Here is a 135065-nt window from a genome sequence, read left to right on the forward strand (position 1 = left end):
GCCTCCTCCTTCCACCCCCACCTTTGGAAAGCTTGATGCTCCCAGTCCCAAGCTTTTCAGCGGCTCCAAAGTCAACACTGGCCTGCTGATTGTTGTTCGCACCGTTTCAACTTCCTCGGACCCCAGTCAGTTTTTCTTCTTCCATCAGCTTTTTAGCTCCCAAAATGTTTTTGTCATATCTTCATGTATTGTTTTTGCTTCTGTTCTCCTTATTGTTTTACTGTTATTTCGGTGGGCTTTGGGAAGGAAGCAAACATAAAATCATATGCATTCATTTTACCACATTTTACAGAGTCTGTCTTTCACCTCTCGCCTCTTGCACCCTCAGACTCCTCTAAGCTCTACGTGAAGGTCATCCATAACCTTTGCGCTGCTCTCCCCAGGCCCGCCTCTGGCTGGAGTGCATTTTGCATCTTGTCTGCCTGGAGCACTCTTACTTTGCCTCTCCAGCCTCACTCTCGGCCATTACTGGCTCCCATTTCCGTGTCCCGCACCTTCCCATTAGAGTATGGGTTTCAAACTTGGAGTTATGAAATTAGTGGGCTGTGAAATCAATTCGGTGCAGCTTAAACAACATTGATTTTATATTTATATACATTGGGAGGAGATATATTTCTTACTGTGGGTCAAAGTTGAAATACTTGGAAAGCCACTGTATTTGGTCCTTCTCATTTTGAACTAGTTGCTGCATCTAAGACCTGATAACTCCAGTTGGTATTTAGCTGGAGTTAAAAAAAAAAAATATATATATATATATATATACACACACACACACACACACACACGCACACACATTTATATATTTTAGTGGATTGAATATATATGAAATCACTTTAAAACCTGTAAAGTTATATGAATCTGAACTATTTGTCTAAACTAGGCATCTAAAATGAGCTCACGGGAGAGCTAGTACACCTAAGGACAAATGGCTGAGTATTGTCACAAAGATTGTGTATCACACATCCAAGGGAGCAAGGCAGCTCAGGGAAGGCAGTCATGCCAGCCAACTAATCTCCTAGGATCTGAAACCAGCTTCAATCAAACAGCTTCCCCATCTTGGTTCTCTCACTTAGATATTTAAATACCTTGCACTGATAAGGTGTTTGATTTTTGATAACCCATGGAGAGATTTGGGATTTTCTACAAACACTCTGAGAAAAATCATCACTTAAGATTCCTTTTTTCGGGTCGGGCATGGTGGCTCATGCCTGTAATCCCAACACTTTGGGAGGCAGAGGTGGGTGGATCACAAGGTCAGGAGTTCTAGACCAGCCTGGCCAAAATGGTGAAAACCCATCTCTACTAAAAATTAGCTGAGTGTGGTGGCGGGCACCTATAGTCCCAGCTACTCAGAAAGCTGAGGCAGAAGAGTTACTTGAACCCAGGAGGCAGAGGTTGCAGTGAGCCAAGATCATGACACTGCACTCCAGCCTGGGCAACAGAGCTATACTCCATCTCAAAAAATAAAAATAAAAAAAACAAATTCCTTTTTTAATTTGTTAAAGAGGGGCCAGCAGTAGATTTTTGGGAGGCAAATTTGTATGATGGAAAGAACATAGAACTGAAGACAATACAAAAATTTGGGCCCAGATTCTGACTTCATAGCAAGTAATGTAATCTCTCTCAACTTCACTTTTTTTATCTGCAAAATGGGGATACATGATATCTACTTCAAAAGGTTTCACAGGGGATTAAATAAGCTAACACATGAGGAAGAGCAGGACTCAACAATAAGTGCTAGTTTTTCTTTCCATTTCTTTTTTTTTTTTCCTATTTATTTATTTATTGAGACATAGTCTTGCTCTTTTGCCACCATGTCTGGCTGATTTTTGTATTTTTAGTAAAGACAGGGTTTCACCATGTTGGTCAGGCTGGTCTTGAACTCCTGGCCTCTGGTGATCCTCCTGCCTCAGCCTCCCAAAGTGTTGGGATTACAGGCATGGGCCATCTTGCCTGACCTTTTCTTTCCATTTCTATAGGCACTGTTTCACTAAGGGTCAATTGAGAGGAGGAAAACCATTGAGACAAATACCATTAAACTAATATTCAAGTAGAATTGGAGCCAAGACACCTTTTCTGACTATCCTCACTTTGACCTTGTCTGCTTTAGACCTGCTAAAGCTAAGATAAATGGTATCTGGCTATAACTATGCCTGCGAATTTATAGGGAACCTATGTCTACTATCCCAGTGAGAGGCTGCAGCTCATAGTTACCCACAGCTAAAGTGCAAGGCTGCTTAGCAGGTCTGTGTATGCTTTGTTGGTCTACAATAAAAGAGACTTAAGCAATGCTCAGTTGTTAATTGATACCTCCTGAAACAGCTTATTCAAGTTGCAAAATGTTATTTGATTTCTCTCTCAGTGTTCTCCTGGATTATTTTATTCAGGAAGCAAGGAGGCTACATCCAAACTGTGTATTGGGGAATAGTGACTTTGGTTTGTGCAGGCACTCTTTTTAAATCGTGGGACGACAGCATCACCCAATGAGAAGACCCCTGGGCTGGTAATCAGCACAGAGAGCTTAGTCAGGACTATAACCCATCAGTCAGAAAAATGTTTGCCTGGGAAGAGAGAGAGTACTGTGAGAGCTTCATTCACTTTCATTGTGGTCGCTGGGGTCTCTGAGGTAAGTCTGTTATGGCATGGTATGGTCTTGATATGTGTCCCCTCCAAATCTCATGTTGAAATGTGTTCCCAATGTTAGAGGTAGGACCTGGCAGGAGATGATTGGAACCTGAGGGTGGATCCCTCATAAATGGCTTAGTGCCATCCTCTTGGTGATGAGTGAGTTCTAACTCAGTTAGTTCACATGAGATCTGGTTTCTAAAAGACTCAGGGACCTCCCTCTTCTCTCTCTTGCTCCCATTCTTGCCATGTGACATGCCTGTTCCCCCTAGGCCTTCTGCCATGATTAGAAGCTTCCTGAGGCCTTACCAGAAGCTGAGCAGATGCTGGCACTATGCTTCCTATACAGTCTGCAGAACCATCAGTAAATTAAACCTCTTTTCTTTATAAATCAACCAGCCTCAGATTTTCTTTTTTTTTTAAAGACAGGGTCTCACTTTGTCATCCAGCTGAAGTACAGTGGTACAATCATAGCTCACAGCAACTTCGACCTCCTGGGCTCAAGTAATCCTCCCACCAAAGGCTCTCGAGTATTTGGGACAACAGGTGGATGCCACCATGCCCAGCTTTTAAATTTTTTAAAAAATTTTCATTTATGTATGTATGGATGGATGGATGGATTTATTTATTTATTTTGAGATGGAGTCTCACTCTGTCGCCCAGGCTGGAGTGCAGTGGTAAGATTTCGGCTCACAGCCGGGCGCGGTGGCTCAAGCCTGTAATCCCAGCACTTTGGGAGGCCGAGACGGGCGGATCACAAGGTCAGGAGATCGAGACCATCCTGGCTAACACGGCGAAACCCCGTCTCTACTAAAAACACAAAAAAATTAGCCGGGCGAGGTGGCGGCGCCTGTGGTCCCAGCTACTCGGGAGGCTGAGGCAGGAGAATGGCGTGAACCCGGGAGGCGGAGCTTGCAGTGAGCTGAGATCTGGCCACTGCACTCCAGCCTGGGCGACAGAGCGAGACTCCGTCTCAAAAAAAAAAAAATAAATAAAAATAAAAATAAAAAAGATTTCGGCTCACTGCAAGCTCCGCCTCCCAGGTTCATGCCATTCTCCTGCCTCAGCCTCCGGAGTAGCTGGGACTACAGGCATCTGCCACCACCACTGGCTAATTTTTTGTATTTTTTTTTTTTTCCCAAGATGAAGTCTCGCTTTGTCATCCAGGCTGGAGTGCAGAGGTGCCATCTCGGCTCACTACAAGCTCTGCCTCCCGGGTTCACACCATTCTCCTGCCTCAGCCTCCCGAGTAGCTGGGACTACAGGTGCCTGCCACTATGCCCGACTTATTTCACCATGTTAGCCAGGATGGTCTTGATTTCCTGACCCCGTGATCCGCCCGCCTCAGCCTCCCAGAGTGCTGGGATTACAGGCATGAGTCACTGCACCCGGCCAACTTTTTTATTTTTTGTAGAGAGGGAGGCCTTGCTATGTTGCCCAAGTTGGTTTCAAACTCCTGGGCTCAAGTGACCCTCCCACCTTGGCCTCCAAGGGATGGGATTACAGGCATGAGCCACTGTGCCTAGCGAGGTATTTCTTTATAGCAACATAAGAACAAATGACTACATGGCACTTCAAGCATTCTGGCTCATGCTCAAAAATGAGATCCGAAGATTTTTATTTTTTGAGTTCCACAAGGCTTTGGTTATCTGAGCATTTGTAAAGTGGGAGTGGGGAGAGCAGCAGTGTTTATCTTTGCTTAGTCTGCTCCATACACGTTTCTCCAAACTGAAAGCCTACAATTCTTTTTATTTTTGTAGAGACAGGGTCTCACTATGTTGCCCAGGCTGGAACTCCTAGGCTCAAGTGATCCTCCTGCCTCAGCCTCCCAAAGTGCTGAGATTACAGGCATCAGCCACCATGCTGGGACTGGAAGCCTACAATTCTAAATTGTACTGATTAATATATATAGAGAAAAAAAGGAATAAATGAAATTTAGAATCAAATGATTATAATGAGACTGGAAAACAATTATTTGAAATCTGACAGTTTATATATTGAAACAAAATAAAAGCATTTATAAAGTCCTGGAAGTAATTTAAAATAAAAAGAATATTGGCCGGGTGCGGTGGCTCAAGCCTGTAATGCCAGCGCTTTGGGAGGCCAAGGCGGGTGGATCACTAGGTCAGGAGTTCGAGACCAGCCTGGGTAACATGGTGAAACCCCGTGCACCTGTAGTCCCAACTACTTGGGAGGCTGAGGCAGGAGAATCGCTTGAACCCAGGAAGCAGAGGTTGCAGTGAGCCAAGATCGCACCACTGCACTCCAGCCTGGGCGACGGAGTGAGACTCTGTCTCAAAAAAAAAAATACATATATATATATATAGGTCAGGTTTAGTGCCTCACGTCTGTAATACCAGCACTTTGGGAGGCCAAGGCAGGAGGATCACTTAAGGCCAGGAGTTCAAGACAAATCTGGGCAACAAAGTGAGACCTCCATTTCTACAAAATAAAAATTTAAAAATTAGCTGGGCATAGTGGCTTGTGCCTGTAGTCCTGACTACATTTATTTAATGATCACTGAGAATATTCTAGGCTAGTGTTGAGTGTGGTGCATGGGCAATCTGTGTCAGAATTCCTTTAGGTGCTTCCGACTGAATTAGAAGCTCCAGGGCCCGGAAATCCGCATTTTAAACTTGCTCTGTAGGCGATTTGGATTCACACTAAAGACTGAGGACCACACTGTTCTAGGCACTGTTAGGTGCTGGGACCTAACACGAAACAAGGTAGACGTGGTTCCTGACTTCCCAGTATACTTATATAGGGGCTGGGGGACAGCTCATTAGTGATATGGGTGCTAGAATGGAAGAAGGAAGATCACATAGCAGGTGCACCTAGTTCAGACTGAGGAGGGTACCAAAGTCGAAACTGGAGGAGGGATCTGCAGCTCTAGAGATATCTGTACTTCAGGGAAATATGGGAGCTGTCAGCTGGTGGAGACGAAGGGCAGCCGTGACCGTGAACAAAATGGCCAGGAGGAAGGCATCGTGTGTGAAGCGGGCTAAGGACCGAATTGTGAAAGACCCCAAACCACCCAGCCTTCCATCCCCTAAGATATCTGTCTTTGCCTTCGCTGGCCCTTTCGCCCGTCCCTGATCCCTCAGAGAGACCCTCTGCGGAATACGCCCTCGCCCAGGGTCGCGGAGCAGCGCACTAACATCCTGTCGCTTCGGGACAGTCTTCCGGCTCTCAGCCTCCCCAAGCAAGGCGGGGTTAAGCTCGACCCAGGCGCTCCCCGGCTGCCAGGAGACAGCGCCGGACGCGCCAGCCCTGCGTGATGACGTCAGCGCGCCGCGCGCGCCGAGGGAGGAGCGGGCGCCGTGGGCCGGCTGGCGCGGGGGCTCCGGTAATACGGGCTGGGCGGGGGAGAGGAAGGGGCGGGGCAGGGAGCCCGCCAGAGTGCGGGGTCGCGGTCCGGACCCGGAGCACGAGCCCTAGAGCCTCTCAGCACTCGTCGCTTCTCCTAGCAGACCCCACCCGGCCTGGCGATGGAGTTTCCGGACCTCGGGGCTCACTGTTCGGAGCCGAGCTGTCAGCGCTTGGGTGAGGGGCGGAGCGTGCGGGGGGCGCGGCCCAGCGGAAAGGGACTTTGAACCGCAGGTGGGGAGGGAAGGGTGGGTTCCCAGGCTGGCAATGCCGGGGGGCGGGGCTTGAAGTTGGGGGGGGGTCAGGGGCAGAGGGGGCGGGGCCAAGGAGGTAATGGACTTGGGAAGGGGCGGTGTGTCGCAAATAGGATGGTGTTTTCCTTCCGCTGAGTGGAAGGCTTGAGTGAGAGAGAAGGACATCGAGGTCCCCCTGTACCTGCAATCCGACCAACTCTCTGCAGATTTTCTGCCGCTTAAGTGTGATGCCTGCTTAGGCATCTTCTGCGCAGACCATGTGGCCTACGCCCAGCATCACTGTGGATCTGCTTACCAAAAGGTGAGGGGGCGATCCTCAGGGTGAAAACGGGCAGATGGAGAATGCGTGCAGAATCCCCCAAATCCGTGTCTTACATTTCTTCTCCCTTTTGTCTTTCTGAGGCTGTCAGTGCTGGGAAACACTGTTTTTTTGAGTGTTTGTGTTGGGTCCTATCCAAGTTCTTTCAGGACCAGAGATTTGTTGGACTGGGGTGGGCCACACACTGACCCTTGCTCCTTGACTATAGGATATCCAGGTACCTGTGTGCCCTCTCTGTAATGTGCCTGTGCCTGTGGCCAGAGGGGAGCCCCCTGACCGTGCTGTGGGAGAGCACATTGACAGAGACTGTCGCTCTGATCCAGCACAGCAAAAACGTAAGGTAAACATTGTAGGGGTCGGAACTACGGATGCCTGGAAACCCAAACAGCTAGTCAGAGTCTCAGCAGGGACAACCTTCTCACTTCACCTCAGATCTTTACCAATAAGTGTGAACGCACTGGCTGCCGGCAGCGAGAAATGATGAAACTGACCTGTGAACGGTGTAGCCGAAACTTCTGCATCAAGCACCGGCACCCACTGGACCATGATTGCTCTGGGGAGGGGCACCCAACCAGCCGGGCAGGGTAATTGCAGCCAAGTCTTCTACTTGCCTTTGGGACTATTGCATTCTTTTGGAACTGACTCAAGCTCTGTCGTTACAAATTGGGGAGCTTCAACCATATCCCTGTCGGCTAGGGGAGTCTTTTAGCTTCCTTTTCAAGTGCATGTTTTTCCAGAATTCCCCTCCTGAATTCCTGGGTAAGGCTGGTTCTTGGAGACATGCCAACAATATCTTTCCCTACAGACTTGCTGCCATCTCCAGAGCACAAAATGTGGCTTCTACAAGCACTGTCCCCAGCCCAAGTCGAACCATTCCTTCCTGTCCCTCTCCCAGCAGGTAGGCCTGCCCGTTTCCCTGCTCCCTGTTTTTCCCTTTCACACCTCTGACCTCCACCTCTTCAATGTTTGGTCATAGAGCCACAACCCAGTCTCCATCCTGGACAGCCCCTCCAGTGATTGCTTTGCAGAATGGCCTGGTGAGTTGGGCAGAGGTTGGATGGACAGAAACAAACACACAGAGAGTGAAGTCCAAGGACACTGGTCTTCTTTCTCCCTTTGCAGAGTGAGGATGAAGCTCTGCAGCGGGCCCTGGAAATGTCCCTGGCAGAGACCAAACCCCAGGTTCCAAGGTATGCTACCCTCTTGAGAAAGGGCAAGCTGTGGGCAAGGGTTTGATCTGGAGGGAGGTAGGTGGGACCACTCTGACACAATGCAAGATAATTGCTGGCAACTTGGGCTCAAAATTAAGATGAACTGTATCATCCTTGACAAGTTATTTAACCCATGGAGCCTTCATTTCCTCTATAAAAACGGGGACAATACTAACACCCACCTTGTAGTGTTGCTATGAAGATTGAGATAATCCCCAGCAGTGCTCGGCACCGTGAGGCCCGACACACACAGAGCAGATGTTCAAATTTTAGATCCTACCATCATCCAACTTAAACTGTTCCTCCCTCCCAGTTGTCAGGAGGAAGAAGACCTAGCTTTAGCACAAGCACTGTCAGCCAGTGAGGCAGAATACCAGCAGCAGCAGGTATGAGGCTGGGGTGAAGATGGGTGCTGCAGTGGGAGGGAGGAAGAAGTCAGGGATGGGGGTTCTTCTGAGTGGTGCAGAGTTTTGGAATGGTGGTTGTCCTTTGGTTTTCAGTATGACTCCAGCCTGTGCTGAGCTCTGAAATGAGGGTCGTCCCCTCATTTCCTTGACGTTGCACCCTGTCTTCCCTTCCTTCCCCTCTCCTTGCTCCAGGCCCAGAGCCGCAGCTCGAAGCCATCCAACTGCAGCCTGTGCTAGGGCCCTGGGCTTGGGGAGGGAGGTTCACCTGAGGAGGACTGTGGCCCTCACACCTCTAGGGTACACAGGGAGAGGCGGCCCGGAGTAGCCTGGAGGGCAGAGACAAGCGAGAGTGATGTGGAGGTCGCCCTGGGAGCCTCTGGAAGGCCTTGCTAGTGTTCCAGCTGCATGGGAGAGAGCAGCTAGCAACTGTTGCCTGGTTGGGCCCTCGGTGGATGCTGGCCAGGCCCTGCTCTCAGTCCTATCATCATGTCATCTCCCTTTTGCTGGAGCTGCCCTGACATGGAGTGGGCAGGAAGGGTCCTGGAGAAAATAAAGGATCTTGGCAGTTGATAGGATATACAAGTGGTGTGTTTCTCTCTCCTCTCTAACCTCAAACAGAAAAGCCGCATCAACAATGCTCACCTGACATACGGGTAGAGGCCCACTGCAGTACCCCACCCCACAAAGCCACAGTGATCCTCACACAGGCCACATTTTTATTTCCCCAAAAGGTGTTTTTCTGAAAGGTCCCTTTCCCTTACTATAGCTAGCACCGCACCCCAAGACCAGGATGAAATAAGCTAGGGAAGGGGCGTACATCTTATTCCCTTCTGGGTTAGTCTTTGAGAGGGAAGTGGCCAAACTTTTGTCATCGTTCCATGGTCTGAGGCATAGTGTCTTCAGAGGTTTCTTCCTGTCCCTGCTGCTGCAGCTGCCACATGTCAGCATACACCCCACCTCGGGACAACAGAGCCTCATGCCTGGGGTGAGGAGGAAAGTGAGTCCCAACCATCAGTTTTACCCCAAGGGTCCTTGCCGCCAGCCCGCAGAGAGGATGGGATGGGCAAGGGAGGTCCCCTCCAGAAGCCTCTGGGACTTCACGCCCCCTTTCCTGGAGCTCTCAATTCAGAAGACCTGTCCTTTTGATCTATGTCTCTTACCGTCCCCTCTCCACGATGCAGCCATCCTTGATGACGAGGATCTGGTCAGCATTGACCACAGTTGAGAGCCTGAGAAGTCAAAGATCAGTTGCCTACTACCCCACCCAAAGCGGCCACACTGCCAGCCGCCCCAGGCCTGTAGTCCTGTACCTGTGTGCCACTACGATGGTAGTGCGGTTGGCACAGACTTTGGCCAAAGAAGCCTGGATGGCCCTCTCATTAGATGTATCCAGCGCTGACGTTGCCTGTAGAGAGGGTCCAGGTAAAACTGTTCCTGCCACTCAAAACCCCAATGGAAGGAGGAGGCAGGCTGCTGGCTGAGGCCTCAAGAATATACAAGAGCCTTGTTTGGGCTTGAGAACTGTAAAGTGTGTTTTGTGAGACGTGGATTCATGATATCTGTTCTAGGTGGGGACAGTGCCCAGCAGGAATGGCTTGAGCATACATAAGGGAGGAAGGAGGGGAGGAGACCCAGGGCGCACCTCATCCAGCAGAATGATGTCCGGAGCCTTGAGGATGGTGCGGGCAATGGCGACGCGCTGCTTTTCCCCACCGCTCAGCTTCAGTCCCCGCTCACCCACCTGTGTCCTGTACCCTGTGGATATTACCCACCACACGTTTCTTACGTGGAAGAAACAAGAAACGGAGGGAACAGGGGTCAGAGATTAACAGGACAACACCAGGAGGGGAGGGGACTCTCTGCAAAGGAATCTTACCTTCAGGGAAAGCCATAATGGCATCATGGATGCCTGCAGCCTGAGCAGCAGCCTCCACCTCATCATTCCCAGCTGTGACACGGCCGTAACGGATATTGTCAGCGATGGTGTCATTAAAGAGAACAGTATCTTGGGGCACAACTCCAATGTGAGACCGGAGAGAGGCCTGGGTCACCTAGGGCCAAAAGACCACACAATCTGCCTTGTGAGATACCCCCAGGGCCTGGGAGGGAGGGTGGGCTGGCCAGAAGCACATGGGATAAGAGGCCCTGTTAAGAATCCCACCATCACTGCCCCAGACCTTAGCCGTGTGGGCAAATCACTCCTCTGTGTTTCCCCATCTTCTCTTCCTGCTTCACCAGATTGCTGCCAATGTTTGGTTTCGTTTTGGGATAGAGTCTCACTCTGTCACCCAGGCTGGATTGCTGTGGCAAAATCTCGGCTCACTGCAGCCTTGACCTCCTGGGCTCACGCAATCCTTCCACCTCAGCTTCCTGAGTAGCTAAGACCACAGGTGCTTGCCACTATGTCAAGCTAATTTTTAATTTTTTGTTGAGATGGGGTTGTCGGGATATGCTGCCCAGCCTGGTCTCAAAATCCTGGACTCAAATGATCCTGCTGCCTTGACCTCCCAAAGTGTTGGGATTACGGGTGTAAGCCACCACACTTGGCTACAGAAGATCTTTGTACCTTTGTTTTTGTGTGTGTGTGTGTGTTTTTTGTTTTGAGACAGGGCGTTGCTCTGTCACCTAGGCTGGAGTGCAGTGGCATGATCACAGCTCACTACAGCCTCCTGGTGGGACTACATGTGTGCGCCAGCATGGCCAGCTAATTTTTGTATTTTTTGTAGAGAGGGTGTTGTGCCATGTTGCCCAGGCTGGTCTTGAACTCCTGGGCTCAAGTGATCCACCTGCCTCGGCCTCCCAAAGTGCTGAGATTACAGGCATGAGCCACCTTTGTAGCTTTTATGGCACCACACAAATCCTTCATAGGACTACTTTACTTGTGTGACTGTAGGTTATATCATGCTAGAATGGCCCTATTTTGTTGCAAGGGTGACATCTACTCTCTCTGGACACCCAGCCCTTATCATTCCTCCACACACAGACCCCTAAACTACAGTCTTCTCCTGAGCAACCTTACCTGTGAAATGTCCTGCCCGTCTATTCGGATGCAGCCAGAGCTGATGTCATAGAAGCGAAACAGCAGGCGCAAAATTGTGCTCTTCCCTGCCCCAGATGGGCCCACCTGTTGCAATGGAAACAGTGGAAAAAATCTCAGGGCCACTGGCTTTTTTTTCTTTTTTTTTGAGATCGAATCTCACTGTCACCCAGGCTGGAGTGCAATGGCACAATCTCAGCTCACTGGAACCTCCGACTCCCAGGTTCAAGTGATTCTCCTGCCTCAGCCTCCCGAGTAGTGGGATTATAGGCGCCCACCACCACGCCCAGCTAATTTTTGCATTTTTAGTAGAGATGGGGTTTCACCATGTTGGTCAGGCTGGTCTCAAGCTCCTGACCTTAGGTGATCTGGCCACTTAAGCCTCCCAAAGTCCTGGGATTACAGGCGTGTGCCACCACACCCGGCTGAGGCCCACTGGCTTTTAAGGTTCCCTCTCCAAGAGGTCACTGATGTCCGTGGAGGCTGCACCATTCAATCCTGTTGCCTGTCGTGACTGGGCTCTCTGACTCCACACCCTGGGTCACGAGCTACCATGGGCACTGAATGAGGGAAGCTTGAGGCATCTGGGCCAAGTGGCTGAGTCTCCTCTCACCAGGGCCAGTGTCTGTCCAGGCATCACAGTGAAAGACACGTCCTGCAGAGTCTCCCGCCTACAAGGAAGGGTGGTTGCTCAGCAGGCGCCTTCCATCACCAGAGCTGCTAGTAGGCCCTGCCCCTCCCCTGCCCAGGCTCTTTTCCAAAAGCAGGGATTCAGAGCAGTGAGAGGCAGGAAGGCAGTGTGCAGAAAAGCACAGAAAAGCAAAGGAAGGCCTCACCCATCGGCGTAGCTGAAGTGCACGTTCTCAAACTCAATTCGGCCCTTCTGAAAGCGAAGGGGCCCTGCTCCAGGAAGGTCCTTCACCTGGAAGGGCACCACCCATGTGTGCTGAGGTTCTCAGCTTTGTATTTCCCAAGCACAAGAAACACCACACAGCTCCTCCTTCCCCAAATCCTACTCCTCTCCCTTCACTCACTTCTGTCTCCTCTTTAAGCAAGTCAAACATGTTCTCCATGTCAATGAAGTTGGTCTGGATCATCCTGCAAAAAGGTGCTGGTTAGGACTTCTCTGAGTAGCCAGGAAATAGTAATGTGCCCTGGACAGGTGAGGGCCAGGGCTCAGATTACCTGTAGTAGGTGCCAAACCAATTGAGGGGCATGTACAGCTGGATGATGTAGGTACCAAAGAGCACATAGTCCCCAACCTGTGGCGATCAAGGAAGCGGACCACGTCACGGGAGGCCTGCAGGCTGCTCTTCTTGTGTCACCCTGCCCACTTCCTAGCCAAGAGCCTGGTGGCCCAGACACAGGCCCCAGGCCCCCTTTTCCTTGTGCCCCACTCTCTCATCCAAGATCCTGCCTCACCTGTAGTTTCTGCTCACTGACAAAGTATGCACAAAGCAGGGAGCCGGCGAGGAGCCCAAGCCCAATCACCAGGTTCTGGGTCTGATTTAGTAAAACCAGTGAAGCGTTGGACTTCCACTCCAAACCCTGAGGGCAGTAACACAGGAAGAGGAATGTCCTATACACGATGGCCATCAGTGAGTCCAAACCTGGGCCCAGGCCCCTTCCACCCCAACACTCGACTATTACTCCTGGCCCTGAAAATTCTACCAGGCCAGGGCATTATTCTCTGGAGGCCTCAAACTAGCATCCTCACCTGATATTTGATGATGGCCTCTCGATAGCGTTCCACTTCATAACTCTCGGCGTTGTAATACTTCACCTGATGAATTCAAACCAAAATTATTTGGTATGGGCACAACACATGGCACTCGGGTCATTCCCCCCAACTCTCAGTCATCCTTCCTTATTTCAAACATCACACAAACATCACACCCCCAGCTCTCTGTCAGCCCCAGTGGTCCTAGCCACACTCCTCCACATCTCCACACCTTACACCACTGCCACTGGGGCCTCTGTTACCGTCTCAAAGTTTAGCAGAGAGTCCACTGCTCGTGCCCGGGTAGCATTTTCCTGTGTGTTCATAGCGCGGCGAAACTTGGTTCTCCACTCAGTGACCACAATGGTCAGGGCTGGCGGGTGACAGGATGGGGAACAGAATAGGACATCATCCCCAAAAGCAGAGACCAAATGTCAATGTCCACTACCTGCCATGTACACACTAAACCTATGCTCAAGCCCAGAGACCCAGATTCCACAGGGAGGCATCTCTGCAACCTGCACAAAGCCTCATGTGTAGAAAACGCTTTTGGTAAACAAATGAAAGCAAGCTGCATCTTGTTACACAAATGAGGCTTCCTTGACCTGTGTCCACAGTGCAGACTTAACGTGACAAGAATGTCCTTCCCCAGCCCCCTCAGCTAGATTGAGCTAAGGTTTGATTTGATAGAAGAGACCCGCCCATCACATGAGGAGCACCAGGAGCCCATTCAAGTCCACCAATCCAACACCTCCCATAGGTGGGTCACTTGAGTGGGGACAGAGCTCATGGCCAAGGGAGTCTCTGGATAGTTCACGGAGATGGTGTCACCCAGCAGCACTCACTGAGGTAAAGACTCATGCACAGGAACACAATGAGGCCAAACCAGGCGTTGAAGAACATGCTGAAGTAGATGATGCCAATGACGATGTCGGCCAGCGTGGGGATGACATTGAACACCAGGTAGCTAGGAGGGCAGGTCAAGTGAATAAGAAAGGTTTGGGGGCTTAAACCCAGCAACCCTGCCTCTAGACATTTCAGGGTAGTGTTTTATTTTCAAGCAACAGACTGGAACCAGTCTTAGTTGATTCTATCCTCAAGAGGTGGGTGGCTAAATCAACCATGCCCAAACTACAGAATTCTCTGTATCAATTACAATGAATGAAGGAGACCTTCAGGCATGAAAGAAAAACATATCTCCATAATGTTCTGGTAATAAGCAACTCTGAGAATGATGGCTATGTCACAATACCATTTGTTTTAGCAAAAACCTCCACGATACCATATTAGTTATGTGAGTCTGCATATATAGTATGTATGTAAAAATGCAAAAAAGCAGAACCCAGCCGGGCACGATGGCTCACAGCTGTAGTCCCAGCACTTTGGAAGGCCAGGTGGGCAGATCACGAGGCCAGGAGTTCGAGGCCAGCCTGGCCAACATGGTGAAACCCCGTCTCTACTAAAAATACAACAATTAGCCAGGCACGTTGGTGCACATCCGTAATTCCAGCTATTCAGGAGGCTGAGGCAGGAGAATTGCTTGAACTTGGGAGGCAGACATTGCAGTGAGCAGAGATTACACCACTGTACTCCAGCTTGGGTGACAGAGCGTGACTCTGTCTCAAAAAAAGAGCAGAACCCAACATACTAAACAGTGGGAAGCTCTGAAGAAGTGAGGGCAGCTCGAAAGAGATTTGCCCTCTGCCTGCATTACCTGAGTTATTAGGAGGGCATGTATACAATAATCCTATGATTTAAAAAACACTAAGGTGGGAGGGGCAGCTCCTCAGGCAAGGTCTGTTCTCTTCCTCCTACAGGCCCCTCTCCCTGCTTCTCTGGCTCCACCCTCCCACATGCCCTTTCCACTGGGGTGGCACCTGAGCAGCCCTGTGACACTGGATGTGCCCCGATCCGCGATCCGCAGCACCTCCCCTGTGCGGCGCCCCAGGTGCCAGCGCAGTGAGAGCTCGTGCAGGTGGGAGAAGATGCGCAGCTCCACCCGCCGAGATGTGAACTGCTGCACCCGGATCCACAAGAAGGTGCGCAGGTTGCTCACGAAGCCTGTAGGGAGCCAGGGGAGGCCTCAGTAGGGCCTGGGAGCTGAGGGATGTCAGCCCAGCACCAGGAAGTGAAAGGTCTGAGAGCACATGGGGGCTGGGGAGGAATGCTGACGGAGGTGGATGGTGAGGGAATGCCTGTGGGAAGGGACTGTACCTAGCAGGGTGAGGGCGGAGTCTCTCATACCTGTACTGCCAGTGCCACCCCCCTGGAGGAACTTGAGGAAGACGTAGCTGGTAACAGTCCAGGCCAGAGAGCTCCAAGGTGCCTTCTCAGTCAGCAAGTTCACTGTGGAGAAAATGGGTCAGAGCCCACTTATGGCACCCAGGACTCTCTTCAGGCAAAATGGCCCCAGGTACCAGCCACAGCCTCTTTCTGACCACCCAGCTCTGTCCCACCTCCCTAGGTAAGGACCACCCCAGCCACCAAACTGATGAAGGACCAGCACACTGAGCTGGTGCTCCTCCTGCTCACCAATGTTCCTATAGAATATAGGCACCAACACGTTGAGTGCCCTTTCCAAACCCATGAGCCCCAGGCAGATGAGCACCACCAGCTGCAGAGCTGGACTCCCTCGAGGCCACAGGTAGCCACTCAGGAGGCGGAGCTTCCTGCCAAAATCTCGCCAGGTAGACTGTTGGGCTGTTGACTGAACCTAGGATGGTGAAACACATAGGAGGGGAGCTCAGAAATCAAGCAAGTGCACTAGCCAGAAACCCATTAGGGAAAAACATATTGGGTTATAGCTCCCAGGTATCTCAGACCCACAAGTGATCCTTGATGGGGTCAGAAAAACTAAGTTGCAAACTGATATTTGGAAAAGAAGCATTTCATTTTGCAGGGAAGGAATGATGACAGGGAATAAAATGAAGAGACTCTAGGATTCAGAAACTGAGGTGAGGCCTGGTGCAGTGGCTCATGCCTGTAATCCCAGCACTTTGGGAGGACGAGGCAGGTGGATCACCTGAGGTCAGGAGTTCAAGACCAGCCTGGCCAACACGATGAAACCCCATCTCTACTAAAAATACAAAAATTAGCTGGGTGTGGTGGTACACACCCGAAATCCCAGCTACTTGGGAGGCTGAGGCACGAGAATTGTTTGAACCCAGGAGGCAGAGGGTGCAGTGAGCCGAGATTGCGCCACTACACTCCAGTCTGGGCGACAGAGCAAGATTCTGTCTTAAAAACAAAAAGAGAGCCGGGCGCGGTGGCTCAAGCCTGTAATCCCAGCACTTTGGGAGGCTGAGACGGGCGGATCACAAGGTCAGGAGATCGAGACCATCCTGGCTAACACGGTGAAACCCCGTCTCTACTAAAAAATACAAAAAAAAGCTAGCCGGGCGAGGTGGCGGGCGCCTGTAGTCCCAGCTACTCGGGAGGCTGAGGCAGGAGAATGGCGTGAACCCGGGAGGCGGAGCTTGCAGTGAGCTGAGATCCGGCCACTGCACTCCAGCCTGGGCGACAGAGCGAGACTCCGTCTCAAAAAAAAAAAAAAAAAAAAAAAAACAAAAAGAGGCTGGGTGCGGTGGCTCACGCCTATAATCCCAGCACTTTGGGAAGCTGAGGCAGGCGGAACACGAGGTTAAGAGATCAAGACCATCCTGGCCAACGCTGTGAAACCCTGTCTCTACTAAAAATACAAAAATTAGCTGGGCATGGCAGCATGCGCCTGTAGTCCCAGCTACTCAGGAGGCTGAGGCAGGAGAATCGCTTGAACCTGGGAGGCAGAGGTTGCAGTGAGCCGAGATTACGCCACTGCACTCCAGCCTGGTGACAGAGCAAGACCCTGTCTCCAAAAAAAAAAGAAACTGAGGTGTACCTGGCTCCTTTCCACATCTTGGTCCTCTTCATGAACCTGCAATGTATAGGACTGGGGACGAAGTCCAGGGGCCCAGAGACCCAGGACAAACAGCCCTCCAGAGACCACATACCGCAGCACCCACAGGCTAAACTGAACCTAGAAGGAAATATAAGTGGAGAGAGTATCATTGAGAATAAAATTTCATTGTATTACTACTTATAATAGGGCCAGGGACTGGTGTCAGGAACACATGCAGCACTTACAGGCTTAAAAAAAAAAAAAAAAAAGCAAAACCACAGTGACTCAGCAAAGGCACACCCCACCAGCTGGCTATCAGCTCCCCGCAGGACTCAGCCCCTCCCTTCTCCCTTTGCTTAGAGGCATCCTAAAGCCTGGAAGCAGTGTGACTGGACAGGCAGTGCTTTCTCCCAGGCCCGGCCTGCAGAGGCTTCCCCCTCCCTACAGAGTCCCTCACCTGCTGGCCCAAGTCCGCCCTTGCCCACCACCACTGTGGGCTGTTCCAAGACACCAGTGCCAAGTTCTCGGCTGCAAACGCCACAGTCCAGAGAAGCAGGAGACCCGGGCTGTGCCTGAACTTGATCCAAATGCCCATTGCCAGACGCTGCCGTGCCTGGCTCCGCTCCACGACGAGCAGCCACAGGCCACAGGCGCCGGCCAGACTCTCCAGCACGGAGGCCAGCAGTAGGTAGCTTGGCAGTGGGGTCCCCCGGGCAGTGCCCACCCGGCCAGCCAGGCCGGCCAGGGGCAGCGCCACCTGAAATGTGGCCAGAAGCAGCTGCAGCACGTAGGGAGAGACGCGAGGGCCGGCCCCCCAAGACAGCGAATCAGTACCAGCGGGCCGCTCCCGGGGTCTGCAGGGAAGAGCCAGCACCAAGGCCAGAGCCCCCAGCGCCATCCGCGTCGAGGGCACCAGCGTGAAGAAGAAGCAGGGGCTCAGGCCATCCTGCATCCAGGCCGGACCCACGGGCCCTTCGGCCTCGCAGTAGTTGCCCACAGTCACCATGGCAATGCGTGGACGCCGGCCAGGGCTAAGGGCACTGCGGGACCAAAGGACGGGACTGATCACTCGGAGAGGGGCGAGGACATCCGGGTGCTCGGCTCACGTAGCCGCTGGGCGCTAAGCTGCGGGGGTCCCGGGAAGGGACGCACGTGGACCAGGCCTCACTGCCCACTCCCCTCGCGCACGCGCCGCCGCCACGCACTCACGCAGGGCACGTACGCCGTCTGAGCCCAGCCCCGCTCGCTCTGGGCCTGGGACCCTTCCGCCGACTGCAGGCCCACGGGAATGCTCGGTTTTGGACTCGCACCGAGCTCCACAGCTGTAGCCCCGCCCACATGACCGCCTCCAGCCCCTACCAGGGTTCCCATTGGCCAAATGTCTCCGAAGGGGGGCGGGGGAAATGGTGCACGCGAGGAATGCAAAATAGAGGGGCAGAGCCGGCTTGTTTACGTGCTCAGAGAGGGAAATCTGACCACCACGTTCGGCTGGAAACCTCCACGGAATCGTGGCTTGGGGCTGGAAACAGACCTCCACAGAACCGGGGGTCGGAAGCTGCCCTTCCGCCAGCCGCCTAGCTCAGCGTATCTGAGCAACGGCCTAAACATAACTTTCTTCTAGACCCCGGCCAAGTCCATCCCATTTCTCTTGTTCCCAGGATTCTAACCGCGCGAGACAAGAAGAAGTCTGGTCAAACTCCCTTTTTATTAAGGGTTATCAAGCTGTACACGGTCCGTACCCTGCTCCGCTCCGAGTTCGGGCAGCGCAATTCACCACTCTCCCAAAGCCGGACCACAGCTGGGTGAGGGGTGGGACAGAGTAGGAGCAGTCCCAGCATGCAGTGCAGCAGCCCAAAGCCTCGGGCGAGGCATCGCCCTTCATCCCCCTCCAGGGGACAGCGAGATGCGGGCCAGAGCTCTCTTGCTGGGACGTACACAGCTGAGGTCACCCTCCAGCCCGGTATGTCCCATGTGCAGGTGATGGGGGGTACGATAAGCAGCAATGAGGGCCCAGGAAGACCTTAGTCTCCTGGGGGCCCATCCTAAAAGTTGGAAAGGGCAGCAAAGTATTTCCATCCTGCTCCTACAATTTAGAAACCTTCTTTCTTAGTGTCAAAAGATAGCGTTGAGGGGAGCTGGAAGCTAGGGCCTTCACCCCAACGCAAAGCAAAAGCCGAACGGAATGGGAGCAAGCAAACAGAACAGGAGCAAGCAGCACACACAGGCCAGTGATGTGCAGGAAGCGGAGAGAGGTGAGCCGGTTGCAGCACTGGGCGAGAACTGCGGGTGAGGTAAGGGCCACAGCCTGACCTGCTCATCTATTGAGGGGGCTAGGGAAGGTTGCAAGGGTTGAGGGTCCAGGCCCAACCTCCCCACTCCACAGTTGGCACAGGTTCTCCCTGCTTGGCAGCTTCTGTGGTGGGCAGCCCTCTGGAGACTTGCAGGGGTAGGTGTAAAGGTGGCAGTACTGGGGCTGGGCTGGGGACCGGTTTCTAGCACCACACTCTGAGCCAAGGGGGTCCTGGGGATGAGGCTAGAGTCCTGTGTGCCCTCGGTTCCTAGGCCCCAAATTCCTCTCCTGGGGCTGTGGCAAGCGCCCAGTGTTGGCACCTCCATTGGCCAGGCACAGACACACAAACACCACACACGTGGGGCCAGGCAACACTCAGAGGAGCCCTCCCGTGGCGGAAAGACGGCATGGGATGGCAGGGCAGCGGTGGCCTCCATCCTGGGCCATAGGAACCCTGCTCAGCTTTGTCTATACCTGTGGAGAGAAAGGGTTGGTAACAGAGATAGTCTTCAGCTACTGGCTGATACCTGCTAGCCCCATAGAAACCTAGAGATAAAGGGACAGGAAAGGTTGATTCCTGGGGAGGTAAGGAAAGGAAAAACCAAGCCCTGCAGAGCAGCTGAGAAAAGAAGGGGTAGTGTATTTTGGAGGGGAGGGTACAGAATCTCTGCGTGGGGGTGGGGCATACCTTCCTTCCCCTGAAAGGCTGTTACCTCACCCTGTAAGTTACTACTTCTGGCACTTGTTCCTAGGCCCTGGGGCCCTTACCTTGTGCACCTGAGGGGGTAGCTCATCCTCCGAGCCCTCTTCGGGCACGGGCTCAGGGTGCCTTGATGCCGACTGCCCATCTTCCGCCCACCCTCCAAGAGGCAACCGAGAGAAATGAGAGGGAGCCCGGGGCACTGTGCCAGGATCTGGAGACAAGTAAGAGTAAGTATACTCACAGAAGGAACACAAGAATGAGGAACAGGCTGGGGGCTGCTTGGGGGGGTGAGTCTTTGGGCCTGGTCCCTCAGACCACTTTCCTCCCCATGAGAGGCCCTGGAAGAACTACTCTTCCCTGCAGCCTGTTTCCTTCTATACCCCCCAACTAGATACCTGTGATGCCACCGTAGCGCCTCTGGAAGCCCCCGTGCAGGGCGGTGGTCTCGGGAGCTCCAGGCCGGGGTGCTGCACAGGGATAGCTGGCAGAGCGAGGGATAGACTGGGGGGCCCGGGCGCCCTCGCCCCCTTCATCAGGGGCACTTTCTCCACTCTCATCACTCTCCCGGCGGTGCCATACATGCCGCTCAGGTTCGGCCTGGGCCTGCTGCTTGTGGAGCTGGAGAAATGGGGGGCTCATTAGTGGGGGACAGAAGGATGTCCATCTGAAACAGCTGCCCTCCAACCTGCTATCAGTCAGTTCCTGCTTTATCCCTTCCCTGAGAATCCTTGCCTCAGAGCACCTATTATGTTAATAGTGTGTAATATACCTCTCATCTTTGCAGGTTACATTCACAGCAGATCCCCCGAAGAAGCTTGTGTTGTAATGGCCCTCATTTTACCTATTCATTTGATTCAAGAACAAACCGACTGATGGTCTAAGGGCCAGGCACTCTTTTAGGTGTGCAGAGACAGCAGTGAACAAAACAGACAGAAATGCCAGCCCTTGTGAGGCTTATATACTGGTAGAGGGGATATAGAATAAGTAAATAAATAAGGAAAAAGCACGGTATGTCACATGGTGCTAAATGCTATGGAGAAAACTAAGACAGGAAGACTCAGAAGGGTGGGCAAGGAAGCCTACTGAGAGTGATCAGAGAAAGTCTCAGGGAAACGGCAGCTGCAGAGACCTGCGAAGAAGAAGGAGGAGGCCATCTGGATATCCCAGGGAAGTGGATTCTAGGCAGGGGAAACTGCAAGCGTGTGAAGGCCCTGGATGAGAGCACGCTTAGCTAAAAAGGATATTAAGAAAGTAGATACGGGATTGGGGGTGGCAGAGCAGGTAAATGGCAGAGAAGGGTTTGGAACCCCAGTCTTACTTCTCCGCATCTAAACCCTCCACTCTGTTTTTCAGCTGCGTACTCACCTGGTGCATATAGAGGGCATGCAGGCTCATCTCTGTGGACGCGTATTCCGACAGCATCAGGCTCTGCAGCTGTCCTTCCCACACGCTGCTCCCGGAGCTGGCTGTCCTGGCATCCACCCTGTCTCTCCCAGTACAGACAGACAGCAGCTGTGAACTTTTCCAAGACCCACACAAGCTGCTGAGGGCTGCCATGCCCTCCCATCTTGGCCCCCATTTACTCACCCAGAGCCTGTCATGGTGCTGTGCGCCCGGCCTGTGGGCGCCTGCACGGGTTGCAGCGGGGAGAAGGAGCGCAGGGCAGAGGCCACTTCAGCCCTGTGCCTGGAGCCCTGCAGGTCTCTGGGCAGTGGAGGGCCCCGGCAGGATGAGCCAGCTACTACATTTGCAATAAGGCTCAGGGGCTATGAAAGAAAGGGGTAGGTAGAATTCTTAAGGAACGAAAAAGGCCTCCGGGGTCCCGTAGTATTCTGTATCTCAGGCCCCAGTGGTGCATACTGAAGAGACAGAAGGAAGCCTTCCACCCCATGCCCGGTCCTCAACTCCCAGCTCCTGAAGTCCACTCTGCCCATCATCTCCCAGTCCCCAGGAACACACCTCAGACTCAGATTGTAAGGACTGGATAGACGTAAAGAGGGCATTTTCAGGGAGCAGACCCCCTTGGGCGAGGCTAGCAGCTGCTCCATCCCGCTGAACCTGCTCCTTGAGGAAGCCTAGGAAGGCTGTGCTCTCACGCGGTGGCTGCCAGCCAGGGTTGGTGATGGCAAAGTGCATGAGTGACAACTCTGTCTTTCCATCCTCGGCTTGCTGGTACACTGAGGCCTCTGTCTGCCCAGCAGACAGCCACTGCACAAGGAAGAGCAGAGTAAGCAGGACTGTTCTCTGCCAGGAGCCTTCCTGCACCTTTCCTGTTAGTGGAGAGGCCTTACCCTTGGAGGATGGAAACCACAGTGCATTGTCAATCTTTCCCAGGGGCCCTGGTGCCCCCCACCCCAGGCGGGGCCGCATGCTGAGCAGTTACTTGTGTTGTGCCTTTCTTAAGGGAGCTTGGCCAAGGGTGCAAATTGGCTGAAATCCAGCCCAGGCTCCCAAGCAGTGTGCCCCTGGTATAGGATTGCCTTTGTGTAACTCAGAAGAGGTGTCTTTTTGCGGTTTTCCCAAAGACACTGTATGTTCCAGCATTATCCCTGGCCACCTGGCTCCCCCCTCTCCCAGTACCTGGGGATGACCATGCTGGCGAACATCCATCTGAGCAAAGGAGCAGGTATCTCCCACACCAACGACCTCCACGGTGAAGTTTCGGAAGAAGTCTATAATCTCCAGGGCCCGTGGGCGCAGGCAGAAGATGAGGATGAGGGGTGTGACAATGGGGCTCAGCAACTCTTCCAAAATGAACACCTAAAAGGGCGGGACCAAGGTCACAAGCGAGCAGGAGAGAGCCCAGCCCTCACCACCAAGCTACCAGCCAGTCTCTAGCAGGCCCTAACTCCAACTCCACTCACTGCCTTGTACTGGAAGAGCTGGGCAAACTCGTCCCGGGTCTGTGAGCGGTGGGCATTACCCTGCCAGTGGTCAGGCATGTAGTGGATGTGAGCGAGGATCACGCGGAGCAGCTGCTCAGGGCAGAACACCATGTGCTGGTCCGGGATAAAGGACCTAGTGGGATCAGGGTCATGGTGAGATGTAAGCGTTTCCCAGGAATGCTAGATGGCTTGCTCCCCCCCGCGGCCCTGGCCCACCTGCACACGGTCACGGTGACCCCCAGGAGTGTGACGGTGGTCAGGACGTGTTCCACAGCCAACACATCTTCGTCATAAATGGTGAGGGCAATAAGCACAGCCAGGATGGAGCCAGCGAAGAAGGCTCCATTCTTGGCCAGCAGTGTCAAAAGAGGTGACAAGAAGCAATTCATATACTTGGAGGCGGGCTTGTAGCCACGGTTGAGGCGGGACTGCAGCTCGTGCTCCAGCTCGTTGAAGTGGCGGAGGTAGCAGCGGCCATAGAGTGACCAGCAGCGTGCTCCCAGGGCCCCCGGCTCCCGCTTCAGCACCTCAGCATAGCTGAAGAAGGCATAGAGGATTTGCCATATGAGGATGAGGGGGCACAGCAGGAAGTTAGCGATGCCAATCCACAGGATGCGGTTGCTGAGGCGCTGGGCCAGCTCTAGCCGTTGCCCCCCACGTTTGTACTCGGCCTTGAGGCTCCATTCATTGAGAAACAGAGAGCCAGGTCCCCAGAAGAGGATCAGCTCAAAATTGTACTTGAGGCCACGGGTGAAGAAGACGGCCTCCCCGAGGCCAGGCAGGCGGAAGCGCAGAGGCAGGAGGGATTTGTTAACCAGTGCCACCATGTAGTTCTGGAAACGGAGGATGCGGTGGTAGATGTCCAGTTCTGTCAGCTCACGTTTGTGGATGCAGATCTGGTGCTCCTTCTGAGTCTGCACGATCCGGGCCTGCACTTCCTGCCACGTGCAATACGGAAGGGCAGACTGCAGGGTGAGGTGGGGAAGAGACAAAGTATGGAAGGTGGAGTTGTTGCCTCGACCCCTTTGCCCTGTATTAGAAGTGAGGTTCAGGGGTTGTGAGCTTAAGAGACACTTCCTGACCTGCCAATGACAGATAAGGACAACTGATGCCCAGGTATACACCCATACCTCCCAATACATCTTAGACTATGGGCTAAGTGCCCAACTTCCCAGTCTTACCATAGGGATGCGCAGAGCATGCAGGTAGAAGGAGTGGATCTCCCAGTAGCAGCAAATGTTATAGATGAACTTGATAAGCCGGTGGATCCAGAAGACACCAGCAATGAACAGGATGGTGATAAGGGAGCCATTTTCCTGAATCCTGGTGGGAAAAAAGAAGGGGAGGAGAGGTGGCCCTTGAGGAAGGAGTCTTGGCAGAGACGCTGCTATCCTGAAGTATTTTTGCAAGACTGAGCTTGAGTCAGTTCTGGAGTATGAGTTGCTGCCTCAGACTCCACTCTATTACCCACCTGCTAGCAGAACTCAAGGCTATGGTGTCCTCTTGACTTGCAGCCCTTACCTGGCACTACAGACCTGAGCAGGCAAAAAGGCGTCTGGCAGAGTGACCTTGACAGGTTCAGTAGGGTGAAGACTGTGGTTCACCATCTTGTTGGCAAATAGGATGTCATAGTCCACGCAGCTGACCAGGAAGGTAGTGAAGGCAACCACAAAGAGGAACTGCCTGGAGAGTTGGAAAGAAGGAGTGCAGTCTGAGAGCCAGAGAGGACCCAGTGAAACCCAGTGGAAAGAGAAGAGTATGGAGGTAGCAGAACAAGACTGGGAACTGGAAGGGCCTGGAGAACTCCCAGTGGGCCCTCTCTGCTCCTCAGCCCCACAGAACTGTCTCAGGCCCACTCTTTGCTCTTAGCCTCAGCTGCCACAGCTGCAGCCTGCTTTCCTCACCTCATGGTAACCTCAGCCACCACTTCTGGACTCTTGAAGGTTTCATCCTGTGGGTCTCTGATCTCCAGTCCCTGATTGCCTTTTGAGGTTGTAGTTAAAAGCCCTTGGGGGAGTTTTCTGATTGAAGGAGGGCTTCTTAGCCCCTTCCCCTTTGGCAATGCTATATGGCTTCTCTCTCCCAGGAGGCTCTCTGCCTAGAAGCAGGCCATGGTACAGCCAAGGCAGAACAGAGGCTTTTCTCTGTGGCTGGCATCTCTGAGACCTCCTGACTGAACAATGTAATTTCCACTGGAGCGTTGAGATGATCAAGGTCAAGACCTGAGTTCTTTTTTCTTTTCCTTTTTTTTTTTTTTTTTTTTTGAGAGAGAATCTCACTCCGTCACCTGGGCTGGAGTGCAGTGGCACAATCTCAGCTCACCGCAACCTCCACCTCCCAGGTTCAAGTGATTCTTGTGCCTCAGCCTCCCAAGTAGCTGGGACTACAGGCGTGCGCTACCACACGCCTGGCTAATTTTTGTATTTTTAGGGCCTCCCAAAGTGCTGGGATTATAGGTGTGAGCTGCCGCGCCCAACCAAGGCCTGGGTTCTCTTCATGGAAGAGATAAGCCTTGGAAAGCTTTTCTTGTGAGAAAGCTTGGCCGGGCATGGTGGCTCATGCCTGTAATCCCTGCACTTTGGGAGGCCGAGGTAGGTGAATAACCTAACCTGAGGTCAGGAGTTCGAGACCAGCCTGGCCAACTTGGTGAACTCCCATCTCTACTAAAAATACAAAAACAATTAGCCAGGCATGGTGGCACATACCTGTTGTCCCAGCTACTAAGGAGGCTGAGGCAGGAGAATCACTTGAACCTGGGAGGCAGAGACTGCACCGAGCCAAGATCGCACCACTGCACTCCTGCCTGGGCGACAGAGTGAGACTCACTCCATCTCAAAAAAAAAGAAAGGTGAAGCTGTAAGTTTTGGTGCCACACCCAGTCCCTGAACTACAGAGGTTTACAAAGTTTTAGCCTAGGACTGAGTTGTACTGGCAGGTTGGGCCAGGTGTGAGTGCAAGGAGAGGAAAGACTAAGACGTATTCTTTCACCACATCATCTGTCCCTTCTTATACTTACATGAGCTCAAAGATCTCCCCGATGAGCATACATGTGAAGCCATTCTTCTGGTGCAGATTATAAACGTATAATTGTTAAGAAAAAGTGGTCAGAAAAGATAGCAGGTAAGAGCACAGACTTTGGTATCAACACACTCAAGCTTAAGTCCTGGCTCTGTGACTTTCTAGCTGTGTGACTTTACCAAGTTACTTAACCTCTCAACTTTTGTCTGTCCACAGTGGCACATTAGGAATGAATAACACTTATCTCATAGGAGTATTAGGTCTGAGATAATGCATGTAAAGTATTTAACACAGAGCTGACACAGAATGAGTCAAAAGATGTTACTTTTTACGATTATTAACATCCCATCAAAAATGAGGCTCGGCTGGGTGTGGTGGCTCACGCCTGTAATCCTAACACTTTGGGAGGCCGAGGGGAGTGGATCACTTGAGGTCAGGAGGTTCAAGACCAGCCTTGCCAACAATGGTGAAACCCTGTCTCTATGAAAAATACAAAAAATAGCCAGGCATCGTGGTAGGTGCCTGTAATCCCAGCTACGTGGGAGAGTGAGTGATGCAGGAGAATCGCTTGAACCCGGCAGGTGGAGGTTGCAGTGACCTGAGATTGCCCCTGGACTCTAGCAGCAACAGAGACTCCATCTCAAGAAAAAAAAAAAAAATGGAGGCTTACCCTTAGAAAGGCTCCACAAATTAACACCACAAAGTAGACACGGGCACACGGATCTTGGTAAATGTGGGCTATCATTACTTAACGATGATTTCACCAGCCTCTTTCAGCCTCAGGATAAGCTCCATTCCCCATTCCAGGTATTAGAGTCAAACCTACCCCCACCTTCCACCAGAGACCCAGCTTAGAGAGACACTAACGGTCCCAGAGCTCCAACTCAGAAACACAAAGGATATTCGAGAGAAGAAGAGGTCAAGGTTTTCAATATGGTGCCACGGTGCTGTGGGATAGGAACAGAGATGTCAGAGCTCTGGGAGAACACATGCCCCTTGCTCCCTCCATGGTCTTCCATCAGCTCTCCCTATGGCTGTCATGTCCAAGAACTCACACTTGCTCCCCTCAGCGACGTGCACCAACAGGTCCTCCTCCCCTGGGGGTGAATCACTGTAGGAGGCCTCTAGGCGCTGGTATTCAGTGTCAAACTGCGCCATCACCACCACCCCCTGTCCACCTTGACCACCTGCCAATGAGGAAGAAGAGACCCTGATTCAGTTCTAGCTGCTGCCCACGAGCTGCCCTGCCTAGTGCAAAAAGGAGTAAGAAAGTACCCTTGGGCTTTGTCTCCACTACCAGCCTGCTTGGCTCAGAGGCAGAGAAGTAGTAACACAAGGAAGGCAGTAAGCTCAGGGCTGGGGGGGCCTTAACTGGCCAGTCTGGGCGTCTACTGCTACCTTCCTGGCCCAAAGCCAGAATCTGCCCCTTTGTTGGGGGCTGTTTCATCTTCTATTTAATGGACAGAAAAGTCCCTCCCCCACCCATCCTGGAAACCCTGGTCTCCCAAGAGACTAGCAGGTTGGAAGCACTTTGCAAACAAATGTTTGAGAAAAGCACATGGCCCTACCAGCTCCATGGACAGTATGTGCTCCACTCCAGCCCTCGATGCTCTGCAGCTGCTGGAGGAGAAGATGTCAGGCCCCAGAGAGTGGGGAGTGGGGATATAAAGGAACCCAACCCTCCCACCCATCCACACCCCATGAAGAGGAGGCCAAGCATGGGGCAGGAAGGCTGCAGTGAGGAAGAAGCACCCTTCCAGCCCAGGACTACGAGCACTTCCTCTGGCTGCGCTAAACAGGGCCACTCTTCCAACTCCAGAGTCTCAAGAAATAACTTAGGGACCCCATGGAGAATGAATGGGTACAGACCTGAGGCCAGGGGCCCCTCTGGACTATTTCTTCATTGCCCCACCTTAGCCTCAGAAATGACATACTTCTCAAGGTCCACAAAACCCCAAGAGAGTCTTTCCTGAAGAGGACCTTTCTGGTCACCCTTTTCTTACTTCCCTAGCACCAAAGATCCAGCCGGTGAGCAAACCTGCTGGATGGGAAACCTTGACTGGGTCAGTGTAGACCCCAGATCCTAGGTGAATTTGTGGGTTCCCTAGGTCCTGGGAGCCAGGCATGGTCGTGGTACTCACCTGTCCGTGCAGCCCCTGGGGGCCGTGGATCTTGGCCCAGCCTGGCCCCGGTGGGATTCCCTGGGCTAGTGAGAGTCCTGGCCCTCAGGGAAGTCACCACTCACAGGGTCCGTGTGGACCAGGGCCCGTGGAGCCCCGGCCGGCTGGGCCTGGGCTCAGGGGTTCCTGCGGATGTTGCAGGGATCGAGTCAGCCCTACAGCTGATAGCCCGGGTGGGCTGGCTTGCCTCCCCACATCCAGCCGCGGCGACCGTGGACCGGAGTCCACCTCGCCCCAGGGTCGCCCGGCCCCAGGCCAAGGGCTGGCAGCTCCCAACAGCGGACAACCTCGCGCGCGGCCCCGGCGCCCGCGCGCGCCCTCGTCTGCGCGCGCCCGCAATCAAAACATTCCGGCTGCACGCCCCCGCCCCGCCGGCGGCGCCCCTTCCCCCGTTACCTGCCGCGAGCTCACTTAGGGCTCCGCAGGCACCCCTGAGCAAGGCCAGACACGGGCCCTGGGATTCCAATAACCGTCTCACGTCTCACCTCAGAAACAGCGACCCGTGTGATTCCAGAGGCTCCGCCGGCTCGGCTCGGCCCGGCCCGATCCGGAGCGCTAGGCCCGGTGTCTGCCACTCACTGTCACCCGCAGCCAGGCTGGCCAATAAGCACGGGGGGTGGAGACACAACTGCCAATTCTTGGCTTCAGGGATGAGACTAAAGGCTCGAGGCGGGTCTTGGACAGTCAGCGGCCCAATAGTGTGCTGTACGTGGGGCGGGGCTCAGGTGCGGACGCCGCCGGTTGTCCTCTTCGCTGCTCCGTAGTGACGGGGATTGTTGTGCTGCAGAAATCCGGCTGTCGACTTGAGGACTTGCGTGCCGCTCAGCTCCCGGGACGTTTGGTGCGGCTTGTAAGGGCGTGGGCGAGTTTACGTGGGCCAGTCATTGCTGGTCGCATGGGTAACGAAGACAGTTCGGCTAGGCAACCTCAGTGATTTTTAACTCTGTTGGACTCGATTTGGGAGCTGGATGCCCATTTCATTCTTTTGTGGGCCGAGCCTGGGGGTTTGAGAAACCGGACTGGGGTCAAGATATTCATCTCACCGCTGGTAGCAGGATGAGGGACGAGAATACTTGCGGTGCAGGAGAAACGAAGTCAGGCAGGCAGGAGACGCAGCAGTAGGATCTCATTTGCAGGAGCTCTGTTTCTGACACGCTTTCTACTCCAGGAGCTGCTGCTAAGTAATTTCTGCTCAGCCATGTCGCCGGCTCCAGATGCAGCCCAGGCTCCTGCGTCGATCTCCCTGTTTGACCTCAGCGCGGATGCTCCGATCCTTCAGGGCCTGAGCCTGGTGAGCCACGCGCCTGGGGAGGCTCTGGCCCGGGCTCCGCGTACTTCCTGTTCAGGTATCCGGGAAGGTTTCAGTGAAACGTGACAGGGCTCCTTAGAGCGTTTTGCTCGTTCAGGGAACACATTCTTATTGGTATTCCCGAATTTAGGAGGCCAGTTGATTTTTCTGCTTGATTAAATTAACTTAATCTCTGGGTAATTTCCAGCACAGCCCTTGTTTTCAAACAAGTCTTTTTGCCATCGCATATGTCTCCTCACGTTAACACCATTCCTTTCAAAAACATTTTAAACTTTGTAGAGATAAAGTTCTCAGATATATTCCACATTTAACCGGGCGCCACTCAAATTATTCCTTTTTGCTGAATATAAAACAATGTATTATTGTTTTGTATAGCTTTATTTTTTGAGAGTCTTGTTCTGTCGCCCAGGCTGGAGTGCAGTGGCACGATTTCCGCCCACTGTAATCTCCGCCTCCCGGGTTCAAGTGATTCTCCTGCCTCAGCCTCCCGAGTAGCTGGGACTACAGGCCCGCACCACCACCCCCGGCTAATTATTGTATTTTCAGTAGAGACGGGGTTTCACCATGTTGGCCAGGCTGGTCTCAAACTCCTGGCCTCAAGTGATCTGCCTGTGTCAGCCTCCCGCAGTGCTGAGATTACAGGCCTGAGCCACCGTGTCGGGCCTGTTTTGTGTAACTCTAGTTTGGCTAAATCTTTTCTTGCACCTCTTCTTAGACAAACTGTACACTAATTGGAAATGTAAACTTTAAAAAATAGCATTTGGGAAGTGGTTTTTGTACAGTTAAAAATAATTTTAAACCGAACCGAAATTATTTTCTTTAGGATTCGCCTAAACAATCTGTTTGGCTAATTTAAATTAGAGAAGACGGCCGGGCGCGGTGGCTCAAGCCTGTAGTCCCAGCACTTTGGGAGGCCGAGACGGGTGGATCACAAGGTCAGGAGATCGAGACCATCCTGGCTAACCCGGTGAAACCCCGTCTCTACTAAAAAATACAAAAAACTAGCCGGGCGAGGTGGGGGGCGCCTGTAGTCCCAGCTACGCGGGAGGCTGAGGCAGGAGAATGGCGTGAACCCGGGAGGCGGAGCTTGCAGTGAGCTGAGATCCGGCCACTGCACTCCAGCCTGGGTGACAGAGCAAGACCACGTCTCAAAAAAAAAAAAAAAAAAAAAAAAAAAAAAAAAAAATTAGAGAAGACTCAGACTCAGACTCAGCCAGTGGGGAGGACTTGCATTGGCTGGATCTCGGGAGAGGGCTGCATTTGAGAAGTTTAACCCACCCCAAGGCTTTTACCCTCATCGGGTTCTTTTCCAGAATGCCCAGGGCCAGCTTTTATTTACATTCATTTTACTTTATTTTTTATGTATTTATTTTTTTTGAGACAGAGTCTCACTCCTGCCTCAGCCTCCTGAGTAGCTGGGACTGCAGGCGCCTGCCACTAAGCCCGGCTAATTTTTTGTATTTTTAGTAGAGACGGACGGGGTTTCACTGTGTTAGCCAGGATGGTCTCGATCTCCTGACTTCGTGATCTGTCCGCCTCGGCCTCCCAAAGTGCTGGGATTACAGGCATGAGCCACTGCGTCTGGCCAATTTTATTTCCATTCATTTTACATACATCTTTTCAGAAGCATGTTTATTGCATTAAGTGATTGCTGTACTGTTTATTTCATGACTACTAGAATGTAAATTCCTTGAAGGCAGTATCATGCCATCTCTTGTATCCTCCTCTGCTTTGTATATCACACACTGAATATAATTCTTGCCACTGTGGATTTGGGCTCCCTTTCTATGTCTAATTCCTCTTCCCTTATTTAGGCTCAGGGGAGAGAGAAAGCCCAGAAATAAAGCTACTCCAGGGTCCTGTGGATATTTCAGACAAGTTATTCTGTTCATCCTGTGACCAAACCTTCCAGAACCACCAAGAACAGGTAATAGGTCAGGTGCAGAGCTAGATGTTAGAAGCAAAAGTGTAATGGTGGGTGCGGAGAGGTAGACATTTGATTTGTCTTCATAAAGGTCCATGCTTTGACTGAGGCAGTCGGTGTTACCTGGTCGTACTTCCTAGAATTCTATAACTGGTCTTGGCCAGTACACAAGGCCAGGCTGGGGCATATTTCTACCTTTATCTCACTCTTTGTCTTTGTACTAGAGGGAACATTATAAGCTTGACTGGCATCGGTTTAACCTAAAGCAACGTCTCAAGGACAAGCCTCTCCTGTCTGCCCTGGACTTTGAAAAGCAGAGCTCCGCAGGTGATGATTGGTAGGGGCCTATGTAGGAGTAGGACATGGAGGTATAAGAAAGCACTAGTTTAGAGTTTGAGGAAAGAACAAAGATGGGGTACCAAACTTTGTATCTTGTGTTGTCTGTCCTCAGGATATCTTTCCAGCATCTCGGGATCAGAAGACTCAGACTCAGCCAGTGAGGAGGACTTGCAGACACTGGATCAGGAGAGGGCTACATTTGAGAAGTTTAGCCAACCCCAAGGCTATTACCCTCATCGTGTTCTTTTCCAGAATGCCCAGGGCCAGTTTCTTTATGCCTACCGCTGTGTCCTAGGCCCTCATCAGGCAAGTGACAGTACAGGTTGTATGGCTAACCCCAGCTTTTTGTACACCCAGCCTAGATTTCCCTTAGCCTAGTGCATTTCTCCCTGCTTCTCTTCCTTCCTGTTGGGTGTGGGTATCACGCTTGACAACATAGTTTTGGATTGAAACTGGCCTGAATTGTGGAAGGATTAAGTTTAAGGGAATTAAGTTTGGAAACAAACCAATTTAGTTTGAATTGTGATTCTACCACTTCATCTTAACTACCTCTCCAAGCCTCAAATTTCCTTGCTTGTCAAATGGAAACAAGTCTCAGAGTGGTAATATTAAACGAGATAATGTTTGTGAATATTGGCCCTTCGTTTCTTGCTCTCAGTGAATGCAACAGATATGTTTCTGATGCTTCTCTGTCATCAAGGATCCCCCAGGAGAGGCAGAACTGTTGCTACAGAACCTGCAAAGTAGAGGTCCCAGAGACTGCGTGGTGCTCATGGCTGCAGCTGGGCACTTTGCTGGTGCCATATTTCAAGGGTGAGAGGGTGCTGCATGGGGGTAAGGATGGAGTGGATCCTGTTAGCTAGGGAGCACCAGCTGGTCTCCAGTACTGAGTCTGTGCTGTCTACAGAAGAGAAGTGGTGACACACAAAACCTTTCACCGCTATACGGTGCGGGCCAAGCGGGGCACAGCCCAGGGGCTTCGGGATGCCCGGGGTGGGCCATCACGCTCTGCTGGAGCCAGCCTGAGGCGCTACAATGAAGCCACACTATATAAGGTGAGTTAAGCCTTTTAGATCGGGTGGTACGGATCCATACTCTTTGCATCTCAGTTCAACTCACTTGTTAAGTAGGAAGGTTTTTGACTCATATCCTTCCAATTTTCATTATAGGTAGACAAAGGTAGATGAGGGATTCCCCAGGAGCCTTAGTCCTCTCATTGTTTCTCCGTGTTATTCTCTACTTTCCACTCCTTGCACTTCTGTGGGCCATTTTTTTAGTTGGAGATTTAAAAATACCAAGTGAAGGTATGCAGGACTGAGTTACTCTCTTCTTTAGGATGTTCGTGACATGCTGGCAGGGCCAGGCTGGGCTAAGGCGCTGGAGGAGGCTGGTACAATACTGTTGCGTGCTCCCCGCTCTGGCCGGTCTTTGTTCTTTGGAGGCAAGGGGGCACCCCTGCAAAGGGGGGATCCCCGACTTTGGGATATCCCCCTCGCCACCCGCAGACCCACCTTCCAAGAGCTACAGCGTGTGCTCCATAAGCTGACCACTTTGCATATCTATGGTGAGCCTTTGCTCCAGATCCCAATTCCCTAGACCTTCCTGTTCTCTCCAACCTAAGCCTCCATTCTCATTGGTATATCCAGAGGACTTTCTAAGCCTTGCACTGCAGCCCAGCTACATCTGCATTGAGAGAAATCTGCACTAGCTTCTCCTCAGATAAGGCTGAGAAAAATCTTTTGTTTTATGGCAGAAGACGACCCTCGGGAAGCAGTCAGACTGCACTTACCTCAGACACACTGGAAAACAGTAAGAGAGGAGAGAAAGAAGCCTACTGAGGAAGAAATAAGAAAGATCTGCAGTGATGAAAAGGAAGCACTTGGGCAGAATGAGGAATCTCCCAAACAGGGTTTGATTACTATCTGGCAACTGTCAGATCTGAGCTTCTGTCCTAAAAATGCAGTGGCAAATTCTCTACTCTCATAACTGACCCATTTCCTTATTTAAACACACACCCACACAGTGTCTGTATCTTAGCAATTACTGAGACATGTTTAGTGACCTTTCCAAATCTATTTTCTCTTTTTTTTTTTTTTTTTTTGAGACGGAGTCTCGCTCTGTCGCCCAGGCTGGAGTGCAGTGGCGCAATCTCTGCTCACTGCAAGCTCCGCCTCCCGGGTTCACGTGATTCTCCTGCCTCAGCCTCTGAGTAGCTGGGACTACAGGCGCCCGCCACCATGCCCGGCTAATTTTTTGTATTTTTAGTAGAGACGGGGTTTCACTGTGTTAGCCAGGATGGTCTCGATCTCCTGACCTCGTGATCCGCCCACCTTGGCCTCCCAAAGTGCTGGGATTACAGGCTTGAGCCACCTCGCCTGGCCTATTATCTCTTTTGTTATGGATGTTTCCCCAGAGCTAAGAAAGTCTTCGCGTGGAGCAGATGCGTGCATGTGTTGCATGGATCTCACATAGTTTATCTTTGATTGGATGCTGTGGTTTGAGGCTGAGGGCTGCTTCCATGTTTTCCTCTATTGTGTAGCATCCTAAGGCTGCTCACAGGGAGAGTCCAGCGACTTGTTCTTGTCTGGGCTGAGAGTCTCATTTCTGCATGTGATATAATGGACTCAACTCTTGATGTGCTACTTTATCTGAGTGACAAAAACAATTTCATTTCAGGCTTTCATTCTTATGCATCTGCTTCCACCCTCTGAGAACTCCCTAGATGGATTTCACATGTCAGGTTTTTCCCTAGGTTCAGGGTCAGAGGGAGAAGATGGCTTTCAGGTAGAGTTGGAGTTAGTAGAGTTGACTGTGGGGACTCTGGATCTTCGTGAGTCTGAAGTATTGCCCAAGCGGAGAAGGAGAAAAAGGAATAAGAAGGAGAAAAGCCGAGACCAGGAGGCTGGGGCACATCGGACTCTTCTCCAGCAACCTCAAGAAGATGAGCCTTCTGCACAGTCATCCCAGGCAGTTGCAGCCCCCTTGGGTCCTTTGCTGGATGAGGCCAAAGCCCCTGGTCAGCCAGAGCTCTGGGATGCACTGCTTGCTGCTTGCCGAGCTGGAGATGTTGGAGTGCTGAAGCTCCAGCTAACACCCAGCCCTGCAGACCCTGGAATTCTGTCTCTGCTCAGTGCCCCCTTGGGCTCCGGTGGCTTTACTCTCCTGCATGCAGCAGCTGCAGCTGGCAGAGGCTCAGTGGTTCGTCTGCTGCTGGAAGCAGGTGCCGACCCCACTGTGCAGTGAGTAAAGGTCCCCATCCTGAGTCATTTTGGGTATAGAGAGGATAATTTGGAGGTTAAAGTTGGCACTGACTACTTGACAATATTCTCTTGGTCTGGTTGGGTGATGTTAGGAAAGGCAGGAGGCAAGTTAAACCCATTTTTGGAGTTTTTGCGCCTAGGGACTCTCGGGCCCAGCCACCTTACACTGTTGCGGCTGACAAATCAACACGTAATGAGTTCCGAAGGTTCATGGAGAAGAATCCAGATGCCTATGATTACAACAAGGCTCAGGTCAGCTGGAATAGGAGGGACAAGCAGAGTGGGAACACATCACCATTCCTGGCTAGATCCTTTCTACTTCTTGCAGTTTTACCAAGGATAGCTTATAGGGTCTTATATTTGAAATCCTCCAGGTGCCAGGACCATTGACACCAGAAATGGAGGCACGGCAGGCTGCACGGAAAAGGGAGCAGAAGGTAGCCCGGCGGCAACGGGAGGAACAGCAGCGGAGGCAGCAGGAGCAGGAGGAGCGTGAACGAGAAGAGCAGCGGCGATTTGCCGCCCTCAATGACCAAGAGAAAGTGAGACTGGAGGTTCTCTTGTCCATGGAAAGGCTTCCTTTGGTCTAGCCCCTTCCCCAGCGTGCAGCTCTCACCTCTTGGTGCCCTGCTCACCACTGGGGCCTTGTCCTTAACACAACTTGTCTCCCTCAGAGAGCTCTGGCTGCAGATCGCCGACTCGCTGCCCAGTTGGGAGCCCCTACCCCTCCAATCCCTGACTCTGCAATCGTCAATACTCGGTATGGGGCGGGGGATGAGGGAGTGGGTGTACTGTAATGTTGCAGGGACCATTGGGAGCAGGTGAAATGAGTACCTGCACAGTATTCAGAAGGCTTGTTGAGATTTGAGATGTTCTGGCAGATGCTGCAGTGAAAATAGAAATGGCAGGAGGAGGGATTGGGAGAGCGTGGATTGGAAAGTTTCTGGGGTACCTGTCCAGCCATTTTTCTTCCTCTTGTTCAGACGCTGCTGGAGTTGTGGGGCATCCCTCCAAGGCCTCACTCCCTTTCACTACCTCGACTTCTCTTTCTGCTCCACACGTTGCCTCCAGGATCATCGCCGTCAGGCAGGGAGGCCCTCTTCCTGATCTCTTACAGCTCGAGGGCACATTCACAACAGCCCTAGGTTTTCTCATCCCCATGAAACCAGAGGTTATTTGGAAGATGGGGGTGAAGGACACTCGGGAACCAGGGCAAAGACAGGGCCACAGAGGCATGTGGAGCTGGTACTGTCTCTGGAACTTTAATCACAATAAAGTTTGGCAAGGAATGTGTACTTGTACTTACATTCAGAGGCATTGTGGCCTTTAGTTCCTTATGGTCACCATGGCCAGCACCAAGGGATCCTGCCCACTCCATGTCCCAGGTCCAAGGGTTACCTTTCTTTTTTTTTTTTTTTTTTTTTTTGAGATGGAGTCTCACTGTCACCCAGGCTGGAGTGCAGTGGCACGATCTCCACTCGCTGCAACCTCCACCTCCTGGGTTCAAGCAATTCTCCTGCCTCAGCCTCCCAAGTAGCTGGGATTACAAACAGCCCACCATCACACCCGGCTAATTTTTGTATTTTTAGTGGAGACGGGGTTTCATCATGTTGGCCAGGCTGGTCTTGAACTCCTGACCTCAGGTGATCCACCCGTCTCAGCCTCCCAAAGTGCTGGGATTACAGGCGTGAGCCACCACACCCGGCCTACCTTTCTTTCAGTGCCCACTTAACTCCATTGGTTCAGAGGCACTCAGTGTATCAGCTGAAAGGGAATTGATATGTGTCCTGTGCAAAGTACTAGTGCTATTGAGGATAGGCTTATCCAAAAATTGGACTTGGGGCTGGAGAGGTACATTTTCTAGTTCCAGCAATGTGATTTTGTTGAGGGCTCCCCTAGGAAACAGCAGGAATCTTGGCACGTAGAGGGTCTGTTGTGGCCCCCGCTTTGTCCAGTACCGGCCCAAGTTAAACCCATTGATCCAGACTTGGCCCTGGGGAATAGGGAGCAGGAAAGAGGGGAAAAGAAAGGGTCAGCTCTCCAGGGGTAGAATCATACCCTTTTGGGTTTCTAATCAGAGGACTTTCTGCTCCCCTCCTGTGATTTTTCTCTTTTACCTCCCCGCTACCCAAACCACCACCATTAGCAATACCTTGGTCCATCCAGGTAGATGTAGAAATGTGTCCCCAACTGAGCCTAAAATTGGAAATGTTTTGGAGTAGAATGTGGGGCCAGAAGGAGCTTGAGGATATGGCCATTTTGGCAACTGGAGGAGAAACCACCACTTTACAAGGTTATCAATTTTCAGAGGGAACATCATCCACTGGGTAAGGATTGTTTGCCCCAGAATTGGTGGCTCCAACAGGCCCTGTAGGGAAGGAAAATGAAAAGTCATCATTCACTAAGCTTTGAGGCCAAGCTATCCTTAATCAAGCCCTGGGATGTAACTAGGCAAAGCTAGCTCACCTTGAAGTCACTGCTGTTAGACCCAAAACTGAGCCTCCCCATGTTCTCCACCAAGATATCCAGTTTGGACCCCACTTTCCCCATCAAAAATAGTTTGTCTCTCATATTCCGCTCCAAAACACCCTGGAACACCTGTGGATAGGAGATAGGATAGCAAGGCTCAGCGTTAGCTCTTAGCCACTGCATAGGAAACCACATTAGGATACTTATTTGGAGGGCAGAGAGAATGTAGCCATTTATCACCCATCTATTCTAGAACTCTATCCTTAAACTCTTCCTCATCCCAGCTTATCCCTGGAACCCTCTGCAAATGTGAGCAGGCAGATGGAAAAGTGTAAATATGGGGAACTTAAGGCTAATGCTTCCTGGGGAAGGGAGGAGTTTGGGGCTTACGGCCTGGAATTAGGTTCTCACCCCATCCACCATCACATAGGCACGGTCATGGACTCCATTATTTGGCACCCAGAATGGTGTTGGTTCAAAAATGGTATGGGTCATATAGGTTCGGTACAACATGAAGCCACGGTCCTGGGTGTGGAAGAATGAGTACTTCAGACAAACAAAAGAGGACACTGTGGCTATAGCCAAGGAACTTTTGGCTGTAGCTGTTGAGGGAGGTTGTCATCTCCACCAGATGTGGGTTTATGCCTTACCTGCTTGACAGCCTCAAAGGTCATTGGCAAGATTGAACGAATGGGCCCACTGGGGCATAACAAGTCTAGGAAAGCCAGCAAATGCCCAACCTATTAGAATAAGGGAGAAGAATCAGAATATCAGGGAAGTTTCTGGATAGAGGACAAAAAAGAATAGGCTACCTAGAAAAAAAAAAGGTGTGATACTAGAGAAAAGATGTGGAGGAACTTACCAGGTGCAGAGTCAAAGGTCCAACCATCATCTTGGGGCTGGGGGGAGGTAAAGGTCCCAAAGGAACTTCCTGGAACTGAGCCCAAATTCTCTCAGGAGCCATAGGAAAACCACAGAAAACAATACCTATTCCAAGACTCTAGGGCAGAGTTCCTAACCTGGGGCCTAGGGAAGGGCTTCAGGGGTCATGGAGGCTCAGTAATTTTGCACACCTGTGTGTCTTCACACATAGTTCCATTTGGGTGAATGGGAAATGCTTCAGTGGGATGCTCAGAGGGCTCTGTGGCCCAGACAATAACCACCAATTTATGGGATCCCTTTACAATGTGGGCACTCCCTTCCTCCAAATTAATAAAAGCCTTTGGCGCTTAATGAAGTGGTAGGGTACCTTGCTGATGACATCTCGAAGAGCAAAAAGCTTAGGTGTGGGGTCCCCTGCTTCAGATATAGGTGCATCATAGTCATAGCTGGTAGTAATTGAAAGGAAGCGTCCCTTCTTATCAGCACCTGAAGTTGAGCCAATTTAATTCAACATCTATTTCAGATGACAGGCACTACTAAGCATGCTTCATGCAGAGAATTTTGCCATCAGAGGGGGCAGTGGTGGCCATATTCAGCTTCTAGACATCCTAATCCATCTGGCCCTTAGATTCTAATTCCTTCTTACCTCCCTGCTTCCATCCCAGGGACCATCTGGACTCACCATTCCAATATCCAAAGTTGGTACCTCCATGGAACATGTACCTGAAGTGAGAGAGGGTGGGGGAACAGGTAAAAGCTGACTCACTGAATCTTAACTTTCATCCCCAACTCCCAGCTACAGATTCATATTGCCCCCAGTGTCTTTACTTACATGTTCACACTGGCTCCCAACTTGAGCATGTTCTCTAGTCCTTTGGTTACAGCTGACACAGACCGTGTGGAGTGATTCTGGCCCCAGTAATCCAGCCAGCCTGTGTAGTACTCAGAGTTTACCTAGAGTGTGAAATGAAAGAAGCTGTGAGTGAGATGGAACTAAGCTGGACCCATTCCTATCCCTGATTCACTGATTCCCCTCTGGCCCCTCACCAATGGCCCATGGGGTTCATACTTCCGAAGCAGGGTAAAGATTTTGGTCATGTTGTCAGCTGTGAAAAGGAGGCAAAAGAAAAAGATAAATATCGTGGAAGAGGTGTCCCCTCCCCAGACTCCACTCCCAGCCCTTGCATGAGACCTGGGCCAAAATCTACAGTGGTATAGAGTCCCTGGAGGGAGCCACACTTGAGTCCTTCAGGCCCATCTGTGGTGAAGAGCAAGATCTTTTCTCCTAGTAGTGCACGGAAGAGTCCAGCCAAGTGCCTCATGTAACTGAAGTCACAGGCTCCATAGCTACCGTATTCATTCTCCACCTGCCAAAGGGGAGGGACAGTGGAACCCAGCTATGGGATTGAGGTCCAGGACCCCTTGTACCTCTTTCCCCTGCCCCAGTCACTTCCCCTTTGTACCTGAATGCTAATGATGTTGCCCCCATTGTGGTAAAGCCATGGATATATCTTGGGCAGCAAGACCTTGAACCAGGAGTCTACTGCGGCAAGGAAGTCTAAAAGAAGGAGCAGAGCTTCTGCGTTAGGGGCTACCATCACACTTGCTCACCACTAAATATGGGAAGCAATGACTCTTGTCAAGAAATTCCTAACCCTAAGCACCTTGTATGTTTGCCTGTCAATGAAATTTGAACATAGGAAACCTTAAAGTAGTGTCTCTTAAAAACAAATGTAGGCTGGGCGTGGTTGCTCATGCCTGTAATCCCAACACTTTGGGAGGCCGAAGCGGGCGGATCACGAGATCAGGAGTTCAAGACCAGCCTGGCCAACATAGTGAAACCCCGTCTCTACTAAAAATATAACAAAAAATTAGCCGGGTGTGGTGGTGGGCACCTGTAATCCCGGCTACTCTGGAGGCTGAGGCAGGAGAATCACTTGAACCTGGGAGGTGGAGGTTGCAGCGAGCGGGGATTGCACCACTGCACTCCAGCCTGGGCGACAGAGAAAAAAAGTAAGATGCTTATGTGAATTTAATGGTATCTACACAAAAAATAAACATAAGAAAAATGTTAAATACATAGCCTAGAGCTCTTATTATGTAATCAACTTATACCTGAGATTGGTACAAAGTAGCATGGGAGTTCACAGAAATGTAGAATGTCTGACCTGTACCCTGATGTAACTGACAATGCGGGTGATTTAAATAAGCAATTAAAACATTATTATATAGGTTGAGTACCCTTAATCTGAAATTTTAAATGCTCCAAAATTTGAAATTTTTGAGCATCAACATGATACTACAAGTGGAAAATTCCACATCTGACCCTTTAACTTCTGATGGTTCAATGTACACAAACTTTGCTTCATGCACACAATAATTTAAAATATTCTATTCCTGGCTGAGTGTGGTGGCTCACACCTGCAATCCCAGCACTCTGGGACTCTGAGGCAGGTGGATCACTTGAGCCCAGGAGTTTGAGACCAGTGGGACAACGTGGTGAAACCCTGTCTCTTAAAAAAAAAAAAAAAAAAAGACATGGCCTGGCATGGTGGCTTATGCCTGGAATCCCAGTATTTTGGGAGGCTGAGGTGGACGGATCACCTGAGGTCAGGAGTTTGAGACCAGCCTGGCCAAAATGGCAAAATGCCGTCTCTACTAAAAATATAAAAGTTGGCTGGGCATGGTGGGCATGCACCTGTAGCCCCAGCCACTCAGGAGGCTGAGACAAGCAAATTGCTTAAATCTGGGAGGCGGAGGCTGCTGTGAGGTTACATCATGCCACCGCACTCGAGCCTGGGTGACAAAGCAAGACTCCATCTCAAAAAGATAAAATAATAAAACATAAAATATTGTATTCCCTAGCAAGGAAGGAGGATAAAATACAGTGGTAAGGCTGGGCGCAGCGGCTCATGCCTGTAATCCCAGCACTTTGGGAGGCTGAGGCAGGCAGATCACAAGGTCAACAGATTGAGGCCATCCTGGCCAACATGGTGAAACCCTGTCTCTACTAAAAATACAAAAAAATTAGCTGGGCGTGGTGGCGCGTGCCTGTAATCCCAGCTACTCAGGAGGCTGAGGCAGGAGAATCACTTGAACCCGGAAGGCAGAGGTTGTAGTGAGCTGACACTGCACCACTGCACTCCATCCTGGGCAACAAGAGCGAAACTCCATCTCAAAACAAACAAACAAGAATGGTGGTATATGGGGAGCCTAAAATATAGAGAGAGTGGCCAGGTGTGGTGGCTCATGCCTGTAATTCCAGCACTTTCGGAGGCCAAGGTGGGGGTGGATGACCTGAAGTCAGGAGTTTGAGACCTTCCTGGCCAACATGGCGAAAACCTGTCTCTACTAAAAACACAAAAAATTAGCCAGGCAAGGTAGTAGGTGCCTGCAATCCCAGTTACTTGGGAGGCTGAGGCAGGAGAATCACTTGAAACTGGCAGTCGGAGATTGCAGAGAGCCAGGGTCACGTGACTGCACTCCAGCCTGGGCAACAGAGCAAGACTCCGTCTCAAAAAAAATAAAAATTATATATATATATGTGTGTGTGTGTGTATATATATATACACATACATATATATATGTATGTATATAGAGAGAAAAGAGAAACCAGGAAGGCTTCCCCAAGGTAACTTCTGCAGGAAGCTTGTGGTGAAGGAGCACCACATGCAAAGGCCTCAAAGCCCAAGGCCTGGTGGGTCTGAAGAACAGCAATGAGGCCACTGTGGCTGGAGCAGAGTGAACATGGGGGAGAAACGCAATAATGTCGAGGAGGTGACTGGGGCCAATTGTGTAGGACCTACCACATTAAGGAATTTATGGTTCATATTCAGAATGAGATGAGAATCTACTGGAGAGGTTTAAGCAGAGAAATGACAAGATCTGAGATGTATCTTTAAACTTATATTTGAACAGGATCACACTGGCTGCTCTACTGAGAACAGATTGTATGGGAGAGAGGGCAAACAAGGGAAACCAGTTAGGAAGCTATAAAATAAGCCAGCTGAGAGAGATGGTTTGGACCAGGGTGGAGGCAATGGGGGTGATAAAAAGCACTTAAATTTAATGTTTGTGATGATACAGCTGATAGGATTTTCTATTTTTTGAGACAAAGTCTCTTTGATCTGTCACCCAGGCTGGAATGTAGTTGCTCCATCTCGACTCAGTGCAACCTCCAATCCCTGGGCCCAAGCGATTCTCCTGCCTCAGCCTCCCAAGTAGCTGGAATTACAGGCGCCCACCACCTCGCCCAGCCAATTTTTTGTATTTTTAGTAGAGATGGCATTTTGCCATGTTGGCCAGGTGGGTCTCAAACTCCTGACCTCAGGTCATCCACCCGCCTTGGCCTCCGAAAGTGCTGGGATTACAGGCATAAGCCACCGCCCCCAGCCGTTTTTTGTTTTTTTTTTAAATCAGTTTCTTCCACTATATTATAAGCTCTACAGCACAGGATGGGGGTCTGTCTGGTCCCCCAGTTTCTAGCATCCTGCTGGGTATGACGGAAACACTTGGTAGATGAATGATGACCTCCAATTTGGGAATGGTGTCTTCTGCTTTTGGCACCCAAATGGCCCTTTTTACTTACTTGCTTCTGTGTTAAATCTTTTGTCTCAACTCACCTGGATCTGAGGTTCTCAGGCGAATTTCAGGTTTTCGAAGCAACCAGGATGGGAGACCCCCCTGAGACAAACATAAAGAGAACAAAGAAGCATGTAGGTTTTGTTGTGGGGTGTGGTGGGGAAGGTAGGAAGCGAAGGAATTGAGTATAGTGCTGGAGATGGCCCTAGGGTGTGGGCAGATGGGAGTAGTCTAGGAACTGCACAAGGATAACTGGTTCTATCCCTTCTCCAGCTAACTCACCATCTCCCACTCTGCACAGATGTAAGGTCCTGGTCTCAGTATGACCAAAAGGTTCGCTAGAGCTGCCTCATTCAGAAAGGCAATGAGGTCCCGGCTGCCATTAAAGTTATAGACCCCAGGCTGTGGCTCGTGGTAGTTCCAGGGCACATAACTGAGAAAGGAAAAGGTTAATAGGGCCCAAGGTGGAGAGATGCCAGGGAGGCCTAAGGGCTCAGGCCTTGCAGGGAATCTCCAGGAAGCCGTTGGAAGGAGGTCTTGGCCTGCCCTTTCCCACCCTTGGCCTAGGAGTCCTGGCAGTCTTCCTGTCCCGACCTCCTTTCTAAGGGGGCGGTAGAAAGAGTAGGTCCCATCCCTCCACGGCTCTTGCGAGCACTTCTTACAACTGTATGGCGTTGAGGCCGCTCCATCGCATCTTCAAAAGCCGGTCGGCCCAAAGCACTCGCGGTACCCGAAAGTAGTGCAGGCTGCCAGATACATAGCGGAACGGGGCCCCGTCTAGGAGAAACCTGTCATGATCCCGATCCACTATGAACGACCGAGTGTCTGCCTACAAAGAGAAAGAGACGCTGCTCAGCAGAGGCCTGGGTCGAGGGAGCGTCCAGGGTCAGCGCCTGCCAAGAGCAGAGGAGATGGAACTACCCCTGCCGGTTGTTTGGTTGTTACTTTGGACTTTCTCTCATCCGCCGTATCTGATCCCACGTCACCGCAACCGGCCGGCTGGTTCGCCGCCTCATCTTACCTGGGGCAGCAGTAGCGTCAGGCTGAGCGGCAGCAGCAGGGAGCGAAGGCAGGACGGCTTGTTGGGAGCCATGGCGCTTACAGCTCTCCTCTAGACTGAGACGGCGGACAGACCGTCACGTGTCGGATTCCTGGGAGGGAACCTCAGCGAACAAGGGGGCGGAGATCACCTCAAGTTGCCAGGCGGTTAGCCTAGACTTCCTCTCCAGCCTGCAGCCACCCCCTTACTCTACTAGTTTGTAAAATCCTCTACATCATGTTAAAGTGCAGTTCACGAACCAGCTTCATCAACGTCACCTGGGAGCTTGTTAGAACTGGAGAATCTGGCTGGGCACGATGGCTCACGCCTGTAATCCCAAAACTTTGGGAGGCTGAGGCGGGTGGATCACTTGAGGTCCGGAGTTCAAGACCAGCTTGGCCAACAGGGCGAAACCCTGTCTCTACTAAAAATACAAAAATTAGCCGGGCCTGGTGGCGCGCGCCTGTATTCCCAGCTACTCCGAGGGTGGGGGTGGGGGTGGGGGTGGGGGCTGAGGCAGGAGAATTGCTTGAACCCGGAAGGCGGAGGTTGCAGTGAACCGAGATCCTGCCACTGCACTCCAGCCTGGGCAACAGAGCGAGACTCCATCTCAAAAAAACAAACAAACAAAAAAGAAATGCAAAACCTCAGATCCTACCTCAGACCTATAGAATCAGAACTTGTATTTTAACAAGATTCCCAGGTGATCCTAAGCACCTTTGAAATCGAGAAGCATGGCTTTACTTGACTGGGGGCCCTGAAGACAGGGAGTGCCCTGTTCATCTCAAATCCTCAGCTTCTAGCACAGGGTCTGGCACAGAGTAGGTTAAATCTGGATGAATGAATGTCAGAACCAAAGGGCTAAAACAGGTTCAGAATCAAGGGAAACTGTTGGAAAATCTTCAGGGTGATCCGGGGTGTGGAAGGAAGGAACCAGGTCACGAGAAGGACCTCTTTCCTGGAGAGCACCGTTTCAGCAAAACAGCAATTCCCTCCTGGCCATTCCACCTTCTTTGGAAGTGCACCCCTCTCCAGCTTACCCTGCCTGCCTCAGCAACAGATGTTAAGGACAACTGCTTTGTGCCAAGGCTTGGAAACTTGTGAATTTCCTTTTCTTTTGACTTTACAATCTCAAGAATGGGATGTGAAGATCAGGGTAATAATAATTACTGTTTATTGACATGTACTGAAGGCTATGTGTCAGATATTGTATTAAACACTGTACATCTAATTTAATCTTCAAACAACTCCATGAAGTAGATAATTATCATTTCCATTTTACAGAGGAGGAGAGGAAAGGAGGGAAACATTAAGTAGCCTGTCCAAGGTCACACAACTACGTTAACAGAGCTGGCGTTTGAACTAGTCAGTCTGGCCTCACAGTTAAGCTACTTAACATTAGGTACTATTATACCTATTTTACAGCTACTAAAAGTAAGGATCCGAGAGGTTAAGTAACTTGCCCGAGGTTACACACCTAGTATGCTATTAACACTCAATTTAGAAACTGAAAGTCTGGTTCACAAGCCTGAGCTCTTAACCACTGAGAGTAGAGGTAGTGGGATACAGGCCAGAGCCCGGAAGGTTGTAAGGGATCAGGAGACCAGGCCACCAGACCCGCCCCTACCTGGAATCCCCTCCGGGCTGCAGTGTAGTAGCCGCTTTCTGCCCCAGAGCGCCGGAGGTATGAAGCCTCCTACCTCCAACATTGGGAGATGGAGGTCCTGGGGGCCTCGGGCCGAGCCCGGCTTTGCTCCCCTTTGGCGCAGATGCCTGCGTCTTGACCCCCACTGAAGGCCAAGTAGAGAACCCTCACCAGGGTCCTGGGACCCGTCCACCCCTAGACCTAGCTCGCCCTGGGCCTCTCAGCTCCGCGCCCCCACATCCTCCAGATGCCCAGCGGTTGCTAAGATACCGCGGGCCGTTACGCCGCCGCGGACTGATGATGTCAGCACTGCTTCCGGTCGGTGGCGCTTCGCTCTGTCCCGAGCCAGGTCAGTCGGGGAGTGCAGGCTGGCCCATTCCAGACTCTGGGCTCCTAGGCCGGGGGTGGGCCCTGCCAGGAGTGGGCGTGAGCTTCGCACGTCCTCTGAAACTACGCTGTGCTCTGTCTTTGCGGCGCGACGGGTGTGGGAGCGGGGCCTGCCCAAAGGTGGGCTGGGGTTGGAGGAAGTGGCCCGGTAGCCGCTGTGTATCCTGAGGCCATAAGGCCCCTGACCCCCGCCGCTTGAAGCTGGCGAAGGAGCAAGGCCCATTTTCTCTAGACAATAGTGTAGGTTCCAGAGACCTGGGCCTGAGCTCTCCGCCTTGGTACTTCATGAGTCGTCTAGATTGTGCCGGACCTGTGTGAGACCCTGCCGTTGTTTTCTTTCCAGCATGATCCGCTTGGCCCCCAGCGCATCTCCTGGAAGAGCCCACTCACCCTGGACGAGCTCTTCGGTAGCCTCAGACTGTCCTTGAAGAGGATGACTGAAACATTATGGGCCACGCGCTGTGTGTCTGCTCTCGGGGAACTGTCATCATTGACAATAAGCGCTACCTCTTCATCCAGAAACTGGGGGAGGGGTGAGTGTTTGGAAGTCAGTTAACTAGGCCTCAAGGTTGTGGTCATTGAAGGAAAGCGGTGTGCACGTGCTTGGGGCACAAGGGTTTTATCCCTATCCCTATCTCCTCTCACCTGACAGAGCCTAGCTACACAGCATCAAGAAGGTGGATTCTGGAGCCAGGCCTGCTAAATCCACCTCATGTGACCTTGATAAACCATGTTTTTTTCATATGTTTAATGGAGATGATTATCATCCCTCACTGATGGAGTTGTGAGGATTAAATGAGATAATGTGTATAAAATGTCTCACCCAGTGCGTGGTTCTTAAGTACTTGATAAGTGTTGGCTATTATGGGCCGGGCGCGGTGGCTCAAGCCTGTAATCCCAGCACTTTGGGAGGCCGAGACGGGCGAATCACGAGGTCAGGAGATCGAGACCATCCTGGCTAACACGGTGAAACCCCATCTCTACTAAAAAATACAAAAAACTAGCCAGGCGAAGTGGCAGGCGCCTGTGGTCCCAGCTACTCGGGAGGCTGAGGCAGGAGAATGGCGTAAACCCGGGAGGCGGAGCTTGCAGTGAGCTGAGATCCGGCCACTGCACTCCAGCCTGGGTGACAGAGCCAGACTCAGTCTCAAAAAAAAAAAAAAAAAAAGTGTTGGCTATTATTTATTTAGCATCTGTCACGTGCAGAGGTCTCTATTACGACCATAGGACCTCAAAGATTTCTGTATCTCTGCTCCTGAGGAGCTCACAGTGTAATATTCTTCAGATTTCTCTTAGAGCCACATCTTGGGAGGGTTTCTGCTAAATGGGAAGGACACCCCACTCCCCACCAGGAAATTTCGCTAGGTCTTAGCCATGTGGGAGATGACCATGACCCTTCATTGACCCCTTTGGCCCACAGTGGGTTCAGCTATGTGGACCTAGTGGAAGGGTTACATGATGGACACTTCTACGCCCTGAAGCGAATCCTGTGTCACGAGCAGCAGGACCGGGAGGAGGCCCAGCGAGAAGCCGACATGCATCGCCTCTTCAGTCACCCAAACATCCTTCGCCTCGTGGCTTACTGTCTGAGGGAGCGGGGTGCTAAGCATGAGGCCTGGCTGCTGCTACCGTTCTTCAAGGTCAGAAAGACTCCCGGTTATGGAGGGGGTTGCAACAGAGCCACCTACCCATGGGCTATGTGAGCAGTCCAGCATGTTAGGAAGCAGGGACCATGTCCTGGGTTTGGCCACTTTAGATTTTGAGTTTGAGGTGTGTATCATGAAAGGGCTGATAGGCTTTGACATAGGGAAGGGATCAGGCCTAAGGAGCAGAGGCTCCAAAAACATCTCCAACTGTAGGGAAACTTGTGTTGCAGAGAGGTACGCTGTGGAATGAGATAGAAAGGCTGAAGGACAAAGGCAACTTCCTGACTGAGGATCAAATCCTTTGGCTGCTGCTGGGGATCTGCAGAGGCCTTGAGGCCATTCATGCCAAGGGTTATGCCCACAGGTCAGTGGGAGGACCCTGTATGCTTGCTGGGGCCCAGAGGAAGAGCCTTACCAAGAGAAATGGGAGGTTTCTGTTCTCCCAAGAAACAGCCTGTATGATTCTTTTGCTTGCTGGGATTCCAGCCTTCCTGTCCAGAGATGCTCATAGGTCACTTCTACTTCCCTACAGGGACTTGAAGCCCACCAATATATTGCTCGGAGATGAGGGGCAGCCAGTTTTAATGGACTTGGGTTCTATGAATCAAGCATGCATCAATGTGGAGGGCTCCCGCCAGGCTCTGACCCTGCAGGTAAAAAAATCTCCAGGTTCCTTTTCTCACCTGTTCCCCATTCCCACCCCTTCTGGTGCATGCCCCAGTTTGGTCACATGACCATGACGAGTGCCCCACTTTTGAGCTCTGGGATCACTGTTCCAGGACTGGGCAGCCCAGCGGTGCACCATCTCCTACCGAGCCCCAGAGCTCTTCTCTGTGCAGAGTCACTGTGTCATCGATGAGCGGACTGATGTCTGGGTGAGGAGCATGTGGGTGGGTATCTGGGTAGGGAGGGCTGTGGCTCTGTACCTGCTGTGGAGTAGAGTAGGTCGTTGGTTTCTGTTGCATGGGGCCCCAGGAACCACAGTATGTCCCCATCCACTTCAACTTCCTTCCTGGGAACTGTCACTGATACTGTACCCAGTTGCACCGGATGTGGTATAATCCCTGCCCCGAACAAGGTGAGTACAGCTCAGTATCAGTACTGAAGAGCAGGGGCTAAGCTAAGCAGGGGCTGCGGAGGCCTCCAACCGACTGGCAGTTTCTCTGTGCCCTGGTGGTGCCATGTGGCTGAGGTCAGCTTATTCTTTTTAGCTTATGTAGTCTTTTACCACAGAAGTAAGGGGAGCGATGTTATCTCCATTGGTCCCCTTCTAGGGACTAACCAAGTTATGCTCAGTCCCTAGGCTGCGTGCTATATGCCATGATGTTTGGAGAAGGCCCTTATGACATGGTGTTCCAAAAGGGTGACAGTGTGGCCCTTGCTGTGCAGAACCAACTCAGCATCCCACAAAGCCCCAGGTGAGCAAGCAACGAATGGGGCATCAAGTACTTCAGACTGCCCCCTGGTATTAGCTGGGTTGACAGATAGGTGTCATCCAGTCCCCCTGCACTCCTCCCTCCACAGGCATTCTTCAGCATTGCGGCAGCTCCTGGCCTCGATGATGACCGTGGACCCGCATCAGCGTCCTCACATTCCTCTCCTCCTCAGTCAGCTGGAGGCGCTGCAGCCCCCAGCTCCTGGCCAGCATACTACCCAAATCTGAAAAAGCAGCAGGTTGAGAAGATGGCCCCTCGTGCCTCAGAAAGAGGGTTCCCATCCCTCATTGGAATCTCTACCCATTCCATCCAGGACTGCTCTTACACTTGGGGGTAGCGGGGTCAGGACAATCATCTTAGTCCTGCATCTGCTCTTCTGCTTTCTTCCAAGAGCAAAACCTGGGCAAGGGGCCTTACTGAGTGGGAGTGGGTGGGGGTTGGGAAAAGGGAAATGGTGGGATACGGAGCATGGCTCTGAGCAGGACTGTTGAGCTCACATAGTGTTCTGCCTCCAAATCTGGGAGCAGGAGAATGTATAAACAAGAATAAAGTGGAAGCAGATTGGTGTGGATCTTAGTCTCAGTGTTCCTAGAGTAAGAGAAGAGGTGCAAGGGGCCCAAAGTCTGGTTGCCATTTCCAGGAGAACTGCCTGGGAAGGAGGAGGACTGCTGCAGAGTCAGCAATGGTGTGACTTCATTCCACAGGAGGTTGGTTAGCCGTGGACAGTTCTAGCTCGTCTTAGATCAAAACTTAAAGCTGCTTGGGCTCAAGCTGGCATTTGCCTGTGTCAAGAACCAGGGCCCCCTAAAAGCACTCAACTAGTTCTTTCCTTCCTTCACTCCTGGGGTGAGTAGCTTAGAGCAGCCCAGCCGGTTTGCCAGGCAAGGGCCTCTGGGTGGAGACACCTGAGGAAGCTTTGGTACGGGGAGATTACAGGTCTCCCATCCTCAGCCTAGGGGCAAGGGGAGTGGAGGTGGCAGCAGCAACTGTTTTTGGCCCATGTCTCCCTGATCGTTCAAGCTCATACATGGTTAATGATTAATGAGGCAGTGTGGTGTGGCAGTATCCAGCTGCCACTTCCTGCCTACTCTGCTGAGTAAACAGGGGCCCTGTCTTAGCTGGGCTTCAAACCTGTTCCCTAGGGAAGAGCACTGTTCCCTGAAACACCAGGAAAGAAAGGCAAGGGCAGGGTTGGCATCTCCTGCTCTTTTGCGATCCAAGCCTCCTCCCCCCAACCATGTCTACCCCATAGGCTGACATCAGCATGGGGCCTGGGGCTCCTGTTAGCAAAGTTGAAGCTTTCCCCAGGGCCCTAGCAGGAGTCTCCCACCAGCTAGCACGGAGGCTGAGGCCAGAAAGAAATCACAAACAGAGGGGAGATGACCTGACTTTTAATGGCACAGCCCCAGCTCCAGCAAAGCAGCAAGACAGGAAGCTATGCAAAGCTGCTCAGAGGTGCAGTGGCACAAACAACTCTAGGAGATTGCCTGTGTTCCCTCCCATCCCCCAAGCTTATGATGTGGCTCCATGCCCAGGAACTCTGGGCCAGCCCAGCCCCACTCCCAAACCCTCATAATGCACAGAGGAGTCTGGGCCAAGCCTTGCTTCCAGAGTTGGTAAATGTAGAGGCAGCAGGAAGAACAGGGTAGCAGTCTAACTTTCAAAGACAGAAACCACTGGATTAAACTCCTACTTGAAAAGGAACTGAAGACTCATCCTTCAACAGTTTGTGCCTGGATTTGGTCCTCATTTCCTCCCTATACTGAATACCCCTAGGGCTTCGATTTAAAGTCCCTGGGGTTATGCTTCCTGGGCCTGGCAAGGGCCCCTTTGCAGGTCTCACGTTCGACGGAAGGGATAAGGGTCATGAACAGCAAACAGTGAGAGCAGCAGCAGCATGAAGGGGAAGGCAGCAGAAGCTCAAGCACTCAGAGGGGACAAGAAACCGTGCGAGGAAACTGTTTATTTCGAAAGGATTTTGCAATAAACATAGTGAACAGGCTCCAGGCAGCTGGTTTATTCTTCTCCCTCATCCTCGTCCTCATAGGAGTCGATGCCCACCTCCTCGTAATCCTTCTCCAGAGCAGCCATATCCTCACGGGCCTCGGAGAACTCACCCTCCTCCATGCCCTCACCCACGTACCAGTGCACAAACGCCCTCTTGGCATACATCAGGTCGAACTTGTGGTCCAGGCGGGCCCAGGCCTCAGCGATGGCTGTCGTGTTGCTCAGCATGCACACGGCACGCTGCACCTTGGCCAGGTCACCCCCAGGCACCACAGTGGGAGGCTGGTAGTTGATACCAACCTTGAAGCCTGTGGGGCACCAGTCCACAAACTGAATGCTGCGCTTGGTCTTGATGGCAGCGATGGCAGCGTTGACATCCTTGGGCACCACATCTCCACGGTACAGCAGGCAGCAGGCCATGTACTTGCCGTGCCGGGGATCACACTTCACCATCTGGTTGGCAGGCTCAAAACAAGCATTGGTGATCTCTGCCACCGACAGCTGCTCGTGGTATGCCTTTTCTGCAGAGATGACTGGTGCATAGGTGGCCAGGGGGAAGTGGATGCGAGGGTAGGGCACCAGGTTGGTCTGGAACTCTGTCAGGTCCACATTGAGGGCCCCGTCAAAGCGCAGAGAAGCCGTGATGGAGGAGACGATTTGGCTAATGAGGCGATTGAGGTTGGTGTAGGTTGGGCGCTCGATGTCTAGGTTGCGGCGGCAGATGTCATAAATTGCTTCGTTGTCCACCATGAAGGCACAGTCTGAGTGCTCCAGGGTGGTGTGGGTGGTCAGGATAGAGTTGTAGGGCTCAACCACGGCTGTAGACACCTGGGGGGCTGGGTAGATGGAGAATTCCAGCTTGGATTTCTTGCCATAGTCAACAGAGAGCCGTTCCATCAGGAGTGAGGTGAAGCCAGAGCCAGTGCCCCCGCCAAAGCTGTGGAACACTAGGAAGCCCTGAAGTCCTGTGCACTGGTCAGACTGAAAGGCAAGAATGAGAAATAACTGTTTAGGTAGGGGAGGGGCCTGAGGGACTCTTATCACCCGGCTGCATAAAGTGCAAGATACATCAGCAGTCAGGGCAAATACTGAGGATGCCATAGCAGCACCACATTTGAGACCATGTACAGTTAGAGATGACTCCCTGAAAGGGATCTGAAAAAAATACTCCTGACCATTAGCACAGTCTCAAAAGTTCCCTCCCTCCCAAGACAAATTCTCACCAGCTTCCGGATCCGATCCAGCACTGGGTCAATTATCTCCTTGCCAATGGTATAGTGACCACGGGCATAGTTGTTGGCAGCATCCTCTTTCCCAGTGATGAGCTGCTCTGGGTGGAAGAGCTGTCGGTATGGGCCATTTCGGATCTCATCTGGAAGAGCAAAAACCACAAAACTATGCTCAGCAGGGACCTTCCTCCCCCAGGGTGGTAGCTGTGGCCAGATGCATGGAGGACTCATCCTCCTGCCAGCCTGAGATATCAGTGTGTGAGAGAAACCCAGACCGGCTGCCCAGGCCAGTCTGAGATCAGCTTGCCTTCTGCAGCTTCAAATACGGCTAGGAATTTTCAGGGCCAGGAATGCCTGGTCTAAATACCCTCTCTGTCCAGGGAGAAGCTTTGAGTCATGCTCCACCCCCTTCAGTTTTGTCTCCACTTTCTCTCACCAATGACTGTAGGCTCCAGATCCACAAAAACTGCCCGTGGCACGTGTTTTCCAGCACCAGTTTCACAGAAGAAGGTGGTGAAGGAGTCGTCCCCTCCACCAATGGTCTTGTCACTGGGCATCTGCCCATCAGGCTGAATCCCATGTTCCAAGCAATAGAGCTCCCAGCAGGCATTGCCCATCTGGACACCTGCCTGCCCCACGTGGACTGAGATGCATTCACGCTGAGGGATAGAGAGAGGGGACGCAGCATGAGCCCCACATTAACAAGTCCTCACCTCACCTCGCAAGTCTCTCTTCCACCCTATTGCCTACCAGCTAGGATGACTCAGTTGGCAAAAGTGGAGGCTTGGGGCTGGGCAGAGGTGAGAAGAGGCTAGCAGCCTGCCCGGGCTCCCAGGTACAGGACTCCCCACCTGGATGCACCCAGCAGGGCAGGCCAACCTCTTAGCCCACTTCTCAGTGGGGAATCTGTCAAGTGAGCTCTGTGGCTCCACATGAAAAAAGGTTTCCTAGAGGTATGGGTTTACAGCTAGAGGCCTCCCCATTTGATTCTTTGCTTTGAGTATGAACAGCTAGACTTCATAGAACCCTTTCCCTCTTTCTTTCCTGTAAGCTGCAGAGGTGTCTCAACCATCCAATCTGGCATCAACTGACCACACGCCATCAGGATGCCCTCCTCCCTCACCTTTAAATCCTATCTGGCTCTGGGGATCAATCCCATCTGGTTCCTCTCCCCACCTCCACCCCCACACCCTGGGTGTCTTCACCACTTTCATCTCCCGTGTCAGCCCGCACGGAAATAGCGACGGTAATGCTTGTAAGCTCAGACAGCAGGGGCCAGCAACAAGGTTTGAGGGTACTGGGACACTCACTGCCTTAGGCTCCGTCCCTGTCAGCCCCAAATTAACCCCTAAAGCACTAAAGTCCGGCAGGTCCCGCGCGCCCTTCCCACACCGAAATGGCGGGGTGACGGTTTCCAAATACCCAGAAAAGGAAGTGGAACCTGTGGTTAGGCCCCAGAGGTAACCCGCCTTGTCCAGGGCAGGGTGGGCGCCATCCTGCAGCCCAGCCCTACATCCGCTCTCCCGGTGGAGTCTTTCCAGTTATTTCCCAGCCCAAAGCGGGGATTGGGTTTCGGCCCCCGCTCCTGGGCTATAAATACCACCCCCTACATGCACCTCTTCCCCCTCCCCCCCAACCTGGCCTCGGCCCGCGCAGTGCTCAGCGCCAGCTGTCTCTGCCCATCCGCGCACCCGGGCTCCGGCTGGAGAGGGCCAGCTCGCTTCAGGAGGCTGAACTCCGTTCCCACCACCCCTCTCAGCTCAGAAGCGGGGTGCTGAGTCACGAGTGGGGGGTGATTCTGTGGATAGTTGGAATGCACACACAGAGGAAAGGGGGATGTGGCACCAGGTAAACCGACCCCCTTCCACCTTCTAATGCCAAGCACGTGCTCGGTCAGTGCTGGGGACCGGGGACTGGGGATGCAAGAGGGCAGCCAAGCGCGTCTTCTTTCGCCCGCGGAAAGGACGGGGCGCAGGCCCGTGTGACTCTCATACAGAGTCGGGACACAAATGCTCGGTAAGGCAGGAGCAGAGTGCCAGAAGGGTTCCTCTCTGTTACTGAAGAGTTGCACTCTACCCCAAGCCCCAACCCCAGCCACCGAAGGTGAACTACACGGCTCGGCCAAAGTCACCAGGAGGGGGTTGGGGAGGGAGGATGCAAAACCCTCGCACCTCCTGGAGACCTGGAACGCCTGGTGGAGGTCCCCGAGCATGCCTGGAAGGAAAGTTCCCCAAAGGAGAGGGGCAATTAGGGGACTGGCGCGACCCCGGCGGGGCCGCACTCACCATGGTGAGTCCGGGCGGTGCGTCTCACGTTGAGTCGGGGTGACGGGTCTCTGTGAGAACTGCGCTAGCTGCAGTGCCGCACCGCCCTTATAGGCGGGAGGCGGGGCCCGCGTTCCCCGCTCGCCCACTAAGGGCTGGGCGGCCGGCAGGCCACGCCTCCCAGGAGGGGTAAGAGGCCCCCCGAGGGGAGGAGCCTGGCCGCGTACCCTACCCAAGCTGCGCACTGGTTCCTCACCTGTCGGGCTGGGATTAAGAGTCGCGACTCGGGCTTTAACCATTCTTTCTTCGTTTTAAGCCTACCCGCTGGGCTCCCTAGGGCCTCCGCGGAGACGCAGGGTGCTGTGGCAGGGCGAGTCTCACCTGCACCTGCGTCCTGGAGGCACCGGTCATCCAGATGTTCCGACTTAGGTCGGGAGCAGGCGAGGCTGTCCTTCCCAAGCGGCCTCAACTGGCCTTCACCCATACCCTTCCAGCCCCGCCTCCCAGGAGACTCGGGCCGGCTGTGAGGCTGTGGCGCGTCCCCGGGGAACCCTTGCCAGCTGCCTGACGCTTCCTGGTCCCCGGCCCGGGCGGCAGGCTTTCGCCGACGCCTGTGGGCGGCCGAGGACCCAGAACTGCACAGCCTGAGCCCCAGAGTGCCGATGCCTTAGGCCCTCCCGCAGAGTCGAGCCCCGCAGCCTGTCTGCCCGGGCCGACCCCGGAATCTGCCGCGGCTTGCCGGCGGCTCGCGGGTTAGTGGCCCCGTCATCAGCGGTGTCACTATGATGCCCTCGCTGCGGGCACCTGCCCGCTCACCTGCTGCCAGACTGTGGGAGTGCTGACCCGGAGACCTCAGGACCTGGATTCTCTTCCAGGCTACCCTGTGTGACCTTGGGCAAGTGACTTAACCTCACTGAGTCCTTGACATTTTCGTGGGTGAAAAGGAGACAGTGATGTCATAGTGGAAACATTGTTGTAAGCTAACAAAATATCTGTTGACTCTGAAGAGAAAAGAAGAAAATCGAGATTCTCATATCTTGGATGGTTCTTTCGCGGTGTCTTCTGTCTCTAAGCCAAGAGCAGGATATGCAACCTGCACGTTAATGGTCTCAGCACTCTGCCCCAGGTCTCCGCAGAAGCACTTCTTTCTACATTTCATTCCATTCTCCCCACCCTATCTTTTCAAGCTACTTCTGCTTTCCCTCTCTCTCTCTCTTTTTTTTTTTTTTTTTTTTTTTTTTTGTCCGTGTCTTGCTGTGTCACCGAGGCTAGAGTGCAGTGGTGCAATCTCAGCTCATTGCAACCTCCATCTCCCGGCTCAAGGCCATCCTTCTACCACATCCTTCCACCCCAGCCTCCTCGGTAGCTGGGACCACAGGCGTGCACCACCATGCCCAGCTTATTATTATTATTGTTATTTTTGAAATGGAATTTCGCTCTTGTTGCCCAGGCTGGAGTGCAATGGCATGATCTTGGCTCACCGCAACACCCGCCTCCCGGGTTCTAGCAATTCTCCTGCCTCAGCCTCCCGAGTGGCTGGGATTACTGGCATGCACCACCACGCCTGGCTAATTTTTGTATTTTTAGTAGAGACAGGGTTTCACCACGTTGGTCAGGCTGGTCTCCAACGCCCGACCTTAGATGATCCCCCCTCTTTGGCCTCCCAAAGTGCTGGGATTACAGGTGTGAGCCACCACGCCCAGACTTTTTTTTTTTTTAATTTTTAGTAGAGACAAAATCTCGCCATATTGTCCAGATTTGTCTCAAACTCCTGAGCTCAAGCGATCCACCCACCTCAACCTCCCAAAGTGCTGAGATTACAGGCCTGAGCAACCACCCCGGCCTGCCTTGCCTTTTCTAATTGTCTCCCTTTACTGGGGAAAGTCATCTGGCAGTGCCCCAGGTGCTGCTGGTTTGCAGATCTTAAGAAACCTGTCTTCCCGGCTCTACATCACTTGGAAAGGATTCACCCGACCCTCCCCCATCACCTGACAACACAACACAATACCATGAAAGAACTCGTGATGGCAACTCTCTAGCAACAAAATAGGCAAGGCATGGAAAGGAATATAGTGAAATATGACAAGGTCTCTCTTCCCAGTAGACTTGCCTTCTGGTTGGGAGAACAAGACTCATTCATAAAAAGCAAACTGACAGGGGCATATAATGAGGCTGCTTTGGGGAATAAGGTCATGGTCTCTACAAAGGAAGCATCCGTGGTGACTACAGGACACATGGCAGTAGGTTGCACACCTTCCCTGAACCTCTTTTTCCTTGTGCTCTCCTATCCTAGCAGAATGAATGTAGTAAGAGACTTGAGCTATCTTAGGAAAAACCCTAAACCTCTTTGACCTTCAGGTGCAGATTCTTCATTTGGAAAACTGGGATAACAACTTCAGATTGTGAGTATCAGATGAATTTAGAGATGTACATATTCTCATCAAGGCACTGTGTAAGTACCTGTGACATTTATTTTAGTGCATATAGCACATCATGCTGTAGTTATTTGTGTACATGTCCATCTTGCTATTATAGATAGCAAACTATTGCAAGTAAGGACTGTGTCTTATTCATCTTTGTTTCTAGTGCCTACCATAGTGCTTAGCACATCTGGTTAGCATTTGCTAAATGTGTGTCAGAAGAATTGTTTCACTTCAGAGATGGTAGGCAGAAGAACGTCCCCCCCCCCAAAGATATCCACATCCTAATCTCCAGGACCTGTGACTGTTACCTTACATGGCAAAAGACTTTGAAGATGTTATTAAGGTAAAGATCTTGAGATAGGGAAATGATCCTGGATTATCCCAGGTGGGCCCAGTGTAATCTCAAGGGTCCTTATAAATGAAAGAGGGAGGCAGAAGGGTCAGAGTCAAAGAAGAAGAGGTCAGACCTAGTGTGGTGGCTCATGCCAGTAATCCCAACACTTTAGGAGGCTGAGGTGGGAGAATCACTTGAGGTTAGCAGTTTGAGACCAGCTTGGGCAACATGGTGAGACCCTGTCTCTACCAAAAAATTAAAATTAAGAAATAAAGAAGAGGTCAAAAGTAAGTAGAGGTCAGAATGATGTGATTGTTGGCTTTCACGAGGGATAGGGGCCATGAGTAAAAGAATATGGGCAGCCTGTAGAAGATGGAAAAGTCAAGGAATAGATTCTCCCCTAGAATTTTCAGAAGGAAGGCAACCCAGCCAACACCTTAATTTTAGTTCTGTAAGACCCATTTTTTTTTTTTTTTTTTGAGACAGGATCTTGCTCTCTTGCCCAGGCTGGATTGCTGTGCAATCATGGCTTACTGCAATGTTGCTCTCAAATTCCTAGGCTCAAGCAATCTTCCCACCTCAGCCTCCCTAGTAGCTGGGACTACAGACAGGCACCAGCACACTCAGCTATATATATACATATATATACATATGTGTGTGTGTGTGTGTGTGTGTGTATATATATACAGATAGATAGATAGATATAGATATATATATTATGGCTGGGTTCAGTAGCTCACACCTATAATCCCAGCACTTTGGGAGGCCAAGGTGGGAAGATCACTTGAGGTCAGGAGTTCGAGGCTAGCCTGGCCAACATGGTAAAACCCTGTCTCTACTAAAAATACAAAAGTAGGCAAGCATTGTGGTAGGAGCCTATAATTCCCAGCTACTCAGGAGGCTGAGGCAGGAGAATTGCTTGAAACCAGGAGGTGGAGGTTGCAGTGAGCTGAGATGGAGCCACTGCGCTCCAGCCTGGGTAACAGAGTAAAACTCTCTCTCAAAAAAATATACATACAGCCAGGCGCAGTGGCTCACGCCTGTAATCCCAACACTTTGGGAGGCCGAGGCAGGCAGATCACTGGAGGTCAGGAGTTCAAGACCAGTCTGGCGAACATGGTGAAACTCGGTCTCTACTAAAAATACAAAATTAGCCAGGTGCGGTGGCACATGCCTGTAATCCCAGCTACTCAGGAGGCTGAGGCAGGAGAATTGCTTGAACCCAGGAGGCAGAAGTTACGGTGAACCGAGATTGTGCCATTGCACTTCAGCCTGGGCAACAAGAACGAAACTCTGTCTCAAAAAAAAAAAAAAAAAAAAAAAAAAAGAAACACTACACACACACTGTATATATTTTATAGATATGGAGTCTTGCTGGTCTAGACCAGCCCAAGCTGGTCTAGAGCTTCTAGCTGTAAGCTCTCTCCTGCCTCAGCCTTCCAAACTGCTGAGATAGGCATGAGTCACTGCACTTGGCCCATTTTGGGCTTTTTTTTTTTTCTTTTTTTTTTTGAGATGGAGTCTCTCTGTGTCACCCAGGCTGGAGTGCAGTAGTGTGATCTCAGCTCTCAGTGCACTGCAACCTCCACCTACCAGGTTCAAGCAATTCTCCTGCCTCAACCTCCCGTGTAGCTGGGATTACAGGTGTGCACCACCATGCCCGGCTAATTTTTGTATTTTTAGTACAGACAGAATTTCACCATGTTGACCAGGCTTGTCTCGAACTCCTGACCTCAGGTAATCCACCTGCCTTGGCCTCCCAAAGTGCTGGGATTACAGGCATGAGCCACCATACCCAGCCCAATTTTGTTTTGTTTTTGTTTTTGTTTTTGTTTTTGTTGGACACGAGGTCTGGCTCTATCACCCAGGCTGGAGTGCTGTGGCACAATCTTGGCTCACTGCAACATCCACCTCCCGTCCTCTAGCCATCCTTCCACCACAGCCTCCTGAGTAGCTGGGACTACAGGTGTGCACCACCACGCCTGGCTAGTTTTTTTTTTTCTTCTTCTTCTTTTTGTATTAGTAGAGATGGGATTTCACCATGTTGCACAGGCTGGTCTTGAACTCATGAGCTCAAATGATCTGCCTGCCTCAGCCTCCCTGAGCGCTGGCATTACAGGCATGATTCACTGTGCCTAGCCCACCTGGCTCATTTTGGACTTCGGAACTCCTGCCCTGGCAGATAACAAATTTGTGTTGTTTTAAGCTATGATTTTTATTATAATTTGTTACAGTAACAGTAGGAAAATAATATGACAACAACAGAGGTGTGCAGAAGCTACCATCTTAAGATGGATAACAAGCTCCCTCCAGTTTGCCACAGTCCTCATCACTCTCTGTGTCTCCCTGACACAGAACACACGTGTCTGTTGTCCTTTAACTTCATACGATCAGCCCACGTTACACATTTATGATACCCTGGCCACTGTAGCTAAGAGTTTACAACCCTCGAGCATGCTTTCTAGCTGACAAAATGGAGAAGACATGGGTGCAGGAAGAAATGCTCAAGGTGGCCAGGAGTGGTGGCTCCACCTGAAATCCCAGCACTTTGGGAGGCCGAGGCAGGCAGATCGCGAGGTCAGGAGTTTGAGACCAGCCTGGCCAACATGGTGAAACCCCGTCTCTACCAAAAATTTAAAAAAAAAAAAAAAAAAAAAAATTAGCCAGGTATGGTGGCAGGCACCTGTAATCCCAGCAACTCAGAAGGCTGATGCAGGAGAATTGCTTGAACCCGGCAGCAGAGGTTGTAGTGAGCCGAGATCGTGCCACTGCACTCCAGCGAGGGCAACAAGAGCGAGACTCCATCTGGAAAAAAGAAAGAAAGAAAGAAATGCCCAGGGCATGTTAGTGAAATACAGATTCTGCTTCTGATTTTGTGTGTGTGTGTGTGTGTGTGTGTGTGTGTGTCCTCAGGATGTATACAGATCCCCAGAATTAGGGCCATAAACTCTGGGTGAGTATGCAGGTAATGGTTCATTTTACCAGATTAAAAACTTTTAGACATTCACAGACATGTACAGAATCTAGAAAATGCTGCCAGATGTTGAATTACTTTTCTAATTCACTCTCCTGTTGAATTACTTTTCAGCCCATCTACCTACATGTGTACTCTCCCTCTGCGTCTCTCTCCGTCTTCTCCCTTCCCATTATCATCTCCATCTTTTCTGACCCCTTCCCAGCGTCTCACCTTTATCTTGGAGCACAGCAGCAAGGTATTCAAAGTTTAAAATGTTTGCACTGACTCCATCTGGGAGAGGTAGTCACAGCCTTAGTGATGTTCACCCTTCAGTTTTTCCAGACTGGAACGTCTCCCAGCCATCCTCCTTCTCACAGCACAGCCTTTACAAAACGGGTAGCCCTATTCAACACATATCCATGAATTCACCCCTCAATACTCTCCCTGCAGACTTGACTCACATGCCCTGCTGAGACGCTTTTGCCAAGGTCTCTAGTGGCCTGCCTCTTGCCAAATCCAAAGGCCACACATCTCCATCTTCATCTTTCTCAGCCACTCACAGCAGCATTTCACATGGTCGATTCTTCTTTCCTTCTTGAAATTCTTTTTTCTTGGTTTCGATGACAGCACTGGCTCCTAGCTTTTGTCCTGGCCCCTCCTTCTTGGTGGCCTCTGATAGTTTAACTTTAAATGGTGTTCCCCATAACCCAGTCTCAGGTTCTCTTATTTCCTTCATTTATTTTTCTCCCTGAAGGAGCAATTGTTGAAGCCTGGCGATGAATATATGAGGTTTTATTATATTATCTCTACTTTTAGGTATATTTTTAATATTCATAATAACAAGTTATTGTAACATTTTTGGAATTATTTAAAAAGGAATAGAACTAGAGTATATACACTCCCATACAATAGTGAAAGAATAGGATAAAAAGAAATGAATGTCATATATATGCTGATGACTCAAATTTATATCTCCATTTCCGACCTCTCCTCTGAACTTCAGATTCATATGACTAATTATCTTCTTGACATCTCCACTTGAAAGTCCATTAGACAACTCAAACATAACACAGTCAACATGGAACTCTGTTTTCTACCCTCACCCCACTCCCTGCCAAAACTGCTTCTGTTCTAGGCTTCCCAGTCTGAGTGATCATCTTCCTCTCAAGTACTTGAGTTAAAATCTTAGGATTGGCCAGGTGCGGTGGCTCATGTCTGTAATACCAGCACTTTGGGAGGCCGAGGTGGGCAGATCACCTGAGGTCAGGAGTTCGAGACCAGCCTGGCCAACATGATGAAACGCCATCTCTACTAAAAATACAGAAATTAGCCTGGTGTGGTGGCAGGTGTCTGTAATCCCAGCTACTCAGGAGGCTGAGGCAGGAGAATTGCTTGAATCCAGGAGGCAGAGGTTGCAGTGAGCAGAGATTGCGCCATCACACTCCAGCCTGGGGGAAAAGAGTGAGACTTTGTCTCAAAAAAATAAATAAATAAATAAATAAAAATAAAAATAAATAAATAGATAAAATCTTTATTTTAGGATCATTTTCCTCTCTCTCCCCTCTCCCTCTTTTAAGTTAGAATTTTTTGGCTGCAAATAATGGAAAGCCTAACTTATCAGTGGCTTGAACAATGAGGGTATTTATTATTCCACAAGAAATCTGAGTATAGGGCCTTTCCAGGGTTGATTCAGTCATGTCACCAATAACTCCAGTGTTTCTAACTTTCTGCTCTGTCATCCTCAAAGAGCGGGTGACATCTTCCCTCAGGAACACAAGATACAGCAGCTCTAAGTATCATGTCCTTATATGACTCTGTCTTAAGGCAGGAAATGGGGGGCTTCCTCCCACATCTCTTTTTATCGGGAGAAAAACCTTTCCTTGAAGCGCCCTAGCAGACTTCCCCCTTCTATCTCACTAGCTCTTGCCTAAACCAGTCACTGGAGGGAGGGAGTTAAATGGCCATGGATGGTTTGGACTAATCTGTACACACCCCTAGGTCTGGGGGAAAGCCGTCTTCCTTGAGCAAGGGTGAATACTCAAATAAAATCAGGACCTTGCCAGCGAAGAATTGGGGCAGGGGCAGGCAAGGCTGTTGAGAAGCTCTGCCACCGCCTACACTAGTATGTCCTTCACTTTACTGCCAACCCAGCTACTTCTCACCACCCCCTGCTACCATCCCGTTATTCCTAGATGCCTCCAGAAGCCTCTGAACTAGCTTCCTGCCTCTAGGCTTGGAACTCTAATGCAGTCTCCACACAGCAGTTGCAGTCATCTCTCTGAAACACAAGCTAGGCAATGACGCTTGCTTCAAACCCTCTCGTTACACTTATATAAAAGCCATTCTCCTTCCAAGGCCCCTCACCTCTATGATCTCATTTTTTGCAGCTCTCTCCCTTCCTCACTCTGGGTTTTTGGACACACTGGGCTGGTTCCCACCTATGAATGTTTGCACTTGCTTATTCTGTCTGTCTAGAGCACCGTTTTCCAGATCTTGCCTCCCTGACTCCTCACCATTCAGCCCTCAGTTCAAATATCACCTTCTGGCCGGGCACGGTGGCTCACGCCTGTAATCCCAGCACTTTGGGAGGCCGAGGTGGGCAGATCACAAGGTCAGCAGATCGAGACCATCCTGGTTAACACGGTGAAACCCCGTCTCCACTAAAAATACAAAAAATTAGCCAGGCGTGGTAGCGGGCGCCTGTAGTCCCAGCTACTCAGAAGGCTGAGGCAGCAGAACGGCGTGAACCCGGGAGGCAGAGGTTGCAGTGAGCCGAGAACACACCACTGCACTCCATCCAGCCTGGGCGACTGAGCGAGACTCTGTCTCAAAAACAAACAAACAAACAAACAAACAAACAAAAACAAATATCACCTTCTTATAGAGTGGCTTCTTCTCTGTTCAGTCTAAAATAGCAGCCCCTGCATATCTTTCCGTCCCATTATCCTGCCTTGTTTTCTTCACATGCTTATTGCTATCTGGAATGTTCTTGTTTGTTTATTGTCTGTCTTCCCCACGAAAATAAAAGCTCCATTTTATTTATTTTTGAGACAGGGTCTTACTGTGTCACCCAGGCTGGAGTGCAAGTGACATGATCCTGTCTCACTGCAACCTTGACCTCCTGTACTCAAGTGAGCCTCCCTCCTCAGCCTCCCAAGTAGCTGCAGCCACAGGCATGTGCCACCACACCCAGCTAATTAAAAAAAATTTTTTTGTAGAGGCAGAGTCCCACTATGTTGCCCAGGCTAGAATGTAAGCTTCTTAAGAGCATAAACTTGCCAGGCATGGTGGCTCACACATGTAACCCCAGAACTTTGGGAGGTTGAGGTGGGCAGATCACCTGAGGTCAGGAGTTCGAGACTAGCCTGACCAATATGATAAAACCCCATCTCTACTAAAAATACAAAAATTAGCCAGGCGTGGTGGCATGTGCCTGTAATCCCAGCTACTTAGGAGGCTGAGACAGGAGAATCGCTTGAACCCGGGAGGCGGAGGTTGCAGTGAGCCGAGATAGCGCCATTGCACTCCAGCCTGGGCAACAAGAGCAAAACTCCATCCCCCCTACAAAAAAAGCATAAACTTTTGTGTTCATCACTGTATCCCTAGCACCTGAAATGGTGCTTGGCATACAGCAAGCACTCAACATTTTTTGAAGAAATTAAGAGTATTCACGGCCTCTTATGTTTTAAACCAGATGCATTAAAATGCTTTAAAAATCTCAGTCTTGGCCAGGCACAGTGCCTCACACCTATAATCCCAACACTTTGGGAGGCCAAGGCAGGTGGATCATCTGAGGTCAGGAGTTTGAGACCAGCCTGGCGAACATGGTGAAACCCCATCTCTACTAAAAACACAAAAATTAGCAGGGTGTGTTGGTGCATGCCTGTAGTCCTAGCTACTTGGGAGGTTGAGGCAGGAGAATTGCTTGAACCCAGGAGGAGGAGGTTACAGTGAGCCAAGATCACAAAACTCAGTCTTTTCACTTTTCTTTATGTAAGGCAGCTGACTGCCATTAGCATAGTTTTCTTTTTGGGGTTAGTGATACCTAGGCTGACTCTGAGAGTCCAACTCCCAAGGCCAGTTGGGAGAAGTTTAAGTGCTACACAAGAGATTTTTGAGCCCAGTGGGCCCTCTGGGCCCCAGATCACTCCATCTGGACAATAATTCCTGAAGTCCGTGGTTTCATGGGCCAACCCAGTAGAAGGCTGAGCTTTCTTATCTTCGATGTGTTGGGTGGCTGGGTCTCCTCTTTGGGCCTCTTTGTTCCAGGTGGGAGACAGAAGAGTTCTAACCTTCAGTCTGTAACCAAAGCCAAAGTTAACCAACTTGAGATCATTCCCTAGCTTACTGGGATGAGAGGGACTCTGAAAAAGCCCCTGTTTCAACTGCACTATGTAACACAGTGGCTGAAAAATTCACATTAGCAACTACCTCCTGGATAGGGTTGCTATATAAAATACTTTTATTTGCTAAATCTGGCAGACCTAGTTCTGGTTTTGGCTGCTATCTGGAAGAGGGACTGGAGAATTGTACAACAGTCCCCCCTTACTTACAAGGATATGTTGTAGGGCCCCCAGTGGATGCCTGAAACTGCAGATAGTACTTAACCTTATATACTGTTTTTTCCTATACATGCATACCTATGACCAAGTTTAATTTATAAATTAGGCGCAGTAACAGGTTAAGAACAATAATAGGCCAGGTGCAGTGGCTCATGCTTGTAATCCCAGCACTTTGGGAGGGTGAGGCAGGCAGATCACTTGAGGTCAGGAGTTTGAGAACAGCTTGGCCAACATGGTGAAACCCCATCTCTACTAAAAATACAAAATTAGCCAGGTGTGGTGGCATGTGCCTGTAATCCCAGCTACTCGGGAGGCTGAGGTGGGAGAATCGCTTGAACCCAAGAGGCAGAGGTTACAGTGAGCTGAGATTACGCCACTGCACTTCAGCCTGGGTGACAGAGTGAGGCCCTGTCTCAAAAAAAAAAAAAAAAGAAAAAGAAAAAGAAAAAAAAAGAACAATAATGATATAGAGAAATAAAGCGATGGTAATAATATGCTAGCATCACTGCTCTTGAGCTGTGGAGCTATTATGAAGTAGAATAAGGGTTACATGAGCAGAAGCATCGCCACAGTCGATCTGATAAGGGATCCAGCCACCCAGTGGCTAATGGGTAGGTAGTATCTACAGTGTGGATACCCTGCAAACAGGGATGTTCTAGACAGGATGGAGTAGGACAGCACTAGATTTCATCACACTACCCAGAATGGCGTGCAATTTAAAACTTACATATTGTGTTCTTCTGGAACTTTTTCTTTAATATTTTCAGACCATGATTGACCGCAGGCAACTGAAACTGCAGAAAGTGAAGCTGTGGCTAGTGGGGGGCTACTGTGTGGTGTGGTTTCCGAGCAACATGAGGGTCCATTTGAGGCTAGTGGCCATGCATTCAAAACATCAGTCGGCATGGTTCTGGATTTTTCTATGGCCACTGTTTAACTGGGTGAGTGCAGACACAGAGCTGGGGACAAAATAAATTTAACCAGGGTTCTGGTTTAGTCAAACAAAGATGCTGAAGCTAGCAGGAGGCAAGAGAGTTGACAGGTACAGAAGGGAGTGACCCTGGCTGGCCACAGAACTGAAGACTGGGAGGAAGGAGATAAAGACCAAGGAGGGGCTGCTGTGGAAAGAGGGGAAGCAGAACCCGAGTCCCAGATGAATCTTAATTCCAGCACTAATTAATCCCCACGTGACCTCAGGCAGGACACTAGGGACTTCAATTTCCTTTTCTTCATCCTGGGAAAGGAAGGCCCTGCCTTGCCTACCTCACAGAGTTGTTGAGGGATTCAAAGGAGGTATGGGGAGAAGGTGCCTTAAGAAGCATAAAGAAGACTAGGTGCAGTGGCTCACGCCTGTAATCCCAGCACTTTGGGAGGCCGAGGCAGGTGGATCACCTGAGGCCAGGAGTTTGAGACCAGCCTGGCCAACATGGTGAAACCGTGTCTCTACTAAAAATATAAAAATTGGCCGGGCCAGGTGGCAGGCATCTGTAAAGCCAACTACTCAGGAGGCTGAGGCAGGAGAATCACTTGGACCCGGGAGGTGGAGGTTGCAGTGAGCTGAGATTGCACCACTGCACTCCAGCCTGGGTGACAGAGCAAGACTCCTTCTCAAAAGAAAAAAAAAAATGCATAAAGCAGGATACAAATGCTAGAGACTAGCCTTTTTATTTCAGAATTTTGCCTAAGACGATCAGGAGACTCCTTTTCTGGGGACATAAGGCCAGGCTAGAGCAGCAGCGACTTGCCATGGGCTAGGAGGAGATGTTTAGGAAGTGCCTTGAGGCCCTGCTCTTGCTTTGCCCTTGGAGAGCAACAGCCGTTCTGGACTAAGCACTTAAGAAAGGTTACCTTGTTTAGACCTCATAATACTACCTCTCCCCATTCTCCAGATGAGAAACAGAGAAAAAAAAGAAGTTAAGTGCTAGTAGCTATTAGAGGTGGGATTAAAACCAAGCACTAGGTTGCTCGTTCTATGATATTCTGAGTTTTCAAGCAGGATGTCCTGAGGCTTGATCTCTTGGCTGAGGACTCATCATTTCTGGATCATTGTAGAGAATCTTCTTAGTCCCACCCACACTTGACTTACAGTCGTCACCAACCCTAGGGCAGGGGAGTGCAGGGGGTTTAATGGGTGGGGGCGGTGCTGGAGCTCAGGGCCTTGATTTCTAAATCGTCTTCCACCTGTGAAGTGCAGGCTATGCCACCAGGAAATGGGATTGCGTGACTGACAACAGGTACCATGTACCCAGGGGCCTGGATACCTGTGTGGAGTTACTAGCCCTGGCCCCTCCTCTGCCCACCTCAGCTGGATCCCCTGTTTGGGCGCAGGCCCAGTCCTTGCCTGGTGCTCTGTGACCAAGTCAACAGGCCCTGCCCTCCCAGGCAGTTTCTAACAACATACACCCGCTGAAAGCCACCCAGAGAGTATAAAGAGGAGGCTGGCTGCTGCAGGCCTCTCATAGATCCATCCCTGCTCACTATCCTGCAGCAGACAGAGAGACAGGACCCCAGCCAGCCCCTGTCCAGGCAGCATGGTGAGTAGAAGGGGCTTTTATAAATTAGGCATAGTAACAGGTTAAGAACAGTAATAGGCCAGGTGCAGTGGCTCATGCCTGTAATCCCAGCACTTTGGGAGGGTGAGGCAGGCAGAAAGCATGCAAGTGAGGGTCCCAGTGGGCCCAAGATATCTGGCGTGACGGTACCTTGGGAGTCCAGATGTTGATGGGGCTACAGTATGTGGTGAGGTAGGGAGAGGGAAAGAGACTTCCAGATGTGGCTGTGGCCCCCAAGTGTGCAGGTGTAGGGGACATTGCAGGGGGTAGGGAAGGAAAGTTCGATGGTAACCAGGATGTGGGGCTGAGCCTAGGCTGAGGAGCAGGGCTGCTGAGGGGGTCTGAATTTAGGCATGGGGAGTGTGGGAGAAGCAGGACTTGAGCAGAAAGTGTAGGCGATTTCCTCTGCTGGCTGAGAATCTCCAGACCCTGGGCCTTGCCACAGGTTCACCGCTGGGCTCTGGTCCCACCTTCCCACCATGGGGACACAACCTCCCTGGAAGCTTCTCCCCTCTGGTTCCTCACTCCACCCTGCCCATCTGCTGTGCCTTTGTCTGACCTCTCATGTCAGTTACAGATCAGTGGGGAGAAGAAGGAGGAGGGAAAGGGTGGTGCTCCCATCTGTCAAGAGCTGGCTGTGCCTGGGGCTCATTTGATATCTTTTACCCACCTCCCTACCAGGCAGGATAGAAGAACAGTGAAGAGCATGGTTGGTGCCAGGCCGTCCCTGCTCTTAATATTCTCGGTTTTGCTCATGACCTTGAGCAAGCTACTTGACTTCTCTGAGGGTCAGTTTCCTCATCTATAAATTGGGGGTAATAAAACTACCTACCTAAGGTGAATGTGGTAAAGATTAAATGAGATAATGTGTATAAAGTGCCACCTTCACCTGGCATCTTATTAGTGCTTAATAAGTAGAACTAAGCAATGTAACAACACAGGCCGCTGGCTATGAGCTTCTTCTCTTTCTACAGTCATGAAAAAGGTGCTAGGGAAGCTGAGGTGAAATGGCTAGTACTGGGTCGCAGAGAGATGGGGGTTTGAGGCCAGGTTTGTGTGACTCCAGAGACTGAGTTCTTTTTTTTTTTTTTTTGAGATGGAGTCTCCTTCTGGAGTACAGTGGCGCAATCTTGGCTCACTGCAACCTCTGCCTCCCAGGTTCAAGCGATTCTTCTGCCTCAGCCACCCAAGTAGCTGGGACTAGAGGCGCATGCCATCACACCCGGCTAATTTTTGTATTTGTAATAGAGACAGGGTTTCACCATGTTGGCCAGGATGGTCTCAATCTCCTGACCTTGTGATCTGCCCATCTCGGCCTCCTAAAGTGTTGGGATTACAGGTGTGAGCCACTGCACCTGGCCAGAGGCCGAGTTCTTTGCCCCAAACCTGCTGCCTCCAGTGTGAGACATCATTCCTGGAGGGGCCAGAGACACCTTGCAATGGGCTAGTAGTTCTGGGGGCCCGGACGATGTCTGGGTCTGTGGACAGAACTGGCTGGTCAGGCTCAGAGATGCAGCACCAGGCAGGTGATTGGTGAGCTAAGGCAGCCCCAGGATTGGTCCTGGGATTTCTCCCATCCTTGAGGTCTTAGCTCAACTCATTATCTTTTTTTTTTTTTTTTGCAACAGGGCCTCACTCTGTGGCCCCGGCTGGAGTGTAGTGGTGCAATCTCGGCTCACTGCAAGCTCCGCCTTCTGGGTTCAAGCAATTCTCCCGCCTCAGCCTCCCAAGTAGCTGGGATTATAAGAATGCACCATTTTTGTATTTTTAGTGGAGAGGGGGTTTCACCATGTTGACCAGGATGGTCTCGAACTCCTGACCTCAAGTGATCCACCTGCCTCGGCCTCCCAAAGTGCTGGAATTACAGGCATGAGCCACTGCGCCTAGCCTCAATTCATTACCTTCTCTTACTATGACATCAGGGATTGAGGGTAGGAAATTGGAAGGGGAACCCAACATGCACGGCACACCCTGGTGTGTGTTAGGCAGCGGGCCAGGCACTTTTCATGCATTCTTTCATTTAATTCTCATAGTTTTTCTAGGAGGGGGCTCTTATTATTGTCCACATTTCAAAAGGAGAACACTGACCAAGAGGTTAAGACTTTTGCTCAAGACAAGTAGAGAAGTAATGGGGCTGGAATACAGATTATTTCTGGATTAATCTCAGTCATCTAAAAATCATGAAAAGTCAGGCCCTTGTGTTATATAAAAATAGTCAGTGAAGTGTTACATTTTTGGAGAAGGCATCCTCATTAAACAATTAAGAAATATTTCAGGAATGCAAAAAGGTATAACTAATAACATGATAGGCTGGAAGCGGTGGCTCACACCTATAATCCCAGCACTTTGGGAAGCCAAGGCAGGTAGACTGCTTGACCCCAGGAGTTTAAGACCCCCCTGGGAAAGATGGCGAGACCTGTCTCTACAGAAAAATTTAAAACTTAGCTAGGCATGGTGGTGCATGCCTGTAGTCCCAGCTACTCGGGAGGCTGAGACAGGAGGATCCCTTGAGCCCAGGAGTCCAAGCCTGCTACAGTGAACTATGATCACATCACTGTACTCTGGGTGACAAAGTGAGATTCTGTCTCAAGAGAAAAAGAAAAGAATAATGTGATGAACAGCAGCTGTCAAGCTTGAGAAATAGAATCTGTCTCCAATTGCATCTATCTGCTTCCCCTGCCAGAGAGCACCATTATTCCAAATTTGGAGCTAATGTCTCGTGTACTTTATCTTTGTACTATTTTCCCTTGCTTCCCTCACCAATGACTCCTAATTTCTTTCTGGACACTGGGGGTTGATTATCTTGCACTTCTAGATTCATTTGATCACTTCAGCGTTCCTCACTGAGACAGGCACTGAGCAAGAGTCTATAATCTCAGAACTGCCCACATCTTCTGCTTCCCCCAAGGATTTTGGCCCAGCCCCTAGAGCCAATGCCTGTTGCTCCTCAATGCCACCAGTAAATGCTTAGACGCAGGAGGTGAGGCAAGCAGAGTAGAGTCCAGGAACCTTGGCCCTCAGTCAAAGAGCCACTCAAGGAAGGCAGGCAGGAACCATGTCCAGGCATGATGTTTCCCTCTGTGAAGGCCATTCTCTGCCCTTTGCCCACTCAGTGTGAGTGCATCTCAGTCCATGTAGGGCAGGCTGGTGTGCAGTTGGCAATGCCTGCTGGGAGCTCTACTGCCTGGAACATGGGATTCAGCCTGATGGGCAGATGCCCAGTGACAAGACCATCAGGGGAGGGGATGACTCCTTCAACACTTTTTTAGTGAAACTGGGGCTGGGAAACATGTGCCCCAGGCAGCGTTTGTGGATCTGGAGCCTGCTGTGATCGGTGAGTGATGATCAGTCCCAGCCATGACCTTGTCCCTGGGTACCACAGCAAGTCCTACTCCATAACTGCAGAGCATGGCATTTGTGGTGTAGCTTCCCAGGTGCTGCAGCCAATTAGAACTCCAGATGTACAGAATCACTGTTACTCAGCTCCTGAGTCTGTAGGCCACTGCACATCCCTTTCCTTATTGAAAAACACATCCAAGCAGCACAAACACATCCAAACAGGTAATAGCAGCAGCCTGAATGCAGCCTGAATGCAGAACCTGGGAGCTGGTGACCCCACTCCCTTCGGGTACCCTGGGGCTCCAGCAGCTGTATCGCAAAGGGAGGTAGAGCCCAAAACTCTGCCCATTGCGATGAAGTTTGAACGGGTACATACTGCCAGATCTTTTATCCAGAGCAGCTCATCACAAGCAAGGAAGATGCTGCCAATAACTATGCCCGAGGCCACTACACCACTGGGAAGGAGCTCATCGACCTGGTACTGGACCGGATTCGGAAGCTGGTGAGGAAAGGGCTGAGGGCTGGGGCAGGGGGAGTGAATCTGAATTCCTGTTGTGAGGTAGTCTGGACACCAGATTGGGGAAGGACAGCTTCAGCCTCTGGGAGAAACACACAGGATCAGGACCAATGAGGAGAGGTCCTGCACTCTGATCAGGGGGGCCAACTATAGCTTCCAGCCTGGAGCTGGGGTCCCCTGCATCTCTGAAGTGGCTGGCCTGGTGCTAGGCAGGGTGTCCATTAAGGCAAACATGTTGATGGGCTGCCTGGCCAAGTTGTGGGGGTCCATAAGCATTCCCAGGATACCACCTTGTGTTACAAGGATGTGGGCGGAAGTCCCTGTGAAAGGCAGAGATTCAAAGAATGTCAGCCCAAAGCCTCTATGATTGGCCTTGACTTTTACAAAGGATGGGGATGAGGTTCCTGGATTGTTGTTCTTAGTAGAGAAGCCCTCTAGAAACATCCAAAGTTAAATCAGCGGGGTATGGATATGATGGTGGGTGGAGTTGGCAAGTTATGACAACAAGATGAGGAAGCCCTGGAGTCCTGCGCACTGGTCAGCCTAGACAGCCAACTCCACCCACCATCATACCCCTCTTTTCCAGCATACAACAGAGCTCTGTGTTAAGGACCTCAGGAGATTTCAGAGGAAGAGGGACAGGGAGGAGAAAGGGTGGGCCCTGGGCCCTCTCTATGAGGATCTCTTTTGTGCTCTTGGAAAAGTCTTCCAAGGAGTTCGTGAAACTTTTGGGAATTTAAAACAGCACAGTTGGTTCTTTCCTGTCCATCAGCTGTGCTCCATGCCCCACATTTCCCCTCCCCTTCCCTATCTAGGCTGACCAGTGCACAGGACTTCAGGACTTCCTGGTATTCCACAGCTTTGGCGGGAGCACTGGCTCTGGCTTCACCTCACTCCTGATGGAACAGCTCTCTGTTGACTATGGCAAGAAATCCAAGCTGGAATTCTCCATCTACCCAGCCCCCAGGTGTCTACAGCCGTGGTCGAGCCCTACAACTCTATCCTGACCACCCACACCACCCTGGAGCACTCAGACTGTGCCTTCATGGTGGACAACGAAGCAATTTATGACATCTGCCGCCGCAACCTAGACATCGAGCGCCCAACCTACACCAACCTCAATCGCCTCATTAGCCAAATAGTTTCCTCCATCACAGCTTCTCTGCGCTTTGACAGGGCCCTCAATGTGGACCTGATGGAGTCCTAGATCAACCTGGTGCCCTACCCTCACATCCACTTCCCCCTGGCCACCTATGCACCAGTCATCTCTGCAGAAAAGGCATACCACGAGCAGCTGTCGGTGGCAGAGATCACCAATGCCTGTTTTGAGCCTGGACGGTGAAGTGTGATCCCCGGCTCGGCAAGTACATGGCCTGCTGCCTACCGTACCATGGAGACATGGTGCCCAAGGATGTCAACGCTGCCATTGCCACCATCAAGACCAAGAGCAGCATTCAGTTTGTGGACTGGTGCCCCACAGGCTTCAAGGTTGGTATCAACTACCAGCCTCCCACTGTGGTGCCTGTGGGTGACCCGGTAAGGTGCAACGTGCCATGTGCATGCTGAGCAACACAACAGCCATTACTGAGGCCTGGGCCCGCCTGGACCACAAGTTCGACCTGATGTATGCCAAGAGGGTGTTTGTGCACTGGTATGTGGGTGAGGGTATGGAGGAAGGTGAGTTCTCTGAGGCCCATGAGGATATGACTGCCCTGGAGAAGGATTACAAGGAGGTGGGCATGGATAGCTTAGTGGGGGGGAGGAAAAGAAGTGGGGGATGAGTACTAGGGGAATATTGCCTGTCTGTCCTACATAAAGTGCTGTGGCCTTATTGTCTCACGAATGTCTTTTTCTCTTGGGAAAAACCATGTGGGGAGGGCTTCTTCTCCACGAGAGGTAGGAACACTGGTGTCTTAGCCTCTATTCCCCAGAAAGCAGATCTGATTTTAGATTTCATTACAGAGTGCAATTACAGCGAACAGAATGGGGGCCAAGGGAAGTAAAGCACAGAAAGAGGAAGAATTCACCCTAGAGAAAATGCAGCTGAATAAATGGCATCTCAGAACCATTCTTGGGTGAGTGGGCAGGTGAGGGCTGGGGGTGGGGTTTATGCACTGGCTCTGTTCTTCCACTGGTTAAACCTTCGCCCCATCCAGCATTAACTCCCCTGCACTGGTGGATTACACACACTTCGGCTGTAGAGTCATCAGGAAACCCTGGGCGAGGAGGAGGTGCTGTTAAGTTGAACATATGTGAAGTCGGTGGGACCCCACATGGAGCTGCAACAAGAGCCCAGTGAGGCCAGGAGGATCCGAAGTGATCCTTAAAGTAATCTAGTGCCCGCTAGCCCCTCCTGAGATCTGGAGGCTTGTCTTCTCCAGGCAGGAGTTTGGGGTAATAGAGAGCCCTGATACTGGAGTTGGTTGAGGCAGAAGAATGGTGCAGTGGCAGCCACAAAGGGAGAATGGCTTGTAAAGGTAGGACTGTAAGGGTAGAGATTACCTCCCAGTAATCTCTGTCAACACTCACCACTTTCTTTTTTTTTTTTCAGAGGGAGTTTTGCTCTTGTTGTCTAGGCTGGAGTCCAATGGCACGATCTCGGCTCACTGCAACCCCTGCCTCCCGGGTTCAAGCAATTCTCCTGCCTCAGCCTCCCAAGTAGCTGAGATTACAGGCTAATTTTATGTTTTTAGTAGAAACAGGGTTTCACCATGTTGGTCAGGCCGGTCTCCAACTCCTGACCTCGGGTGATCCACCAGCCTCAGCCTCCCAGAGTGCTGGGATTAAGGGGTGAGCCACTGTGCCCGGCCCTGACACTCACCACTTTTTGATAAAAACAGTTGACCTTTTATCAGTCCTGTGGCATTATGCATGCACAGCTTCCCACCTCCACTTCCAAACAGATGGCAAACTTTAAATCCTAAGGCTGAGTGAGGCAAGAGAATCGTTTGAGCCCAGGAGGCAGAGGTCGCAGTGAGCTGAGGTAGTGCCACTGCACTCCAGCCTAGGCGACAGAGCCAGACTCCATCTCAAAAAATAAATACAATACAATACAACAATACAATACAATACAATACAATACAATACAATACAATACAATACAATACAGTACAATACAATACAATTTTTGTAAGGACAGGATCTCACAATGTTGTCCTGGGTGGTCTCGAACTCCTGGGCTCAAGCAATTCTCCCACCTTGGCCTCCCAAAGTATTGAGATTACAAACATGAGCCACTATGCCTTGCTAAAAGGGCTGGCTTTTAAATCTCCATATATTTGACTTATGTGTCTTTCTATCAACTGCTTTCAAACTTGGGAAGGGAAAAGGTGTTACTCTGGGAGCCCTTCATACCCCAAGAAATAGCCATCATTTAGTGAGCATCTACTATGTGCTACGTCCTGTATCCATACAATCTTATTTAATTCTGAGGTTAGTACAGTTATTACACCCACTGGAACAGAAGCTCTCAGACAGGCCTTGGACTGTTTTTCATTGTTCTCATTACCCCAGTTGCCTGGCATATTAGATGATTAATATTTGTTGGATGAACTTGTTCAATGAATGCCTATTTTATAGATGTGGAGACTGAGACTCAAAGACTCGCCCAAAGTGATAAATGGAGGAGTCGGGATTCAAACCCAGGTTAGCCTGCGCCAAATCACATGTTGCTCCCCCACCTTTTTCTTAGGTGCCCCCACTTCCTGCCCACAGTGATTCTAGGCACCCCTCCAGACGCCACCTCTTCTGAGCCTGCCAGGTCCCCAGTGCCCAGACAGTGACTCAGGTGCCTCAGGGGCAGGGAGCGGGTGACGCTTCACACTGCCCTGCCCAGGCTCTGGGAAGGAGGGCATTGATGTAGAGGGGAGAGTCCCAGCTTCTGGGTCTGAATGGGGGTAGAGGCTTCTTTGGGGCCAGGTTTTGGGGCTATCAGTGCCCTTTGGAAAACATCCCCCAACATCTCCTAGGAGGTGGTGAGGGCCTGGGAGAGGCCAGGATTGGGGGTGGGGAGGGAGGTGAGCTCTTCACCTGCCAAGATGGCTACGGATCCAGAGAGGCAGCTCATCTCCCTTCCTGTCTGCTGAACCAGCCAGCCCACCCTGGGTGGTTATATAGCTATCTCCCTGACGTCTTCCTGCTAGTAATACTCTGCTGGCAGGCCCTGGCAGGCCTGGGTTGGACTGGGCGTGGGTGTGGAGAGGTGGCAACCCAGACCTCCTGGGGCAGCTGGGAGCACCACCCAGCTTGGCTCCTGGGGACTCCCTCAGTGCAGGGGAAATGCTTTCATCCCTGACACTTCTAAAGCCAAAGTACAATTGCCTTCTGCAGGCAGACAAAAGAGACAGGCTCCCAAGCTCAGATTCTACCCAACAAATTTATTCCCTGGTCTCTGATGTGTCAGGAACATGCCTGGCTTCAAAGCTGTGTTGTCACCATTCCCTCCTTCTGGAACGCCACCTCCCCCTGTGTGTCTCAATGTTGCCATTCCTTCCAGCTTAGGTCACAGCCATCCAGAACCTACCCAGCCCCAGGGAGCTCTCTCTCTTCTGGATTCTTTCAGCATCTACCTCTGTCTCTATTTTTCATTTGGCGCTTGGCATGGGCTTCCTTGTATGATAGCACTTGGCTTCTTGTCAATGTCTTATTTCCCCCAACTCAATTTTTAACAATCAGTATGAATTTGAACAGTTATTAGGTGCATATGCTTCAGAATTCGAAAAGTATCAGAGAGATTTAGGAACAAGAAAAATAAGTCTCTTTCATCTTGTTCCGCTCTTGGCAGCCACCACTGTTAATGTTTTTGTTAGTGTTTCCTTCCAGAGATGTCTACATATGTATAGGTTGAATATCCCTTATCTGAAATGTTTGGGAACAGAAGTGTTTAGGATTTCAGATTTTTTCAGATTTTGAAATATTTGTGCATACATAATGAAATATCCCAAATATCTTGGGACTGAAACCCAAGTCTAAATATGAAATTTACTTACGTTTCATATACACCTGATACACATTGCGTGAAGGGAATGTTGTATAATGTTTTAAATATTTGTTTTGTTTTGTTTTTTGAGATGGAGTTTCGCTCTTGTTGTCCAGGCTGGAGTGCAATAGTGTGATCTTGGCTTACTGCACCTCTGCCTTCCAAGTTCAAGTGATTCTCCTGTCTCAGCCTCCCGGGTAGCTGGGATTACACGCGGCTGCCACCATGCCCAGCTAATTTTTGTATTTTTAGTAGAGACAGAGTTTCATCATGTTGGCCAGGCTGGTCTCAAACTCCTGACCTCAGGTAATCCTCCCGCCTTGGCCTCCCAAAGTGCTGGAATTACAGGCCTGAGCCATTGAGCCTGGCCTATGTTTTAAATAATTTTGTGCATGAAACAGTTTGTGTATATGAGGTCAGGTATGGAATTTTCCACTTGTGGCATCATGTCAGGTACTCAAAAAGTTTTGGATTTTTGAACATTTCAGATTTTGGGTTTTTGGAGTAGGGATGCTCCATCTGTACTACCATACTTGTATGCACATTCAGTATACACTTTGTTCTACACCTTGTTTTTTCACTTAATAATAAATCTGGAAGATGGTCCATATGAATACCGTTAGCTATGCCTCATTCTATTTGGTCACAATATAATATTCCATCATATATCATACCAACACTTGTTTTACCAGTCTGCTATTAATGGATATTTAGATTGTTTCCAATCTTTTGCTATTAAAAAGAATGCTGCAACACTTGTATTTTTTTTTTCATGTATAACCATACATTCTTAGAATTGAGATTTCTGGGTCAAAGATTATGCATTTTAAATCTTGCTCTCTTTAGAAGTCACACCAGGTCGGACACGGCGGCTCACGCCTGCAATCCCAGCTACTCGGGAGGCTAAGCAGGAGAATTGCTTGAACCCAGGCAGCAGAGGTTTCAGTGAGCCAAGATTGCACCATTGCACTCCAGCCTGGGCAACAAGAGCGAAATTCTGTCTCAAAAAAAAAGTCACACCAAATTACCCACCCTCCCACTACCAATCTATAAGAAGGCCTGTGCCCTCAGCCTTGCCCATACAATGTATTCAACTTTTTGGTCTTTGTCAATCATCCAATAAGAGAAACAAAGTATTTTGTTGGGGCCATGTGCTCAGGTGTGGTGGCTCTGGCCTATAATCCCAGCACTTTGGGAAGCCGAGGCAGGTGGATCATCTGAGGCCAGGAGTTCGAGACCAGCCTGGCCAACATGGTGAAAATCCGTCTCTACAAAAAACACAAAAATTACGGGCACATGCCTGTACTCCCAGCTACTTGGGAGGCTGAGGCAGGGGAACTGCTTGAACCTGGGAGGTTGCAGTGAGCCAAGATAGTGCCATTGCATTCGAGTCTGGGTGGCAGAGCAAGACTCTACCTCAAAAAACAAAACAAAGAAAACCAACCCCCCCAAAACCCCAAAGTATTTTGCTGTAGCTTTATTATTATTATTCTTTTAAAATTTATTATTATTTAGATGGAGTTTCACTCTTGTCGCCCAGGCTGGAGTGCAATGGCATGATCTTGGCTCACTGCAACCTCCGCCTCCTGGATTCAAGTGATTTTCCTGTCTCAGCCTCTCGAGTAGCTGGGATTACAGGCATACACCACCACACCGGGCTACTTTTTGTATTTTTGTGTTTTTTTTTGAGACGGAGTCTCGCTCTGCCGCCCAGGCTGAAGTGCAGTGGCCGGATCTCAGCTCACTGCAAGCTCCGCCTCCCAGGTTCACGCCATTCTCCTGCCTCAGCCTCCCGAGTAGCTGGGACTACAGGCGCCTGCCACCTCGCCCGGCTAGTTTTTTGTATTTTTTAGTAGAGACGGGGTTTCACCGTGTCAGCCAGGATGGTCTCGATCTTCTGACCTCGTGATTCGCCCGTCTCGGCCTCCCAAAGTGCTGGGATTACAGGCTTGAGCCACCGCGCCCGGCCTACTTTTTGTATTTTTTAGTAGAGACAGGTTTTCACCATATTGGCCAGGCTGGTCTCAAACTCCTGACCTCAGGTGATCCACCCGCCTTGGTCTCCCAAAATGCTGGGATTACAGGCATGAGCCACCATGCCTGGCCTGTTGTAGCTTTGGTTTACGTTTTTTTTTGTGAACGAGATTGAGCATCTTTTCATATGTTTAAAAGCCAGTATTTCCTCTCCTGTGAGCTGCCTGTCCCTTTGTCCATTTAAAAATGGCATTGTCTTTTATTAGTTGGGATTTCTTTGTGGACAAAGGAAATTAAACCTTTGTCTGCTAGATGTGTTCCATATAATTTCCCTCGGTTGTCATTTGTCTATGTCCTATCCCCTTGAGCACAGAGACTGGAATTTAAGCTTCTTTATATTCTTATTTTATTTATTTATTTATTTTGAGACGGAGTTTCTCTCTTGTTGCCCAGGCTGGAGTGCAATGGCACCATCTTGACTCACCGCAACCTCTGCCTCCCGGGTTCAAGTGATTCTCCTGCCTCAGCCTCCCGAGTAGCTGGGATTACAGGCATGCACCACCACCCTGGTTAATTTTGTATTTTTAGTAGAGACAGGGTTTCTCCATGTTGGTCAGGCTGGTCTTGAATTCCCGACCTCAGGTGATCCACCCACCTCGGCCTCGCAAAGTGCTGGGATTACAGGCGTGAGCCACCGCGCCCTGCTATATTCTTATTCTTAATATAACAAGACATACACGGTAGGTGCTAGACAAATGTCTGTTGGGACGGCAGAGTAAGAAGAAAAAGGCAGAGATCTGGAAAATCTGGAGTGACTTAACCCAATCACTCTTTCCTCTTATACCAAGGCTAACTCTTAGTCTTTGTGTCAGTCAGGACTCTTGTAAACAGCAGAAGCTAACTGGCAAATTGTTTCAAGTTCGCTGCCCCCAACAATTACAGAGATATCGGATGGCACTGGAATCAATGCAAAGGCCAGCAAACAAGGGTCAGCAATCAGACAGGCACCCAGGGAAGCTGGGCAGCCAGCACCACACTCAAGGTTGGGCACAGGACAGCCTGTGTAGGAGACTCCTGTCCCCTCCACCCTCCGCAGTGATCCCCCTACTCTCCTCCCTCACCTGCGGCACTAGCACTGACATTTCCTCCTCCAGACACTAGAGGCCGCTGTTGGCCCCATCGCCTCCACCGCCGCCGCAGAAATGAATTCCTCAACCAGCCCTGCTTCTCCGTGACTTGCTCCAGATTCAAAGTCCCAGTTGAAGCATCCGATTGGCGGAGCTGATGTCTTCTGCCTGCAACCCTAGAGCCGAGTCAGGGAGAGCAAGCATTGGGGCTTTGTGGCAAATGGTGGCATGCTTCCCATTAGGGCCCGTGCGATGGGAATTCCCCAAATGTAGGCAGGAGGTTCTGATGGTGGGCGGCCAGGAAAACAGGACACTCACACCACCTTCTTCTCTTACGTCCGGCTCAAGCCCTTCTCGTTGGCGAAGTGTTTCTGGGTCCCCCAGCCTAAAGCACTTTTCTGGACTCACGTAACCATTATTGCTTGAGCCAATCACGATGCCAGCGAGGACCGCAGTAACACCTAATATGTACCATGTCTCATTTGACTTTCAAACAACCCTAGGCACTACCTATATTTAGTGAGAAAAAAAGAGTGCTCAGAGATTTTCCCAAGTCTCACAGTAATGCCAGGTTGTACTGTTTCCAAAGCCTTGGGTTTCCCAGCGGGCCACACTGATGGGCTGGTATCTTATCAAGTTCAAGCTCTGCAAAGGCAGTACTTGGGCCACATTCTTCTTTATACGGCCTGACAGCATCTTGAATGCAGAAAAATGCTCAGCTAACGCCTGTGGATTGGCCTGGATGGGATCAAGCAGGAGACAATTCTGGAAGGTTTCCTAACCCTCCCATGAGGCCTGAACCCAGGGAACATTTTGCAGTGGAATAGGCCTAGTCAGGATCAGTTTGGGAAGACTTGAACCTGGGGAATTCCGTTCTACTGTCCCCTTTACCTCACCTCCCCCAAATGTGTCCAAACTGTCAACAAGAGGTTTGCAGATGTTCATTATTTATTCATCCTACGGGTAGTTTTGAACCCCGACAGCTGCTCTAATAGACCAGTGAGAAAAAACACACAATTCCTGCCCCGTGAAATCGACATTCTAGTGGGTGAGGTGAATGGTAATAAAAAATAATCAAACCAATAAATGCTAATTTGTGGCTCTAAGAAGACTGATGAAGGAAATGCCACGAGATGCTGTAAAAGGCAGTTCTGACCTACTCAGGAAAGCCAGGGCAGCCTGCTGGGGGACCTGGGGCTGGAGCTGGGAGCTGAAGAAGGGGGAGGAGTTAGAATTGTGGTCGGGGGAGGGAGGGAGGAGTACGAGTCCTCGAGGTGGGTGAGTAAGCATGGATCATCGCTCATGTTTATAAGAAAGTGACAGAGGGACCTGGGGGCCGGGCGGCTTGTTTGTGGGCTGCCCCAGCTTCCGTGCGAGCAAAGTCTCGCCTGGATGGAGGCGGGGCAGCAGTCTCCCAGGTCCCAGCTGGGGCTGACGTCGTCCTGGTGCGTGCCCAAAATAGCTGGCTCCGCCCTCTTCTCCCGACAGCCCCTGCAGGCCCCCACCCCCGCCAGGGGACTGGCGGAGCGGGCCTTCTCCCGGTCTCTAGTAGTTTCCGCGCCGCTGACGCATGCCTGCGCGCACAGCTGGGCCGGGCGCGTCCTACGCAGCAGCCGCGAGCCGGGCTGCGGGTGCCAGACGGTTCCCGGCGGGGGGCAGGGGCGGGGCGCCGCAAGAGGCCGGGACTCCCGGCGGAGGAGGTGCAGCCGGGGGCCCGGGTCAGGCTGGGGGCCCTGGGTCGGACTGCTGGAGTTGGGGGGGCCCGATAGGGCTCCTGGGCCTGGGAGTCAAGATAGCTCTTGGCCCCGGCCTTCGGGGGCAGATAAGGCTGCGGGAGGGAGCCTAGTCACCGGCCGCAAGCAGAGCCTAGTGGGCTCCGCTTCCAACTGGGAGCGCCTCCCGCCACCCGGGGGGAGACTGCTGCAGCCACAGGGAGGGGCTCTTGGTTTTTTCCGCCTGACTCCTTCTCTCCTGCAGCCCCAAGGAGGCCCGCTTGACGATTGACCAGTTGCCATGGCATCCTACTACGAGATCCTAGACGTGCCGCGAAGTGCGTCTGCTGATGACATCAAGAAGGCGTAAGTGCCTCCGTGTGCAACAGAAAACCTCTCACCCTCCACCCGCCACCACCATGGGGCACTTCAGAGTGACACCTGTAGGTGTCTGAGGGAACCAGGTCCTTAGAAAGCCCTGGGGTGGGGGGCTTCCTCCGAGTGACACCTGCAGGGAGGAAAGAGACCCCTGGTAGAGTACAAGCAGAACGTCCAGAGAGTGAAGTAGTTAGTTCCGCTGGGAGCTGCACTGTGTTGCGAGTTGTTCTCCAGTGGATCTTCCCCTCCTCCTTCTCCTCTCCCCTCCCCTCCCTTCCCCTCCCCCTTCCCCGTTCCCTCTTCCCTCTAGATTTGGGCATTCTCAGGCTGCAGTGCAAAGATGCCGAGGCTCTGTGAGGAGGAGGGGCCGGTGTCCCTGTACTCTTCGAGGCCACATGTGCCCCAAGCTTTGCAGCCCCAGTCCAGCGAGCCCTAGGGAGGGGCTAGGGATAGGCCTTCTCACCTTGGCATTGTATCCGCTTGTACACGTGGTCCTAGCACTGGTGGCAGATGAGAGAGGGTGGAACTTGATGAAAACATCACACAGAGGCAGCCCTAGCAGCTGGGGTGGACTGGGACACGGCGGTGAAAGGACAGTGATGGGCTAATGGGAAAACGGGTCGTTCTGTTCCTGGGTGGGAAGTGCCTGCATTTGTCCCCCAACCCGCTCCTCTGCACCCACTTTCTGCAGGTATCGGCGCAAGGCTCTCCAGTGGCACCCAGACAAAAACCCAGATAATAAAGAATTTGCCGAGAAGAAATTTAAGGAGGTGGCGGAGGCATATGAAGTGCTGTCTGACAGTAAGGGCCCGAATCAGGCAGGACCCAGCACATCACTCCCTACTTCATGCCCCAGCTCACATTTTCTTAAAGCAATGTCTCTGCCACCCTAGTTTCCTCTGTGCCTGACATTTAAGCTCCCCCTCCCACAGGGACAGCTCAGTATCTGCTCCCCAGAGTCTGGTAGGAGTGACTGGCATGAGACCTGCAAGGAGAAGGAAGCAGGGCAGGTAACTCATGTGAGCTGAGCCTCCTGCATGCCAGGCATTGGTGGGTGTCATCTCCATGAGTTCTCACAGCCGTCCTATGAGGCAGGTTCTGTCACCCCCATATTACAGGCAAGGAAACTGAGGCTGAGAGAGGTGAAGTAACTTGCTCAAGGCCATGCAGAGCTGGAATATGAATCCAGGTCGGCCTTTTTATTGATTCATTCAAAATGTAATTCACTGAATGCTGACAGTGTCCGGCACTCTCTGGGTTCTGGGGAAACTGGAGGACAAGCAGGCACTGTCCTTGCCCAGAGGGGCAGGGAATACCAACACTCACCAGGCACACACACAGACAGTTACAACTTGTGAAGAGTATTCTAGAGGGAAGAAACAGGGCAGGTGGAGTGTTAGGGAATAACGTGCACCTGCTTTTGTTCTGGTGGTTGTAGAAGGCCTCTCTTAGGAGGTGACATTTAGGCTAAGCCCTGGTGAATAATAATGTAGTAATCATTAGCTAACATTTATTGAACACTTCCTATGTGTCAGGCACTGGTAGGCAGTTTACGTGGATGGTCTCATTTGATCTTTGCTACAACCCTGTGCGTTAAGTGCTGTGATGACAGCCATTTTCCAGATGAGAAGAGGTCGGCTGTGTGAAAGGCTGAGTTGCTGCCTAAACCTATGGCAGGGGTGCCATGGGTCCCCTTCTGTGCCTGCCTTCCCCTGCCAAGTGTCAGAGTGTCAGTCTCTGGACAATCCTTTGAGCGTCCTAGCCTGGAAGGGGAGGCCATCCCAGAGGGAGGGTGAAATCATCTGGTCTCTTTTTGCAGAGCACAAGCGGGAGATTTACGACCGCTATGGCCGGGAAGGGCTGACGGGGACAGGTAGGTGGAGTGACGAGGTCCAGGAATGGAGGTGGGGCAGGGAGGAGAGGGGCAGGGCAGATTCTTGCAGTGGAGGCTTTCTCAGACTCCTGGCCATGCCTTAGGTGAGGTCCCCAGCTCAGGGCAGGATGCATGCCCTAAGCTCTCTCCTTATCCTGCCTTTCCAGGAACTGGCCCATCTCGGGCAGAAGCTGGCAGTGGTGGGCCTGGCTTCACCTTCACCTTCCGAAGCCCCGAGGAGGTTTTCCGGGAATTCTTCGGGAGTGGAGACCCTTTTGCAGAGCTCTTTGGTGAGTGGACGCCGGAAGCCTCTGAATGGCTCAAATTCCCCTTCCAGGCCTGTCCTTCCATCATTTGGGAGGCCCTGAGGTAGAAGGCTGAGAGGGGATGGGAATGCCATGGACAGAAGATTTTGTGGAGCTGGGTCCAGTGAGAGCTGGGACAGAACCATACATGTGCCAGAACCCCCGTGATCCAACAGTGACACTTCACAGACTCACTTTATTAAATGACAACGACAATAATACACTGTTAGACCTCTACAGTAAGAGCTGTGAAGGCAAGACTCAAAGCATCTTGTTAACAATATTATTATTATTACCTATAAAACAGATACTGGTATTTTTTAATGATTGATATGTGCCAAATATTTTACATTCCCTAATTCTCTAGTGAACCCTGAGAGGTGGACAATTTTATCTCCATTTGCAGATGAGAAAACCAAGGCACAGCCAATAGCTCAGAGTCACATAGCACATGGCAGAGCTGGACTCCTAGCTGTGTCTGCCTGTCATCGCGTCATGATGATTTGCCTGTACTGAAAGAGCCATCTGTCCTCCATCCCTCTGCCCCCTCCTTCCTTCCTTTATTCTTTATTGTGGACAGAATTAACTAGTGAGCGTCTTCGAATTCAACATTAAAAAGGAATTTAATTATAAATAAGCCCAACTAAAAAGCGGAAAAGAAAAACCCTACCCAGTTGCTTAGCATTTATACTTCCAGACTTAACAGCAGGGCTCACACACTTTTGGGGGGAAATGTCATTACCAGAGGATTGCTAATCTGTTTACTTGTTGCAGATGACCTGGGCCCCTTCTCAGAGCTTCAGAACCGGGGTTCCCGACACTCAGGCCCTTTCTTTACCTTCTCTTCCTCCTTCCCTGGGCACTCTGGTAAGTTTTGCCCCTTCCCACTTTTGCAAGCTCCGATTCCTGGAACCCTTGGACTGAGCTTGTTGCTTTTCCAAGCCTGTCTCCTGTGTTGGGAGCCCTGCCTCCAGCAGCCCTGCGAGGAGGCCTGGCGCCTCGGTGACCACGATAGGCAGCGCAGTCTTCTTCTAACCACCTCTCCTCCTCCTCCCTTGTCCCGATGCCAGATTTCTCCTCCTCATCTTTCTCCTTCAGTCCCGGGGCTGGTGCTTTTCGCTCTGTTTCTACGTCCACCACCTTTGTCCAAGGACGCCGCATCACCACACGCAGGTAAGAGCTCCTTCTGGGGCCATAGAGGTGTAAGAGGTCTGCTGGGTAGCTGTATTCAAATAGAAAATTGGCTCCTTGAGGGCAGGGCCCAGTCTGCACTCTCTACTGCGGTGGCCAGAACTGTGACCAGCACCTGCAGGAGTCCATCACTGCTCGTTGCCTGAACTGTGCTATCTCTCACAGAATCATGGAGAACGGGCAGGAGCGGGTGGAAGTGGAGGAGGATGGGCAGCTGAAGTCAGTCACAATCAATGGTGAGGAGTGGCTCCACCACCCAGCCCCTGGCGGGAAGCCCCAGCCCCAACCTCAGCAGCCTCCTCCCCAAACTGCTGCTCTCTGAACTCTCTTGGGGCTTGGGAGGGAGTGGCAACAGGCCAGACTGGTAGGATCAGAGATGGCAATGCTGGGAAGGGGGCGGAGGAGTCTCACGAAGCCATCGCCGTCACTGTGAGTGGGGTGCCTTACATTTGCAAAGCACTTTACTATTTTTAAAGCACTTCCAGATATACGATATCCTCTGTATTCTTCAAGCATCTGGGGGAGTACACAGGGCAGATGGTATCCACTCAGTTTTAGTTTGGGGAGCCTGAGCTGCAGCATAGTTAAATGACCCTAACTTCCAAGTAGCCCAGGCTCAAGACTCTTTTCTTCCAAGTAAGGGGAAGGGCCAGGAGTCAAACTCAGGACGCATGATTGCCGGAGCAGAACTGTCTCTGCAACACCTTGCTGTGCAGGACCGTCACCATAGCTCACCTTTCCTGCCTGCTGACTCCGAGCACTGTGCACCAAGCCCTTTACATGGGCTGACGTATTTAATCAGTGGAACAATTTGAGTATGAAGGCACTATCATTTCCATTTTCTTTTTTTTTTTCTTTTTTTTTGAGACAGGGTCTTGCTTTGGTGCCCAGCCCAGCACGATTATGGCTCACTACAGCCTCGACCTCCTCAGCTCAAGCAGTCCTCCCACTTCAGCCCCTCGTGTAGCTGGGACTACAGGCGTGTGTTACCATGCCCAGCTAATTTTTAAATATTTTGTAGAGTTGGGGTCTCACTATGTTGCCCAGGCTAGTCTCGAACTTTTGGGCTCAAGTGATCCTTCTACCTCAGCCTCCCAAAGTGTTGGGATTACAGGCATGAGCCACTGTGCCCGGCCATCATTCCCACTTTCTAGATGAGAAAAGGGAGGGGTAGGGATATTGAGTGACTTGCCCAAGGGTAGGAGCTCCTACCTGGTAGAGCTGAATACTTCCCTGTGCTCAAAATCACAACCCTAGGTGCCAGAATGCATGTGTGCCAATTCCAAATGAGAGACTCTTAAGTGGTCAAGGTCGTTACTGTGTGAGGCAACCTGGCAGTAATACCCCGGCTCAGGTTGGGGCCTCATGGTGGCTGTGACTCTTGCAGGTGTCCCAGATGACCTGGCACTGGGCTTGGAGCTTAGCCGTCGCGAGCAGCAGCCGTCAGTCACTTCCAGGTCTGGGGGCACTCAGGTCCAGCAGACCCCTGCCTCATGTCCCTTGGACAGCGACCTCTCTGAGGATGAGGACCTGCAGCTGGCCATGGCCTACAGCCTGTCAGAGATGGAGGCAGCTGGGAAGAAACCCGCAGGTGGGCGGGAGGCACAGCACCGACGGCAGGGGCGGCCCAAGGCCCAGCACCAAGATCCAGGCTTGGGAGGGACCCAGGAGGGTGCGAGGGGTGAAGCAACCAAACGCAGCCCATCCCCAGAGGAGAAGGCCTCTCGCTGCCTCATCCTCTGACCACCAGGCCCAACCTGACCTGATCCAGGTCTTGACTGGGGGTCTGGCTCACTGTGGGAAGAGCAGAGGGGAGTATCCTGAGTTGTAGGAACTGCTTTGCAACTCCATGCTCCCTCCACGAGTTTCCCTCCCAGGCCCCCTGCACCCCACTGTGGACTTGGGATTTGCTGTGCTCAGCCCAGGACTGATAGGTCCCTGGTGAAACCCAGGGTGGGGGGTGTCAGGACAGTGGAAGGGCCCGAGGAGCCAGGTTGCATTTATTGGATGGGGAGCTCCAAGGGGCATTAGTGGTTTGGGCTGGGCCTTTTGTGCCCAGGTCCTCTGCCACCTGTGTTGCTGATGGTGTCAAGGAAGGAGGACTTGGCCTAGGGTTGTCTGAGCCGGAGCCGGCAGCTCCACTGGGGAGCAGCGCAGGCGGAGTGGAGCCTCCTGCTCTCCTGGTCAAGCTGCAGACCCCCAACCCTGGTTTCTGTGCCATGTTGTGCTCTGACTGTCTCTGTTGCTTCTCTTCTGGTGTTGCTTCTCCTCCCTCCCATTCTCTCTGCAACTCCCTGCGGGCCGCATCGCTTGCTTTCACTGCCGTCTGGCTAGGACTCCCTTCTTCCTTCCTTCCCCGAGAAGGCCTCAATGTGGCGAGGAAGATGCTGGGGCCGGTAGGGCTGTGAGGTCTTCTGGGGAGGCTAGCTGGGTGGGGCGGGAGCCTCTCAGCTGTCCGGATTCAGAACTGGAGCCCACTCCTCCTCCCTTCTTCCCGTTGCCTCAACCTGCCCTCACCCTCAGGACTAGGCAGAGGTGAGGCTGGCTCACTCTGAAGAGGTGGGATAGGACCAGGGGGAACCAGGAGGGAGGCCTAGGTGGGAACTGCACCCATACTGCTTCCCTACCATACATCAGGGCTCAGGGAGAGGCCATGCGGCCAGCCCAGGTCTGCATGCTGAGCCCCATCCTCCACAGCTTGCCGCTGATGCTCTCTCCTGTCACCCCGCCCCCGCTCTCTCCCCAGATGTGTTCTGAGCTGGATGCCGGGATCCAGAATCGCTGCACAGTTCCAACAGGACAGCGCCCTCCCCCATGTGCTGGGAGGGGACCCTCCATTTCTCCCCCTCACCCATGCTGAGTGTAGAGCTGGGGCCTGGGTAGTGGGTGGGGGCCGGGTGGGAGGCGGCAGTAGTCTTAGCCTGTGCACTCTCTTCCTTGGGTGTTTCGTGCTGGCTCCTGGGAACTACAAATCCCAGAGTGCGGTGCGCCCGGCCTCATTTCTGATAGATCCCGCTTGGGGGAGGTGGTGCGTGGTTACTGAGCTGTGCATCTTGGGACATGTAGTAGCCCAGGTCGGCTTGTCACTCGCTGTGAGATGGGGAGATTTTGTCTTTTGATTTATCCCTGGAGGGCTGGCAGGGTTGTAGATGAAGGAGGAATGATCTGAGCATTGGTTCCCCTGACACATCTTGCTAGCCCCAGGGTTAGAGTGGGCAGGGCAGAGCTGTGCAGCACCTGGGAGAGGTTCCTTTCCCATGGGCAGCCTGGGGTCCCAGGAACAAGCCAGGGCGAGTAGCATGTCCGCCTGAGCAGAGTGTGGCCCCAGAAAGCTGAGGAGTGTGGGTGGCAGAGAGCTTTGAGGGCAAGGCCACCCGCAGGGGCGTGTGTGTGGCGGGGCTTGGCATGTGATGGCAGCTCCAGGCATGCTGCTGCTTGTATGGCTTTCTTTGGCCTCTGACCCTGCTGCCCGTTCTTTCCAACATCACAGATGAGCCGCCTCTCCTCCTCCCTGCCTGGGGATCCCAGTGGCCAGGGAGGGGAGTGGTGGAGCTAGCCGCCGTTAACACTGAGCCTCAGAGACAAACCAAAACCAGCTGGGCTGAGCTCAGATCCAGGGGGAAATGCTGGAAGTCAATAAAACTGAGTTTTGAGAGCTCGGTGGCATGTTGTGTTCTTGTGTTCCTACTTTCCGGAGTGGCCCAGGAGGGCCTCTAAGGGACAGTGGGTGACACTTCAGGCCTCACACCTCCCTTTATGCCCCTACAGCTAGAGGTGCAGGCCTTGCCAGTTGAAGGCAGAAGTGCCCTCTTTGACCAGGCTGCCTTCCCCAAGTATGTTATGGAACACCAGGCAATGCTCCATTCTTTCCTGTCACCTCTTGGGGGCCCACAACCAGCTTTCTCTAGCAGCTGATGCTGCTCTTATGAGGGGCCTCACCCCTTAGCACTTCACAGCACAGCTAGGACCATACTCAGTTAAGACTTAACTGAGGCCGGGTACGATGGTTCATGCTTATAATCTTAGGACTTTGGGAGGCTGAGGCGGGCAGATCACTTCAGGGCAGAAATTTGAGACCAGCCTGGCCAACATGGCAAAACCCCGTCTCTACTTAAAAAAATACCAAAAAAAAAAAAAAAAAAAAAAAAAAGCCAGATGTGGTGGTGCCTGCCTATATGCCTATAATCCCAGCTACTCGGCTGCTGAGGCAGGAGAATCGCTTGAACCTGGGAGGGAGAGGCTGCAGTGAGCCAAGATCAAGCCATTGCACTCCAGCCTGGGCAACAGAGTGAGACTGTCTCAAAAAAAAAAGAAAGGAAAAAAAGACTAAAAGCACAGAAAGCTGAGAACACACAGTGAAACCTTTAAACTGTACCCCCGCGAGGCCCACAGACTAAGCCCCTGGGCAGGTTTCATTGGCTCAGCCCAAGGTGTGAGCCAGTGGCACGTGGAGTGGCACGAGTCCAGCCCGCCCAGGGCCCACAGAAGAAAAAGCCAGGTACCCCTTCCCTTTCATCTCCAGCCACCGTGCTGGGACAAGCACCTTTCCGTTGTCAGGGAGGGCCGGGTGGCTCCCCAGGCCTCTCTTCCATTCTAGGACGGGCTCTTGCCTCAGCATCAATCACCAAAGGGCCTCTACTATATTTTTCTCAAAGCTAAGAAGCAGCCTACCCTGAAAGAGGAATTTCAAACTTCCATCCTGAGTTGGGTGGAAGTTTGCAAATGGCTGTTTCATCTACATCTGTCTAGCCCTTGAGATGGCTATCACTGGTGCTGAACCTCAGCAGAGTGTGGGTGAGACAGCGGGACGGCCTGTGGTCAGCTGGCGGGTCCCTTCACTCCGGCTCCAGGGCAGATGGTGTTTGCCCTGTTTTTTATTTAAGGAGACTGAGTCTCAGCATAGGTAAGTGGCCCTAACTCCCAAGTAATGCCAGGCCTAAGGCTCTTTTTGCCTTATTTCATGTCCACCACTTCTGTCCAAGGATACCTCATGACATGTAGGTGAGTATACCTTCTGGGGCCATACAGGGTGGAGGGTTCTGGGAGCTGCGGTGAGACAGTGTGTCCTTTATCCCCAGGGGAACGCCTGTCCTAGCATCTCACAGGCCCAGCCTGAACTCACTGTCAGAGTTTTGCTATAGTTTTGCCTAAGGTGTGGCAGGCACTTTGCTAATATCACCTTGTTCAGGCCTTACCTCAATCTGGCAGCAGAAAGGCACAAAGCAGCTGCCAAGAACTGAGTGGAGGCGGGGCGCGGTGGCTCCCGCCTGTAATCCCAGCACTTTGGGAGGCCATGGCGGGCAGATTTTCTGAAGCTCAGGAGTTCCAGACCAGCCTGGGCAACATGGTGAAACCCCGTCTCTCCTAAAAATACAAAAAATTAGCCGGGCATGGTGGTGCATGCCTGTAATCCCAGCTACTCGGGCAGCTGAGGCAGGGAAATCACTGGCACCCAGGAGGCAGAGGCTGCAGTGAGCCGAGATCGCACCACTGCACTCCAGCCTGGGTGACAGAGCAAGACTCTGTCTCCAAAAAAACCCCCAAAACAAAAAAAGAACTGAGAGGAGAGGTAGTAGAGAGGAGGTTAGTCAGCCAGGTGCAAACTCTTAACTCCACCTTACCATCTATCTATCTATCTATCTATCTATCTATCTATCTATCTATCTATCTATCTATATTTATTCTTTTTTTTTTTTTTTTTTTGAGTCAGAGTCTTGCTCTGTCATCCAGGCTGGAGTGCAGCGGCACGCTCTCAGCTCACTGCAAACTCCACCTCCCGGGTTCAAGCGATTCTCCTGCCTCAGCCTCCCAAGTAGCTGGGATTACAGGTGCCCACCACCACACATGGCCTTTTTTTTTTTTTTGTATTTTTAATAGAGACAGCGTTTTGCCATGTTGGCCAGGCTGGTCTCGAACTCCTGATCTTAGGTGATATGCCTGCCTCGGCCACTCAAAGTGCTGGGATTACAGGCGCAAGCCACCATGCCCGGCTAATTTTGTATTTTTAGTAGAGATGGGGTTTCTCCATGTTGGCCAGGCTGGTCTCCAACTCCTGACATCAGGTGATCTGCCTGCCTCAGCCTCCCAAAGTGGTGGGATTACAGGTGTGTGACATTGCGCCCAGCCACCTTACAATCTTACAAGTTGTGTTATGTGTTACCACAAGCAAATTCTGTGCCTCAGTCTTTCCATCTGTAAAATGAGACTCATCATGTAAAGCACCTTGGAGACTGCTGGCCACGTAGGAAGCCTCTTTCTAACCTAGCGTTCTGGCCTAGGAGGGCCTTACTGGCAGCTGGTGTTCTCCCGCTGTGCTCTCTGCACCTTCTGAGAGATCAGCAGGGACCGGCTGCGGGGTTAGGCTGGGTTTGGAGTCCAGATGCCCAGCGGACAGAAATGTGTAGGAGTCTGGGTTGCAGCTGCACAGACAACACACTAACTTTATTCACACTGGTACAAAAGTAGATTTTTCTAGAAATGTTCTCTTGCGCCAGAAGGAGAGAGGTTGAGCAGCACATGGTGGGAGGGTGGTGGGAGGAGGCTGGGCATGAGGCCAGGGAGGGCGGAGCGCCCAAGTGTGAGTCAAGGAGGCAGGCCTGGGGCTGAGAAGCAAGGGGAGCCAGGTGTGGCGACCCTCCACCCTGTTCTTCCACATTGGAGCATAGAGGGGCACACATAGATGTTGGGGGAGCTCCCGGAAACACAGGAGAGCCACAGGAGAGCCAGGCCAGGGAATGTAGGCAGGAGAAGGCTCTGGGTAGAATTGCTGCCCACGTCCTTTCTTCTCCTGGCTGCAGCACCCCCGTGGGATGCCCCAGGCTCTGGGATGCCCCGGGCTCTGGCATGCGTGAGGCTGGGCAGGCGTGCCCCTTCTGGCTTCCCCTTCCTGACTCTTCTAGAAGGGCTGAGCATGCCCAAGAGGTGGCCGGTGGGGCAGTGAGGAGTGGGTACACAGAGATGCGCACACAGGCAAAGAGGGACAGAGGCTGGGCTGCCTGCCAAGGGGCCCCAGGGTCTCACTGGGGCAGGGCCTTGAGGATGGCATTCACCTCCTCCGCCACGGCTGTCAGGGCAAATTCAAACTGGTCCTGGGGAAGGGCAGTGGCAGGATGGTCACGGAGAGGCCTGACCTCTGCTCTGCCCTCAAAGTGGGGAGTTTTTGGTGGGGGTGTGGGGCCCTGGGCAGGTCCCCTGGGAGGAGGGGAGTCCTCCTGGAGGAGGGACAGAGGCAGGTGGGAGAGGTTGGCAGCTGCCGCTTTCCCTGGGGTGGCCAGGAAGTGGGTGCTAGGGAAGGGTGGCAGCTGGGGTTGGGGCAGGAAGGCAAGGTCACCTTAGAGCGGACAAGGCCAGGCCGCTGGTCACGGACATGCTCCAGGGTGGCAGCGATGTCAATCTCCTTCACTCCTGGAGATGGGGGTGGGGATGGGACTGCTCAGGGGGTGTCCAGAGGAGGACAGGACCCAGAAAACCTGGGGCCTCCTGGAGGCGAAGAGCTTTGGAGGGCTGGGCAGAGCCTAGAGGTTGACAACCTGCTCCTTCTGAGCTCCCAACCCTGTGTGCTGGGGAGCCTCTAAAAAGGGCCTGGGGGCTGTGGGCGCCATGGGGAAGCTCCCTACCTTTTGCCATGCGGTTCAGGACCATGTCGATGAGGATGTAGGTGCCGGTCCTCCCTGCACCATCACTGAAACAGGAGTTAGTGACAGGTTTAGCTTGCAATGCAGCAGAAAGGAGGAGGGATGGAGGAGGCCTGAAGGCCTGGGGGAGGGGAGGACACTGGGTGACCCCTTTGGGTTGGCTTGGAGAAGGAGTGAGTGAGCTGAGGATGAAGGAAAGCTCATAGCACCTGCACGCTGGGACTTGGGCCTTGAGAGGGGAGTCTGTGACTTGTGGGTGTCACTTGGGCAATAGGACAACCAAAGAGGAGAGCCATGGCTCAGCCCTGAAGCGTAGGCAACAGGAGGGAACTGGATGGGCCTCTCTAGCCTTCAGCAAACTTTTTGTGTATGGGGGCCAATGGTCAATATTTTTCAACTTTGTGGGCCACATACAGTTTGTGTCACATACTTTTCTTCTTTTTTCTTCACCCATTTAAAAATGTGAATGCCATTCTTAGGTCTTGGCCACTAAAAACAGGTGGTGTGCTGGATTTGGCCCATGCCTGGTTTGCTAGCACCAAGGGGACAGGCAGGCAATGTGCACAGGAGACGCACACAGGGAGTTGGACCAGAGAGAGGGACCTCCTCTCCACCCACCTGCAGTGCACGATGATGGGGCAGGAGCGACCCCGGTAGCACTTGTTCACCTTCCTGCAACAAGAAATGGGTGTGAGGGCCAGTGGGCACCAGCAGAGAGGGAAAGGGAAGCCGAAACACATGCCATGGGCCTCTCTTTCTTCCTTTTCTCCCCACCTGCCGGGGGCAGAGGGGGAAGATGGTCGGAGAAAGGAGCCAGGGCTGGAGGCAAAGAACCAGAGCTGGTGTGGGTGGCACTGGGCTCGCCTTACAAGCTAGGTGCCCAAGCTATGTGCCTGGAACAACTGATTTAACCTCTTTGAGCCTCAGTTTTCTTACCTGTAAAATGGAGGATAGGAAGAATAACCTCCTTAGGGTTCTTACAATGATCACATGAGATAACCCATGTAAAGAGCTAAGTGCCAGGTCTGGCACACAATAGGTGCTCAATACATAGTAGCAACTATTAATGATAATACATCATCATATTAAGAGCCGCCTCTGCCCAAGTCCAAGGGAATAGGCTTTCTGGTGACTTCAAGGGTGTCCGTCTTGCTACATCGTTGCTCTGCCCCTCTGCCATCCTCTATGACCACCCAGGCTGTTCTCCTCCGGACTCAGGCTCCAGTGGTCCTTAACAGTTGTGACATCAGGCTGCCCTGGGCATAGCATTCCCCGGGCCAAGGGAAGACAACCCCAACCCCTCAACTCGGGACATTGTGCTACTGTCTATCTCCCTGGAGCAGTCTCACTTCAGCACAGGCATTCTGTGGCCACATTACATTCAGGCTTGGGGTCCACTTGGACCTCAGACCTTTCTCTGCTGCTCCTGACCACGTCTCAGTGAGGAGTAGGGGGCTTCTCCATCTCTCAGTGAACCCATCTAACCTGCCCTTGTCCTTTATGACCTTTCTGCTTTGGGAGTCACCTGCATACTCCTGATATCCCTGCAAGCCAGAACTAGGGAAGATCTTCTTAGGGGTTCTCAGATTGAAGTTTGGAACTTCGCAGTCCTTCAGCTATGGGACCAGGTGACTTAGAATGGCTTTATAGGAGTCCACATGGTTTTCTAGCTCGTTGGCTGTTATGTCAGAGGGCTGGGGTAGAAAAGTAGTCACAATAGTTGTTTTTGTTCATTTAATAATGATAATAGGCAGCATCTAGAGTTAATTGAGCCCTTGCTATGTATCAGGCACTTATGCTAGATTTTACATACTTCATCAAATCTTGCAACAACCCTCTAAAGCAGGGGTCCCCAATCCCTGGTCCATGGACCGGTGTCAGTCTGTGGCCTGCTGGGAACCGAGCCGCATAGCAGGAGGCGAGTGGTGGGCAAGTGAGTATTACCGCCTGAGCTCCGCCTCCTATTAGATCAGCCATTGCAGTAGATTGTCATAGGAGTACGAACCCCATGGTGAACGGCACATGTGAGGGATCTAGGTTGCCAGCTCCTTATGAAAATCTAATGCCTGATGATCCGAGGGGGAACAGTTTCATCCCCAAACCACCCCCCTCTCCCAGCCATGGAAAAATTGTCTTCCACAAAACTGGTCCCTGGTGCCAAAAAGGTGGGGGACCTCTGCTCTAAAGCATGTGTCATCATCCTCATCTCACAGGTAGGGGCACGGAGGAAGGCCAAGGAGCTTGCTCAGGGTCACTTTCTTAGGGTGTCTTTTATTAATTTGTTTTCCTTCTCAGGGGGCTTGACTGAACTGCATTTATTTTTTCTGTTTTTTTTTTTTTTTTGAGAGGGAGTCTGGCTCTGTTGCCCAAGTGGGAGTGTGGTGGCATGGTCTCGGTTCACTGCAACCTCTGCCTGCCAGGTTTAAGAGATTCTCCTGCCTCAGCCTCCTGAGTAGCTGGGAATACAGGTGCTTGCCACCATGCCTGGCTAATTTTTGTATTTTTAGCAGAGCGGGGTTTCACCATGTTGGCCAGTCTGGTCTTGAACTCCTGACCTCAAGTCCACCCACCTCGGCCTCCCAAAGTGCTGGGATTACAGGCGTGAACCACCGCGCCTGGCCCCGAACTACATTTATTAAGCAACAATTTATTTGTTCTGGATGTCTAATGCCAACTGAGTTTACATAATTCCAGCCTAAAGCAATCTTTTAGCTTATCCGTGCAGCTTTAAAACAGATCCATGCACTAGTTCTATCACGATTTTTTAAATGTGGAAAAAAGGAAATAGCTCTGATACCCTGGCACTGCTTTCAAGATGCCTGTGTCTCAGGCCTCAGGGACCCCAGTTAGAAACTGCTGTCCAGAGGTTCAGAAACTATACCCACGTCCCCACCCCCAGCTCTGCTCCTCTGTCCAGTACCTAGAGACATTAGACCAGCTTGGCAAGGGACAGAGAACCAGGAGAAGGGTGCAGTGCGGGTGGGCCCCTGCCCTTGGTGGCAGGCTTCCCAAGTACCTGTCTGGGGCTGGGAAAGGCAGGGGACGCTGGAGGGCTGACCTGTCTTGGTGTCAGTGTTGGAAAAGGGTAAGCCCCTCAGGTAGCCCCTGTCTAGTCCCCACCTGCTCCACTGAGCGCCCCAGAATCCAGAGATCCTCCCACACTCCTTTTGACAATCTTTGCCTCTTCCCTGTCCCCCTTGCTCCCAGCTCGGGGTGGTCCCCGGGCCACATGTCCTGTCTGTCCATGCAGCAGCCACACCTGCCAATGATCACTTTTGTGACTATGCAACTGGAGTGAGAATACTAGCTGCAGATCACAAAAATGACACTGGCAGCTGTGAGGGAGAGAGAGAAAGAGGGAAGAAGGGAGAGGGAAGGACAGAGAGAGGAAAGACACGCAGGGGGAGGGAGAGGGAGAGACGGACAGAATGGCAGAGAGAAACTGGCAGACAGGGGAGGGAGGTGGAGAAAAACAGGGGAGGGGGCAGAGAGGGAGAAATGGAGAGAGAAGGAAAGGGTGAGGCAGAGACAGAGTGAGACAGAGATGGGGAGAGAGAAGAGGAAGAAAGAGGAAAGTAAAAAGAATGAAAGCCACATAAATAAAAAAAAGAGAGGCGGAGAGACGGAGAGGGATGAACGAGGGATGAAGAGGAGGGATGGTGGGAGATGGGCAGGCAGGAGTGAGAGACGGAGGGGGCAGCGAGGCAGCGCAGTGCAGGGCCTGGAGACAGCGGGGCAGGAGGGACCAGGAAGGAGACAGGAAGCAGGGACCCCGGAGAGGGAGGGGAACCAGAAAGCGAAAGGCCCTCTGGAGGAAGCAGGTGGAGGAGAAGGAGCCAGTCCCGGGAGCGTGAGAGAGAGGGAGCGGAGCAGCAGCGGCCGGCGCGGAGCTGGCCCACGCGGGTGGTGGAGCCGCGGGGACGGGCACAGCCGGAGCCTCAGGCCTGGTTTTAGGGGTGGGAGCGTGGGGTCTGGAGGGGGCGGCCAGAAGTCAGAGGCCGAGGCTCCAGGCCCGACCCGGGGCTCCAGGCCGAGCTGGCGGGCGGACCTCGGCTCCGCCCCCGCCCAGGCGGCCCCTCCAGGCGGGGGCGCCCGCGCTCACCTGCGGAAGTCCAGCAGGGGCCGCGTGGAGGCCGGTGTGCCCTCTGCCGGCCAGCTGAGGAAGTGGAACTGCGTGAGCGTGCGCGTCTCCAGGGTCTGCACGTTCTTCAGGTAGAAGCTCCGCACCAGAAAGTCCTCGCACCAGATGTGCTCCGACACCAGGTTCACCTGCCCGGCAGGGGCCCAGACCTGAGCGCCGCGGGCTGCCCCAGTCCCAGCGTTTGCGCGCGCGCTCCTCGAGACCTTCTCGGTCTCTCCAACCACCCCCCGGCCTCCCAGGACGGTTCAAATGATAAGTTCCAGCGGTCCCAGGAACCCTGGCTACCTGTCACTTATCTACTGCTCAGGACCATTGGTAGCTTTTCCACCCAGACACAACTATTGTTGTGAGCCTCTCGAGGTCGGAGTTTCTCCTCCCTCTCCCTCGCAGGGTCTACCGGAGTGTCGGTGCTACACGTACCATAAACTTGTATGAAATTCTGTAATACTCTTATTGGATTTTTTTCATTAACTACCAGCAGGACCAATGAAAGGCTTTTAAAAAAACCGTCATGTGCTTATTTGGTGGGGAAAAAATTACTATTCAGGCTCATCTGGTGATGAGAAGCTTCTGTTATGTTCTTAAGGTCTTTTGTCTTAGTGGGGGCTCACATTCTCCCATTTGTCTGAAATCTTTCTCTTTCCCTGCTTGGCCTCTGCCCAGTTCCCCCTCTTTCTCCACCCCTCCACCTAGTCTCTCTTCGAATGAAAAAGTTTGTTTCTCTTTTACATTAGTAACATATACAACGGGTATTTCTTTCTTTGCTTTGGCCACCAGGAAACTCAGAGCTAAATTAGGCTCAATTAACGTACGTCTTAATCTCAGTATTTGGGTATACTTATCTTCCCTGTCTAATATACACTTAGCTATTAGCTTCTTACCTCGGTTTTGGTGGTTTTATAGTTTTATTTCTGTGCCTTTATCATAAGTCTCTATGAATGTTTTTTGACTCTAGACAGGATATACACACACACACACACAATGTACATATGTGAATATATGTATATGCATATATGTGTTTATATATATTCATATATGTATGAATCATGAGCAGGGCCAATAAAAGGCTTTTTAAAAAGACTGTTGAGTGCTCATTTGGTGAAGAAAAAGTTACGAAAAGGCCATCATCTACTCTCCCCACATCCATTGTCCCCTTGCTGTGGGGCCCTGCTGACCTCATATACATGATAGAGGGAGGCACCCTCATCTGGCCAGTAGCGGTCACACTGCTTGACACCATCCTCCACCAGCGGGGTCAGCATGACGATGACGGTGCAGCCGCTCTCCCACACCATCTAGGGACAGAGACCCAGGTGAGCTCCACTCTAACCTCCCTGGGACCTGGCTGGCCACAAGGACCCCAGAGAAGCCCTCCCTTTAAGAGCCCACCTGCCAGAAGTCTGCGATGGTATGGGACAGTGGGCCCTGCGTGGCTATGTAGGCTGGCATCCGAGGGTCATGCTCAATCTGGAGGCAGGGAAGATACACCATGAGCCAGTGTGGGAAATGCCACTATGGACAGGCGTGGTCAAAGCAAGTGGGTCAGGGTCTAAGAAGGCTGGCAATTCCCCCTTTCCTTGCTAGGATATCAGGCCCCACCACTCCAGGGGGTTGGTGGGGTGGGAGGTGACCATGGGGAAATGGAGTGCCTAGGGCCAGGATAATGATGGGGCAGAGGTGGGGGCTGGAGTCAGGGCCACTCACAATGGGGCTGGCGTTGATGTAATCGCTCCGAGAAGGGCTGCTCTCCACTTTCAGTTTTATGCGGGCATGGTCATCTGTACACCCCACCACAGATGGCCCTCTGGTCATTGGCGTCGCGGGACCTCTGCCACTCAGCCTCAGCCAGAAGCCCAACCCCTCACCCCAAACCCTCCAGACCTCACAGCAGAGAGAGGGCTGGGCCAGGTTGACCAGTAGGGTTCACTCACAGGGCAGGAAGTCAGGATGCCGGTTCTTTTTGATGTTGCCCTCCCCCTGCGCGGTGGCACAGGTGTTTGGCTCTGCTTGGTAGGCACAGAGGGCCTGCCACTCCTTGGCCAGGCGGTCCCGGTTCCTCAGGTGATCCTCCATGTATGCCTGTGGGGGCACCACGGTCTGGCTCTGGCCCACACAGCCAGCCTGGCCTCTCTCTCCATCCCATTCCTTCACCCACTCTGAGCTCAGGCCCTGTCCTGACCAGAATCATGTGTCCCGTGGAGATGTCCATGTTGGCTTGGGCAGGCTCCTCGCACCAGGACGGAGTGCTGCTGTGGGAGCTGGGGCTGGCCTGGGCTGCGTCGCTGAACTGGGAGGACACACTGCTCACCCGCGAAGGCTCCGGCGGACCCTCCGCCCGGTTGAACAAGGACTTTGCGGCCATGTGCTGGCGGCACAGGTCCTGTGGAGGAAGAATCAGGTGAGGTCCAAGAGTCCCCTGAAACTTTTCAGCAGGGCCCTGGGTTCGGCTCTGGGCTCCTAGGCTTGTCCTTGACTGATTTTCAGTGAAACTCAGCTCCTCTGGGGGAGGGTCTTCTGCCTGGCCCTGATCCTTTTCAGGGTTGTTCTGCTTGGGTGGTGCTTATGTTAACCTCAGACGTGACAGAGTGGAATCCCAGAACCCCAGAAGCACAGCACCAAGAAGAACCTCAGGCACCGTATGCTCCCAATTCCCATGTGTTCATAAAGGCCCATGCCATACTCCCTCCCACCGGGGCTTCTCCAGCCCCCACCGGACCTTCCCGGGGATGAGGGCTCACTCCCCACTCAGTTCCTACCCTTACTCCACGCAAGACCCAGACTCCCAAGCCCCTTGCATTTCTTCTGCTCAACCAGCTTCTGGGGCTGCACACCTGGTACTCGAAGGTAGTGTCACCATGGGCCCCCTCAGGCCCCAGGGCTGCCAGGCGCTCCTTGTCCCGCTGCCGCGCATGCTGCCGCACACACAGAGCCACAGCCAAAGCCACCAGCAGCCCAGCCACACCTGCCAGGGCCACCAGAGTGAACAGCACTGAGCGCATGGGAGAGGTGCTGTGCGCGATTCGGGGAAGGACTGCAGCTGCCTCCTCCCTCTGTGGGAACAAGGCTAGAATCAAGGGAGGCAGTGGCACGGGGAGATTTCAGAGCTGCTCCTCACCCTGCTCCCCTGTCACAGCCCCTGTTAGGACATCTCCTGGGGCAAAGCTGGGAGAGCAGGGGTATGGTGGTACAGCCAGATGGGCTCTCAATCCCCATCGGATCAACTCAACTACAGTGCAGTGCCAGAGGCCCCCACCAGGAGTGTTTGCATTTAAAAACGGACGGAGAACCCTAGGAATTGAATTGTAGAATGTGAGGCATCCATGTTGGACGCAGAGGACAAAGATATTTTGAGTATAAGCCAGGCGTGGTGGCTCCCGCCTGTAATCTCAGCATTTTTTGGGGGGGTCAAGGTGGGCAGATCACCTGAGGTCGGGAGTTCGAGACTAGCCTGGCCAACATGGTGAAACCCCATCTCTACTAAAAATACAAGAAAAAATTTAGCCGGGCTTAGTGGCGGGTGCCTGTAATCCCAGCTACTTGGAAGGCTGAGGCAGGAGAATCTCTTGAACCTAGGAGGCGGAGGTTGCAGTGAGCCGAGATACAGCCATTGCACTCCAACCTGGACGACAAGAGTGAAACTCTGTCTCAGACAAACAAACAAAACATATTTTGAATATAATGTCATTTCTGTGCAAGGTGTTCCCTTGGAATTTGGAGACTTTGCTCCAGCAGGCTAAGGGCGGCTCAACTAGTTCTCAGGTCTTTTTACTGCACACGGCTGGTCCTGCAGGGAAGGGACACCTGCGCCATCTGCTGGTATGAAAGAGAACGGCAGGGGGAGGGGCTGCTTGAGCGAAGGCCGCGCCCACCCAGCCGGGCCTACGGACACCTGAGGTTTCAGCTCCAGTTCTCCCCTCTGGCTTGCCTCCAGCTCTTGTGGACAATATCAGCCCTCGGGGGCCTTTGACTGATTCTCCAGTTAGCGCATACCTGTCCCACTCCTGTCTGCAAGATTTGGAGCCCTGTCTGTGCTTCCAGTTCAGACTTCACCAGCCCTGCAGGGAGGACAAAGGTCAGGCTCGCTCCAGTCCCATGTGGTCTCCATCCTCTGTCTTGCTCTGCCAAGCGGCAGGCAGGGCCCATGTGGGGTGGGAACATTTCAAGGGGGCATCAGTCACAGGCCTGGATATATCCACTTAGGAATGGGGCTGGGGCCAAGCCTGGGATTGAGGTCGCAGAGATATTTACCTGCTTGTTGGGTCACATCAGCCAAAGACAGGTTCTGCTCATTGTGCCGGATGCGGAAGGTGAGGGCTGGTCCCACCACACTGCCAGATAGGAGCTATGTTACTGCCTTCTCCACCCCAGACCGAAGCCCTCTCCCCATTAGAGCATGGGGCTGGAGCAGATCCGGCATGCCATACAGGGGCGTCTGAGGCAAGGAAGATGCTGGATGGGGCCAGCAACAGGCTGGGTGTAGCTGGACCTTCAACACAACTGGGAGCATCCCTGAGCTCAGAGCTTGTCTGCCCTTCTTCCCCAAGCCCCTCCAGCCACCTCCTTGCTCAAGCTGCTTTCTAGATCTCGGCCACTGCCCCAGCAAGGTGCCAGCCCCACCTGATGTTGATGAAGCTGCCCGAGGACATGTGCACATGCTCAGCCAGGATCTCCAGCAGCTTCACTCCTGCAGCCAGGCTCAGGGGCCTGGAGATGGGAGAAGGCAGAAGAAGGAAAGTGGGGCAACCCTCTCAGTCATTTTCTTAAAGCAGGCCACTCCAGGGGTGCAGAGCAGCCCGCCAGTTCCCTGTCCCTGCACATCTGCACGTTTTGCTCTCTGCTTCTGGCCAGGCAGGCCAGCCCAACTCCCAGCAGACGGGAAGGCTTCCCAGGATGCAGCCCTTACTTCTGGTCAGTGACGATGTAGCCATATTCCTCCGCTGCTGGTCGGGCTGAGGGCTGTCCTGCCACTGTGGGCTGGCTTTGGCCCAGTGGGCTTTTCTTCTCTAGCAGGACAGATGTGGCAGCGGGTCTGGCAGCTTCCGGAGGCTCAGAGGAGACAGGGCTTGGTACCTGCTGAACTTCACTGGAGGTGGGGCTGGCAGTGGGGTGTCCAGGCATGGGGGGTGTACGGGCTGGAGGCTCTGCTGTGTCTCTGCCCTCCACTGGCCCCTCCATTGTCTGTTTAGAAGAGGGTGGAGGTGTGGCCTCTGGACAGTGCTAGGGGAAGGGGTACCCTGGACTCGGAGCTCTCCACAGTGGAGCTCAGGACCTGCTTTTCGCTTTCTACCCCCAGGGACCACTGCGGTGCTGGGTACAGAGAGGACACCAGAGCATCTGAGACAAGTAAGTGGATGCATGAATGGATAAAGGATTGAATGATTGAAAATGGTCTGTGCTAATCCACAGAGTGGGCCTGGAGACAGAAAACCCCTGCAGCAAGAGAAGCTGGGGTGAGGGCAAAAGACAAACAGTCAGGCAGTGGTTTCTAGACTTTTGTTTAGCCACAAAGTCTTAGAAATCCAACACATGAAACAGAAAGAAGCAGAGCTCCTCCAGCTACAGAAGCTCAGGAAGGGCTCCCTGCTCGAAACTTCCCTCCTCCCCTAGTATGATCTGAAACGATGGCAGTGAAAAGAGGAATGAATTAAGAATTTGGTTTTCTAGCCCCAGTTCTGCCATCAACTTGTTGGGAGACCTTAGGCAATAACTTGTGGTCTCTGGGCCTTGGTTTCCCCCCAAAATGAGGGGTGGGAGGATACAGATTCTGGGTCCTGAATTTGAGATTTAGGTTTGGTGAGGGGGCGTGCTGCCATGGAGTGATTATCAGTCAAGGAGGTGCTGGGGACTTACTTTCTTGATATCAGCTCCAACATTTACAGCCCCTCCTGCAAGACAGGAAAAACAAGAGTCTGGAAAAATGGCCGTGGCCAAGGTCTACACAACACAAGTGGGAGAAAGGGCCAGAGACCCTGAACTTGGCACATTTGCTGTGGTCTTCATCTCAGTCAGTGACCATGACCCTGTTACTGTCTCATCCTAAGCCTGGCCTCATTCCTCTTTGCTTCCTCCTCCCAATTTATTGTTTTATTAACTCCTCCCTCTGCCTCTGCCATTGGCCGTCTCTCTCAAAGCTACTCTTTGTTCAATTATTTCTCTACACATCAATTACTGGCTTCTCCTTAGCACTGGCTATGCCCGTTTTTAAGCCTTCATTGTCACCAACTCATCCTTCCCGATGCCTCCTTTTTCCTGCTCACACTCTCTGTTGGCTGCTTTTTCCATTACTTCCACCCTCTAGTCTTTCCTGATCTAACTCCTAAGCTCACCACCCTACCCCCTTGCTCCCTGCCTTGCTGGCAATGACCCTGTGTCTCAAAGGAACTCTCTCCCCTAAAGCCTGACTTTTCCCCTCCAGGCTACTCCAAGTGGTCTTGAGGCAGGGCAAGCGGCCTCCATGGAGCTGGGAGATGGTGGTCCCTCCCTCTGCCTGGACACTTACCCAGATTTCTTCCTGCACCCTTGGGCAATAGCTGCAGCAGGGTCAGGAGTGTGGAGAGCTGCTCAGGGGTCAGCTGACGCAGCTCTACCCCATAGCCCGCCAGCACAGCAGCCAGCCTCTGCAGAGCCGCATCTGCTGGAAGTCAGACACAGAGCTCAGGGCTGATTGCGCGATGAACTTGTGGGATGCTGATGACTGAGTGAGGATGGGAGGGGACTAGCATATTAAGAGACTCTTCCCAAACACCAGGACACCAAGGGGTACCCTCCCTTTCCCAGTCCTTGTCCACACTTTGCGGGAAAGGTCTTTCTGGGACCCAGATCAAACTTCAGGACATTTTGACTCTCCACTGCAAAGAGTCACGTCAATTCCACTCTCCACAGTGTCCCCACCACTTTCCTAGTGCCTGGCATAGAACAGCTTGTCAGTAGACGTTCCTTAAGTATATGAATGAATTTAAGGACAAGTTAACAAATGCATGGATTGTCAAGGAAGGGCCCAACCATGGTTCCCCCAAAGCAGCCCTCACAGGGAGGTGGATGCTGAGGACCTTGTTACCTGGTTGCACTGCGGGGGAAGCAGGCTTCTCTCCATGACCCCCTAGTCCTTCCTCCTCATAGCCTTCTGGGGAGTCCTCTGCCTGGCTGCTGCCCCCTTGTTCTGGCAGCCTTGGCACCCTGGCCCTGCTGGGTGCTGGTAACTCCTGGGCCAGATAGAGGAGCCCAGAGTCCTGAAAAAGCTGGGAAGGTGAAGGCCCTGGAAGGTCCCCATAGGAGTGGCCAGGGTGGTCCCCAAATATGCCCTTGGAGGCAGTTCTGCTGAAGAGGGCAGGGGCTTCAGCCTTGGGCAGGGGCCCGACACTGACCATCCCTGGGGAGCCCTCTGAGACACGGGAGCCATCACGGGAGCCAAACTGTGAAAAACCAGAAATCTGGGTAAGAGCAGAAGTCCGGGCTGAGAGACTGTGGTCAGGGTGGGACCAGAGTCAAGGGCTTACCTGGTGGAACAGGTAGGGCTGCAGCAAGGCAGGTTCGTAACTCAGGGCAGGGTGGGGAGGCTGTGGGGGCAGCAGCAGGTGTTCCAAGAGAGGGGGGAGCAGCTCAGCCTGCAGAGGGGACAGAGAGGAGCTGGCCCCAGCTCCACCTCTGCCCACTGGTGGTTGTGGAAGTCGATGCTGGGAAGCAGGGGCAGAGCCAGTGGGGATGTCCTGTAAAAGCAGCTCCCCAGCAGGACCAGGTCTCCTGGGTGCCAAGCCAGACCTGTAGAGGAAAGCAAAGTGTATGTGTTGGAGCCGGGGGAAGGGCATAGAGAGCCTGCAAGGCAGAACTAGTCGGGTCCAGGCAGGCTCAGCAGTTAAGAGCAGGCCTGACCTCTTTAGAAACTGGGTGACCTCAGGGGAAGAGAGATGGGCTGGGTGGGCATGGGGAGGGACCAGAGGGCCAAGCTGAGGGCAGAGGTATCTGCCTTCCTGGTGAGCATGGCTGGGTCTCTGAAACAGCTGCAAAGGCTGGGTAATCATGAGGCTGGGGATGGAGAAGGGGCAAACAGGAGCAGGGGAAGGCAGCCAGGAATTTCTCTAGATGAACTGTGGCTGCAGCTGTCCCCGTTGCCCCGTGTGCCATGTCCCCACACCTGGCTCTCCAAGTGTATGTCCAAATATTCGGGACTGCTCCTCCACCCCCCATCACTATGCCGTCTTCATCCTGGTATTCACCGTCTGAGCTCCGTAAACCTCATTTACTTTCTCTGCTTTGCAGAGTCTGGATGATGTCTTTAGAGGCCCTAACCACAAAAAGATGATGACAGCTCCTGTCATATAGAAATTCACGTAATAATGAAATGGAATATTGAACAACTTCAGTCCAACAAAATTCTAATTTCTCCCATGATGACTACGTTGATGCTTCTTTTAAAGTATCCAATGTAAAAGTTTTTCAAAACATTTAAAAAATGCCCCTGTTTTTCTGGATCCCTAGAGATGAGCTCAGCTCCTGTTGACCATGTGAGCATGTCAGAGAGTGACCGTTCCTGCACCTCTTTACTTGTGTCCCAGCATGCTGGCCTTGGTGCCCACTTCCTTCCCCTCCCCCGCATCCATTAGGACAACCACAGACTCACCAGCCTCACCATTGCTAGAGCTGTCGAGAAAGGCTGCCTACCTGTCCCTTGGACGGGGCTCTGGGGGGCGAAGCCTGGGAATGCGCTCCATCTCCTGAGAGATCACATACTGGGTGAGGTCATCATGCCAGGACAATCCTGTCAGGAAAAAGTATAGCGTAAGTTGGTTCAGGAGTCTAGGGATCCAGTAATGGGGACCACTGGGGATCAGAACTGTACCCTCTGCCCTGCAGCTCAGGGGGTTTGTCAGAGTAGAGGGACAAACTCAGTGGGTGATCTGAGCTGTCCTCTTCCCACCCTCAGGTACAGCTATTGGAGCCAGACCGCCTGGGTTTGAATCCTGCCTTTGCTACTGATGTAACCTTGGGCAAGTTGCTGAACCTCTCCAAGCCTCAATTCCCTCATCTATAAAACGGGGATTTACACCTCCTAGGATTGTTATTATCATTAAAATAACACATATAAATATCAAACAGTTAGAATAGTGCCTGTCATGTAGTGAACTTTTAACAAATGCTATTACCATAATTATTATTACTATTGTTGTTATTCTTTGTGTTGACCCTGAACCTCAACTTTCTCTGTAAAGTGGAAATGATACATATTTCAGGAAGCTGTTGTGAGATCAAGGGTGATCAGGGAAATCAAAGTGCTTAGAAAACTCTAAAGCACAATCCACATGTTTTAAACACGTATAATCATCTTCAGTGTTGTCATTATCATCACCATCATCGTTATCATCATCATCTTATTCATAGACAGCTCTCCTGTTTGACTCTTTCCCCAAAAATCTCTGCTGTCAGGAGTTATTCTGAAGGAATAATTTCCCACTTTTCACCCTCATTTTTTCTTCTCTGGTTCTGGATTTAAAATCTGTGCTTCTCTTAACTCGTATTCTGGTGTCTACCAACATCCACACCTGCCTCCTTGCTTATTCACATTAGATGAGCTGTCTATGTTCCTATTTAAAGCCAGTTCCTCTGAGCTCTAGATTTCGTCCCCTTTCACCTACTCAGGAATATTCTCCTTGCCATTCTCTCCTCTTTCCTACATAATTTCCTTTGTTCTCTACTGAATTATTCACATTATTCCCATGCAAACAGTATGCAATTTCTTCCATCTTAAGAAAAATACTGCTTGATCCCACGTTCTTCTCCAGGGATCACTCCATTTCTTTGCAGCAAGACTTCTAGAAAAAGTTGTCTGTACTGACTGTATCCAATTCCTCTCTTTCCATTCCCTCTTAATCCACTTTATTCAGGATTTTATTCCCAACTATTCTACCAAAGCTGCTCTCATCAGGATCGCCAGTGACGTCTGCATGTCCAAATCTGGTGGTCAATTCTCATATCTTATTTTACTTATCCCGTAATCATCATTTGACACTGTTGGTCACTCCTCCTCCTTGGTACACTTTCTCTTGGCTTCTGGAACAATGAACACTGTTGTTTTTAATTCTACTCCACTGGCTTCCCCTTCTCAGTCTCCCTGAGAGGAAGTTGATGGTTCCTCTTTTTCTCCTGGTCCTCATTTTTTTTTTTCTTTTTTTTTTGAGATGGAGAGTCTCACTCTGTCACCTAGGCTGGAGTGCAGTGGTGCAATCTCAGCTCACCACAACCTCTGCCTCCCAGGTTCAAGTGATTCTCCTGCCCCAGCCTCCTGAGTAGCTGGGATTACAGGCACTTGCCACCACGCCTGGCTAATTTTTGTATTTTTAGTAGAGACAGGGTTTCACCATGTTGGTCAGGCTGGTCTTGAACTCCTGACTTCGTGATCTGCCTGCCCCATCCTCCTAAAGTGTTGGGATTACAGGTGTGAGCCACCACACCTGGCCTGGTCTTTTTAATGTAAGAATTATCTAGGACTTGATCCTTGGTCTTCTTCATAGACACTCAATCTTTTGGTTATCTCATCCACCCCATGGGTTTAATTACCATTTATATGCCAAAGAATTCCAAATTTATATCTACAGTTGAGACTTCTGTCTCTCAGAATCCAGTCTCATGTACTCAACTTCCCACTTCACTTGAGTAGACATCTTAAACTCAACATAATCAAAGCTGAACACCCCCACAAAGTTGATCCATTTGCAAGTTTCCACATTATAATTAGTGACATCTCCACTTATTCAGTTATTCAGTAAATAAAACCTTTGACTCCTGGCTGGGCGTGGTGGCTCATGCCTGTAATCCCAGTACTTTGGGAGGCCCACGCGGATGGATCATTTCAGGTTAGGAGCTCAAGACCAGCCTGGACAACATGGTGAAGCCCTGTCTCTACTAAAAATACAAAAATTAGCCAGGCATCATGGTGCGCACCTGTAATGTCAGCTACTTGGGAGGCTGAGGCAGGAGAATCACTTGAACCTGGGAAGTGGAGGTTGCAGTGAGCCAAGATCACATCACTGCACTCCAGCCTGGGTGACATAGCAAGACTCTATCTCAAACAACAACAACAACAACAACCAAAAAACAAAAAAAACCCCAAAAAATCTTTGACTCCTCTCTTTATAACCATATCCAATATTTCACGAAATAATGCTGACTACCTTAAAAATAAATGTAGAATTCTGTCATCCTTCATTCCTTCCTGCAATCACCCTGGCCTAATCCATATTCATCTCTTATCTGAGTTATTGTAGTTTTTGTTTGTTTGTTTTAGTAAAGTGAAAGCAGTTTATTAGAGAAGTAAAGAAACAAAAGAATGGCACTCCATAGACAGAACAACTTATTGTGGCTGTTTTTAGTGGTCCCCCTCACCAACTCTTGACTCCATCTATTCTAGTCTCACTACAGCGGCAAAAGTGATGCTTGTAAAGTGTAAATCAGATCATGCACCCCTATGCTCCAAATCTTGTAATGGTTTCCTTCTTTACTCAGAGTAAAGCCAATGTCCATACATTCCCCTATGAGGCCCTAAAGTGATCCACATTCCTTCTCCCATTACCTACCTGACTGGACCTTCTACTCTTCCTCTCCATCACTCCTCTACAGTCCCCTGGCCTGCATGGTGTTCTTCAGAATTGTGCTTTTGTCCTAGCTATTTGGTCTGCCTGAAATACTCTTCCACTAGATAACCTTCTGACAAACTCCCCTACCTCCTTAAAAAGTCTGTTCAGATTTCATAGTCTCAATAATGTCCACCTTGACCACCTGATTTCCTGATTTAATACTGTAGCTTTCTACCTCACCATTTTGATCCCTTTATCCTGCTGTAATATTCCATGCTATTTATCATCTTCTAAGACACTATGTATTTTCTAACTTTTATAGTGTGTTCCCTCCCCTTATCCCCCAAACATAAACTCCAGTTAGCAGAGATCTTTGTTTTATTCCCTGACACATCCCAAATACCTAAAACTATGCCTGCTACACAGTCAGTACTCAATAAATACTTGTTGAATGAAGAATGGGTGAGTGGAATATTATCCTGGCTGAGGATTCCAGAGTTCTTGGCTCTGCCAGGGAGAGGAACTGGTCCTAAGGAGATGGAAGCTGGCCTTTTCCAGTGACTTCTTCTAGAAGCCTCCTTTGGGCTTCTCCAGAGAGTCCAAATGTGAATAGCCCATCTCTAGGGTTCCACCTCTCACTCCAGCAAGATCTGGGAAGATGAGGCTCCAGCAGTGGGGGTGATAAGAATATTCCTTGTAGAACAATATTCTTCCCCACCCATAACTAACCAAGTTCCAATCTCTCTCCTCCAGTGCACCCAGACCTTACCTTGAGACATGAGTTGTCGGAGCACACCTTGTAAGCGTTGGAGAACTGGGGAGGTGACTTGCAAAAGGGGCCGGGCCTGCCCCACTCCCACCTGGCACTGCCCAAACAAGCCATCTGAGGGCACAAAAGTGGTGTCAGCAGGGGGCTTGAATAAGAGGCTTTCCAAAGTCCAGGTTGCAAATGAACAGTACTCTCTTCACCTCCTCCCCTACCTCTCCTCTTCCAGGCAAGTCTTCCTTCTTCTCGAGTCCAGTAGCCCTCTTCCTTTCTGGGCCTTCTCTCCCCTTCTAGTTTTTTATTACCCCTCTCCCCACCCCACCCCCATCTTGTGAGTTCTATGCTTGGGCCTCACTCACCCTGAATACAGACTTCCAGGTGAGAGCAGAGCCTGCGGTCAAATAGACAGCCTGTAGAGGAACAGGTGAGCAGAGGCTCAGACACCCACACACAGAGAATGGGCAGATAGGTGGACAGGCTGGGAAAGGGAGAAGCAGATGCAATTTATTCTTTCATTCTAAAGAAGGCCTTAAGCTGGGAGGAGAGTAGGAATCAGGCCTGAAATTCTTAAAAGGAATCATGGGATCTAGTTTTGGATTTTAAGAATTTGTGAGTCTGTATCCTTAAAAGCCTGTTTGCTTAACTGAGTGATGGGGAAGAAACCTTCCAGGTGCAGGGAGAGAGACTCATAGAATTACTGTAGGAGAGGTTTTGGCCAAATTCTGAAAGAGGAATTTCCTTCCCAAATATCCAAAAGCATCCTATAATGGCCTGGAACTCAGAAGAGGTGGAAACCCTAGCACACTTCCCCCGGTCGGGGGAAAGAAGGTATGGGTGGGGCTGGGGAGGGTGCCTCTTAGGCAGCTCTTCCCGCGCTGTCCCGAGCCGCTGGCGCTGTCCGCGGTGCTGAAGCTCTAAGTCTGGCGCCGCCAAGGGCTCGCCTGGAGGCGGTTACCAGAGAGGAAGGGGTCACAGAGCGAGGACTGTCCACTAGACCTGAGCCCTCTGTTCTATTCTGCCAACCCACAGCGTCACAGGAAGTACTCTGCCTCTCGGGCCTCCAAGCCCGGGTGGGGAAAGAGGGCGCCAGGCGGCGAGGCTGCGCCCCTTCCCCCACGCGCCGTCCTCCTACCCCCACCCCCCGCCCGTGAGTCAGCGCTGACTGTCTCTGTCCGCACAGATGTGAGTCAGCACCAGGCCTGGCTGTGGGGAGGGGGACAGGAGAGGACCCTCCCCTCTTCATCCTCTTCTGCCCCCTCCCCGTGCTGTCCCCCGTTACAGGAGATCAAATCGCTGCAATCAGCCTTTCTAGGCTTACGGAGAAACCCTGGTCTCTCTCTTGGCGCAGCTGGGACTCTATGCCTGCGGCCCAGGTTTCCACTGCCCAGAGATCACCGTTCCCTCATCCTCCCCGCCACGTCCCCGCCCCCTCCTCTTCCCATTCCTCAGCGCCTGTCACCGCCTCCCAGGCGCCTCGGAGCAACTGGCTTCTCCTGTGGTCTCGCAGCCGGTCTCTAAGTCCCTCTGCCCACATGCACCCCGCGTCCTTCTCCCCAACCTGCAATTTTCCCCTGAGCCCAATTCTCTTAGGTCCCGCCCCCGTATTCCCAGCCCCACCTCCAGGCCTACGCCCCTTTCCTCCCAGACGCCCTCTCACCTTCCTCATCTCGCATGCCTCCCCCAACCCATATTCTACCCGAGCTTCATGACATTTCACCCCCACCCCCATCGAGTTTCGCTCCAGGCCCCAAGCTGCTCCCCGCCCCCCACCACCCGCCAGCCCAAGTTTCCTCCTGACCGTGGGCACTAACGGCGCTGCAGCCCCCCGGGCGGCTGCTCAGCAGCAGGAGGCAGAGGAGCAGCCGGAGACCCCCGGATCCCCCGAGACTCCCAGGCCGCCGCGGGCGCCGCATCCTTCCGAGCTCCGGGCGCTCGCTCCCGGGCCGGAGCCGCAGCGACGCTGGCGGGAGCCTGCCGGAGGGGCCGAGGCGGGGCCTGCCGCTCCCCACCTCCCTACGAGGCGGGGTCTACATGCCCCTCTCGCTGCAGCGCGGCCAACAGCAGGCGGGTGCTGACGACACCTCCACCCCCGACTCGTAAGCTAATTTGCGTCACATATGGCGTAAGAGCCCTGTCGGAGAGGGGGACCTACCCAGCCCATCCCTCCTCCGTCAAATAGTAGGCGCTTCGCTAGAATTCCCACTTGGCCCCACCCCTTTTTGACCTGTGGCCCTCTTCTAGGACCACCTCTGTCTCCCCGCCCCAGGGTGGGCGAAGAGGGTCAAGTTGAGTGGGGGGCCAGGAAAGATAGGTGGGTCCAGAATGATAAACCCGAAGACGAGAAGCAGAAAAGCGGGTAGAATAAGTACTCTTACTCATTGTCATTGATGGTATTGGTCTCTTCCTTAAGAAGAAGTGGTTAGGCGTGCCTAGATTCCAGTTCTAGCAGGGCATCTACTAAGAGTATGACCTTGGGCACCTTGTTTAAATTGTCTGCGTCCAAGTTTCCTGATCTGCAAAGTGGAGGTACTGATAGTTAGTATCTGCCTCACACGAAGATTGTGAAGATTTCGTTAGTTACACTAATGTGGATCACTTAGAAAGATGACTGGACTGGTATATACTCCATGCTCCATACATATTAGCTTTCATCATTAGCTTTTATTTATTTTTTATTGAGATGGAGTCTTGCTCTTTGGCCAGGCTGGAGTGCACTGGTGTGATCTTGGCTCACTGCAACCTCCACCTTCTGGGTTCAAGCCGTACTCCTGCCTCAGCCTCCCTAGTAGCTGGGATTACAGGCACAGGGCACTTTGCCTGGCTAATTTTTGCATTTTTAGTAGAGATGGGGTTTCACCTTGTTGGCCAGGATGGTCTTGAACTCTTGACCTCAGGTGATCCAACGGCCTCCGCCTCCCAAAATGCTGGGATTACAGGTGTGAGCCACCGGGCCTAGCCTCATCATCAGCTTTGACTCTCCTTTCTCTCCCCCTGTGCCAACTCAATCAATCATTTCATGGTTTTTGCCTGCAAAATACATCTCCCATCAGTCCACTTCTGTCCATCCTCACTACCTGAACTAAAACACTGTACCCTTTCACCACGACCACTGCAACAATCAGCTAACTGCTCTTTTGCTTCCACTCTAGTCATCCAATAAGTAGGAGAGTGAGCTTCTTAAGTTCAAGTTTGATCTCCTTCCTCTCTTGCTTTCCAGTAAAATAAAATAAAATTTAAAAAGGACAGAAATGCATAATGAATAGCTACACACTCATCATCCACACTTAATAGTTATTGATGTTTTACCATATTTGCTTCTTTTTAGTATTTAAACATGAATGATAGACATCATGACATTTCTCTTCTAAATATTTCGTTATGCATCTCCAAGAAATAAGGACATTTTCCTGCATAACCTAAGTGCCGTTACAATACCTAAAAAAATTTACAATAATTCCTTAATATCATTTAATGCTCAGTTCATATCCAAATGTCTCAGATTTTTTTCCCCCAAATGTTTTTTCTTTTCAGGTGTTTTGTTCAAAATAACAGTCAATTAAAGACAACCACTGCCTTTGTTATGTTTCTTAATTCTCTGTAAATTAGCATAGACACTATCTCCTGTTTCCCCTCCCCCACTTTTGACATCGTCATGTTTATAGACCAGGTCAATTTTTCTTTAGAAGTCTTCTTCTGGGTTTGTCTAATTGTTTCTTCATGTTGTATTTCCCTGTATTTCTCCAGTGTATAACCTGTATATCACCTGTATTTCCTGTAAACTAGAAGTTATATATGAAGTCTTGATTGTATCAAATTAAAGAATTTTTAAAGCAAGATGCCTCTCATTGCATCATTTCAGGAAGTACGTGATGTCTGCTTGTTCTATTAGTGATGTTTAAATTGATCACTGATTTAAGATAGAGACAGCCAGATCTCTGCATGTAAAGCTGTGTTTTTCTAATGTGACCAGCATGTAATCCTTGGATGATACTTTGGCACTATGAGACTATATAATTCCTCATCAACTTTTCACCTAATGGCTTCACTATTCATTGGTGATCCATCCTTTATTAAATGATTTCATTAGAGGTTGCAAAATGGAGAGTTTTATAATCCTATCATTCCATTCACATTTATCACTTATTTTATTTTGTAAAGAAGGGCTTTCTCTCATCAACTGGGTTTAGTTTACACTAAAATGCAACTCCAACTGGAAAGGTAACATACATTCTTAGTTTTTTCTCTTTACCCTTTTGCAAAATAATAAGTCGGTGTAGTGTTGTGACCTCTAACAGTGACTAATACATTTTTAAACATTTATTTACTTATTCAGAGTCAGGATCTCACTCTATCACCCAGTCTGGAGTGCAGTGGCAAGATCATAGCTCACTGCAGCCTTCAACTCCTGGGCTCAAACAATCCTTCTGCCCCAGACTCCTGAGTAGCCACCACCATGAGCCACCATGTCTGGCTAATTAATTTTTTTTTTGTAGAGGCCAGGCACAACGGCTCATGCCTGTGATCCCAGGACTTTGGGAGGCCGAGGCAGAAGGATCACTTGAGCCCAGGAGATTGAGAACAGCCTGGGCAACATGACAAAACCTTGTCTCTACAAAAAATACAAAAATTAGCTGGGCGTGGATACACGTACCTGTAGTCTCAGCCAGGTGTGGTGGCTCATGCCTGTAATCCCAGCTACTCGGGAGGCTGAGGCAGAAGAATTGTTTGAACCTGAGAGGTGGAGTTGCAGTGAGCCGAGACTGCGCCATTGCACTCCAGCCTGGGTGACAGAGTGAGATTCCATCTCAAAAAAAAACCAAAAAAACTTGTATCCATTTTTCTGCTGATGGACATTTGGGTTGTTTCAGGTTTGGTATTATTATGTATAATTTATATATATATTTTAAGACAAAGTCTCGCTCTGTCACCCAGGCTGGAGTACAGTGGCACAATCTCGGCTCACTGCAACCTCTGCCTCCCAGGTTTAAGTGATTCTCCTGCCTCAGCCTCCTGAGTAGCTGGGATTACAGGTGCGCGCAACCACGCCTTGCTAATTTTTGTATTTTCAGTAGAGACAAGGTTTCATCATATTGGTCAAGTTGGTCTCTAACTCCTAACCTTGTGATCCTCCCGCCCTGGCCTCCCAAAGTGCTGGGATTACAGGCGTGAGCCACCGCGCCTGGCTGTTATTATGAATATTCCTGTACACACGTCTCTTGTGTACATATGTGTGCATTTCTCTAAGCTAGTAGTTCTTGAACTGTGGTCTCTGGACCAGCAGTGTCAGTATCATCTGAAAATTTCTTAGAAATGCAAATTCTTGAGTTCCAGAACTACTGAAGAAGCAACTGTGAATGTGACTCTCTGACTTTAACAATCCCTCCAGGTGATTCTAATGCATGCTGAAATTTAAGAACCACTGTATACCTGGGAGTTAAATTGATGAGCCCTAACAAGTGTATGTTCAACTTTAATGGCTAATATAAAACTGTTTTCTAAATTAATTGTACCAATTGGCTGGCCTAGCCAATTGGTACAATTAATTTAGCCAATTGGTACAATCTGGGAGGCTTAAGTGATCCTCTCCCACTTAAGCCTCCCAAAGTGTTGGTATTACAGGTATAAGCCACTGCACTAGGCCAGTGTCATTGATTTTAGATCATTCTGATTTTCTAATATACGCATTCATCACTATACATTTCCCATTAAGCAATGTTTTTACTGCATCCCACAAATTGTGATAATTTGTATTTTCATTTTTGTTTAATTTTAAAATTTCTCTTGGGGTGGGGCACAGTGGCTCACATCTGTAATCCCAGCACTTTGGGAGGCTGAGGCGGGCAGATTGCTTGAGGTCAGGAGTTTGAGACCAGCCCGGCCAACATGGCAAAAACCCATCTCTACTAAAAACACAAAAATTAATCGGGCGTGGTGGCACATGCCTGTAATCCCAGCTACTCAGGTGGCTGAGGCATGAGAATTGTTTGAACCCAGGAGGCAAGACAAAGGTTGCAGTGAGCCAAGATTGTGCCACTGCACTCCAGCCTGGGTGACTGAGCAAGACTGTCTCAAAAAGATAAAAGTAAAAATAAAATGAAACAAAGTATCTCTTGAAACTTCTTTGACCCACGGGTTATTTAGAAGGGTGTTGTTTTTCAGATATTTGACGATTTCAGATATTTGAGCTATCTTTTTGTTATTGACTTCTACTTTAATTCCATTGTGGTTGGAGAACATATTTTGTATAATTTCTATTCTTTTAAATTTGTAAAGGTGTGTTTTTACGGTGGTCTGTCTTGGTGAAAATTCTATGTGAGCTTGAGAAGACTATATTTTGGCTGGAAGCAGTGGTTCATGCTTATAATATCAGCAATTTGGAAGACTGAGGCAGGAGGAACACTTGAGGCCAGGAATTCAAGACCAGCCTGGGCAACATAGCTAGACCCCATCTTTACAAAAAAAATTAAAAAAGTAGCCAGGCATGGTGGCATACCCGATAGTCCTAGTTACTCAGGAGGCTGGGGCAGGAGGATCTTTCAAGCCCAGGAGTTCAAGGCTATGGTGAGCTATGATCACACAATTGGACCCTAGCCTGGGTGACATAGTGAGACCCTGTCTCTAGAAGAAAAAGAATGTTATTTTGCAGTTTTGGGATGGTGTATTTTTTTTTATATAAATTTATAGTTTTATTAAGACAAAAACTGACAGTGTAGTATGAAGTTTACATTTAAACAAAGTTTACACAGAAATCTAACACATACCTAAAAGGACTTTACAGTAGCTCTAGATGCAAGTCTAGACAATTATTAAGAACTGATGGATCTCATGACTCAAGACAGAGCATTTTGGCTATCAGTTACTTCTTAGGATTTCTTAAATTTGTGTGTGTGTGTGTTTGTGTTTTAAAGTGAACCACTGCCCAATATGAAAGTTTAATCTTCTCCTGAGACCAATGCTTTTGAAATCACTAAACTCTTGGATCAATTCAGTGAAACTTGTGCTGTCAGTGACTGAACCCTGCCAACAATGGTTTCAGAGTTCAACGCTCAAAAAAGGGAACGGCTCCAAGAGTTCTCCCCACTAAAAATGGCTCCAAGAGTTTTTCCCACTAAGAGCATGGGCCCTTGTCTTTCCCTACTGTCTTATCTCCTCTACCACCCTCTTTCTCTTCCCTAACACCTCAGCCAGTGGCTTGGATGAACAAGCTGATACTTATAACTTCATTACTGGAAAAGAAAGGGTCTTCTAATTTCAGGAATTAGCATCACTGAGACAGAATAATCTGCTTGTATTGTATACTCTCCAATAAAAGACTTTCCCTCCTCATCAATTTCCATCTCCAAAATGGGAACTTTGGTAACTTATGAACTGACTTAGTCCTTTGTAGGAACAGCAATAAGTTTAGGCAGGGAACACCTTGGCTAATAGGTTTCAGACCTTCACAGCTTTTAAACAGTCTCTCACAGTCCTTATTTATGGTGTCAATGACATTGTTTTTTAAGGTAAAATATTCTGGACATAGAAGCAAATCATTAGTTGTCTGTTCTTTTCCATTGCTTCACCATTTCCCCTATCAGGCCCCAAATGTTAACCAAAATGATGCTATACATCTCCCTTTCTCCCCTCCCCATCCCTCCCTCCCCTAAATAATACACCAGTAGTAGCCAAAGACTGCACACATGCTATGCTGTAAAAATGCAGAGTTAACACTATTGGGAAGAAGGCTGTGGGCTGTGAAGATGCTCAATGTAGATCTTCAATCTACAGTATTTTTTTTGCTCTCCCACACACCCAATTCTGCAAGTTTTGTCCTTCATAGAAGGCCCTTTGCTTTTCTCAGCAAAGTGCAGAAAAGGTTGCCTTGAAACCCTTATCCCCTTTCCCCTCCACTGGGATGGGTGTGCAAACTATACAGCTTGAAACGGCTTTAAAGCACTTGGGCTGCTGCAGGGCACAGAAACTATACTGGGTCTTCAAAGGACATCTTCTCAAGCCACCTGTATGGTGTCGAGACAAGTAGAACCCCTTCCCCTGGGATGGTGTATTCTAAATGTCGACCAGTTCTGTTTAGATCATTTATAGCCTTACAGATTTTCTGCTTGCTTCATCTATTAATTACTGATAGAGTGGTGTTGACATCTCCAACTATAAAAGTGAATTTTTCTATTTCTCCTTTAAGTTTGATCAGTTTTTGCCACATGTATTTTGGTATATTTAGTTCTTTTAAAGATATATATATATATATTTTTTTTTTTAGACCAAGTCTCACTCTGTCACCCAGGCTGGAGGTCAGTGGCTCAATCTTGGCTCACTGCAACCTTCACCTCCCGGGTTCAAGCGATTCTCGTGCCTTAGCCTCTTCAGTAGCTGGGACTACAGGTGTCAGCCACCACACCCAGCTAATTTTTGTTTTTGTATTTGTTTTGTTTTTGTTTTTGTTTTTGAGATGGAGTTTCAGTTTTGTTGCCCAGGCTGGAGTTTAATAATAATATAAAATAAAAATATTTTTATATACATAAATATATATATTTATATATATATATATATTTATATTACTCTCTGTGGTTTCTGGTTTCCTGTCAAAAATTATAGTTTGGTCTTCATGTGTTTGAATATAGCGAGCACAGATGTTTTATGCTGGAACCAATGTTTTTCATTGAAATCACTGTGAGTCTGTTTTTGTTATCTATTGTGCAGAGCGTAGTATTTGGAAAATTATTTGTAGAAATAATTTAAGGTTTTGATGGATTTTCATTTATGTCTGCAGGTGCCTGAAAGCACTAGCAATCTAATATAACCTTACTCCAATTTCAGAGCCATACTGCAGACTAAGCAAGGGTTACTACTTTTGTATCTTTTTTTCTTTTTTTTGGAGACGGAGTCTTGGCTCACTGCAACCTCCGCCTCCTGGGTTCAAGTGATTCTTCTGCCTCAGCCTCCCAGAGTAGCTGGGATTACAGGCATGCACCACCATGCCCAGCTAATTTTACTTTTTTATCTTTATGCTTGGAGTTTGTTTCTTGTTCCCAGGCCAAAACAGGGAGAAGTTTACTAGAATTCTTCCTTTCACAAGCCCTGGATTCTGACATCTACTCCTCTAGCTCCACAGGCTGTCTAAATCAGTGTTTTCTCTACTTCTTCTTTTTTTTTTTTTTTTCCGAGAGAGAGGGTCTCTCTCTGTCACCCAGGCTGAAGTGCAGCGGTGCAACCTTGGCTTACTGCAGACTCGACCTCCCAGGCTCAATCAATGCTCCTGCCTCAGCCTCCCAAGTAGCTAAGACTACCAGTGCGTGCCGCCCAGCCCCAATAATTTTATTTTTTGTAAAGATGAGGTCACACTGCATTGCCCAGGCTGGTCATCTACTTCCTTTTTTTCTTTTAAGACGGAGTCTTGCTCTGTCGCCCAGACTGGAGTGCAGTGGCCGGATCTCAGCTCACTGCAAGCTCCGCCTCCCGGGTTCATGCCATTCTCCTGCCTCAGCCTCCCAAGTAGCTGGGACTACAGGTGCCCGCCACAACGCCAGGTTAATTTTTTTTGCATTTTTAATAGAGACGGGGTTTCACCATGTTAGTCAGGATGGTCTCGATCTCCTGACCTCGTGATCCACCCGCCTCGGCCTCCCAAAGTGCTGGGATTACAGGCGTGAGCCACCGTGCCCGGCCAATCTACTTCTTAAGAATGGAAAATTTCTCCAGCAATTTCTGCAATTCTCCATTGCAGAAAAAGCCTGTAATTTCTCCATTGCAACATTGGGTCTACTATCTCTGGATTCTGTTCCTTTCTTGGATCTTGGTCTGTGTCAGTTTCTCCTCACTCTCTTGCTTGCTCCTTGATGGTTTAAAAAAGATTTTGGTAATTTTTCACCCACTTTTTTTTTTTTTTTTTAAGGCAGAATTTCACCCTGTTGCCCAGGCTGGAGTGCAGTGCTGTGATTTCAGCTCACTGCAGCCTTGGACTCCCAGGCTCAGGTAATTCTTACTTCAACCTCCCAAGTAGCTAGGACTCCAGGCATGCACCACCATGCCCAGCTAATTTTTATATATTTTTTTGAAATGTGATTTTGCTATGTTTCCCAGGCTGGTCTCAAACTCCTGAGCTCAAGCGATCCACCTGCCTCAGTCTCCCAAATTGCTGGGATTACAGGTGTAAGTCACCTTTCCTGGCCTGAGTTATCTTTTAACTCCAGCCATTGCTGCAGCCAGCAGCAGCATGCAGGCATCATCTGACACCACTTGCCTCACCTGCACTAAATATCTCTTGTTTTTGGTTTGAGTATGCTCTGCTACGACAGTATTAGGCACTCCTGGGAATCTGTTCAGTCATTCTCATCCATGAAAAACCTGGAAGTATGAGGAGATTAACGTCCCATAGGCCAACTCTTGATCCAATGGCAGATGGAAACTAGAAGATAAATAGTTTTCTTTCTGAAGGACAATTGTAGGGTATATCTTGTACATGATGCTTAAAGAGTCCCCAGAAGAGCTGATTCCCAGTGGCTTACAACTCATTCTGTTTCACTGTTTTCATTCTCCCACTCTTTTTTTATTTTCTTTTTTTATTGTTATACTTTATGTTGATCTTGTGATATCTTCCCAAACTAAACAACCCCTATACAAGACCTTATTTCACAGTTTGACTTTGGGAGGAATCAGTCTAAGACAAGTTGTCTTCAGCGGAGGCCTGAGGAGTATGAGCTTGAGGTAATGACCTAGTGCATTATTACCAGAAGCAGAAATTGAGGAAAAAATAAATATAGGAGATATTACAACATGTGTTGACGAAAATTATCAGACATCCAAAGGGCCTGAGGTAATGACCTGGTACATCATTACCAGAAGCAGAAATTCAGGAAAAAATAAATATAGAAGATACTACAGCATGTGTTGACAAAAATGATCAGACATCCAAAGAAAAGGTAATGAAGTAGGAAAGAGAGAGGAGGACACAGCTGTGATGATGTCCTTAAATGAGCTCCCAGCTTTAACTCTTCAGAGTAAATCCATTTTCCTTCTCCAACGAATTCTCCAGATATTCCTATTCTGTGAATGGCACTTTTATTCCCTCAGTCACAACATCTCTAAATTCAGGTAAGGCTCCTCTCTCAACAAAGCCCTGTCATCTGCACTAGTTTGCTAAGGCTGCTGTAACAAAGTACCATAGACTGGGTGGCTTTAACAACAGACATTTATTGTCTTACAGCTCTGGAAGCTAGAAATCTGAAACCAAGCTGTTGGCAGTGTTGATTCTCTCTGAGAGCTGTGAGGGAAAATCTGTTCCAGACCTCTCTCCTTGCCTTGTGGATGGTTTCCATTCTCTTTAACTTTTCACATCGTCTTTGCTGTAGCTATGGCTGTCTTCAAATCCTGCCCCTGCCTTTTTTGAGATTGGGTCTCCCTATATTGCCTAGGATGGTCTCAAACTCCTGTGCTTAAGCGATTATCTTGACTCAGCCTTCTGAGTAGCTGGGACTATGAGCACTGGCCACTGTGTATTTCCCCTTTTTATAAGGACACTCATCACATTGAATTAGAGTCTGTCCTAATGACCTGATCTTAACTAACTACATCTGCAACAACCCTATTTCCAAATAACGTCACGTTTGGAGGTGCTGGGATTTAGGACTTCAACATATGATTGTTTTTTGGGGGTGGACAGAATTCAACCCATAACAGTTACCAAGGCTTATTAACTCATCCTTCAAAATATCTCTCATACATGTCCTCTTTCACTCCCATTCAGGTCCTGTGTGGCACACCCCCACCATTGCAACAGTCTTTCTAAAATGTTTCCACTTTCTCTTGTTCTCTAATCCATCCTTAAACAGAAATGTGACGCTATGCTTAAGCACAACTTTCATCGTGTTCTCTTGCTCAAAGACATTTAGTGTCTCCTCATTACCTATCAGATACTACCCAAATCAGATAACCTAGTCCTCTGCAATAGGAACTGAACCTGCTTTCCTTTCTAAAAACTCCCATCTTTCCTACCCATTCGCCATGTCCCAGAATTATCAGATTATTTAATGTCCCCTATAGGTTTTTCCTTTCCAACCTCTGCAACTTTGCTCTGGGCATGGGGGTGATGTTAGGAGGGTCAGAGAATGGACCACAGAGGATAATTTAGATTTTTCAGATAAGATTGACAATGTGTGCTGGGGATGGGGTACTTATATGCAGAGGGAACTGCTGATACAAGGGCCCAGAAGCATAAACCAGCTGGGCATGTTTGGGGAAATGCAAATAGGGCTGAATTGCTGGCGCCCATAGGATGGCAGAATGGGGGAAACACCGCAGCGTTGAAGAGGTTGGTGAGACAAGAACTTGAATGCTCTGCGGGCCAGATAAATTGCTTAGATTCTTCCCTATACCCAGGCAGTTAGTCAATGATTTATAACCAAATCCATGGCAGTGGATACTCTGACTTTTTCACAACTGTATCCCCAGGGCCTAGAAGAGTGTCTGGCACATAGTAGGCTTGGTCTGTGTGGACCTAAGAGCAGAGTGAGACAAGAACTTGGGCTGGGCATGTTGACTCACGCTGGTAATCCCAGCACTTTGGGAGGCCAAGGCAGGAGGATTGCTTGAGCTCAGGAGTTTGATAGTGAGACCTTGTCTCTACTAAAAACCAAAAAAATTAGCCAGGCGTGGTGGTGAGCATCTGTAGTACCAGCTAGTCAGGCTCAAGTGAGGTGGAAGAATTGGATTCTTCCAATTTTTCATAGCAGCCTCAGTCTCTCGGGCTCAAGTGAGGTGGAAGAATCCTGAGAGACAGGCTGCTGTGAGGTATGATTGCACTACTGTACTCCAGCCTGGGTGACAGAGTGAGATCTGGGCCTCAAAAATAAATGAATGAATGAATGAATGAATAAATAAATAAATAAATAAATAAGAATTTGGGTGCAGGTAGTTCGTGTGGGAGATGATTCCAGAAATCACAGATGAGGGACAGGGAAAGTAAGCCATAAAAGGAAGAAAAGCCAACAATATTAAGTGCATTGCTGAACAGGTTACCACTGTGGGCAACTAGGCTGAATCTCACTAGGGACCCTCTGAAGAATCATATTGAACATTCCTCAGAATAGTCCACTAAGGGCTGGTGGAATCTGGGATATTTTTGCACTAAATTTGGTCCTTAACTGTTTGAGAGTTGCCTCTAGGGGCATTACATCCCAGGTGCTTCAGGGCTGCCTGGGGCACAGGTGGGCAGTCCCTTGGCATTCCAGAAAACCTACAGGATGAGAAGTAGAATCCTACAACGTGAAGTGGGAAGGTTGACAGGTTCAAGAACTGTTCCCCTGCAGCTGCAGGCAAATGGAGATGCAGGCCAGGAGATATGGGGTGGGGTGTCCACTGCATTCACTCCCTGTAGATACCTGAATGATGCTATGTTATATGTGGCTTACTTTCTTGACTATTTCTTGACAGAGCCTCTTGACAGAGCCTCTTAATTTCTTGATTATTTCTTGACTCTTTCTTGACAGAGCCTCACTCTGTCACCCAGACTGGAGTGCAGTAGCACAATGATGGCTCACTGCAGCCTCGACCTCCTGGGCTCAAGTGATCCTCCCACCTTAGCCTCCCAGGTAGCTGGAACTATAGCTGCACACCACCATGCCCAGCTAATTTTTGAATTTTTGTGAAGATGGAGTTTTGCCATGTTGCCCAGGCTGGTCTCAAACTATTGGGCTCAAGTGATCTGCCTGCCTCAGTCTCCCAAAGTGTTGGGACTACAGGAATGAGCCACCGCACCCCGCCCTGACTACTCTTAAAGGTCTTTGAGGGCAGGAACCAAATATGTGACTCAGCATAAAGGCCAGGCACAGTGAAGCACATGATTACATACATGTTTGAAAATGAATGAGAAAGAAAGGTGTAAGAAGGAAAGATGGATGAGTGGCAGGGGTTAACTGATTTGATGAGAACTAGGTACGAATGAGTATGACTGGTCTAACGTTGGCTTTAGCTACGTCCTTGAACACAACAAGAAGGGAAAGGGCAACCACAGCAGCATGACTGAGAATCTGGATCATTAAGAACTAGTCATGTAGTTTCTCTGGGTTGTTTAAATGGGGAAGATGTGGTGTGGCCAAGTTCCAATTCGTTAGAGAAACCCAGTGTTTTCTTTTTGTTGTTGTTGTTGTTTGTTTGTTTGAGATGGAGTCTCACCCTGTTGCCCAGGCTGGAGTGCAGTAGTGCGATCTTGGCTCACTGCAACTCTGCTTCCCGGGTTCAAGCAATTCTCCTACCTCAGCCTCCTGAGTAGTGTGCCACCATGCCTGGCTAATTTTTGTTTGTTTGTTTATTTATTTATTTATGATGGAATCTTGCTCTGTTGCCCAGGCTGGAGTGCAGGGGCATGATCTCAGCTCACTGCAACCTCCACCTCCTGGGTTCAAGTGATTCTCCTGCCTCAGCCTCCCAAGTAGTTGGGATAACAGGTGTGCACCACTACGCCCAGCTCATTTTTATATTTTTAGTAGAGATGATATTTCACTATGTTGGCCAGACTGGTCTCAAACTCCTGAACTCAGGTGATCCCCCTGTCTCACCTCCCAAAGTGTGGGATTACAGGCGTGAGCCACCGTGCCCAGCCTAATTTTTGTATTTTTAGTAGAGATGGGGGTCTCACTATGTTGGCCAGGCTGGTCTCGAACTCCTGACCTCAAATGATCCACCCGCCTTGGCCTCCCAAAGTGCTGGGATGGATTACAGGTGTAAGCCACTGTGCCTGGCCAAGAAACCCAGCCTTGATACCTGCCCATTTGGTTATACCTGTGAGCCTCCAACGTGTGTGGAAGTGCTTCAAGATGTATAAAGCTCTGCAAATAGGACATTCTAGTGTTTGGTTGTTGGCTGAGCATGGGTGGTGAGATTACCAACTGCCTTTTAAGATTTTAAGCTACCAGGAGCAAACTGGCAAGAACGATCAGAATATCCAATGTGTGTACACTCTGACCTCAGCACTGATCTGTTGGTCCTTGTAGACAGGATGGGTGGGAAAGCCTGGCAGGGGCTATAATGCTGGAGGTGGGGACCCTCAAAAAACAGCAGGGGCCAGGCCTGCCTGGCATGAGGGGTAAAATAAATGAATATGGAGTCCACCTCCCCATAATGTGAAAGGATGGGCAACTAGACCACACAGTGTGGCTGGGATGTGGCTGGGGGTGGGGGGGCTGCCATTCCAGCTGTGGTCTCATTCACACTTTCCCCACTCCAGGAATTATCAGTGGAAGGAAAACAAGACAGAAGTCAGCCTTCCATCAGTCAAGAGTTGTGCTCCCCTCATCCCCACCCCATGTTTTCATCCCACCTCCCTCCCTTTGGAGGCTCTGGCCAAGTTCAACCCCCACCCATCTTGCCTCAAGACACGCCCACAGACAGTGTTTGCTTGAGTCTACTTTAATGATTCAGATCTGGGTCATCCAAGAACTGCCCCTCTGAAGGTCAATGGGAAGGGTGCTGGGGCAGGGAGGCTCCACATGAGGTCTCAATCAGCCACAAGGTTGCGGCCCACAGTAGGAAATGGTCCAGAGAAGTCCTAAAATGAGAAGAAACAAGGGATCTAGAGTCAGGATGTGAGATGATGGCTCCTCCCTCATCTGCCCTCCTTCCACAAATACTGTAGTAACAGCCTGATTTGAGTAACCCTTCGGCATGGTGACAGCTCACTGACTGAGAGCCTGTACCCTTGGATCTCACATGTAGCCCCATCTCTCCATGGTTTGCCCTTGAGCTCAGGTCTGGAGAAGAATGGCAGCTCCTTGTTTGCGTTATTCCTGGGAGCACCAGGGCAACCAGTCCCCCACAGGTAGGTCTCTGTCATTTCTGTCACTGAGCTCTGATTATGTTGCCCTAGCAACCAATCCAGGCTTAGGAAGCCCAGCTGCCACATATGGAAGTAGGAATCCGTTTCCTTGGAGAGTATGAGGAGCTGGAACCCCCTGTGGTGCAGGTTGCCTTTAGATGGAGGGTGCAACCAGCCGGGGGTGCCCTGCTTCACTGCCACCACCCAAATCCAAGCCACCTCGGTCTCCCTGGACCAGGATGAGCCTCTCCTTACAGATCTCTCAGTTTTCACTCTTGCTCTCCTTACAGTTCATTCCTCAACATCACCAGGGAGGCCTTTTAAAATCATATCACATTGTGACATTCCTTTCCTTAAAATTTCCCAGTTAAATTACCACTGCACTTAGAATAAAATCCAAACCTTTTGCTATGATCTGTGAGCCCCTGTGTGGTCAGTCCTGGGTCTAATTCTCCACCCTCATCTTCTGCCACTGACTTTTCTGTCCATTCTTTAACATGCCATGGTATGGGTATCTCAGGACATTTGTAGTGGCAATGCTCTCTGCCTATCTGCCTAAGATGCCCTTCCTTTACATCTTCCTCTGGTTGCCACCTTCTTATAATTTAGGTCTTAGTCCAAAAAAACAAAACAAGACAAAAACAAAAACAAACAAACAAAAAAACCCCCTCTTTTTTCAATGTGGAGGAGTCTGATGTTTGGAATGACCCAATCCCACTGCAGTTCTTGAGAGGAAGGGCAGGGACTGTGCAGGGGAAAGAGCTGGAAATCAGGAGACCTGGGTCCAGTCTTAGCTCTGCCACAAACCCATGGTGTGGCCTTGAGTACATCCCATGGCCTGGGCCTCAATTTCTCATCTATAAAGATGGATGGTAGTACTAGATGGGCGGTTTCCATTCTGGATTCTGAAGAGTTCAAAGATCCCAAGGAGATGTCTCAGAGCCTTGCCTGGGTGACTTGCCCAGGCCATAGAGTAGAGCAATGGGGAGGCTGAATGTGAGGGTCTCTGAGCTGCACCTCCCATTCATCGAGGGAGTGTTGCTATCACTTGCTGTATACAAAGGCGTATATGGCAAAAAGGAAGACCTTTAATTTTGAAAACTCTGCAGTTTCAATGCCTATTTTAAACTCTCAATGCCTATTTTAAACTCAATGCCTATGCATGATCTTATAGATAATTTCTTCCTTAGAGGCTCCCAGCGCCTGCATCATGTCCAGCCCCCCATATGAACGCCTATAGGAAGTCTGAGAGATACAGGAAATTAGGGGTACCTTTGATTAGGAATGGAAAAATCTTTCCTTCAGCTGTCTGCCCTCATCCCAATGCCCATTCTCTTCTTCCTATCTGCCTCCCTCATTTAAACAGGTCCAACCTCCCAAGAAAAAGTGAGCCCCTTACCTTGACAGGGTTGGCCACCTCTTGTTTCAGGACCTTAGAAACCACTTTGGAGGTAAAGCACTGATCCCTGTTCACCTTGGCCAGGGGGCTCTGTGAGGAGGGAAACCAGGAGTTGAGAAGGAGGCAGAAAAGGGTTAGAGGGCCCCACAGGAAAAGCAATTGGATACAAAGTCAGGGATTCACAATTCTTGAGAAGATACATGAGACTCACTGTGGGGAATAGGAGTCAAAGTTTCTCCTCTTGCTTGCTTCTAGAAGAGACAGGGAATGACACACTGGACCTAGGCTTGCCACACCTACCTCCCCTCCCTTTGCAGATATCGCTAATGGATCATGAAATTGTTCTCTGCTGATTCCAAACAGGACCTCTGAATTATTCTCCTCACAGTGCTCCTGGAAACTTCTACCCGCAGCTTTAGCACACATTCCTTCCCTGTTCCGTCTGTCTACCAGAATGGTTGGAATGACCACAGGTCTCACGCACCTCACCCCAGCGGTTTTAGTGGGGAAAACTGCCTTGCCATCCTTCAGGCATGGATCTTGGGGATGCAGTCTGCTGGTGTGCTCCATCTTTTGGATCATGGCATCCTGGGTGATATCATCCTTCCAGAACAGACCTGCAGGATGAAAAGATGGGGTGAGTTGACACCTGGGACACTCAGATCCACTCCAGGGATCAGATCAACCTTTCCCTCAAGTACACATTAGATTACATTTTACAGAAAGAATTAAACAAGATGATGTATTAAAGTTGCTTAGCATAGTGCCTAGCATATAATATTCAAATTAGGATTATGATGACAGTCTCTTTGCTGGTTCATTTGATGCTATTGTGAGGATTAAATGAGGTTAGGAATGTAAAGAGTGCTTAGAAAATGCCAAGGCAGTGATTATCAAACTTTAGCGTGTGCATCAGACTCTCCTGCAAGGTCTGTTAAAATACGGACTGCTGTTTCCCATTCCTAGGGCTTCTGATGCAGTAGGTCTGTGCTGAAGTTCAAAAATTCACATTTCTAACAAGTTTCCTGGTGAGGTTGATGCTGCCAGTCCAGGGGTGCACTTTGAGAACTACTGCTCTAAGGCACTATGCACATATTAGGCATTAGCAGTGGTAATATGAACTCAAGGAAGATTTCCTATCTGACTCTCTCCTCCCCAACATTCATGAAACTCTGCTCTAAAACAGGGTCAGCCACATGTTGACAATGGACTCTCCACTCCCTTTCATTCCTTCCATCTGTTGGTCATACAATTTCCTACTCAGAGGCTGAAGTGGGTGAGTGTTTTCCTGGCTGAGAACTTGAGGAGTCCTGGCTTTGGGAAAGCTCATATAGTACCGGGGTTGAGGGGAGACTAGTCTCAAGGAGTTGGATGCTGGCCTTTTTCAGGTGTTTTTTTCCCTAGAAGCCTCTACTGGGCTCTTCCAGGTTGTTCTAGTGCAAATAGTCCACCCATCCAGATCCCACCCCTACTCCTGTCTCATCCCCATGGGGGTAAATGTGACAAGAAAGTTTTAAGTAGAGATATTTGGGGAACAGAAAGCCTGTCCTCAGGTCAGATAGCCCCTCTTCCCCCTCCCCATATCTAACCAGGTCCCAACCTCTGTTCTCCAGCTTTTACTTACCTTGGGGCAAAATCTGCTGGAACACAACCTGTAAATGCTGGAAGACTGGGGTGGCAAATCCTTGGAGGGGCCAAAGCTGCCCTACTCCTACTTGGTCCTGACCATCTAAGGGCAAAATAGTGGTGTCAGCAAGGAATCTGGCCAGAAGCCTTCCACATCTCAGTTGAAGAGAAGCAGGTTCCTTGTACTGTTGCTCCTGGACCCCTGACCTCTGTTCCCCCTACCAGCACCTTTGCCTGCTTCAAGTCTTCCTTCTTTAATTTTTCCCTTCCTCCATCACCACTTGCCATATTCTTCAGCCCCTGGGCCTTGTTCACTCTTGGTACCAACTTACAGATTAGAACCAAACTTACAGGCAAAGGTAGAAGTTCAGGTGAGCAGAGGCTCAGAAAGCTAAGCACACGGGAAAGGTAATCAGGTGGGTAGGTGGGGTTTGGGGAAACAGGTGAGCTTCATCTTAGGGAAGTCATTGAAGCCTGGAAGTGTTAGGGAGAAGGCCTGGAATCATTAGAAAGAAAAAGTATTGATTTGTTTAGGGTTTGAGGGTCTGCATCCTTTTCCTGAAACCCACAGTTTGCCCAGTTGTGCATGGGGGAAGGACAGGGGTTGGGGAAGAGAACCCCTAATGCTATGCACACCTTCCTTCTTCCAGATAAGTGAGATGGGGCTGGAGGACAGTCTGTTTTTTGCTATAGTGTAGTTACCATGAGTCATTCTGGACAGGTCTTTAAAAAAGGGAATTTTCCTACCCAATCAAGTGGATGTCTAATAATTTCCTGGGGGGTGAGCGTGACAAGAAAGTTTTAAGTAGAGACATTTGGGGATGAGAAAGCCTCCTTAAAGAAGGAGTGGAACCCCCAACACCCTGAGGAGAAGGAAAAGAGTTTCGGGAAGGGGAGCTGGTTCTCTGAGGCAGCGTTACCAGACTGGTGGGACGGAGTGGTGACCCGCACGGGCTCGGCCTGGGCCCCGAGCGCGCCTGGCGCTGTCCGTGGGGCTGAAAGGTGGGGAAGTCGGCGTGGCGGCGGCGCTGGGCGGAATGTGGGTGAGGCATCTCCGCAAGGCTTGGCGGTCCTTCCCCACGGCCCTCATCCTCTCATTGCCACCAGGCCTCCCCTCACAGTTGTTCCTGAATCCGCTGCATTGGCCTCTTAAGCCCAAAAAATCAGGCAGTGAGAAGGGGCGACAGACTAGGAGTTTGCGCTCTCTTCCCCATGCACTCTGCGCAGGAATTCTCGAGTTTGCGCAGTCGGGCGCGTGAGTCAGCGCGGTGTCTACCCGGGTTGGTGCAGGGGACGGGGAGAAGGACGGTCCCATTCCCCCTCCACCCTGCTTTCCCTCAGCCTAGCGGTCCCCTTATTGGAAATCGGATCACAGCACGAGGAAGCCCTAGCTCGTCTCCCCGCCCAGCCTTCTCCCTGGAGCCAAGACCCCGATACCCGCAGCCCTGGTCATCTCTTTTCTGGCCTTTCTTGCTTCTCCTGTAGCCACATAGGCCAGTTTTACCTCTCTCTGTCCATTTGTCTTTCCGACCTCTTTTCCAAATCCCCAATTTTCCCCTGAACGCCCTTCTCGTGGGTCCAGACCCCATACGCCCAGCCTATCCCACGCCTACGCCTCTTTCCGCGAGATGCTCTCTACCTTTTTCTCTTCTCACGTCCTTAAGCACATTCTTTTACTTCCAAATTTCCTAGCCTGGAGGTCCCGTTCAGACCCCCACTTCTCAGGATCGCTTTCCGGGCCCTGCCCGCACCCCCCAGGATTCCTCCTGACCGTGGGCACTAATGTCGCTGCAGCCCCCTGGGCAGCTGTTCAGCAGCAGGAAGCAGACAAGCAGCCGGAGCCCCTCGGAGCCCCCAGGCCACAGTGGGTGCTGCATCCTCCCAGGCTCGGCGTGCTCACTCCCCGGTCGAGTCTCAGTGAAGGTAACGGCCGTGGCCGAGGGGCTGAGCGGGGCTGAAGCTTCCCACCAGTCCGCGACGCGGAATCTGTTTAACCCTCCTCGGCAGTTCAGCCAATAGCGAGCGGGCCCTGCCCCTGCGGTCGCCTCCCTAGCTCCTTCCCCTACCGCCTCCCCACCCTCACCTCTTGGAATTCCTGACCCGGCTTCTTTTGGACATTAGCTGGGTCCCAAGAACCACCGCCTGTACTCCCAGTCCTAAGGTTGGAGAAACGGATGGCGTATAAGATACGGGTGCTAATTGTACCTACTCAGGTTTGTTGTGAGAATTAAATATGAACAGCGATGAAACAGTAGGCACTCAAGGAATTTAGTTTATTTTATTATCTTTGATACTGTCTTTACTCTGACCCATTTAAAAACCTTTAGAAATCATATAGGTTCGACCTGCAATATATATATATATATGGCATATCCATTCGCTTTACTCCACATCCACTGCCATCGCCCTGGTCCAAACCACTGTACACTATACGTTTTGTTTTTTTTTGAGACAGTCTTGCAATTTCAGATCACCACAACCTCCTCTCGACCTCTGCTCAACCTCAGGCTCAAACCATCCTCTCACCTCAACCTCCAGAGTAGCTGGGACTATAAGTGTGCACTACCATGCCCAGCCAATTAATTAATTAATTAATTAATTTATAGAGACAGAGTTTTTCCATGTTTCCCAGGCTGGTCTCAAACTCCTAGGCTCAAGCAATCCTCCCACCGTGGCCTCCCACAGTGTTGGCATTACTGGCATGAGCCACCATGCAAGGCCTTGGACACTGCACTCTTTTAAATTGAGCTGTTGTAATAACTAACTAGCTAACTGACCTCTTGCTTTCATTCTTGTGTACTTATAAGCTAGTTTTTGAGCTTTCTAAATCCTAGACTGGCATTAAAAAAAATTTTTTTTTCATTAAGCTTAAAACATTTGTTAAACTGGGCTTGGTGGCTCATGCTTGCAATCCCAGCACTTTGGGAGGTCAAGATAGTGGATTATTTAAACCTAAGAGTTTGTATACTGAACATTTGGGATTGATACATTACAAAGGATTTTACAATACAATACACAGAACTATATTATTATCTTTAAAGGGTAATAGTTTGAGTTTGTTCTGGCAGGCAATTAAATTTTTGGCAAAAAGTCTTGATCCTGTGGCAGTCTGGTTAGGGAAGGATTACTTCATCCTGTTCTCAATTCTAGGCCGTATCTCTTAGTCCTGGGATATGGTGCTTATGGCTAAGGTGTGGTCCTTTTGGATTTCAACGAAACCCAAAGTCATTTACCAAAACTCTCTATTTTGTGGGTCCTGAACTCCAAACTCGGTCACCCTAACACTGTGACAGCTGCCAAAATCTCTGTCCAGATATTTGACTTTCTCAGTAGGTTCCTTGAAGTCTCACCCTGCACAAGTGCCATTTAGAAGATAGCTAAGGATTTGAGGGGAGTTGGTATGCAGATTTTGAGTTCCTCTCTCTGTAATTTACTCATTTTCTAAATTTCTTCCTCAATTTCAGCTGCTCTGGCATCTCTATACTCCAAAAGCTGCTTCCTCAGTTAGTAAGACTGCCGCTTGCTGACAGAGCTGTTTCCCTGTGTACTGCAGTGAACTCTGAAGTATCTTCAGAGAAAAAGCCTATACATGTAGAAGTCACTTGGTGGACTTCCTTTTTGTGAGGATGATACTCCCTGTAGGTTTCTAACTCTTGATCAGTCTCCATGCTTTCATACAGTTATCTTTATTATTTTGCCTAGAGTATATATTCAATGTTAGTAGGAGGGTCTGACACAAGTTTCTGTCTTGTCACGCCAGAAGCTAGAGGTTTATCTGGTTATCACTGATTATGTACTGGACATATTATTTTAAAATAAATTTACAGCAATAATTTGAAGCCTAAGAACAAATGAATGTGAACCTGCTTTGTGAAGTATAATGCTCCTGGAAAAAGGGAAATATTGGTCTTTGAGTGGGCTGAACAAAGGTGAGTGTGCTCCTCTCAGTATTTTAAGATTTTATTTTATTTTATTTTTTATTTATTTATTTATTTTTGAGACGGACTCTTGCTCTGTCGCCCAGGCTGGAGTGCAGTGGCTGGATCTCAGCTCACTGCAAGCTCCGCCTCCTGGGTTTACGCCATTCTCCTGCCTCAGCCTCCGGAGTAGCTGGGACTACAGGTGCCCACCAAGTTGCCCGGCTAGTTTTTTGTATTTTTTAGTAGAGACGGGGTTTCACCGTGTTAGCCAGGATGGTCTCGATCTCCTGACCTTGTGATCCGCCCGTCTCGGCCTCCCAAAGTGCTGGGATTACAGGCTTGAGCCACCACGCCCAGCCTATTTTAAGATTTTAAACCACCAGGAGAATGGCTATCAAAATGATAAATGTACAGGAACATTGATGCTACTCTTCTTTCTACTGTTCATTGGAAGGGATTCTAAGCTGAGAGTAATACCCTCAGAAGACTTAGCAGGTTCTCAGGCCTATTGAACCAGGGGTTCATAGGAAGGAACTTTCTTTCTCAAGAAGAAAGAAAGACTACCGTAAAGTATAGCTGGGGAGAGTGGGCGAAGGAAGATTGTAATTCAGCTGTGGTCCTACCCTGCCTTACATTCATGTTACAAATGATGTCTGGAAGGAGAAGGAGATCAGAAGCCCAGGCTCCATGTGTACTAAGGAGTTTTACTGTTCTAATCCCTGCCTCAAATGTCCCCTCTGTTCTGGTTTTACATAATTTACTTCAGAAGCTCTGGCTGGGGCCCACATTGTCTTACCTCCAGACAAGCCCGCTTAAAGAATTTTCATGAAAACCCACTTTAAAAAATCCAGTAGCAAGTTGTCCTAGAACTGCCTCTCTGCAGGGTAATGGGGCTGGGAGAGGAGGAAGGCCTTCCAATCTGTGACAAAATTTTGCTCAGAGAAGGAAACAGTTCAAAGAAGCTCTAAAATGGGAGGAAAATGGGATTTGAAATTTGTGTGTATATGTGCTAGGGGCTCCTCCTCCACAATATAAGCTCCCCTCACCCCACTATATAAGAGCCTCTAGTAGCAGTCTTGACTTGGGCAAGTCTTTAAGAATGGTGATTCAGCAACCACCTGACAGCTAGCTTCCCCTTGGCTCCAGTGTCACGATCTTCTCTCCCTCCCTGATTTTTCCTTAGGTACAGAGCTAGTCAAGGACCCTGAGCCTGCAAAAGAAAGGCAGATTCTTGTTTGCATAATTAGTAGCACCATGGCAACCAGTTCTTATTGTGAGGATCAGTCACTCAGTGCTGATGATGCCACTCCAGCGACCAATCCAGGTAGGAGAAGTGTAGCTGCCATGGTGACAGGAGTCTAGAAGCAATTTCCTTGGAAGCATAAGGATCTAGAGCCCCCTGAGGTTCAGGCTGCCTGTGGGGGTAGTGCAGGGCCAGATGGAGGTGCTCAGCTCCACTGTGATTGCCTCGTCCAGGTCACCACAGTCCTTCTTGGACCAAGACAACACTTCCTAGCTGATCTATTGATTCCACTCTTTCCCCATCAATACATTCTCAAATAGCCTTTTAAAATTGTATATCACATCATTCTATTCTGTTCCTTAAAATCCCCAGTGATTTTTCCTCTGTACTTTGCATAAGATCTAGATGCTCTACTGTTGCCTACAAAGCTCTGTCTAGGCAGTTTTGGGCTTATTTCTCTAGTCCCATCTCCTGTCATTGGTTGTTCTGTTTGTTCTTCCAATGTGCCATTTGAGAAATGAAAAAATATAATAACCAAAATAAAAACTCACTGGATGAGCTCCAAGCAGGATAGAAATGACAGAAGAGTCAGTCAACTTGAAGATGGGTCAACAGAAATAATCCAATCAGAACAAGAGAGAGAAAAAACACTGGGAAAAAAAAGTTAACAGAATTTCAGAGACCTGTGGGACAATATCAAAAGTCCAAAATCAATGTCATTGGAATTCCAGATTGAGGGGAGAAAGTGTAGTACACACAAAAAATCTGAAGAAATAATGGCTGAAAAATTCCCAAATGTGTCAAAAGACGTAAACCTAAAGATTCAATAAGCTTAATGAATGCCAAATAGAATAAACTCAAAGACTTCTATATACTCAGACACATTATAATAAAAATTCTAAAAACTGAAACAAAGAAAAAATCTTAAACAACACACGACTAAAGAACAATGGGATTCAGAAAACCAAATTTTTCATTATAAACCATGGGGGCCAGAAGGAAGTGAAATAACATCTTTAAAGTTGTGAGGGAAATGAGCTGTCAACTAAGGATTCTATATCCAGTAAAAATATACTTTAAGAATGAAGGTGAAATAAGGATATTCTCAGATGAAGAAAAACTAAGATAATTAATTGCTAGTAGAAACATCAGGAATGAAGAAGAATAGAAATGACAAGTGTCTGAATAAATATCATAGGCTATTCTTCCCCTTGTGAGTTATTTAAAATATATTTGGTTAAAAGCAAAAATTCCGGCCTGGGCAACATGGCAAAACCCTGTCTCTACAAAAAAAAAAAAAAAAAAAAAAAAAAAAATTAGCCAACCATGGTGGCACACACCCATAGTCCTACTTACTCAGGAGGCTGAGGAAGGAGGATTATCTGAGCCCGGGGAGGTCAGGGCTGCAGTGAGCCATGATTGCACTACTGCATTCCAGCCTAGGCAACAGAATGAGGCCCTGTCTCAATCAATCAATCAATCAATAAAATAAGGTTGGGCACAGTGGCTCACACCTGTAATCCCAGTACTTTGAGAGGCTGAAGTAGGAGAATCACTTGAGCTCAGGAGTTGGAGACTAGCCTGGGTGACATAGCAAGACGTCATCTCTACTAAAAATTAAAAAAATTCCAGCCTGGAAACATGGCGAAACCCTCTCTCTACAAAAAAATACAAAAATTAGCTGTGTGTGGTGGTGTGTGCCTGTAGTCCCAGCTACTTGGGAGGCTGAGGCAGGAGGATTGCTTGAGCCCAGGCGGTGGAGGTTGCAGTGAGCTGAGATCATGCCATTGTACTCCAATGTGGGTGACAGAGTGAGCTGCTCCCTCAAAAAAAAAAAAAAAAAAAAAAAAATTCACTGGGTCTGGCTGGGTCTGATGGGACAGTATGCCTGTAGTCTTAGCTACCCAGAATGCTGAGGTACAAAGATCACTTGAGTTCAGGAGATAGAGATTGCAGTGAGCTATGATCACACTACTGCACTCCAGCCTGGGCAACCTGTCAAAAATAAAAAAGCAAAAATTATAACATTGATAGAATTTTCAATGTATGTAAATGTAATTGATTCTAATAGACAACTACAGCATAAATGGGGAAGGTAAAGAGATCTGTATCCTGGTAAGATTTCTATATTACACTTAAAATGGTAAAATAGTGATTAAAAGTAGACTTGAAAAAATTAAGTATGTATACTGTAATCCCCAAAGCATCCACTGAAAAAATTAAACAAAGAAATATAGTAAAAAATTACAACAGATACATTAAAATAGAATATTTAAAAGTGTTCCAATAATCTAAGGAAGGAATGGGGAGGAAAGGAACAACACAATGAAAAAAGAGGAAACAAACAGAAAAGAAACAATAAAATGGCAGATGTAAATCCAAAGATACCAAAAATTGTACATTGTCTAAACATATAGATTAAAAGACAGAAACG

At 50.4% G+C, this 135065-nt stretch overlaps 10 protein-coding genes, 1 long non-coding RNA gene, 2 other non-coding genes and 1 pseudogene across 53 annotated transcripts; 6 read left to right on the forward strand and 8 right to left on the reverse strand.

The window, feature by feature from the left end:
* The first annotated feature begins 5920 nt into the window (after positions 1-5920).
* Positions 5921-8759, forward strand: ZFAND2B (zinc finger AN1-type containing 2B). Of its 5 annotated transcripts, none has more exons than XM_028830475.2 (10): positions 5921-5971; positions 6093-6168; positions 6452-6546; positions 6773-6904; positions 6997-7148; positions 7370-7462; positions 7541-7601; positions 7687-7754; positions 8089-8161; positions 8375-8759. In XM_028830475.2, the coding sequence occupies exons 2-10, from the start codon at positions 6114-6116 to the stop codon at positions 8417-8419; spliced, it is 774 nt and encodes a 257-aa protein (XP_028686308.1). In that variant the 5' UTR covers positions 5921-5971; positions 6093-6113; the 3' UTR covers positions 8420-8759.
* Positions 8760-8878: 119 nt separating this feature from the next.
* Positions 8879-18106, reverse strand: ABCB6 (ATP binding cassette subfamily B member 6 (LAN blood group)). Its single transcript, XM_002799053.4, has 19 exons — positions 17274-18106; positions 16817-16954; positions 15472-15652; positions 15184-15285; positions 14817-15000; positions 13785-13906; positions 13203-13312; positions 12937-13002; positions 12642-12767; positions 12405-12481; positions 12254-12317; positions 12056-12141; positions 11833-11890; positions 11202-11306; positions 10059-10233; positions 9825-9937; positions 9493-9587; positions 9343-9411; positions 8879-9162 (listed from the first exon to the last, which is right to left on the reverse strand). The coding sequence occupies exons 1-19, from the start codon at positions 17820-17822 to the stop codon at positions 9051-9053; spliced, it is 2532 nt and encodes an 843-aa protein (XP_002799099.3). The 5' UTR covers positions 17823-18106; the 3' UTR covers positions 8879-9050.
* LOC144333496 (uncharacterized) lies at positions 17560-19127 on the forward strand. Its single transcript, XR_013402180.1, has 2 exons — positions 17560-18776; positions 18927-19127. It is a non-coding gene; the product is annotated as an uncharacterized LOC144333496 (long non-coding RNA).
* ATG9A (autophagy related 9A) lies at positions 18503-28469 on the reverse strand. 15 transcript variants are annotated; one of them, XM_077956380.1, is made up of 18 exons: positions 28378-28469; positions 27854-28018; positions 27281-27329; positions 26768-26899; positions 26616-26659; positions 25711-25775; positions 25400-25525; positions 24216-24377; positions 23876-24017; positions 22911-23659; positions 22674-22827; positions 22390-22569; positions 21769-22017; positions 21397-21575; positions 21175-21292; positions 20205-20427; positions 19875-20020; positions 18503-19580 (listed from the first exon to the last, which is right to left on the reverse strand). In XM_077956380.1, exons 8-18 carry the CDS (start codon positions 24299-24301, stop codon positions 19575-19577), a joined length of 2232 nt encoding a protein of 743 aa, XP_077812506.1. In that variant the 5' UTR covers positions 24302-24377; positions 25400-25525; positions 25711-25775; positions 26616-26659; positions 26768-26899; positions 27281-27329; positions 27854-28018; positions 28378-28469; the 3' UTR covers positions 18503-19574.
* On the reverse strand, positions 22828-22910 carry MIR1240 (microRNA mir-1240). The gene has a single exon (NR_032309.1). It is a non-coding gene; the product is annotated as a microRNA mir-1240 (primary transcript).
* A 198-nt stretch (positions 28470-28667) lies between the features above and the next one.
* On the forward strand, positions 28668-36013 carry ANKZF1 (ankyrin repeat and zinc finger peptidyl tRNA hydrolase 1). 7 transcript variants are annotated; one of them, XM_077957619.1, is made up of 14 exons: positions 28668-28742; positions 29061-29238; positions 31016-31128; positions 31350-31452; positions 31577-31770; positions 32165-32277; positions 32372-32519; positions 32800-33028; positions 33218-33373; positions 34217-34703; positions 34865-34976; positions 35099-35266; positions 35399-35484; positions 35708-36013. In XM_077957619.1, the coding sequence occupies exons 2-14, from the start codon at positions 29091-29093 to the stop codon at positions 35829-35831; spliced, it is 2181 nt and encodes a 726-aa protein (XP_077813745.1). In that variant the 5' UTR covers positions 28668-28742; positions 29061-29090; the 3' UTR covers positions 35832-36013. The 7 variants fall into 7 exon arrangements, with proteins under 7 accessions (XP_077813745.1, XP_077813748.1, XP_077813750.1 ...); XM_077957622.1 differs by having other exon boundaries at positions 33221-33373; XM_077957624.1 differs by having other exon boundaries at positions 29061-29183.
* On the reverse strand, positions 35964-45689 carry GLB1L (galactosidase beta 1 like). Of its 3 annotated transcripts, XM_001098786.5 has the most exons (17): positions 45323-45636; positions 43678-43819; positions 43319-43485; positions 42939-43089; positions 42698-42758; positions 39539-39633; positions 39268-39442; positions 39123-39181; positions 38908-39029; positions 38758-38798; positions 38443-38561; positions 38056-38130; positions 37844-37933; positions 37605-37718; positions 37191-37322; positions 36877-37092; positions 35964-36717 (listed from the first exon to the last, which is right to left on the reverse strand). In XM_001098786.5, the coding sequence occupies exons 2-17, from the start codon at positions 43747-43749 to the stop codon at positions 36442-36444; spliced, it is 1965 nt and encodes a 654-aa protein (XP_001098786.3). In that variant the 5' UTR covers positions 43750-43819; positions 45323-45636; the 3' UTR covers positions 35964-36441. The 3 variants fall into 3 exon arrangements, with proteins under 3 accessions (XP_001098786.3, XP_077813762.1, XP_014966601.3); XM_077957636.1 differs by lacking the exon at positions 42939-43089 and having other exon boundaries at positions 45323-45689; XM_015111115.3 differs by lacking the exons at positions 39268-39442; positions 39539-39633 and having other exon boundaries at positions 45323-45635.
* Positions 45646-49380, forward strand: STK16 (serine/threonine kinase 16). 4 transcript variants are annotated; one of them, XM_015111009.3, is made up of 8 exons: positions 45646-45967; positions 46071-46260; positions 47148-47367; positions 47604-47737; positions 47906-48026; positions 48153-48248; positions 48670-48791; positions 48898-49380. In XM_015111009.3, the coding sequence occupies exons 2-8, from the start codon at positions 46175-46177 to the stop codon at positions 49034-49036; spliced, it is 918 nt and encodes a 305-aa protein (XP_014966495.1). In that variant the 5' UTR covers positions 45646-45967; positions 46071-46174; the 3' UTR covers positions 49037-49380.
* Positions 49381-50183: 803 nt separating this feature from the next.
* Positions 50184-55108, reverse strand: TUBA4A (tubulin alpha 4a). 4 transcript variants are annotated; one of them, XM_015111122.3, is made up of 4 exons: positions 54691-55108; positions 52482-52704; positions 52040-52188; positions 50184-51797 (listed from the first exon to the last, which is right to left on the reverse strand). In XM_015111122.3, the coding sequence occupies exons 1-4, from the start codon at positions 54718-54720 to the stop codon at positions 50826-50828; spliced, it is 1374 nt and encodes a 457-aa protein (XP_014966608.1). In that variant the 5' UTR covers positions 54721-55108; the 3' UTR covers positions 50184-50825. The 4 variants fall into 4 exon arrangements, with proteins under 4 accessions (XP_014966608.1, XP_001101117.1, XP_077813791.1 ...); XM_001101117.5 differs by lacking the exon at positions 54691-55108 and adding an exon at positions 54331-54393; XM_077957665.1 differs by lacking the exon at positions 54691-55108 and adding an exon at positions 53683-53856.
* Positions 55109-70335: 15227 nt separating this feature from the next.
* LOC100430394 (tubulin alpha-1D chain-like) lies at positions 70336-72780 on the forward strand (annotated as a pseudogene).
* Positions 72781-80618: 7838 nt separating this feature from the next.
* DNAJB2 (DnaJ heat shock protein family (Hsp40) member B2) lies at positions 80619-88185 on the forward strand. Of its 2 annotated transcripts, NM_001266581.1 has the most exons (10): positions 80693-80771; positions 81049-81149; positions 81853-81962; positions 82981-83034; positions 83202-83324; positions 84114-84206; positions 84410-84512; positions 84696-84766; positions 85918-86121; positions 87277-88185. In NM_001266581.1, the coding sequence occupies exons 2-10, from the start codon at positions 81085-81087 to the stop codon at positions 87285-87287; spliced, it is 834 nt and encodes a 277-aa protein (NP_001253510.1). In that variant the 5' UTR covers positions 80693-80771; positions 81049-81084; the 3' UTR covers positions 87288-88185. The 2 variants fall into 2 exon arrangements, with proteins under 2 accessions (XP_014966496.1, NP_001253510.1); XM_015111010.3 differs by having other exon boundaries at positions 80619-80771; positions 85918-88185.
* Positions 88186-90943: 2758 nt separating this feature from the next.
* PTPRN (protein tyrosine phosphatase receptor type N) lies at positions 90944-110600 on the reverse strand. 4 transcript variants are annotated; one of them, XM_015111125.3, is made up of 23 exons: positions 110437-110600; positions 108998-109048; positions 108642-108755; positions 104964-105060; positions 103802-104063; positions 103363-103717; positions 102805-102936; positions 102156-102190; positions 101209-101483; positions 100923-101009; positions 100554-100633; positions 100296-100360; positions 99137-99355; positions 98485-98685; positions 98237-98384; positions 98010-98083; positions 97695-97772; positions 97481-97600; positions 96267-96433; positions 92783-92836; positions 92147-92211; positions 91861-91934; positions 90944-91618 (listed from the first exon to the last, which is right to left on the reverse strand). In XM_015111125.3, the coding sequence occupies exons 1-23, from the start codon at positions 110549-110551 to the stop codon at positions 91547-91549; spliced, it is 2940 nt and encodes a 979-aa protein (XP_014966611.3). In that variant the 5' UTR covers positions 110552-110600; the 3' UTR covers positions 90944-91546. The 4 variants fall into 4 exon arrangements, with proteins under 4 accessions (XP_014966611.3, XP_014966610.3, XP_077813833.1 ...); XM_015111124.3 differs by having other exon boundaries at positions 102805-102939; XM_077957707.1 differs by lacking the exon at positions 91861-91934.
* Positions 95417-95506, reverse strand: MIR153-1 (microRNA mir-153-1). The gene has a single exon (NR_031977.1). It is a non-coding gene; the product is annotated as a microRNA mir-153-1 (primary transcript).
* A 13421-nt stretch (positions 110601-124021) lies between the features above and the next one.
* Positions 124022-129412, reverse strand: RESP18 (regulated endocrine specific protein 18). Of its 5 annotated transcripts, XR_013402195.1 has the most exons (6): positions 129240-129412; positions 127467-127571; positions 126327-126459; positions 126054-126093; positions 125843-125932; positions 124136-124176 (listed from the first exon to the last, which is right to left on the reverse strand). XR_013402195.1 is itself a non-coding variant. In XM_077957711.1 (4 exons), the coding sequence occupies exons 1-4, from the start codon at positions 129343-129345 to the stop codon at positions 126069-126071; spliced, it is 369 nt and encodes a 122-aa protein (XP_077813837.1). In that variant the 5' UTR covers positions 129346-129412; the 3' UTR covers positions 125936-126068. The 5 variants fall into 5 exon arrangements, 1 of the variants encoding a protein (XP_077813837.1); XR_013402196.1 differs by lacking the exon at positions 126054-126093 and having other exon boundaries at positions 124022-124176; XR_013402193.1 differs by having other exon boundaries at positions 124022-124176; positions 126054-126459.
* Between the last annotated feature and the right edge of the window lie 5653 nt (positions 129413-135065).

Source organism: Macaca mulatta, chromosome 12 (genome assembly GCF_049350105.2).
Source record: "Macaca mulatta isolate MMU2019108-1 chromosome 12, T2T-MMU8v2.0, whole genome shotgun sequence".
Classification (NCBI taxonomy): domain Eukaryota; kingdom Metazoa; phylum Chordata; class Mammalia; order Primates; family Cercopithecidae; genus Macaca; species Macaca mulatta.

Coding starts and splice junctions, on each gene's coding strand:
- ZFAND2B (XM_028830474.2), top strand. CDS start 6,114: ATGGAGTTTCCGGACCTCGGGGCTCACTGTTCGGAGCCGAGCTGTCAG. Junction 7,602..7,686: donor TTGCTTTGCAGAATGGCCTG/GTGAGTTGGGCA, acceptor CTCCCTTTGCAG/AGTGAGGATGAAGCTCTGCA. Junction 7,755..8,088: donor ACCAAACCCCAGGTTCCAAG/GTATGCTACCCT, acceptor CCTCCCTCCCAG/TTGTCAGGAGGAAGAAGACC.
- ABCB6 (XM_002799053.4), bottom strand. CDS start 17,822: ATGGTGACTGTGGGCAACTACTGCGAGGCCGAAGGGCCCGTGGGTCCG. Junction 15,653..16,816: donor AAGATGTGGAAAGGAGCCAG/GTACACCTCAGT, acceptor TCACCATCCTAG/GTTCAGTCAACAGCCCAACA. Junction 9,412..9,492: donor ACCATCGTAGTGGCACACAG/GTACAGGACTAC, acceptor TTGACTTCTCAG/GCTCTCAACTGTGGTCAATG.
- ATG9A (XM_015111003.3), bottom strand. CDS start 26,870: ATGGCGCAGTTTGACACTGAATACCAGCGCCTAGAGGCCTCCTACAGT. Junction 22,828..22,910: donor GTCACCGTGACCGTGTGCAG/GTGGGCCAGGGC, acceptor TGATCCCACTAG/GTCCTTTATCCCGGACCAGC. Junction 22,018..22,389: donor GCCAGCATGGTCATCCCCAG/GTACTGGGAGAG, acceptor TTCCTTGTGCAG/TGGCTGTCTGCTGGGCAGAC.
- ANKZF1 (XM_077957619.1), top strand. CDS start 29,091: ATGTCGCCGGCTCCAGATGCAGCCCAGGCTCCTGCGTCGATCTCCCTG. Junction 33,029..33,217: donor GACCACTTTGCATATCTATG/GTGAGCCTTTGC, acceptor GTTTTATGGCAG/AAGACGACCCTCGGGAAGCA. Junction 34,977..35,098: donor ATGATTACAACAAGGCTCAG/GTCAGCTGGAAT, acceptor GAAATCCTCCAG/GTGCCAGGACCATTGACACC.
- GLB1L (XM_001098786.5), bottom strand. CDS start 43,749: ATGGCTCCCAACAAGCCGTCCTGCCTTCGCTCCCTGCTGCTGCCGCTC. Junction 43,486..43,677: donor TGACGCTACTGCTGCCCCAG/GTAAGATGAGGC, acceptor TTCTCTTTGTAG/GCAGACACTCGGTCGTTCAT. Junction 39,443..39,538: donor GCAACATCATTAGCATTCAG/GTACAAAGGGGA, acceptor CCCCTTTGGCAG/GTGGAGAATGAATACGGTAG.
- STK16 (XM_015111009.3), top strand. CDS start 46,175: ATGGGCCACGCGCTGTGTGTCTGCTCTCGGGGAACTGTCATCATTGAC. Junction 48,027..48,152: donor GCCAGGCTCTGACCCTGCAG/GTAAAAAAATCT, acceptor TCACTGTTCCAG/GACTGGGCAGCCCAGCGGTG. Junction 48,792..48,897: donor AGCATCCCACAAAGCCCCAG/GTGAGCAAGCAA, acceptor CTCCCTCCACAG/GCATTCTTCAGCATTGCGGC.
- TUBA4A (XM_015111122.3), bottom strand. CDS start 54,720: ATGACCGGTGCCTCCAGGACGCAGGTGCAG. Junction 52,189..52,481: donor TCTGGAGCCTACAGTCATTG/GTGAGAGAAAGT, acceptor TTGCTCTTCCAG/ATGAGATCCGAAATGGCCCA. Junction 51,798..52,039: donor TGGATCGGATCCGGAAGCTG/GTGAGAATTTGT, acceptor CTTGCCTTTCAG/TCTGACCAGTGCACAGGACT.
- DNAJB2 (XM_015111010.3), top strand. CDS start 81,085: ATGGCATCCTACTACGAGATCCTAGACGTGCCGCGAAGTGCGTCTGCT. Junction 84,207..84,409: donor CTCCTTCCCTGGGCACTCTG/GTAAGTTTTGCC, acceptor TCCCGATGCCAG/ATTTCTCCTCCTCATCTTTC. Junction 84,513..84,695: donor CGCCGCATCACCACACGCAG/GTAAGAGCTCCT, acceptor TATCTCTCACAG/AATCATGGAGAACGGGCAGG.
- PTPRN (XM_015111124.3), bottom strand. CDS start 110,551: ATGCGGCGCCCGCGGCGGCCTGGGAGTCTCGGGGGATCCGGGGGTCTC. Junction 105,061..108,641: donor CCGACAACTCATGTCTCAAG/GTAAGGTCTGGG, acceptor TTTTCCTGACAG/GATTGTCCTGGCATGATGAC. Junction 91,935..92,146: donor CCTGAACCGCATGGCAAAAG/GTAGGGAGCTTC, acceptor CCCCATCTCCAG/GAGTGAAGGAGATTGACATC.
- RESP18 (XM_077957711.1), bottom strand. CDS start 129,345: ATGCAGCACCCACTGTGGCCTGGGGGCTCCGAGGGGCTCCGGCTGCTT. Junction 127,572..129,239: donor CAGCGACATTAGTGCCCACG/GTCAGGAGGAAT, acceptor TTTTGCCCTTAG/ATGGTCAGGACCAAGTAGGA. Junction 126,460..127,466: donor CCAGCAGATTTTGCCCCAAG/GTAAGTAAAAGC, acceptor TTCATCCTGCAG/GTCTGTTCTGGAAGGATGAT.